This window comes from Strix uralensis, chromosome 13 (genome assembly GCF_047716275.1).
Source record: "Strix uralensis isolate ZFMK-TIS-50842 chromosome 13, bStrUra1, whole genome shotgun sequence".
Classification (NCBI taxonomy): domain Eukaryota; kingdom Metazoa; phylum Chordata; class Aves; order Strigiformes; family Strigidae; genus Strix; species Strix uralensis.
In genome coordinates this window covers 2,758,907-2,903,085 of record NC_133984.1, presented here as the reverse complement: position 1 = coordinate 2,903,085, position 144,179 = coordinate 2,758,907, and the positions used below count along the sequence as shown (strand labels likewise).

At 41.8% G+C, this 144,179-nt stretch overlaps 1 protein-coding gene and 1 long non-coding RNA gene across 5 annotated transcripts; one reads left to right on the top strand and one right to left on the bottom strand.

Annotated features, from left to right (window-relative positions):
- Nucleotides 1–34,857: 34,857 nt before the first annotated feature.
- POU3F4 (POU class 3 homeobox 4) lies at nucleotides 34,858–37,923 on the bottom strand. The gene has a single exon (XM_074882907.1). It carries the CDS (start codon nucleotides 37,809–37,811, stop codon nucleotides 36,696–36,698), a length of 1,116 nt encoding a protein of 371 aa, XP_074739008.1. The 5' UTR covers nucleotides 37,812–37,923; the 3' UTR covers nucleotides 34,858–36,695.
- Nucleotides 37,924–38,082: 159 nt separating this feature from the next.
- LOC141949399 (uncharacterized) lies at nucleotides 38,083–128,262 on the top strand. Of its 4 annotated transcripts, XR_012630749.1 has the most exons (9): nucleotides 38,083–39,133; nucleotides 44,929–45,067; nucleotides 64,649–64,786; nucleotides 90,898–90,973; nucleotides 92,675–92,760; nucleotides 119,805–119,868; nucleotides 122,342–122,435; nucleotides 125,880–126,103; nucleotides 127,168–128,262. It is a non-coding gene; the product is annotated as an uncharacterized LOC141949399 (long non-coding RNA). The 4 variants fall into 4 exon arrangements; XR_012630750.1 differs by lacking the exon at nucleotides 44,929–45,067 and having other exon boundaries at nucleotides 38,086–39,133; nucleotides 92,675–92,764; nucleotides 122,355–122,435; XR_012630748.1 differs by lacking the exon at nucleotides 44,929–45,067 and having other exon boundaries at nucleotides 38,087–39,133; nucleotides 92,675–92,764.
- Nucleotides 128,263–144,179: the final 15,917 nt, after the last annotated feature.

Sequence of the window (144,179 nt, the reverse complement as noted above, 5' to 3'; positions counted from 1 at the left end):
TCTGGACTCCTCCTTTTGCTTCCTGGTCTTCTATTTCATCACTTAGAAAGGTCTTCAAATTCGGTGAAAAAAAGATCTATTATGAGGTATAATAAGATATTGAAACTTGAGCTGTTGTGAGTTTAAAATTCAAGTGATTATTTTCCTTCTGTCATACAAAGAAAATTGCAAAGCATATCCAGAAATGAGTGCGTATTAAGGGACCACAATAGTATCCAGGAGGTGCTTAGTACACTGTTTTAATTTAAAGAGGACGGTGACTGCTGAGATATGTGCCTCAAGACAATTTAATGGGTCTCTTTTCACTGTTAGCCATCAGGTGTTTGACAGTTGCAAAATGTTTACTACAATGACAAAAGCACAGACTCGACTCTAAATATGCCTGAGATGATGATGAGCCTAATGAGACTCATGGATCAAAAACTCAGTTGCCTGTTGGCAAAGAGAGGATTTCAACAGCACCCTGAGTCTGTACATTGGATGTGGTGGGAATGACCATCCTCCTACATCTGGAGGCCAACGGGGTGGGAAATGGGTCTGCAGGCAGTCAACTGTGCCATTCCTCCTCCCCTGACTCCTTTACCACCTTTGGTGACCTTTTACAAACATTTTCAGAATTTCCAGTACAATTTTGTCTGCCCCTTTCTGTTATTTTTAAGAATAAAATAGAATTTTTGGTTGGTTGAAACGTTTCTGTTTAGGACAATGTACATGTTCAATGCCAAGTATGTTACAGAAAAAGAAAAGAGTTATTTCTATGATCTTTAAGGCCCCTTCCAAACCATTCTATGATTTACATTGAAATATGTTGTCTTGCACATAGTGTCACTTGTGTTATAGACCTGAAAATGTGTCTTTAGTGCTTCTTAGACTAAAGTGGAAGACGTGGATTTCCATTAGTGATTTTCCAGGCTAGGTTTTCAGTGGTTTTTGTGAGAATTTATGAAATGTGTTTGCAGAACGTATTCTGTCTTACATGGTCCAAACAGTTACTGATTTCACAGGGAGCTTTGCAACAAAATTGGTCTGGTCTTTAAGAAAGCTGTGATACTTTCTTTTTCTTACATATTTTGTCAAACTATCGTAAATTAGTTTTAATGTATTACATTTTTTTTTTTTTTCCCTGTCGTTCCCTGTGGTGTGGTTAGTTCTTCAGAAGAATCACTCTTGACCATGGGAGGGGAATTACTGCCTGCATCTAAGATGTCTGGTTCCTTCTTTGTGCTTTTATCTTCCATTACTTCTTCATCCAGGATTTCAGCTCCTTGGAAAGTTTCGTAAATATCTTCAACATATCTGGGGCGGGGGGGGGAGTGGACTTTAACTTAGCTCTCAGGCTCAAAAGCCTTATGGTTGGAGTTTTTTTAAATAGGTTTACGTTGAAAATTTTCCCATACATCAGTTTGTTTAATGAAATAGTAGCAAGGTCCTAAGTGATATGCACATCAGCCTCAGGTGGAAGAAAACAAATCTGATTTCTCCTGAAACTTTTTCACATGTCCTTCTATAAGTTAACAACACCTTGGATATGTTTTTTGAACCTGGCCAAACCCAATTAACATTGTCTTGGCCTTTAATAAGAAATAGGGAGGGAAGTCTCCATTCCCTTGTAATATTGCTGTATGTATTCCAGTAATATTGCTGTATGTAAAAATAAATTGTTTACTTTCTATTATAGATAATTTCCTGAAAGTATAAGCATAACATGTGAACATACCTGTTTTCTTACTTTAGCTGGTATAAAAAGCAAATTTTAGTTTTCTAAATAAAAGGTTTCACTCTAAGCACTCTTAATAGAGTAAGGAAAGCTATTTCTTGCTGCTAGTTACTGTTCTGGAATCTCCATCACATATAGATGGAGATGGCTTCTTGGCCAACAGACTTCAATCCTGTGAGCAGGCTTGAAACTGAGAGCAGTGTGATTGGTACACGCAACGTTATTGCACCATTAAATGAGAAAGTGTTGTTTTTATGACATTGTACTTCACGTTTCTGGATTTTTAGAGATCTACTCTAGCCAATTCCTGGATATTGTCTAAGTGCAAAAGGGATTTAACACCCCTACGAGCCACAGATCATGTTGGACCACGTGAGCACCAGCTGACCGGGGAGCCCTGCGCCAGCAGCTGCATTGCTCTGCAGGCAGGTACCTCATGCAGGTTTTAGTGCATCTTTGCCTTACAGGTGTAAAACTTTTAGGTTGAATGAGTTATTTGCATTAAAGGTGGTAAATTATTTTATGCTCCAGATGGGGAAAAAAAATTGGAGAAAAAGACATTTTCTATGAAATTTTCTTTAGATGAAAAAAATGTGATATTTCATTTTGAAGTGATGTTTTGAGCACAGACACATCTAGTTATGAAGACTGATCCAGGGATGGTTATGACACTGTAATAGTTCTATCACATATTTTTTGTACCCGTAGGTCATGATTCTTCAGGTCTGGTGGTTGGGTGGGTTTTTGTGTTTGGTGTTTTGCAGGAGGATGTTGTGGTTTTGTTTGTTTGTTTGTTTGGGTTTTTTTAAGTTCTTTAAAAAATTAACACTTCTCTTTGGTGGCAGTGCTGTGATGCATTGAGCTGATGAGCCTCTCAGGGAATGAACGGCCTGGCTGGGTTCCCCAAAGGGCTGGGGAGCAGCTGGATGTGACCAAAACCTCCCAGCTGCCTCCTACCATAACCCCCTTCCTCTCCTTTCCCAGCTGCACACCAAAGTGTTCACAGCATCAACTTTGGATGGGCTTGGCAGGTCAGACACACAAAAAATACACCTACATCCATACATACCAGTGGCAACCTTTCTTCTAATGTCAAAATCCCTAAATCAGGCTGTCATATGTAGCCCAGATATAGTTGCAAACAGTTGTCTTTAGATGTAATTTATTGTAAGAGGTGATTATATTCACAAAACAAAAGCTGTATTGGAAGAAATATTTAAATGATAATCCTTGAAACCTTGGACCCCATCGCTGCATCACAGAGCAGATTAGCTCATTTATTTTCATTGTACAGTGCAATGAGCAACATTCATGCTGAAAAGTAAACGAGATTTGGAAAATGACTGCATCTGAATAACTGTAAATTTTATTAACAACATAGATTTAAATAATGGCTTTTCCTGTATTTTTTTATCCTGTTTGTATCCCTGTCTGCTTGCCCAAGTCTGTAAATCACTTGCTCAAAATTTATTAAAATTGATTACCATTGTTTTCACATGCAGAATGAATTTTCCAGATCATCTTCATCACTTTAATCCTCAGACAACTCATGCCCTGCAGTGGTCAGGTGGTGGGATGCTCTGGCACGAGCGTCTCCCTCATCTACAAAGGGTTGAGCATAAGGGACCACCTTTGTGGTGCCTGGGGGTTGGAGAAGCAGCTACGGGGGCTGCTGGGGTTGGGACCCTGACCAGACATGGGGCTCCTTCTGCAGCCTCCTGCCCCCCGGGTGCGCCCACAGCCATAGCCTCGCGGCAGCCTGCCACGCTTCATTGTGCACAGAGAGCCAACAGATTACAAATGTGAAAATACTCAGTCACGGGCATTCAGGGATAATAACTATAGAATCGTTGCTTTGGGGAGGAAACAGGGTTACTCTGCTCAATAACTTGTATCTTTTTAATAAAAATAGATGGAAATTGGTTATGTTTAAAAAAAAAAAATTGGACGTAGGAAGTCTGTGCACAAATACATCTCAACCCATCAACACCTGAACCTCAATCTATAGTAATTAAGAAGTTCTTGCAGGGAAAGATCAGATTTTGAGCAGGGAAAGAGGATGAGGGGACAGAAAAGCTCTGGCAGCTCCAGTCTCCTCCTTCACGTGCAGGGATGGAGGTGGGAGCTCTTCCTCCAAGGCCTCTGCCCTATGTCAGCACCTCCTCCCCAGGAGGGAGTCAGGCTCCACTCCAGCACGAGGTGGCTCTCCCCGTTGGGAACATGGTGACTTCACAGCCCAGGCCAGCTGGGTCTTCCAGTCTTCAATGGAAGGATATGCCTCCCAGCACAGTGAGGATGGGAGCTTTTGGAGAATCAAGCCCACACAGGAGGCTTATGATGCAATCCTGAGAGCTATCAGACTGCTGCTACTGCTGGTATCAGCTTAGAGAGTCAAATGCCTGGATGTCATCTTGCTGTAACATTAAAAGGAAGCTGGAGTCAGTCATGAGAGACTCTATCGTATGCAGGAGTCCCCCAAGCTTGTCAAGAAGGTGCTGAGCAGATACCACCTAAAGGTCCCCCCAGCTTTGAATGTTCTTTATCACAGGGGAAAGCTAGCGTAACCCATGTCTTGGTTTGGGCTCCTAAAATTTTATTTCTCAAGTAATATAGAGCTGCTTTCTCCTGCCTGCAGTGCTGGTGCTCAGCATGATGCTCTGAGCAATACCTGATGGGGCTGGAGGGCAACCTCTGAGCTCCCGCACAGCAGTGCCGTGGAGGGGCAGAGCTAAGCCACAGCGAGGCATGGACTGACGTTCAGGAAGGTAAAGGGATGGACAAATAGTTGCATGTATTTAGGGGGTAAAGTTAAGGTGAACAGAGGAGGATGCGTATTACAAGGCAATGGAAAATAAGTTGACTCTAAACTTTTCCACGTTCAGCATTTTTGTATAAGAAGGCTCAGAATTTTGCAAAGAAAGCAGATGCAGGCTTGCATGGAAAGAGGCTTTTCTTGTGAATTATAAAATAATGATATTCTTTTCATTGCTAGGTATCCTTATTTAAACCACATTTAGCTACTTAAGATATTAAAATTAATCATTGCAGTTTACATTAGGAAGTTTTTTGTAATACTTCTTTTTTTTTTTTTTTTCTTTTCTCTGGAATTTGTTTTTCAAAGGCTGCACAAGGCTTTGAGGCTTCAAAGAGCTCAAGGGAGCTAAAGGGTCATCTGTCTTCAAAGCCTTGCTCCTGCTTTAGGTTCACCCTCCATAAATGCCCATACCCAATGGGAAATGTTTGGGTGTCTCCTTCTGTAGGTGGATGGCTCCCTGCAAACAGTTTTGTGTTTGACTGAGCTTCTTTCGAGCAGCTATTTACTTCATTCCTTATTTCTTGTTTATGAGGAAAACATAAAAACGCTTTCTGCACTTAAAGTCATTCTGGTAATGCTCTAAATTCTATGCTTAAGGATGCATTTAATTAAAGATTGACTATGGCATAAAGTGTAGGTTAATTAAATACCAATCAATTCCTGTATAAAATACATATAAAGGGGCTTTGACTCAGACAGTAAAATGAGTCTCCAGGAGGAGATACCCCTCCTGCACGCTGTGCAGCTGAAGAATGACTTCCCACACACTTTTCCCCACTGTATTTGCCATTCAGAATACTAAAGTACCTGTATAAAAGCTCTGTTTATGGAAACAAAGCCATGGTTTGACCTGCTCCTGCTGTTCAGAAGAGATTTCACTGAGACTGTTCCATTGATTTCAATCAGATCCTCACTTTGTAATGGTGATGTTGGTATAATTAGACAAAACTCGGTTTAAAAGTGTTTTTTTTAAAAAAATATTTTTAAATCCTTGATTTTAAAGATGTTCAGAACTTTTTTTGTTGGATGCTTATGTTTAAGTTACCAAAACTAGATTCTAAACATGACAGTTTTACTGAGGAGGAAAATGATTATTGAAATATTTTCATTTTTAAATACATGGTTCCATTAAAAATACTATTGTTTTTTATTTCCCATAAATCCCCTTGAATCAAAGCTTTTCTCAATAACAAGTCTTTTAGAGATGTCCATCCCTTTTTTAGAAAGCTACTTTACATTGCTATAGCGATGTCCTTCCAGGGAGCTCAAGACACCTAGTCAGCATGACAGGACTTCTTAGAAGTATTTTTCCAGTTTTGCAGAGGTAGAAACGTGAGCTAAATGCCTATGAAGAACTTTCGTAGGATCTAGCAGCACCTTGCCATGCTACACCCAACCACAGCCCCTGACTGTTGGCTCCTTGCTGTGCTGCCTTCTCCTTCCATTGTGGTTCCCAAAGCTCAATGACTTCTACACTTGCAGGTCAGCCTATGTTCTGCTTCCTGGCTTGGTGGGTTTTCTAACTAGCTCTGAAGGTGCTTCTCTGCTTTTCTTTGTGTTCCTTCTTTCCTTTTCCTTTTATTCTGTTTTGTCTCTTAAATTGTCATCTCAACTTTTGCATTTGCTCCCTTCTTTTTCCATTTTGTCTTTACCCCCTGACACTGAATTAGCAAATGTCCAGGGTTGAGGTGCCTCTTCCTACACCAGCTTTGAGCCAGCAAAGTTGAAGAGATCGCAAAGCAGGCAGAGATGAAGCCCTCCTGGCCTGGTGACACTGCACGGCTCCTTGGCATTGTGCCTGACGCATGCATACGAGGTACAGATTGCAAAAACGAAGTTGCAAGTTAATTGTTCTTTTTGCTGAAAGGCCTCGGTTAGTTGCTGTCATTACACTAATTTTTAGACTGTCTTAGTGACCTTCGTATCATATTAACAATATTATATTATGTTAGCAAATTGCTCAGTGAGAGCTGCTAGTCTGATTGCATTCTGAAGGTCATTAATATGATATGAAAATATTATTGTATTCTCTGCTTTCATATTTTATTAGTGATATGGAAAGCAATAAAGAGGCTGATTTTTGCTGGGAGGTTCCCCAGGGAAACATGCTCTACAGCAGTGGTGTCCCACATTGGCTCCTAATCCAATCTCAATGGGAAGTTCAATTTCCTCATCATTAATTATTTAGCTGTATTTAACTGCTGTAAATGCTCAGATTAATTTTTTTAACTGTTGAGTTTGATGACCTCTAAAGACATTGGTCTTAACCAATGCAATATGAAATGCAGTTGCTTAATGCAAATAGAAGCTAACTCTTCCACGAGGATTTGTGTGAAGGCATAATAATGGCAAATTTAATTTTTCTGCTATAAGAGTGAAGGCTTATTGTATTACTACCTTTGGTGCAATTCCGTATTGCAAAATGAAGGATGAAGGCGACTGCGGCTGGGACGTTTCGTTAAGGTAAGCCTGGCTTGGGTGGCCCCTGGTGCAGGGTGTCCGGGTGGTGGCACTGGGGCTGTCCCCAGGGCACGTTGCCAGCGGCTGGCCCATGTTCCCTTCCATGAACTTCCCGCTGTTTGACTGCTGATCGACTGCACCAGCACAGGGGAAAGCTAGCATCACCCATGTCTCGGTTTGGGCTCCTAAAATTTTATTTCTCAAGTAATGCAGGGCAGTAAAGTCCTAACACACGTGTGCGATAGGTAGAAATGTTATCAGCCACCTAACAGAACCAAATGTGAAGGCAGTTTTTCTCTAAGTACAACAAAGTTTTAATCTTGAAGAATGTTAGAAACAATAAAGACTTTAATAGAAAGAAAGGTCATCACTTGTAAAGACAAATGATTTTTCAAGTTAACAATGTATTATATTAGAATGACTTCAGTTGAAAGGATGACTTTGTTGTTAAGCAGCCACAGTCAGGTGCTTTAATGCTTTAAGAGCCTCACGGTCCCTTAACTTGCCCTTAAAATGACATATAACAGCAATTTATCAAAGGTTACCACAACAATATTGAATTATAACGCAATAGGGTCCAAATGTTGTTTTTTAACGTAATTGTGCCAACTAGTATGTTTTAATGTTTGAATTTATGCTTTTTCCGTGTCACAATATGAGGCTGCTTTGAGTTCATCGGCTTCGGCGACACGATGGCTGCAGCACAGGTGACATGTAGCACCTCAGATCCCGGGAACACGCTTCCAAAACAAATTTATAATTGGCTCGTTTGGTGGTAAGGGCTTGCAAGAAAATTAGTCTGGAGGTTCCCGCAGCCTGGAAAAAATCCCAGCAGGTTTCTGTGCCGCTCTGCTGCAGCACTACAGCAAGCAGCAAAAATGGGTTATATCATTCAACAGAAATCAGTGCTGAGGGATATGGTCTGAATTTATAACAAGTGCCACTATGCGGTGGCAACAGGCCTGCCTGAAGTGCTCAAAAACATCTGATTATTTAGTTTCAAATAAATAAAAACTAAGTCAAACTTCCACAGCTGTTGAAAGTTTTCTCTGGGCAAGGAGTGAATTATAAAGCTCAAAACCCAACCAAAACAGCGTTACGTGCGGCTGGGACCTGACTCAGAGTTTGTGCGCGCCGTCCCCATGCCTGCACCAAACAGATTTAAAACTGTTATTTTTTTGCCCGTGGCTGGGAATGGAGAAATGACATCGTGTGGAGGGAGCGGGCCCTGCCGCCGCTGTGCAGTGCTGCTCGCAGTGCTGTAGATGGCAATGCTCCACCGGCGCTGTGCAGTGCCGCCAAGCCCCGCACCAGCACCACCGGTGCGCCCCAGCACCACCAGTGCACCCCAGCACCGCTGCTGTGCCCCACCGCCCGCTCCTGCCACAGCTGTTCGCTCACAGAAGGCTCCACTCCTAATTATTTATGTAGAGAGATGAGGGTGGCCACTGCCCCCCCCCACTGCCACTGGGTGGGGAGCACTGGGGGCACGGAGGGGTTCGGGTATCCACCCTGGTCTGGGCACCAGCTCACCCGAGCTCCAGGGAGAAGGGGCATCGCTTTCACTGGTGGTACAGTGCAACAGAGGAGAAGCAGTGCTGGTGTAACTCCATGCCCATGTATTTTTACCGACAGTGTAACTGTGGTGCTTCTGCTTCAATCTGTCTCCTCTCCTGCCCAGGGCAGGACAGGACCAGAATGGTGGGAGATGCCCCAGAGCCAAGCAGGGCATCACCAGGCGTGCGGTTCATGCTCATGCAGGATACATCCACGGCACAGTCTGTGGCACTGTCTGGCCTTAAATATGGGGCTGTAAAATTCAGTGAAAACCTGGGACAAAACAACAAAGCCACACCGAGCCCCAGTAGGAATTTTATTTAAAATAATAAAGTCTTTTGGTGTCTCTTACAGGACAGAGGAACACATCAAGCATGATACTGGTTAACATTGCCTGAGACAGCAGTTTGAGAGTACTGAAGGTAAGACCCTGTGCACTGAGCTATATTTCATCTCAGATAGAGCCCTTTAACCAGCAAACTTGTTCTGGGAAAGTTTCCAATTCAGACAATCTCTTGCGTTGTGGGGTGGTGGGATCTCTCATGCTAGGAGCATCAAAGGAGTCTCCGGAGACATTTTAAAAGAGGACAGGAGCCTGGGAGGGAGACTTCAAAATCCTGGCAAGTCTACAAATAAAATACACTTCGGTCTTAAATTAATGTACAATATTATGAAACTGTCTCTCGGAGGTTATTCCCAATGTGGAGTTAAAAAACAAACAAGCAAACAAAAAAACGACCCTGGATGGTGTCCATGAAGAACAAGTGCTCTGGTTCCTAACTCTGAAGGACAATATCCTCCAAAAATTACTTCTTCGGGAAGGTTCCACATCACCAGGCTTTATCTGCATCCTCTGTTTAAAAAAAACCCAGACATCCCCGGTCTCTGAAAAAAAGAGAACTCATCCCTTGAGCTAAATCACCAATTTATGCGAAGGCTTCCTCCGGCAAAGCCTGCACGTGCTCTGCCAGGGCCGTATCTGCTCTTTGGACCAGTGCTGCTCTTTCAGACGTCACGGGGCTCCGTCAGAGCACGACTTTGCTGCTCCGGGCTCATCCTGAATAGCAAAGCCGAGCCGAGAAAGCCAGCTCTCCCCCTCCAGGGCCTCCATATGGCTGGAGAGCAAAGTTGGGCTGTGTCTGTCTCAGAAAGCAAACAAGAAAGGCAAAGCAAGAGGAGAAAAAAAAAAAAAACCCAACAAAAAAACCCAGAAAAGACCAGCCAATAGAGCCTGGGCAGGCAAAGAATTAGAAGAAAAGATAATAATAATATTATTAAAGACAAAATTTAATTAATAGGCCACTAATGAATTTTATAAGCACCATAAAATTGCCATAACAGCCTAATTGCTTTGCTTGTCTTGCCAACAGCCAGTGAGAAGATGAAGTGTTATAATCCCCTGGATTTCGATGTGGGAGGCAGCGATTAAGGGGACGTGCTGGGGTGCCGGGGTCTGTGTGGGCAGTGTCACTGCGCCAGGAACTGGCCCGTTCCCCAACAAGGTGACCTGCTGTCCTTTGAACGGCTGCCACCGTGGAGGAGCGTGGCTGGGGGCATTTGCAAGGGGAAACCAGTGGTGCGGTGGCTTTGCCCGTGGATACATGACAACAAACAGTTTGCAAATTAATTTCCACTTTGCCATAATTCTGGAAGAAGTATGGAGAAGTCATGGTTTTATTGCAGCTGCTTTCATGCTCTCTTTCAAACCTTCTCACCCTCTTACTGCCCTTTTATTTTTTGACTTAATACCATCACAGGGTTTTTTTATACTTGCTTACTCTTTGTAATAACCACATACCTATAGGAAATTACTTATAGTAACTCAGAATATAGAGACATCAGTTTCCAAAGCCACCAGAGCTCCTATTCCTCTCTACTGCTTGATGCCCAATAGAAGAGCTCCCAAACACAGACACTCAATACCTCCTGGGTTTTATTTAGCTGGGGCTGCCTGGTGTGGGTGTGCACGGCCCAGCCACCTCTCCTGTCCCAGGGCACTATTCAGGTGGCATCATGGTCACACTTCAGATAGTTATTCAGTGGGATGGGTGTTTTTCCTGTGCTATTCTTGGCAGTGTTACACACTTGCCATAGGTTCTGTGACAAGCAGGGACCCCTCTCATTTAGGGATGGGGAGAGGCTGCTGTTAGGTACTGTTTCTGTTTTCAGGAATTAGTCCTTTCTTTTCTAAAGGTAGTAATCGAGCAAGATCACATCATCATTTACCATAACTTTATTGCTAGATGAGATTTCATCTCATCCTATTATTTCTGAAGAGAAAAACAAATAGCTGTTTTGGGAGATACGGGTTCTGTATGGTACAGCAAAAATTCTTTGGCTCTTATTTCACATAATTTGTGCTGCTGACTTTTCTGACTTTACATATTTATATTCCTTCCATTTGTAACAAACATGTTTTTTCAGCACTTCTTTGTCGTAAGGATGATGAGGATTAACTAAATGCATCTAAACATAACCATAAAAAAGGGGAAAAATACATTGCATGAGCAAACCTGATACTCTTCCCAGTTCATTAGAATTTAATGAAGAAATATTCAGTGCCCAACAGGGGAATCCTAATTCATTATGTCTTTTGAATTCTCATTAAGCATATGTACAGTGACTACTAGAAAACTGCACCCTTTAAGCTCTGTTGTCAGTTACACTGACTAATAAATATCCATTATACTTAAATATTGATGATAAGAGAAACTAATGGAAATTTTATTCTTGTAATTAATTTTCACTGATTAACTCTCGATGACTTTCCAATGTTGTACTGGTGGTGGCTGGATCAAAATCATTGCACTGGAGAGGTGAGAGAGAAGCTGCTCTAAAAATTGTTTTGAAGATGGAGAAGAGGATGGACAACAGCTAAACCTCCCTGCAATTGCAGCCTTCTCCCTATCTCGAGGATATTGCTCTAGAGTCGCAGGGTTCTGCTGCTTTGTTATAAGGGGAAAAGCTTCTTATCCATTTAAATGGTGTCAACTGATTTTGGTCCAGTAACTGAATGATGATGGAAGTTGTCTACTGTTATCCAAGAGGTAATACTCTGCCAGTTTTCTACCACTCTTGGGTGAATGCTTTTAAAGGAAGCCTGTGTCAGAAAACATGATATCACTAAATGCTTCCAACTTCTTATTTAGCTTAAGGCAATGTTTAAAAGCTGCTTAATCACTCAGAGCTATATTTTAGTTGTATTATTATAAGTGGCAAAGGGGTTATTCATTCCTATATCTCTTCACAGTTATTAATACTTTCATCTTTTACCTTTATTACTAAAAATGGCTAATAGCTCTGAAATAAGGAATCTCTTGGGGTGTTTGAGTCAAGAAATGCCTGGTTCTATTACAGCTACTTTCCAGAGGACTTTTTTCTGCTGTTCCTTGAGGTTCAGCTTTGGTAGTGCATGAGGAATATATAGGAGGCTTTTGTCTGTCAGCTGCTCTCTGGGGGATGCCAACCCCAGTGAAATCCCCAGCTTGTGAAGTCTTGATGATGCAGCTACCAGAAATGGTTCACTGGTGTAGGAGAGGACCTGGGCTCAGGGACAGGGCAGAGGTTCCTCCACACAGGAATCGGGATACATGCTGATTGAGGCAAATCACTGGTGGTTCGGGGACTGAAAAGCAGCTGATAAACTCAAAATTGGAGCCGGGGTGGTAATAAACGCGCCATGCAGGAGCTACAACTTCTCTGAAATGTGGGATGAACCATCCCTTGTGATCCTGGCCCCAAAAGGAGCGAGGGGTGAGATGAGGAACACTTGTGTGTTATTTACAACCGCAGCGCGGAGCTCTGGCTGCTTGTTTGCGATGACTTGCCACTTTGGCGTTAGATCAAAGAGAGTTATTAAAGGAGCACAGCAGGAAAGATAAAAACGGCTGTTGCAAAGGAGCATTTCAAGCATGCAGGCGCTGAGCGCTGGGTTCCTGCTTCGACACTGGTGCTGGAGGTCGGGGCCCTCACAAGGTACAGGTGTCTGGCTGGGAGGGGAGAGAAGGACCCTGGCTCTCCCTGCAACCGTAAGAGCATCTTCCATGATATTCTATGGAATTATACCTTATATTAGACCATATAGTGGCCTTCCAGTACCTAAAGGAGGCCTACGAGAAAGCGGGAGAGGGACTTTTTACAAGGGTGTGTAATGATAGGACAAGGGGTAATGGCTTTAAACGGGAAGAGGGCGGATTTAGATTAGATAGAAGGAAGAAATTCTTCACTATGAGAGTGGTGAGGCCCTGGCACAGGTTGCCCAGAGAAGCTGTGGCTGACCCCTCCCTGGAAGGGTTCAAGGCCAGGTTGGACGGGGCTTTGGGCAACCTGGGCTAGTGGAAGGTGTCCCTGCCCATGGCAGGGGGATGGGAATTAGATGATCTTTAAGGTCCCTTCCAACCTAAACTATTCTATGATTCCATCCCTCATTGGCTTTGCAAATGTCATACATTGTTAGTCAAATACTGGAAAATTATAATGTGTGATTGAAATTATCTTGATTGGGGGATCACAGAAGTTTTTATAATATTCACTAAAATGAAATCCATACTCAAAGTAATTCTTCATAGCAGAAACTTTTGTATATGTTAAAAGATCTCGCAGCAGGTTCTTTACAAATGTTCTCAACAAATTTCTTCCTGATAATCTCGTGTATCCTAATTCCCTCAGGAAGATGATGTCAGCCTCCAGAAATTTTGATTATGTCCTTTGCAGGATAACTTTAAGTCATTTAATGTTTTCACAGTGGTGATAACTCTGTCAAAACAAAGTGTTCTTTGGTGCATGTAAAAATAATCTGCGTATCTGATCTGAAATAAATGGGAGTAATTAGAAAGTTGATCCGAAGCAGACTGAAGTTAATGGGTGTCTTTCGATCAACCTTGGTGGCTTTTCCAAAGCTTCCCATCACCCCTGCAGCAATCCGGGTGAGCTCTCTGGTGGTGATGGAGCTGTGTGGCCATACATTGACTCATACTGTCCATATGTTCTTCACTGAAAGGGTTGTCAAGCACTAGAACAGGCTGCCCAGGGAAGTGGTTGAGTCACTGTCCGTGGAGGTATTTAAAAGACGTGTAGATGTGGCACTTAGGGATGTGGTTTAGTGGCGGACTTGGCACTGTTATGTTTACGGTTGGACTTGATGATTCTCGGTTGGACTCGATGGTTTTTTCCAACCTACATGATTCTATGATTCTATACTGTCCTAGGCTGAATTTGCTTTACCGCTCCAAATGATATCTGCTTTCCCAAGACGTAGGGATTCTTCTCAGGTTTTTATTGCTTTATATTAGATTTTATTTTCCTTATAAAGGTGAAAGTGAAAGTAGTAAATCTGTGTATAAAAATAGACTGTATTTGTTGGTGTCTTCTAACCTACTGACTGCTCTTGACATGCCCAAACTACACACGCACACTCTCGTTCTCCCGAGCTTTAGAAATTAGTCATTACTTGTGTCATTTCAATGACAAATCTCCACTATAATGAGGTTTTATCCTTTTAAAACAAAATAACTTTTATTAATTCCTTGAATTAGTAATTGAAGTCTTGACTTTTAAGGGGGGCAGGTGTTTGTTGTGATTAATAGCACACATTCCCTGTGTATCACATAACTTTACTAAATCTCAGTAATGGTGTGGGGGTCAGTGTCACTGTTATTAATAGTAATGATAATTATATCTTCAGGAAGCTGTCAGAAAAGTATCTTTTGTATGAGTCAGAGCAGTGTAAACAGACTGTACAGGCAGGCACTACCCTTTCCATCAATAGGTAAACAATCTTTGTTAAGCTCATCTTGATAGTCTTATTTTGTTGCCACATTTTAATTACTCATCCTGTCTGTTTATATTCCATTGCGTTTTGCTGAAGATACAAGCTTTAAAAATCATTGGTATTTAGGAAAATCCAAAGCTGGGGTGATGCATGCTCAGGTGCTAATTTATTTACATCAATTAATTTCAGGCCCCTGATGTAAACCAATTAGTATTCAACACTTAATGGAGTCATTATCTGTCAGATTAGCTTTTAGAAATGCTTGTCACTGCTACAGGACCAGGCAGCAGAACTTTGCTAATAAAACTAGCAGAATTAATGGAGTGAACAGCATAGATAATGACTTAATGTGGAACATACAGTATAGAAAAGAGACTGAACAACTGTCTTCAAGAAATGAAGATATCATTGAGCTAGCTACTTTATTCCAAAAACAAGCTCAGATGGTGCTCTCCAGAAACATCAAAGGTGTCTAGCTAAGCCTTTACAAAGTTACGTTTCATAATAAATAATTCTCAACCTTTGTGCCCTCACATACACACAATCTACCTTTCTAGATTGATGTGGCACGCAAATAAATGCTTCGCGTTGTACCCTCCCTACTGTGACTTGAAGCTCTTATTTTGAAAGGGTTAAGAGTTCATGGAAGTGACAATACCCAGGTTACTGAGCTGCTTCTGTGGGTGTTGTCCGCAAACAGCACAGTGTACAACTTCTCCAGGTGAGACCTACTTTGTGAAATGCACTTACCCCCTAACTTCAGGGGACTGTGGGACACTGGAAAAAAAGTTATATTTGAGAATGTCAGGCAAGAGATCAAAATTCTCTAGGCGGGCAAGACTGGCATCACACCTACAATCATCTGGTGAGATCTGTAAACAATAAACCTCCAAAAAGCATCCCTACAGTTACGTATGTTTTCAGAAACTTTCCTCACAGGTGTAAGGTGATAGTGTTTGCCCATTGTTTTGTTCTTCTAGGTAAAGTTACCTTTTTCGTGATTCACCAAGGCAGTTTTTGCCATTTTCTATTTGTGATTTGTGGTTAGCCTGGTTATTCTAGCGCCTCAGTGAAAAATTACACCCCGCTCTGTGCTAGAGTCGTCCTTGCATGGAAGGCAATCACAAAACTTAATTCCAGTTTAAGCTTTTAAAGAAGAATACAAGTGCAGCTTAAAAAAATCATACATCATATATTTGCATAGTAATCCTGTGATTTATGCTTTACTGAGAACCGTGGCACGTACCCGCATATGAGTGCGTGATAACTCTGACCTCGCTTGCTGCAGGGACAGCCCTGCACCTTCACTCTCTCATGTGTCCTACTCTCGGGGATCACAAGTGGGTTTGGGGACCCTGGGGTCATGAATATGTTCGTAATTGCATGGAATTCCTCTATCATAAATATATATATATATGACTGTATGTGAAAAAAAGTCACTGCAACTGATTATCTAAGCCGCGGTGAAAATATCTGTATTCCCAGGTGCCCTTTGCTTTCGGATGTTTCCTTGTCACAGCACCAAAACTTGAACTCTACCATAAGATAAGACAGAATAAAGATATTACTCTGTTATTGACTATTCTTACTTAGTCTAGCTTGTACTGTCTTGCCAGATCTTTCCCTGTGTTTCTCACCTGAGCCCAAATGACCTCTTGTTCTTGCCAGGTAACCAGATTAATTTTTATAGTTTCAGCTTATGCATTGTTTAGATAACACGATGGGATAGTTGTCTTCAGCCTCAGAGATGATTCCATGTCACACACATTTTTTAAGTTTGCCTCCTTTAAGTAACTGCATTAGAACCTTATATATCTCATGTATCCTTGTATAGATGTTGTGTGCAAACACTGATGACCATTTATATGTAGTTAATGATTATAATTTTTTTGCATCAGCTCTGGTTGTTCTCAGTGATAGTTTTCCACCACCCCAGAGGTGGAACATTTACATTTGATTTTAAGCATGGCACGTGGTTAGTGAGAAATAGGTGACTGTGCACTCCCGCTCCAGAAAAATTATCTTGTTTCAGCTTGCTGCTCAAGAACCTTATTCACCTTCTTACCCCTAAGGCTTCCTTCCAGGAGTGCCCTGCAGAGAAGGGAGACCAGCTGGCTTTTTCTTTGACTTTTAGGGCATACAGAAGGTGATGTAACACTTTCCTAATTTCCAATAATTGAAGAAAGCACTTGATGGTAGATAAACATAAGCTATTCTTTCCCCATCATACATATCCTCCATGAAACTGTGACCATTTGCTATCCTAACACCTATGTGACAGAGGTTTTAGAAACATTGATGACGGAGAGTATTTGCAGATTTATTTTTTCCAGTAATTGCAACAGAAAATCCTCACGTGTATGACTTTCTCCAAATGTTTGTCTACGTGATCCCTGGAGCAGGGCAAGTGGGACCACAAGGAAGGAGACTCTTGGCCAGCCAATGCTGGGAAGGTACCGCTGGTGACAGAGGGACACGCTACATGTTTGGGTAAATGGGGCATCAGTTTTGAGGGACAGAGGGCCAACAGGCAGAGCATCTGTATCATTTTTGCGAGCAATATAAAGGCATGAGAAACAAGCTGATTTTATGAACTTCTGGCTCAGCTGAACTTCATTTTAATATCTGTAAAGAAATTTAAATCCAGATTAACCTCCATGAGACTCAGATTTCATTGTGAACATTTTTTACAGCTGTTCAGAGTTTTCTGCTGTTCCAAAGAACAATTAATTTTCATATAAATAATTTGCTGCTTCAAAGAGTATATCCATATGGCTATCAAGACAGTTTGTATTTCCATAATTGAAATCATATATGGCTGCTGCAGCATCCTCAAAGGGGTTAGGGTTTTTTGTGGTTTTTAAAATTTTTTTGTTTCCCTACTGCTTTACGTAGCCTTTCTTGTCAGTCTAAATAGTCACTGGTCTTACCTCATAACTGGTGATACGACCCCACTGCTGTGCTTTGTAAATGCACAATGCGAGGGGTCGCGATTCAGATGCTGCTTTATGGTCCTACCTACTGGAGATGCCCCCTTGAAAGGAGAGGAGATTGCTTTTGGATAACATCATTCTTCCGTCACAGCTGGTATTGGCTGGTGCAGATACGTGTTTACATTTTGCTTGGAAAATGTAAACACTAATTAAACATTAATGTTAATAGGTCCTGGGACTGGCAGGCTGGAGACATGGCTCTGCTGCTGGCTCTGCCCTGGCTGCATTTCATTTCACCCCACTCGCTATCTGTGTTTCCTGGCAGAAAATAAGAATAATTATTTTTTCCTTTCCAAAGAGGGAGGGAAAGAACACCGGGAAGGGTCACATAAGGACAAAATATTGTGTTAGTGTGTACAAAACTGAATCCTTCTATCAGCCCGATGAATAAGATGGGAGTGGTTTGTTATCCCTGGGTTCAGCTGAGAAGAGAGGGGTTGTGATGGGATCCCTAGCCCCTGGAGTGGGACAGCCTTCAGAGAAAAAAAAAAAAAATCATTATATTTCCTGCTCTTGGTTCCCGCACCCAGACTCAGGTTTCCTGGGCAGTTTGCTGGGAAAAACTCTACAACGTGCCATAACATGGTATAAGAGGTATCTAGCAGTTGGTATAGTGGATATAAAGCAGCATCTAGTCCTGCTGCAGTGTAGGCAGTCCAGATTTCAGCTTTAATTCACTATATAAAAGACTTTGTTATTCTTGTTCCTAATGTGTTCCCTTTTTATGTTCCACTGTGGGATGAAATGGTCACCGAGGTGCCTCCGCTGTTGTCTGGTCCTGGCACAGTTTTAGCTGTGGCCATTTCAGGTCTTTGATGACAGCTTTTACATTTTTCCTTTGGTCGGCTTCGGCATGCCTGCGAGAGCAAACAGCGGCTCTTCTAATTAGGCGAGTGTAATTTCTCACAAACTGGTCGTCTCCCTTTGTGAGCCTGTAGGTTTGCAAAAAGAATAAAAGCGCCCTGATTGTCCCCTCCTTTCAGCCCTTCCCCTGATGAGGAGTGTTGCTACACCTAATAAATTAAAGGACACAAAGTTAATGAATTTTTCATTTGAACTCACAGCTAGGTATGGATTAGTGAGGCTGACGTTACTGAAGAGCTCAGAATTAGGAAGGGTCCTACAGGGACATTTTCCTCTTTACTAAAATCTTTTCATTCACCTTTTCAAGCATTATCTTGCTCAGTAGAAAGAGTTCTTTTCACAACATATAGCCTGTGGGGTCTGCTTTCTGTCCGTGGCATAAATGTGATCATTCATTTTGTTTGTCTAATGGATAAAAATAAAGGGCAACGTGAGTGACATTCAGACAGCCCTTCTCCTGAAAGAGAAGAAGGGATTCATATGATCCTGAGCAGCACTCCAGAGCAGACCTTTACGAAGCATAAATGGTCCCAATTCCTTTAAATTCCAGCTCCATCAGTTTTTACAGCAGCTGAAGGTTGTCTTTCCTCCCCCCTGAGCAGTGCTCTGAGCTGCAGAAGGCTTGGGCTTATAAATAAAACTACACTCAATTTATTTAAAAAATAATTTTAAGTTAATGCCAAAGGACCTGTATTATTCAGAATTATTTTCCCTCAGTCTCCCATAAATTTCAAAGGATTGCAGCTGCTTTTAATGTGCAAACTGATTTCTGGTTCCTGAAGCTGATCCAGCGCTAACCGGCACGTACATCCATTTGGAGGGAAGTTGCATGCTGAAGAGTTTGTTATCCCTATTTTTCCAATATAAATTAAACCTTTTCCTATGAACTTCAATTTTAATATTCACTTGCCTTCTGATGCTCTGAAATAGTCTCATTGCAAGACTGAATCTGGTTTTTGCTCAAAATACAAGCTGTTTGAATGCAGAATTGGCTGGGAAGGGTGGTGGGAGCGGGGGTGGCTCCCGCGGGGTCCCCGCTCCACCTCGCCGGGCTCGGGCTGGCAGGGACTGGCCAAACCCTGTGCCCGGCGGGTTATGGCCTTTCCCACACCCACGGCCACGCGGCTGCTGCGCGTTTTGACAAACTGAACTTGGAAATCGTTTCTAATTAGAACAGACGCAAGCGGGATCTCTTGTGGTGCTGCAAGACGGAATAGGGAGGAGGGATGGAAATTACTGCGAAAATAAGAGAAAAAAAAGGGACAAAAACCTCAGGCTCTTGTAAAAGCCTTGGTGTCAGCCTGGGGAGCCCACCCATCTGTGGGGAGAGGGAGAAGTCGGAGCAGGAGAGGGCTGGTGGGCAGTGGGCTGGGGATGAGGGGGGTGGCTGCCTGCAGCAGTTTGTTAGGGGGAAGTTTTCCCCATGATCTGTTTCTGGCTCTGTGAGAGGTTCAGGGCTCTCACTGCTGTTGGTTACTGAAGGTGACAGTGGGAGTTTCCCAATTGGAAGTGCTTTTTGCCCGAGTCGTCCTGTGGAAATCCCAATGTGACATTATCACTGTCTCAGTTTCTCTTTGCCATTCAAACTGGAAACAATATTGTTATTCCATTTCTGCTGTAAACTTTTAAGTCATTTTGCTGAGTGCTTTTAAAACGATTGTATGTTGCACCTACAAAGGCATTTCAGTAACAGATTATTTTATGCAAAAAAAATTGCAAAGGCTTTTGGGAAGAATCTGGGTAAGTAATTTGCATTTATGTCTTTATGTATCATATGAGTTTGATATAATCCAGTTTGCTTCTTTCCTTAAGCAACAGCAGAGGAGGAGTTTGCAGGAACAAACACCTCATCTGAGTTCTAGTTTTTTTTCTGGTTGAGTAAGTAACACTGAATGTCTTGCTTTTGTGACAGATTGAAGGAAGGTCAGAAATGCCACAGATCAGCTCATAATAATAGCTACTTAGATTAGTATAAATCAACATTATGAAGCTAAAGAGTTGTTTTCTCTCTTTACACCATTTTCATTTCCTTGAGTTAAAAGAGGTTTTTTCCCCTTGTAAACTCCTCTGTTTGGGGTACAGGAGCTTCCTCCGGAGTGTGCCAACTATAAGGTGTAACTTCATGGCTCAACCAAGTCCATGATGTGTGCTGAGGGTGCTGAAACATTTAACCCCCACAGCTCTTACTCTTTTTGCTGCTTATTGCACATTTCAAGCAGAAATGCCCCATGCAAGGAGAGAGTGCTCCATTTCCTAAATAATTTGGGATCAAAGATCCTGGCACTGGGTTAGGTGAGGGTGAGCATAAATCTGGCTTTAACTGAGATTCATGTTTCTATTAAAAAATAATTGCAAAGAACTAACCATGATTGTCTTATTAAATTATATTTATGCCCTTCAAGCAGCATAACTGATCTACCATTTTATACATGGCTCTAAAAAAGGATTAATACTGCTTATGCTACTACAGGTTTCTGAAGTTCATCAGCTCTTCGATTAGCATGCAGATCCTTCAAGAAAGCAACCCCATGTTTGTACAGAGACTTGTATTAGCAGACTGGTGCACGTACAACTTGTTTTTTGTGATATGTGACGGCTTTTTGCCCACCTCATCCAGCTGTTCCCAAGCTCTGCACCAGCCGTGGTGACAAAACACCTCCTACAACACCGACCAGAGCTGGCCTGAGGTTGTGGCTTCCTCGGGCACACTGCACAGCCCAACCCCACGTCCACAGCAGTCCTGCGGGGAAAGCAAGCATCGATGTTTGGTAGGAAATCAGCTAAATGAATATTTGCAGCTTAATTTTTCCTCGCTCTAAGTGTAGATTCTGGAACTGGGGGCTGAGCATTAACTGTCTGATGTTTCTGATTGAACCTGGGGCTGGTTTTGGTTTGGAGTCATGAGCTGTTTTATTCCCTGGCTTCCAATGGCTGCCCACGCCTGGGGACTCGCTGTGCTGGCACAGACCGCGCTCTTACTCCAGTAGAAATTAAACCCTTCGGTTCCTCCTAGCTGGTGGCAAACACCGTGGGAGAACTGGTGCTTTCACCAATTTTCGTTGTTCTTCACTTATTGCACATAGATTTGAAAACCCAGCCAACTGGGAAGACCAACTGCTCGCATCCGTTGTTCCCTCCCTCTGTACCCTCCTACCCCTTGTACCGGAACTGGCTCTCCTAGAGCCCAGCCTTGGGAAACCCGTTCAAGTTAGCTAGAATTCCCATACCAAATACTTACCTGACCTATAAACTACTCTCGCCTTTCAAGTCAGGAAAGTAAGCGGTGGAAAATAATCCCAAATAGAGAAAGTTTAATTTCTCGTCTTATAAAGAAGTTTAAAAAAACCCCAACATGATGAAAATTATTGTGCCTTTGGACTTGACTACGTTTGCACCATATGTCCAGTGGGAGTATTTTGAAAACTTTTGGGGGTGGAAGAAGGTAGTTCTAGAGGGAAATATTTCTCTAAAGATTTATTTTGATCAAATCTCACTATGATACACTACACAATCTGATGCCCTTGTTAGTGGTGTTATAACCACGGCCTCTCCTGCATCTCTGAAAGCATAGATAGCTTTAATGGCAAAGGAGGTTGCCCCTAGCAGATGTCATGCCAAGAGGAATGAGCACACAAGAATTACACTCCTGTTTAAATAGTTGTGCTACTTTGCCATTAAAAAAACCCTATTTGACTTTGAGCACTTTCTCCCAAATGCCATCTATAAGCAGCACAATATGTTTTTCATGTATTTGAAGATTTCCATCCTTTTAAAGGTAAAGTCAGAGAGCAAACCAGTGTTAATTACTAGAATGGAAGAAAAAGCCACGCACAGGAGAGGGGAGGCAGATGAAGTCAGGGTTTGCCATCAGCTTGTCCTCCCTTGGGTTCAGGGAGCTCAGTGGCCTCTCACACCTCAGTTTGTGCCTTTCTCTTCCCAACAGACTTTTTTCCCTGCCATATCTTCCTTGCAGGTGCAGAGCAAATTGCACTTTTAATCCAGAAATTGATTAAAATTATTAGTTAAAACTAATTATAAATTATGTATTAAAGCTTAAGACTTCTTTGCTTATAGAATAGGTTTACCATTTCCTTTTGGTTTTCTCCAACATGAGAAGGAAGTTATTGCAATCTGTTGATAGGCATCAGCACATCAGCATCGGCTGGGAGTGATATTCCAGTGCGTGCTTCTCTTGTTAAAACATTTCCAAGTGCTGCCCGTTTCCTCTTTTTCAAAGATGACTGCTCTTGCTGAGCATCTCTGTGGTTTTTTTTTCTGATTTTTTTTTTTTTTAAATGAATATAACTTCTTGGATCAGAGAGAATTTCAGTGTATACATTTGCTTCGTGGCACTTTCTAATCTGTCTAGGCTGATTTGCAACTCAAATGCTAAGAAAATATATTTATGAATGTACTTCTTAATGGAACCAAAACACATTTCAGAGGAAATATTCAGAGACAGCCAACATTTTTGCATCATAAATGTGCTGTGTTTCTTCTTATTCTCTCTATTCATTATTACACTTGCAAACAATTCCTTGTTGATAATTAATATTAATTTCATACACTTAATTGACAGTATTACCAGGGGGTGACTAGATCAGCTTCCCAGTATTAAATAATTTTTACCAATTTGTACTGCTCAGCTTGCTGCTTTGCTGATTTCCCAGTTGCTTCATCTCTTCTGCATCTACAGCCAGACACAGGGGGAATCAGAGCGGTTCAAAATCAATAGATCAGCAGCCAGAGCAAGTAGAAAGATGCGCCTTCGCTGCGTGACCATGCGTCTCCGACGGAAAAGCGATGAGCCTCGCTGTATTTGATCATCCATCCACGTGATCCGTCTCACCACTGGAATACCAGATGTTTGCACAATATATTGCTTGGATACATCACATAGATGTTAAGCACCGTTAAGAAAGTACAATTTTTGTCTAATCATAAGCTTGCCTGCTCAGCTCAACAACCCTGAGTCTTCGGTACCCTGCTATATTCTCTTCAGTGCCTTGATTCATACCAGTATATTTGCTGGTTTGCCACAGGAACACATTACATTGATACTTTCACGTTCAAGCAGGATGGCAAGTATCGATGGTCAGTCTGCATTTCTCCATGCCTCTGTGGAAGAGCTCAGAGACACCCCCAAAAAATATTACAGAAAAAAATATTTGTGTTCTAGAATGGAGACCAAATATTCTGCTTTGAACATGGGAAGGAGTGATAGTTTTTTGGAAAAAACAACTCCTACTATGTGATTTTCTTTTCTTTTTTTTTAAATGAATTGAATTTGTAAAGGCTGTTGTTCTGTAATACAAGAGTAATTGCTCCTCAAAGTACATTCAACAATGATAAATTTACTACATGGGTGGTGCTGGAGCACAAAGACCTGCGTTAGCACCACAGAAGCTCAGAAACCACCTGCGTTACCTGCAGTGGCTCAGTAACAGCCCCAAAAAGTTGCTCTCTAAAACCAGCACTACCCTATGTAGCAAAGCATCCCACCGTGCTTCAGCCCACACCCCAGTTAAAGGTTTTCTCATTTTTTTCCCTCCCACAGAGCAAGCTGTGCAGAAGCACACCCAGCTGGGCGCAGGGGAGATTGAAACCCTTCCATCTCCTGGTAGACAACCTTTTTGGAGCTCTTGTTTCCATGCCTCTCGTTCCGCTCTTCCTCCTCGCTTTTGTAGAGCAGGAGGAACTTTTCCTGCCCGGGAGGGCAGTGGGAGCTTGTCATCGCGGGGCTGGGATGCCACACACGGAGCTGCCTCGCACGGGGCGGCTGCCCTGGGGAAACCTGGCCCTAATTGGGAATTTCACGATATTTCAACACGGGAGGTAAATGACAGACATGGTCCAAGAAAGAACATTGAATTCCTGTGACCGGGTTTAAATGGCTGTGAAACCTTGAGGGACTTTCTTTTTTAAAAAAAATAGTCTGGTTTTCATAAAGCGTTCAGGACGTAAGCTTTGCAATGGCTGATTTAACCATGAGCCTTTCCTCACCTAGCAGCCCAGTTCTTCCTGTCCTCTTCTCCTGTGTCGAGGCGTCTCAGTCCCTGCTGGGTACCACATATTAGTTAGCTTTAAGTCATGTATTTCTATTTAAGTGATACTAATGCCGGTTTGGTGCCTACACTATGTTTTTAATTCTTTGCAACATATAATATATTACATGTATAGTTTTTCAATACTCTATTACAAAACAAATAAAAAGCATGTTAGTGATATAGCGGAAAGTAAAATAAATACAAATGACATCATTATATTTGATGTCTTGGTTTTACTTTTCATATACTTGTAATAACTGCCATTTTAATGACCTGTTATTTTCATTACTGACTATCAGATCAGAAGTGATTTTAAAATGAAAAAATACTGTAATTTTCTCAAGTAATTTGTTTGAGGTAATAGTAGCAAAACCTACATTTACTGATTTTGCATGTTTTATTTTCCCAGCTCTTTTTAAACAGAAGTTGCTTCAAGTTCAGTCTTTGAGTAGCTCACAAGAGCACAAGGCTGCTGTTTGTTTGGCAGTTTTTGCTTCCTGAATGGGTATCTTCATCGTTTACAGCCAACAGAAAGGAGTGTTATGTTTATTCTTTTGCCAGGAGAATTTATGTGTAAATATAGCAATTTGTGGTGACAATTGGAAGTTTTACAGTGGTAGAATGAGACCTTTAAGGCTGTTTGGATCTCCAGCTCCTTAGGCAGCAAGACGCTGTTCTGCTTTAGTGAAAAGGTGATGGGATTGGTTCCTACTCAGTGTAATATTGTTTTCCAGGGTTTTTTTTCATTTCTGAATGCACTCAAAACTTGTTTTATAAGTGTATCAATGATGATCCATTCTTTATTCATGACTGTCATCACCACAAAGCTGGCCATTAGCCAGAAGTCTATTAAACATGGTACCCAGCAAGGAGAAAGTTAAATTTTAGAGGACATGATTCTTGTATTTCTATGAATTCATCTATATCTTGTTTCGGTATCAGGTATCATCTCTGATAAGAAAATACAAAGGAAACTTTCAACCAGTCCATAGTCTGGAATAGACCTTGATGGTTCATTATGAAACCACTTCTGGGTATTATTTAGGGTAGGATTTAAAAATATATTGTATAAACCCAATAATAATCAAGGGGTGAGAAAGATGCATCCTCTGAGAGATTATTCCACAATGACTTTGATTTTCTTGCATCTTTCAAAAAAGGTGACGCTGGCAACTCCTTGAAGATGAGGCTTAGTGGAGCATTGGTCTGAGCTGGTGGGATTTGGTTCATGCAGATGGTTTCCTTAAATAAAAATACTACCTGAGTTTTGCAAGACCCACGAGTTGGTGAATAAATCCTTTCCCCTTCATCCTGTATATTGATTCAGGGCACCTCTGGGGTTGTTACTGTTTGTTCTGTAACACGGTCAGTGTTTGTGATCTTATCTGAATGAGGAGTGACAGTAGGGGGGTTTAATCTTTTTCACAGTCACCAGGCATACTGTGCTGTCTCTGAAGGGATATATTAGCAGAATGCTCCTTTTTGGGGCCATTCTAAAGATGTTTTCTTGTAACTTAATGGCCAGTTGGAACACCTGCGATACATTGGTGACATCATATGGAGTAATACAGCAGAAGAAGTTCTTGAGAAAGGGGAGAAAATAATCCAAATCCTTCTGAGAGCTGGTTTCACCATAAAGAGGAGTAAGGTCCCTGCACAGGAGATTCAGTTTTTGGGAATAAAATGGCAAGATGGATGTCGGCAGATTCCGATGGATGTGATTAATAAAATAACAGTGATGTCCCCCACCAAGTAGCAAAAAGGAAATGCAAGTTTCTTAGACATTGTGGGTTTCTGGAGAATGTATGTTCCAAATTACAGTCCCATCACCAGTTCCCATCACCTTTCCAGGCCCCAGCAATCATCAGGTCTGCAGTCACCCAGTGCTCTTATTTCTTGGTGTAATTGTGCAAATATTAGGGTCTTTCAGGCAAAGCTCATGTGCATTGGCTTGTCCTCTTTGTGTTTTAACCCTGGTCTTGCATTTGTTTTAAAATGCAAGTTGGCAGTATCAGGGTCCCTCAGTGACCCTGAGTCATCAAAATGGATTCATTTTGTAGACAGCTTTGTATGAAAATGGGGATAGTTTCCCAAATGAGTGGTGGTGGTTTAAGGCATTTTGATACATGTAGATAAATTACAAGGGTATTGGAGCAGTTGGTCTTTGTGTTGATAGCTGGTCATACCACAATACAGACTTTTCGGGGGAGGAAGAACGGGCTGTCCACAGCAGCCCCAGGAGCCACAAAGTTTGTGATTTTCACTGATTTGGGGGACTTTGCAATAATACCTAGTGGTATTTCTCAGTAGCCCTTATCACCTTTCTTCTGCTGAGAGAAATGTTGAAATGTAGACCCTGATAACAGAGAAAAAAGATTTATTTTTTTTTTCTTCTCTCCATTAACGTTTCTGACTACTCCCTGGCCATCAAAACCTGGTAATTTGTGGGGTGCACTGAACTGAAGCCTGCTGGTATCCCACTTTTAGGGAGACCTTTCGAACCACCGTGAGAGCTGGCTGGATGGCCTCCAAGCCCTTCCCAGCTGTGAGCTCACTGCCTGCACTTAGGCTGGCTCCTTTGATCCTCCGTGTGTTTACGTGTGCCTGTCTGCCTAGTTATGATTTGATATCACTATCCATCGTAGTTCAAAGAAACTTTGTTCTTCATTATTTTCTCCTGCATTGCCCCTCATGCTGGGGAGAAATTCCCCATCGCTAACAGCAGTGTTTGTCTTCAAATTTCTCTTTAAATTTCTCCCTTGTGTCTGAGGAACATTGCTGGGGACTGACCTGCTGGGACGGTACGGCTGGTGCCTATTGCATCACCCTGGCTAAGACTTGAGGATGTGGGACTGGAGAACTAATAAATAAGTCATGCTTCATCACTTCTCATGTAAAATTGCTCAGAAATATTGAAGACCATGGTCCACCTGCTCCTTTTTGGGTTACCAAAACTCTGCTCATGGGTAGGGTCTTCCCATGTATTCGTAGGATTGGATCTACCTAGGGGACTAAAAGTGCAGCCGGAGCTGGGGGATGGTGGGGTGAGTTTGGAGCCTGGCTGAGGGAGGTGTAAACTGCCCGTGTTCATGGGCACTCGTTAACCATCTCATGATGCTATCTTATGACACACAGTGAAATTATGATGCGATATATTTAGAACAGATAAAAAGAAAAAAAATATGCACAGCGTTTAATTGGCCTATAAAAGCCACTGTTATGTGTAAAAGCAAAGCAAATAGCTTATGGTGATCTGAGCAGGCTTCGAGGAGCTGGTGGGAACAGGAGTGGGGTCCCCAGCAGCACGACTCTGTGCCAGTAGTCTCCAAAAAAGTTATATTTTTTACATTTTTAGCTAAAAAACTCTGAGGACTGTTGGAAATGTCTACTCTCTCTTTAGGTTTCCTAATTTCCACTAGAGCATCTGCTGCTGGTCAGCACTGGAATTGGGAATCTGGCTGGGACAGGTGGCTGGTAACTTCTGGTTGGGCGATCTGTCGCTATGTCATCCTATGCGTGGTTTAGGTTCATGGTGTCATCTTTTCCTTTTTGACTATTTCAAAGGAGCAAATTAATATTGTGCTGGTTTTGTGCTCTCATTACAAATGTTGCCTTCAGAACGGATTCATGCTTTACCATTTTCTGTTCTCGTTACAGTGTTTGTTATGAGAATGAGATATCATAATTTTAATGTCCGGTCTAGCCTGTGAAAGACTATAAACGTTTAATAGACTCATAAACATAGACTTTAACCTTTTCAATATTCTGTAGCTGGATTGGCCCCCGCTGCACTGCATCCCCACAGGTTACCGCTGCAAACACGAGGGATGGCTGTGGCAAGGGAACCAAACAGCAGAAACCCTGAAAAGGTCAGAGCGGCGCAGTTTACTATTATCTTCCTTAGAATATATGAGGCGTTACAATTGCGATACCGCATTTTTGTGGCTTAGGTTGGGGCAAGAGGAAGAAATGGCATGACATAAATCTCTTCTGAAGACAGTCGTTGTAATGGGGATGGAAACGAGCACCCACTGAACTCATCCCTTTTAACTCTCCTACAGCCATGCTGAGTGTCTGCCCTCCTCTTGCCACATCTCCTGGCTTGTCCTACCTTCAAGATACACAAGAGGTAGCAGCAACTCAAAACGAATTGTGCATGTGTTTTCTTTAGGAGATTAGGAACCCCACGCTCAAGACTTTTCTCTTAAAATAATTATTTAGTTTTCTTTCAATTGATGTGCTTTATTTTGTATAAACCAGGAAAAAGTATTTTATAGTCAAGGATGAAAAATGTTATAGAGCAGGAAACGTTCACAGTGAGTTTGACGCTTCAGATGTGGGATAGTTGGAGGTCATCTGAAACTGGTGAGCAGCTTAGTAAATGGACATAATGCAGACTTTAGTTTTTAATCTGGATTTAGGGTGAAGGTCCTGTAACAGGTGGTCTCTTCTACTAAATTGCATTTGACTTGCTCCACGTACTATTTTTGTCCAAGGGCTGGTGTTTGGAGAGATACAATAGCGCTTGTTCCTAGGAAAGAAAAATTCACTGCGCGGAGGGTTGAGAGCCAACACGGAATATTAGATGTGCAGATTCTGGAGTGAAGTGCTGTGACCCGAACGACCGGCTCCATGGAGTCAGATCGCAGGGAGGAGAACCCAGGACCTTACCCCACTGCATGCTGTACTCATCTGAATCCCACCTTGGGATGGCTGCAGACGGACAGGGGCCACCATTTTCCCAGGTTCAGCTGAGACAGGCCCGAGTGATGCTTAGTCACAAAGGTTCTGTGCCATGGGGAACTGAAAGCCCAAAAATCACCGTTTGTAATTTTCTCGTATACCATCCTGAAAAATCTTTGAACTTCAGCTTCATACTTGAAACCTAATCCTGTTATAACTATCTTACTATGCAACTGCATATTTTTCTGAGAAAACCATTGCCAGTCACATTACCATGTATTCATTTCTGTATAGATCTTGTTACAAAGGCAGATTTTCTTAGGCTGTACTACGGCTTTACTATACTATGAAGAATATACGACAGTAAAACCTATACCATGACTTTTTCCATTAAAAAGCTCTCATGGCTGTATAATTTTGGGTGGGTTACATTCTCTCTCTGCTGCGGTATATAGGAGAAGTTTTGGCTGAGCGGGGCAGGATTTTGTGTTTATAAGGTGTCGCATCATTCCTCCGTTCGTATTGGGTTTGTGTAGCATCACCTACAGAGAAATTTGTCTACTCTATTGAAAAGCAGGATTGTACAGAAGGATTCAACCCTGCAATATCTCTACTTGGCCAGAATTCCCACTGCTGAATTGTTTCCATCGTGAAGAATCTATATCAAAGGTAATAAAGTTTTAAATCAATAGTGTAAACCTATGCAGAGCTATAATCTTCCTGTAGATTTAGTAATCCCCTGTGACATTTACAGGACAGTTTCTGCAAACTTAAAATTCCAGGACTGAATTAGCATTTCTTAGGTCTAAGAGATCCACTATATCCATATGATGTGTATGAAGCAAGGAACAGCAAAGGATCACAAACTCATGTTTGACAGTGCCTGTGTTTATGTGTTAGAAACATCATTTTCAGGATCTAGGGTGGAAAAAAAAAAGTAAAAAAAAAAGAAAAAACAGGGTTGTGGCTAATTTTCCCTGTCTGCTGTCAGGATTTTGATTTTTCCTTTTTCCCCCTCCAGCATGGAGCCTTGGAAAGCCCTGTGCAAGGCCAGCCCCTGCTTTTCCCCAGGAACTGCACAGAATTTGTGCTGCGGAGTCAGACCCCCAGCACCTGCTGGGCACCTTTCAAGTTGCTTTAACTGGATCACAAGTTCCTAGCTGTAGATAGATGTAACAGAGATTAATCCCATAATCTAGACAGAAGTACAAGCCCTGAACGGGGAGCAGCTCGTGTTACCTCCATTTGCACTCCAGCCGACATGGCAGGAGGAGTTCAGATGTTCTCATTCCCCCAGCAAGACTCTATCTGGTGAGTAAGATCTGTGGGCTGATTTTATTTTATTGTATTTTATTTTACTTTATTTTTTCCTTCCCAAAGTCTGAAGATAAATATATAAAACAAAACTTCATGCTTTGACCAAAAAGAAAAACAACTTCAGTTCAGAAATGGCGTTTCTACTTTGGGTAAATATTATTTGTACTTGAGGCGCAGAAGTCAAGGACTGGCATAATTTAAAAAAATAAAATAAAATCCATCAGCAGAATAATGGAGCAGGAGTTTTGGTTCCTTAATAGTGCCAGGGTTGAGAAGGTCTGCTGCCCAGCTTCTCAGAGTCACTGCTTGAAATACCCACATTTTAAAAAATACTTTTGCAGCAGCGGCAGCCTCCCTGGTGTTGTTTCAGGGCTGCTCTGTGCCGGCAGAACATTGATCAGGAGCCACACGGAGCTGCAGAGCCAGGACCCAGCGATCGATAGCACCGCAAAACCAGAGCCGCAAGAAATTATATTTACCATTAGCTTTTTAACTTCTTTTTGACAGGCTCTTACCAATAACAGCTCTTCCTCACTCTCCTCTTGCTATCCTCTTCCAGGATTTAATACTGTTTTACCATTTTAATTAAGGACGTGATTCTACAAATATTTACAAGCCAGCGCAGCGCTCACTGTGAATCAGCAAGCCACGGATCTAGAGACAAATCCCTTCACAAGCGTGTGTAAACCATGGCACCGTTCACATCACCGCCATGTAAAATGGTAATTTTTAATCATCTTTCTTACCCTGCTTTCCCGAATCTTAAACATTCAACCAAAAATCCATTTGGGGTGAGATTTCATCTACTGGTCCTGAGCATAGAAGTCTGGCTTGCTTTTCACTACATTAAAACAAAAGTTATTTAGTTTGGCCCTTTCCATATCTTACAGCATTAACAAAAATAGATTCTTGTTGCTTTAATAAAGGTTTTGGTTTGGAGATTATTTACCATTTAGACTTTGTACGCTCTAATTGCTTTTGATTCTTCAGAATATATATAATGGAAAGCAGCTGAAAAACTGGAGTTTAAAAACGGGCTCTTGCACATTTGAAGTAAATTTTATCCTGCAATCAGTCGTAAAGATCTTAACTGCAGCTATCACATATCCTAATATGTAATTGCTGCGGAGCCTTTCCAGTCTATTGGTTACAGGATGCTAGAAAAAGGGGAAAGCGAGTACAAACGTAGGCCCTGATCCCTGTGAGCGTTTTTGGGGATACTCAGTGGGACTGGTCACCTGCCTAAATTCTTGTGTATACATTTCTTCTAGGATGGAGCCTTGAATGAGATTGCGCAGGGACACAAATTAATAATTTCATTCGCATGGAGTAGCTCATGGAATTACATAGAAACTGCTCTGGTGAGTAAAATGATGAATTGTGTCTGGGCTTTGAGATCGGACCCTTGGCTGAAGGGCACCCCGCTCTCCCAGCCCCACATGCTCCCCAGCTCCTGGGGGAAGGATTCACCTTTTAAATGTTCCTCCATCTACATGTGGATCTGCCCTAAAAATCAGTGGCGATTTTGGCACGTCGATGCAGGCCCAATAGGACCAGGTGCTCTGCCTTGAACCTATGGAATTGCTACTTAAAACCAAAGAAAGAACAACTCAAAACACTTAATTTTGAGGGATTTTAAAAGCATCTTGGTCAAATGTAGTCTAGGTACAGGTTGACTGGTCCATATTCTGAATGATCTGTAAAGACCACTATGAAGGGAGACAGCACCTCTGCCTACTTGTAGTAATTTTTGCTTTCAAGTGAATCCCCTCCTATGGTCCTGGCCCTCTCCAGAGGGGAGGAGGGCACATCTTGAGAATATTTGAAATTTAAATCTGAAGGAAGCCTCAGGTTTCATATAACATAAAAAGCGAAGGAGATTCAGCCTTAAAAATTGTTAAAGGTGTTTAACGCTCTCCATTAAAATCACAAAAATGGATGTAATTCATTGCTATCAGAGAAACACTTCTTTTCAACCCTTTCTTCTTTAAAGGACTGCGTGTGATATTTCAGTACTAAATTAGTATCTTCCATTAGTGGGAATGGCTGCTAAGTACACACCATAAATTCTTCGTACTGGGAGACATGTGTGTGCAAAGCCTGCGAAGGCAAGGCCACTTCAGCCCTCTGAGGAGAGCTGAGGGAGAAGCTCTCCAGAGGTTTGCAGAGCCTGCTGATATGGATGCTTGATGGTGGGCAGCTTATATAAAGCCTGGATACGCTCGTTCTGGATTTATTTTATTATAACGAAGACCAAATTTGGAGTCTCTCGTTCTTATGATTACACCCCGTGCTTCTTTCCACCCCCTCTTGAGTTCTTTTTTTAATAATTTCCTAAATTCAGAAGATAACCTGAGCCATGGCTGTGAAGCTGAAGTTCCTTTTCCTGCCCTTGGTTTGGTGGGACTTTTGGATGCTGAGCATCCCTGGCCACCCCGCTCCGCCCGGCCACGCTCAGCACCCCAAGGCCTCCCCACGCAGGGGATGTGTGATGGGCAGCAAAGACAACAACAGTGATCCGTGCTTAACATTAGGTGGCACAAAAGAGTTTTCTTTTGCTCACAGGAATACTGAAATATACAGGCAACAACAAGCAGAGATTTTCTTTTCTTTAAATGAAATTCTCCTTCCCTATTTTTTCCAGCTTTCAAGTAGCCTTTGAAGTACTTCTGTTTATCAACTTACTTGATTTTGTCTTTCATTGCATCTCTTTTGTCTCAGAACGTAATTTGTTTTAAAATAACACATAACCCAGCCCTGGCTGTAGTTGTATTTACAGAACAGCCAAAGGGCTCTAAAACAGGCTCATTTCAGTGAAACGCCTTCTGTCCTTCCTCCAAACCAACGCTGCTTTTAAGAGCTTTACCTCTCCGGACCCTGAACGTTCCAAGCCAGCGTGACCACGCAGGGTATGTTTTAATGCGAAGCTTTTCCTCCATGTCCTTAGTTGGGGCTGTTTACAAACCGCGGCCCTTTACTCCTGGTTTGGTACCCAGGCTACTCGGTGCACATTTATTTTGTTTCTGGAGTAGACGGAGAAATGTGATTTTGGGGGGTGTATTTCTTTCTCCTGCTGTTGTAGTCCTTTCCGAAACAGCTGCAGGTTGTCGTTCTGCGCAGGCCTGTTGCCCCCCAGCACCGTGGTCTCTGTGCTGTGCCGCGACGTGCAAAGATGTAAAAAAAAATAAATCAGATTTATGGTTAAGAAACAAAGCATCGCCTGCTGTTTCCATCCCCAATTCCTCTCGCTAACAGGTACAGGACTGTTTCTTGTAACCAGCCTGGGACGGTGCCTGTCCACTCGTGCTCCTGCTGCTGCCGGGTTATTAAGAGCTCGTTCCTCGCTCGGGTGGCTTCTCAGGACTCCTAAAGGTAATTTTCCCCTCCCCTAAACTATTTGCAGAAGGGTCGGTTATTGTTTTCTCCAAGGTTCAGCTTCAGAAAGGGGGAAAGACAAAAATAAAAGGCCATTTCGCCGGTGATGCCGTGAAGTTTGCTGCTTTCTGCCCCCCCTCCTCCAGCACCCCCCCTCCTCCGGCAGCCGGGGCTGGAGCTTCTTCCCCCGTTTCACCCCATTAGATGTGATTAACTGGTATTGTTCCTCCCCAACACGCCACTTCCCTCCCAGGGGGAGAGGGAAGGCGAGGGGGGGGGGGGAAGGGATCGGGGGGCAGAAGCCGCGGCCCCTCCGCTCCCGTTGGCGGCGGCCCCGCGGAGTGGGGCGCGGAGGGATGGACGGAACAAAAGAAACTTCCTTCGTGCCCCGAGTCCAGCTGCTCGGGGATGTGGGGGGGAACCCTCAGCCGGGTTCTCGGCGGCTGCGGGGAAGCCGGTAGGCACCAGCCGGGAGGGAGGGGGGCGGCTGCAGCGCGGGTGCGCAGAGCCGCGGGGCGCTGGAGGCAGCGCTGCTGCTGCCCGCACCGCCCGCTCTATATCCTATAGATGCACATATATATATACACACATACACACCCCCCGATATTTATATATCCTATAGATAGACGCAGCGGCGCGTCCTGCCCAGCGCGGCCCGGTCCACGGCCCCGCCACCCCCCAAAAAAGCCGCCGAACCCCCTTTTCCACCCCCCCCAAAAAAAAGTGCATTTTCCGCGGCCCCGCGGCAGGTGTAACCCGGCCAGGGCTCGGCCACCCCCCACCCCCCCCTCCCACCCCCCCCGACGGTACCGGCCTTTCCCGGGGAGGGGGAGCCCAGGGCAGCGGGGAGGGGGCCAGGCCAGGCCGGTCCCAGCCGCCCCCCCGCCGCCTGCCCCCCCCGGCTCGGCCAGCGCACAAACAACGCAACGTAATTTTTAACCTTTTTTTTTTTTTTTTTTTTTTGTAAAAATGTTTATTTAAACCTTTTTTTTTTAAATTTTTTTTCCTTTTACAACAATAAAATATTGCGTCAATATAAACCCCTTGACTAAAACTGGTCGACAACCAAACGTTACAGCGACTCGTGTGTTTCGTTATTATTATTTTTTTTCCGACACCCATTTAGGCTTCTTTTTTTTTTTCTTTCTGAAACGTGTTTTTTTCTTTTTTTTTAAACATAATGCGGAATTTATTGAAAATAAATAATTGTTGGCAACTGCAATAGGCAATTTTGGATAAAATAGTTGAAAAAAGCAACCTTTAATGAAAATAGCGTTTATTATACATCAGTTACTAAATGAATAAACTAAATGATCTTTCTTTAAATTAATAACTTCCAAAAAACGTTTAATATACAAAACTGTACAGTTATAAAGTTGGCAGAAATAGGCAGGTCCTCAGTGTCGAGTTCTGTTTTTTTTATTATTATTATTTTTTATTTTTTATTTTTTTTTTTTAGCGCTTACTGAAAAATACTTGAAAAATATAAATGTCGAAAGGAAAAAATCTGAACGGCGGGGAGGGAGAGGGGCTGTGCGGGGAGCCGCGGAGCGGGGTGCAGCCGCGGAGCGGGGCCGCACCGGGCCCGGCCCGACCCTGGGGGGGGGTCTCGGGGTGCGGGGTGGGGGGAAGAGCCCCGGGGTGCGATGGGGTGGGGGGAGCCCGGCCCGGTCCTGCCCGGCGGCCCCGAGCCCGCCCGGCCGCAGGGAGGGTGCGGGTGAACTTGGCCGTGCACACGCACAGACACAGACACGCAGCGATGCCCCTGCGGGAGCGGGTGCGTGGGTGCTGCGCACCCCGTCCTTGTGTACAACACATCCACGGACGGGCGGAGGAGAGGGGGCGGTTACAGCTCAGCACTTCCCTGTGCCCAAAAAATGCTTATGGTTTGAGCATTTTAGTGACTTTTTCTTTGTTCGTTTTGTTTTTTTCTCCCTGTTCGTTTTGGTTTTTCTTTTTTTTTTTTTTTTTTTTTTTTTTTTTTGTATAAAAGCTTTTCAACAAATCCAGCATCTCCCTGTGACGCGGAAATAAGCTCAGCGTGAACCAAATGCGGGTGTTTTCTGTCCCCTTCCCTCCCGCCCCCTCCCCCCGAAATTCATGAGACCCCTCATTCCTTTTCACTATCGAAATAAAATACAGAGAAACTGATTTCCGAAGCCAAAGCGCAGAAGTATAAAGGTGTTTTACTACAGACCTCTCAGTCTGGCGCTGATCAAAAAGCCCAACTCATCTTCGGAAAGGAAAAGACTGGCAAATGCCACCGTTTTGTTTATGATGCTTAATTTCGGATAAATCTCTTGGAAATAATTTTTTTTTTTTTCTTCCTTGACAGAAGAGGGGGGAGGTCAGGATTGTAACCCGACCGTTTTACGGTGTTGGGAAGTTCTTGAAAAGGAAGAGAAAAGCTGCAACAAATAAGCCTGTTGTTCACAACCGTGCGTGCGGCAGCCGGGTGCGCGGGGCTCCGCGGGCGCGGAGGGGAACCCCGTCTCCTCGGGGGGGGGGGGGGGGGCGGAAGGGCCGCGGCCGCCCTGCCCCGTCCCCGCTGGGTGACATTGCCGGTGCGTGGGGAAGGGAGAACCGTTTTGACTGATCAATTCGATACAAATTAGGTCACAAATATTGTGTACAGTTTGTAGTAAAACACCTCAGACATTTAAAAACGCTATATAAGTCTTTAAAAATGCAAAACTAGTCTATTGTAAAACAGATTCACCTGAAATACAGCTGATATAACCAAGGCGCTGGAAGGTTATTCATAGGCACACATCTGTCTTTCCTTTTCTGTCGGTTTTTTCTTTTTTTTTTTTTTCCCGTGGGTTTTTTTTTTTTTTCCTTTTTGCGCTTTTTTTTTTTTTTCCCCTTCGTCCTAGCGGAGACCGAAAACAAACCTTGTCTGCGAGTAAACACCGCGTTACTGATCAGCGGAAAGGTCGGAGAGAGAAAAAAAAAAAAAAAAAATATTGCCCAGGCGGCGGCGGCGAGCGGGGAGCCCCGGCTCCACGTCTCCCGCCTCTCGGAAACCATAAGTTAAAGCCCCGGCGGAAAAAAACTCCGCGCTGCCCGCAGTCCTGCCTGCCCGCCCCAGCCCCGGTCAGAGGTCGTGGCAGGCCGTGTCCGTTTTCACGCCGTGGGAGTAGACGTCGTGCTGCGGCTGCTCGCCCGGCGGGGTCATGCGCTTCTCCTTCTGCCGCCGGTTGCAGAACCAGACCCGCACCACCTCCTTCTCCAGCTGCAGGCTGTCTGCCAGCGAGGAGATCTCCTGGGCGGCCGGCTTGGGACACTTGAGAAAGTGCGTTTCCAGCACGCCCTTGACACTCACCTCGATGGAGGTGCGCTTCTTCCTCTTCCTCCCCTGCGCCGCGATCTTGTCGATGCTGGTGGGGCTGCCGGTGGAGGAGTCGGCCTCCTCCAGCCACTTGTTCAGCAGCGGCTTCAGCTTGCACATGTTCTTGAAGCTGAGCTGCAGGGCCTCGAAGCGGCAGATGGTGGTCTGCGAGAAGACGTTGCCGTAGAGGGTCCCCAGGGCCAAGCCCACGTCGGCCTGGGTAAAGCCCAGCTTAATGCGCCGCTGCTTGAACTGCTTGGCGAACTGCTCCAGCTCGTCCGAAGTCGGCGTCTCCTCATCCGAGTGGTCCTGGCAGTGGTGCCCGCCCAGCTCGCCGTGCTCCCCGCCGCCCTCGCCGCGCAGCCCCGGGTGCAAGCCCTGCGCGGCGGCGGCGGCGGCGGGCGGCGGGGTCAGCCCGCCGTGCTCCAACATGCCGCCCACCGCGAAGCCGGCTTGCGAGTAGACGTTGAGGGGCTGCCCGGCGGCGGCGGCGGCGGCAGCGGGGGGGGCCAGCGAGGCGCTGTGGGCCGGGCTCGCCCCCCAAGCGCTGGGGTGGTTGGCGTGGGGCGAGTGGTGGGAGACGTGGGGCGAGCGGTGGTGGATGATGGCGCCCAGCTGCAGGTCCTCGCGGCCCGGCTTGACGTCGGGCTGCTCCAGCGGGCCACCGGCCAGCGCCGAGGGCCAGGGCCCGCCGTCGCTCAGGCTGGTGACCCAGTGGTGCCCCAGCGGGTGCCCATTGCCGGGGACGCCCTGCAGGTACTCGCTCTGCAGCAGCTTCTGCGGGTTGCGGAAGGGGCTCCCCTGCTGCATGCCCGCGCCGTCCGCATGGGCGAGCGAGCCGGAGCCGAGCAGGCTGTAGGGGTTGGAGGCGGCTGTGGCCATGGCCGCCGCGCAGCCCCCACGAGTTATACTGTGGCGGCGCCGCCGCTTCAGCCTTTGACATCCACCGGCACGGCGGCCCGGGGCAGCGGCCGACCGCCGACTGGCAGCCGCGCCGCCCAATAGGGGTGCGCCGCCGGCGGGGCCGCGCCGCGCGGGCCAATGGCAGGGACGGGGAGGCCGGCCGGCGGTGGGGGGCGGGGCGGGGCCAGGGCGCCGGGCGCCGCGCGGGCCCGAGGCAGGAAGTGAATCACTCCGCCGGCAACCGGGGGCCGGGCGCGAGGCGGCCCCCCACCGCTTAACTCCTTCCGCGCCGTGCTCCGCGCCGGGCGGGGAGGGAGGGGAGGACGCGGGGCACGGCTTAAATGGGGAGCGATTAGCGCCGGGGGAGCGCGCGGCAGAGGTTAAACGGCGGCGGCCCGGCGGGACCACCCCGGCGCGGCCCCGGCCTCCGGGGCGGGCGGGCTCCGCCGCTCGGTGCGCAGCGTCCGCTCCGCTGCTCCGAGCCGCGCGGCTCCTCCTGCCCGCCCCGGGCCGTGCGCTCCCGCGGGGTTCGCTAGGGAGCAAAAACTGAAAAGAAAAAAAAAAAAAAAAAAGAAAACCCCCCCAAAATACAAAATAATTTATAAAAGACCCCAAAAGGCGATTTCCGGCCTCGCCGTCAGTCAGTCCCGGTGGTGACTTCTCAAAGTTTGCAAGACGAAATGCACGGGCGCGGTGCGGGGCCGGTGCGCGCCAGGCGTGCGGTCTGCGGGGGGAAAGGGGAAGAAAAAAAAACAAAAGGGGAGAAAAAGGGAAATAAAGGGGGAAAAAGCGCGCGCGGTCCCCAGGCCCCACCGGGGGGGTCGTGGGGTCGGGGGGGGGAGCTCTGTGCCCCCCGGCTGGCTCGGGCCCGGCGGGCAGAACCCCGCTGCCCCGCACCCGCGGAGCCGCCCCGCACCCGCGGAGCCCCGCCGGGGCGGCAGCGGGGTCCCTCGGCGGGGGTCGGGGCGCTCGGGCGGGGAGAGCCAAACCCCTGGTACCTCCGAACCGCTCCCGAGTTAAAAAATGACCTTTCCCTGCATAATTTTGGAGGTAACCTAGCTGCGTAATTATATTTGCACTTACAGAAGACTGCATCAGAGTTCCCTTATTGGTTTGAAATTCCATTAAATATATTGCAAGAGCTCCTAGGTTAAGCTTGATTTAAATTTGCATACATTTTCATATATTTAGCAGAAATAAAAGAAGGCTTGCAGCTACCAGAAAGTCATTAAGGCATTAGTTTCTCTGAGAAGACAGATCTGAAGAAAATTCAAGAAAATGAGAAAATAGATATAAATAAGGTGAGCGCTCCTCTCATTCCTTTATAGCCGGGTAGCATCGCTTTCCTCATTATAATAATAATAATCACAATAATTTCTCGCCGGGGCTCGGGCAGGGCGCAGCGTGCGAGAGGGGGCAAAGGCAGGGCTGGCCGTTAAAATGCAGAGCGGGCTGCGGGGCTGGAGGCAAATCGCGATATATCGCCGAGGCTGCGGGTCCCCGGGCGCGTCCCCGGCGGGCGGCCGCTGCTCTGCGCACCCGCGCCGGCTCCGCGCTTGCAGCAACCCGGGGAGGAGGGGGGGGGGGGGGGGGAGGGGGAAAGAGGCAACTTGGAAAATAAATAAAAACTAAAGTTTTCAGGGAGCGGGGGGGGGGGTGGGGTGGGGGGGGTGTGCGAGCGGCGGTGGGAGCGGGGGGGTCAGCGGGGCGGTCAGGGGGTGACAAATGTCTCGGTGGGAGCCCCGTTTCTGCGGGCGGAGCAGCGGCACCGGGCACCGCGGCCGAACCCGCCGGAGGCGCGGGGGAAGGCGGGGAGGGCCGAGAAAGAGTTATATTAGCAGTATTAGCAGCCCGCTTGCTTTTTTTTTTTTTTTTTCTTTTCCCCTTTCTTTCCTTTTTTTTTTTTTTTTTTTCCTCCCCACTCTCCGCCTTCACAAGCTTCCCGAAATAAATATCACCGGAGCCGGCGGAAGGTAAAAAAAATTAAAAAAATAAAAAAGCCCCACTGTATAAAAACGTAACTAAATTATTTAAAATTAATTTGCACTTTAACTTCCGAAACAATTTTTCAAATCCCATTGCCCGTGAAAATAGATGTTCAGATCCGCCGTTTAATTAAGGCAGAGTCTCTAGCAGGGAAATAAAACCCCGAACGTCCCATTTTAATATTTGTTGCAAATGTATCTAAGGCAGAGCCCGGCGCCGCGGCACTCCGCTGCTGACGGAGGAGCCTCTCATCTCGCCTGTAGGAGAGTATGGTGTATTTTAAAGTGTTTTTATCTGCATATAGTTAAATCTTCTTGCTGTTCTAACTAATCTGCTGGAGAGGGTTTCTTTAGCTCTTTCCTGTCAGTCTAACTTCCCAAGTGTAACAGATGCCGCTCTCAAGCGGTCCTTTCTGCTGCTTTTCTTTATTCAGCCTCGCATATTTCTCCCCATGATCTGGGTTTCCATAGAGAGAGGAATAAAAGGGGGACCATGGCCACAAATCCCCTGCCCCATGCAGAATAAAAGAGCCTTATTCAATAGACGACCCCGTCTGGACATGGGAGAAAAATAAGTACATGCAAAGCTACTGTTGCAAGAATTTGTAACTTATTTTTCATAGACTGAAACCCATTAAAGTTTTTTTTAAAAAAAAAAAAAAAAGTTTCTGGGTTTGGACTGGGCGCTCCAGCCCTCTGGCTCTGGGTGCCTCCGCGCTGGGTGGACCCGCGTTTCCTCAACAAGTAACTCGCTTTAATATCTTTTTTTTTTTTTTTTTTTTGTGGTCCCCCTGCTAAATCTTTGGCATGAAAAAGATCGCACAATAGCTGAAGGCAGCCTACCGTCTTGGGGCAGCTAGAAGTCGCTATAGAGAAAAACCCCCGCTTTGAAGTGGAGGAGCTGTAATTGTGTCGAGTCCCCCCTCGCCCGGCGGAGGCACAGGCGGGACCGAGAGTTTCTGGGGGTCCCCCGGGTGCGGGGCTCACCCGGCCCTTCCCCTCCGTGGGCAGCGGGCAGGCGGCAGGAGCGGCGGCGGGACCCACGCGTGGAGCCCGCGGGGCGGCGGGCGCAGCTCCGCCGGGGCAGGGAGGGCACCGAACCCCCAGACCGCCCCCGACGAGCTCGAACTGAACCGCATGTGTTTGTGTTTCTAACCGGCTCTATAGGCGCCTCTCTATAGGGAGAGCGAGCCCAGAAGCGGGAGGAACGGGTTTGTTATCGTGGCGGAGCTGATTTTATTATATTTTAGAGAATTTTTTTTTTCTCATTGTTCGTCTGCGGGAGGGAAAAAAAGAAAAAAGAAAAAAAAAGGTCTAAAAGGGGTTCGTTTTGATTGTGTTTAATACAGCATGAAGCTCGGAGCGGTAAGCTGTGGCTCGGTGTCATGACCTCTATATTGAAAACTTCACCTTCAACACAAGTTCACTTTAGCGACAGGACGAGTTAGATTGCGCTTGGTGGGAACAAGTGCAAATTTAAAAACAGAGTCAATCATAACGGGGGGTGGGGGTTGGGAAAGGGCAATTTAACCGTTTCTGAAGCCAGGAGTTAAGGTTTTCATTGTGTACATCGAGGCGCTGGTACGAACACTGAAGCCCAACCACCCATCAGCTCAGCAGCAGGGCTGAGAAACTGGCTCCTGGATCTCCGGAGATGCTTTGTGAAAACCTAACCTGCATGGGGGAAGGTTAGGAGGAAAAGAGGAATTTACAGAGTATTAGCAGAAATTAGCCAATACCGACACAAGCTCAATTAGTTCTTTTTTTTTTTTTTTTTTTTTTTTTTTTTTTTTTTTTTGGTCTCTGTTGGCTGCTCTTGAACGTGAGTAAATGCTGTGCAGGGAGAGAGAGGAGGGAGAGCCACAGCCACACTACTGCCATCTCAGAGCCACAGCCAGGAGATGGACTGACAGATTGCAAATTAAAATAGTCCTAATGTAAGAATGAATGCAGCCCCCCCAAATCTCTCCGAGCACCAGCCCGTTAGTGTTAAGCCCGGCACGGAGAGAGCGTTGCTGCGGCTGGGCTGGTCCTGCGCCCGGAGCAAGGCTAGGGAGGGACAATAAAGCCAGTCCCGGGCAGAGAAAATCACAAGGTAAATAGCATTTGTATTCTAACTGCTGCGGTTTCCAAAGCGTTTTGGGCGACTCTTCGCTCCTCTGCTCGAATAGCCTATTTATTATTATTATTAATAATAATTTTTTTTCCACGTTGTTAATGTTTGAAAAATGTACTTGCTGGGGGAAAAAAAATGTCGTTCTTATGTGCGCTACCACGTCCTGTTCAGGTCACTGTTATTTTTTAGCTGGGTTGGTTTGTAGCAGGTATTGTCTCGAACATTTGGTTGATTTGCAGTCGAGAGCAAAAAAATAAATATTCCGGGAAGTCTCTCCAAAGTGTACATTTTTGCCGTGGGACCGGTTTTGCCGTTTATTAAATCCACGTATTGAAACGTCGGGGTTTTGTTGTGTTTAATCGAGGAATAGGGATGGCGAGAGGCAGCCGGGGAGAGGGGGGCTCCGGCGCAGGGTCCTTTCCCGGCGGCTGCTGAAGTGCATCCCGGCTTCTGAGGTCACATTAGGAGTTAATAGATCTGCACAACAATGCGGATCACTTCCCTTTTACGTAGGCACTTTCCTCACCGTGCCATTCAAACAGGCGTGATGACAAGAATGAGCTTGTTTCATCCTGGATAGAAATCCCGGGTTTGGTTGTTTTGTTTTTCTTTTTGTTTTTCTTTTTTTTTTTTTTTTTTTTTTTTTGCGAAACGTGGTCCCCACCAGCGCAGCCTCTCCCAGCAAAGAGGGGCGATGGGGTTAGCGATGTGCCCTCCTGTGCGCGGGGGAACGGGACGCAGCTCCCTACCGGAATCAGAGGCCATCCCGCCTGTATTTTAGAAATAATTCTAATATCATTCCTGAACGGACAGATTTCTGCTCAGACACATTTAAAGGAAAGCGGGTTGGATTTGAGAACGCACTAAATGGCATGTTATTTAACCTCTGTTGACTAATGAGACATTGAAGACAAATAGCTCTATTCCTTGGATGACAAATACCTGCATTGTTTGTTAGCTTACTGAACAATTTCAATGTGTTTTTGTTTGTTTGTTTCTGTGGTTTCTTTTTTTTTTTTTTTAAAAAAAAACCCAACCTATACGTTTTTCCAGCTTTAGCACTCAGCGTGCAAAGCAGGCAGTGATGCTCCTGATCCTGCGAAGGGATCTAAACGTCTCCTGCATTTTGAAGCGCCTCGTCATTCCCAGATTTACATTTATAAATACGTAGATGGTACCGCTAACTCCTGGTTTTCTCACAGACGAAAGGTTTACAGCTTGGTGGAAAGTTTACTCCCCGTTTCATTCAGGTCGCGCCAATCAAAGCTGTTATAAAAATCCGAACTTTCAGGCCAGGCTGTGTTGCTAAAAGATATTTCCCTTCGTGAATCGCGCTTGGGCGACGCGTGGAAGCGTGCAGGGCCGTGGGGCGGTGTGGGTTTGGCCGTGCCACGCGGGACCGTGCCGGTGCAGGTGGATGCTTTGCAACAGCCCCCCACACCCCCCCAGCTCGCCACTGGGCTCACGCGTGGGGCCGCGGGGCGCGGAACTTGAGCCTGACTGCGCGCAGGGCGTCTCGGCGGGGCCCACGCCGCAGACAAAGGCTTTGCCGCCGCCACAGCTGGGAAGCCCGACCCCCCCACACCACCCCGTAAACTGAGGGTGCCTCCCGCCGCACCCCCCCTCCACCTCCACCCAGCCGGGACGAGCCTCCGGGGGCCCCCCAGGTGATGCCGGAGCGGGGGGGTGTGTGTGTGTGTCCGCTACTCCCCTCTCTGCACTGCGATCTGCCTCCCCTTCGCTGCAGCCGCCCCGCAGTGACCCCCAACCCCCCCGAAAGGGCTGAGGCTGAGCCCTCTCCACCCGCTTCTCCCCCAGCCTGCGAGGTCCCCTGGCAGCCCCCAGCCCCTTTTCTCGCCGCCCCCCCCCCCCCGGTTAAAGCCTCTGGAGGCTGCAGCACCCCTTCCTCGGCCCTTCACACCCCCCACACCCCCCCCGGCGGAGTCCCGGGCACCGCGGGGAGCGGAGGAGAAGCCCCTCGGAAGGCGGGTGGGCGATAAATCAGCGCACACGGGAGAGTGGCCATCCGAGGGGGAGAGGCAGCCCCTCGGCTGCGCCGCCTGCAAGAAAGAAATAGGAATAAATCAAAGTCGGGGGCGGGGGGGGCTTGGGGGCTGCGGCCGGGCCTTGCCGGGGCATCGGGGCGGGGGGTGCCCGGTGCCGGCCCCCCTCCGCCCGGGAGCGCCGGAGCAGATGGGGGAAAGGCGCTCTGCAAACTTTTAATGAAATCACCGGAGTATCGATTTGATTTTCTTTTTTTTCCTCTTTTTTTTTTTTTTTTTTTTTTTTTAAAATCGTGCATTGGAAATTGTCCCTCCTGCGGATGGGGGAGGAAGGCAGAAGGGAGCGGTGCAACGCGAGCTCCATTGGGCATGGAGTTATTTCATATTTTAGAAAATAAACGGTGTGCTTGCGGATCCTCCGCAGAGCAAGGGAACTCCGGGAGGCTTGAGCCAGCCCAGTGAAGTTGGGGGTTTAGCGAGGCAGGAGTTGCAGGTACCATTTTTTAGGCCTTTCGCGGACCCCTGGGCAGGCGGCGGAGGGGGGGGAACCGTGCCCGGGCTCGCTAACGGAGATCCCCCGGGGAGCCGGCTCTCCCCTCGGACAACACATTTTTGAAGTGCCACATTCAAGTCTTTCCTATTTGCTTCTTCTCCAAACTGTTCAGAAATTACTAGTAGCAGATAAGTAAATTGCAAGTAAACCTAGTGAATTAGGATGATTCTCTATCGGTTTAATTTATGTTTTATAGTTAGTTTAGCCTTCTGATTTGATTGCCTTAGTAATGTGAATTGCCTACAGCTGCTGATGATACAGCTTTAATTCTGTTTTAAAGGTCATGTAAACATGTGCCTGTAGCATAAGGAATGCAAATTCAATTCCCTTTTAATGCTTCCTCACATTCACTTCACAGCCTTCACCTAGAAAATTAGCAGGATTTAATAGAAAACTCTTTGAATGTTATGATTTCATTAAAAGCCCCTCTCCCTCCCAGGCGTGGCTCTCCCTGGGCCACCCCACGCCCGTGACGCGAACACCGATGCTCTTCCCACGCCCGTTTTGGCGGAGATCGAGGCGGTCTCCGCCCCGGGACGGAGTCATCATCTTCCACACGAAGCTTTGTTTAGCTGCAGGTAAATAACACGCGTGGATAACCCGGCGACATCGGGAATTACCCCCCCAAAGGAGGGAGAGCATCACGCAGGTGTGTACCTAGGTTGTCATGCAGCTGCGTGTTTCCCTGACGTCACGGTGAAAGATGGTGCTTGGGAAGAGAAATTGGGTAGAAATAGTTGTGTTTCGGATGAGGTGGGATGCAGAGGTTCTCCGCATCAGCAGGGAAGAGAAGCTGCGCTGAGATGCCAGGGTGATAGGCATAAATGCGAGACGCCTGCGCCTTGAAGACAGATATTTTCAAATTAATTTTTAAACACAGGCAGCCCTGAGTTTGTGAGAGATTGCTTCATCTACTGTACTCCAGGAAAAAAAAAAAAAAAAAAAAAGGAAGAGGTAAAAAAAAAAAAACCCAAAATCCCCCCTTTTCCCCATGTTTCAAAGGGTTTTAGTGAAGTTGCTGGAAGTTTAGCCGGGGAAGCCTTTGAACGGACAGGCTCTAACGAGTGGGGAAGAGCGTCAAAAAAAGAGGCTGGAGACGCTTTGAAAAGGGAGCGATCTGTCACTGCAAAGCGAAAAAAGGGGGAGGCGATTTCGGCGGCCCCCTCCTGCCGCAGGGACCCGGCCGGATCCGGGCGAACGGGGCTGGCTGCCGCCCGCCACCCTCGGGGGACCCCGAACCGTCCCGGGGGGACCCCAAACTGTCCCCGGGGGGCCCGTCCCCGCCTTTCGCTGTGACGGCGGTGTGGCAAGAGGTAACACCTCACCCCCCCACCCCCCCTCAGCTTTTGGTAATGGGTGTTTCCCTGCTCTGGGAGGGTGTTTGTGCGGTCCCCAAACGCCTCCCGGCGGGGTGCGGGAAACATCCCCCCCCTCCAGCCTTCATCCCTATCAACTCTGTTCCCCCCCCGCCCTGCCTGCGGCGGGGCCCGACGTGGCACCCCGCTCCCCACTTGCTGTGAGAAAGCGGCGTTTGCCCTCGGGTCCCCCGTCGCCCCACCCCGAGGCGAAAGGAGCTGAGATGCTGGAAGGCACCTGCCCCCCTTTCCTTTCAGCGGCAGTGAGGAACCCAGGCTTGTGCCCGTCTCTCTCCTTCGCGAAAATGAGCCGGTTTTTGCAAAATCTTAATACTTGTAGTAACAGCTCATTGGTGATTCTGTTAATGTTGCACACCTCATTAAATAGCCCCAAACATAAGGAGGTTTAAATGACTTTATTGAATTAAAAATAGCATAGGAAATCACCTATGGTACTTTCATCAAATAATTAATGTAAACTATATACATACAGAGAGAGATTCCTTTTAACAAATCTATTCATAAAACGCGCGGGGGTTTACTTAATGGCTGAAATAACTTAGAGCAGCACAACTTGCTTGAAACATCGAGCCACACTCGTGCACTTCCTAATATGTTCCTGTATGTTTCCCTGAGTGTTTTTCTTCCTTATCTTTTTTTATATCTGAAGTTCTATTCCCCTCCTCTACTCCATGTATTTGATCATTTTTTCAAGTCCCTTGGCTGAACCAATCTCTTTTCATGCAGAGGATAAAAAGAGAAAAACTTCAAAGTAGGTTCAGGTAATTAACAGCTGAGGGGAATATAATCTAAACCATAGGCCCTGCTTTGCACCCAGGTCTGCTTTCAGAGCCAGCCGGCAAGGGAGTGCCTATTCCCTATAGCATCCAAATCTGCTTCCTCTGAACAGCTTTGCCAGGCCTCCAGTTATCACATCTGCATTTCAAACACCATGTCTCTGGCATTAATTATTAATTAGCCTACAGTCACCCCAGAGGATTTAAGTTCCAGCCTGCACATACTTATTCATTGACCTCTATCTTAGTTTTTGTTGGAAAAAACCCACTAGAATGCTTAATAATTTCCTTTCTCTCAGACCCTCTGTTCTAGTTTCATGGAGGGGAAACAGTATATTTTCAGAGATGGAAAATCACAGGGTTGTCTAGAAATTTGTTTAGAGCAAAACGCTATGTCAAGAGTTTGAACAAACCATTTCAAAAGGTTTAGCAGGAATTTTGCGTAAGTATTTTTACCTTTGACAAATGAATTTATGGATTTCCCAGAACTGAGAGATGGTGGATACAAATACAATGCGGTTTGGCTCTGTGCGGAATATTGCTCAGTGTGCACTTTAAAAATACAAACCGGATTTAATTACCGGGTAGCACATTTATATGATCAAACTAACGCAAACGTTTATTTGAAAGCTCTGGGGTTACACTGTTATTGACACTAGTAAGAACGAAGAAAATGCTGTTGCAAGGCACATTAGTACTTGGGCATTAAATATGCCCTCCGTCCTCAGGAACATGGAACTGAAGGAGTATATTTTGTAACTGTTTTGCGTCCTTCCCAAGGTAGTTTGGAAGATGCTCTTTAGTCCTTAGAATAAGTACTACTGCTTTCTTGGCCGCCATGTATCTTGATATTAAGGTTCCAGAGGTAAAAATATCGGAGTAATCAGGTAGGAACTAGGTTATATGATTCTCTTTTTCGCAATGCTACGCGAAATTCAAAGTGATTGTTACAGTCTGGATGGGTTGTATACTGGATACTGCCTTTTGTTAATGTATTTTAACACTACAATGTCCCAACCCCCCGAATGAGTCCTATTTTAATGCCTCATGCAATTATCCATAGATAAACTTCCTTAAGTATTGCCACGGTTTCTCATTTTTATATGTGGTGGTACTCTCTCAAACAATCATTGAAACATAAAATATTCCTCCACTTTGTTTCCTAAGGAAGTGTTTAGTCTGTAATCACGAGGTCAGACTGGTTAACTTCTATGCCAGCCTAGAATTGATTTTTGAAAGCATTTAATCTATGCCTAAGACTCTTTTGAATTTCTATTTAGTAGAGAATATGGAAAAGAGGTCTGATGCACAAACATACATAGTTAAACTGCCAGGCTATCTCAGTAAACAAAAATGCATTTTTCCAAAATTGCAGATAAAACAGCCCTTTCTGTAAAATCACAAGCCTTGTGTGCCTGCGCTTCAGCAAATGATCACCTGAAAATAGATGTAGGGACTAATGCTGTTGGCTTCCATGAGGGATCTCCCTCCTTGACTTCCCTGGGAATTTTGAAGATTTGTCTTGTTACTGCTCTTTTATTATTTTCACGTTTTATGAGCAGATCTGTGGAGCGTTCAGCATTGAATAGTAAATATTTTTGCCTCTGCTTCAAATATTCAGAATAATTCTTACATACAATTTTAACATCACAAGTACTTCTATTTCAGAAGAAAGAGAAGAATAGGCAATCCTTCAAATTCCATTTCCAGAAAGATTATTCCTGTTTATAAAATAACAGAAGGTACCTTGATGCTGAAGAGGGGAGTAGATCTAGACTATTTTAATAAGGTGTCCAGGACCTTTTAATCACTTCTACAGTGATACTAATACCAGCAATAACAGTGATAATGGGAAGAAAAACCTAGTGTGAAACCAGGGCTGGAATCTATTCTTTGTAAATGTCAGAATGTTTCTGGAATTAAAACTTAGCTGTTAATGTAGCTCCGTACCTTATGAATATTAAAGAGGAATAAGGACTAAATTTCTTCCACAGCAGAGTAGCGTGAGATGTTGTTTTAGAAAACAAATCACATGGCAGTGTGATTTGCAGGGATGTATCTGGTGTGTTTTTAAAGGATGGCTCAGACTAAGCGCTGCTGGGTTGGCGTCTGGCTGGTTTGAGCCCTCTGATGCGGTCTTCTCATTTTTCCTGTTGTTTTCATTTATTAACTGGGATTGCAGGTTTGACCAGGTTCTTGAGATAGAGGTTCTGTACCCCAAGACTGGAAAACTTCTGTTATCAGTACCATTAAGTTACCTTTTTTTTTTTTTTTTTTTTTTTTTGTGGTTATAGTGCCAGGAGTGAGAAAAGCATGAATGTACATATAGAGTGGGTTTGACATGTTATGAAATATTTGTACCGTTCCTGTTATGAGACGTGAATTTCCATAAGAAGCCTCTTTTATGGTTCATTTTATATATATTTGCATTTATAGTTTTCCGTTAAAGCTTAAATGTTTTACTCTGTTGCTAAGACCTAACCCTTGGCAAGTCTGGAAATGCTTTGACCCCTGTTCTTTTTATACCCTTCACTTTTTTCTTTTCAAATAACGCATGCAGTAGTTTTAGAGTAGTGACTGGCATCCACCAAGAACTGAGCTGAAACTGCATTTAGTATTTTGAGTGTTTCACGTGAACATGTTTTGAATTCCGATTTGTGGGTTGCAGACCACTTTTTATTTAGAGAAGCCACATGGGTAATTCTGATTTTCAATTACTTGAAGAGTGATTATAGTAAGAGACTGTTGATCACTTGTGCGTCTAAAGTCCACGGACATCCCTTGATAAAGCCCTGGTTGTTGTGTTGAAGGAGTTGTGCCCACCTGTGCCCTTACTTGTGGGTGGAAAAAACCTCTTATACAAAGAAGAGTAGGTGAAGGTGGAGGTCGCTGTAGATATTACTGTGTCAGCAGAAATGGGCTTTTATTAGATTTAGAAGAGTCTGTGGGGCCAGACCTTCAGCTGACACAAATGGGCACAGTGGTGTTGACATTCAGGGAGCGAGGCTGAGTTACATGAGCTGGACATTTGTGTAGTCTAACCAAAAGATTGTATGAGCGATATCAGAATTATTTTGCATAGTGTCTGAAATAATCTAAGCCCATAGAAGATAGTTTGCCTTCTTTAGAGTGGAGTGTGGTGACGATGCAACCTGACCTCCGATGTGCAGGGAGTGTAGTGTACCTAATGCGATGAGGGCATGGACAGAGATTATCAGTGAGGAGTCGACAGATGCCCGTGACATAGGAGATGTCACAGATATTCAGACTGTGTGACAACAGCTATTGAATGGTGACTTTTGCATGGTGACCATTACCTGAGGTATTTCTGCAAGTGCTGTAGAAAGGCGTATGTGTACTGAGAGCGCTGAATTCCACCTTGAACTCTGTAAGACCGTATTGTGACTGTACTCCTAAACTTTGCTTTTAGCCATCTCAGTCCTAAAAACCCCAAATGCAAGGTCCTTAGGCCCCTTGCTGACCCCAGCCCGGCATGGCATAACAACCGGCGCGCTTTAATGATTTCTAAAGAAGCTCTCGGGCTCAGGCTGGCAGCAGTCCAGCCCGCAGCCCCCCTGCTCGCTACGAGAGCAACCTGCAGCCGGGTTTGTGTGACGGTTCCTGCCAGGCAGCGCCTTGGCCCAGACCTCCAGACCTGCCTCTTGACCCGCCGGCTTCACCCCAAAACACCCGCTCATCCCGCTGGGTGCGGAGGGCTTTCAGGGCAGTGTCGTGGCAATCCTCTGCAGCCTTCCCCTGCCTAGAGGCTCTTTTCTTGGCAGTGCCTGAATGTAAAGTTTTAAAAGACTTTATAGAGTTTCCCTTCCTCCACTATATGTTTTCCTTTTCTTCTTCTTCTAGTTTATTTTCCCTGCTCCATGCATAAATCACAGGGGCTCCATTTACTGCCTTTGCTGTGGGTTTGAGTTTGGCGTGGAATGAGTTAATGGGGCCAGGCTGACACTTAAGGTAAATTGTCACAGTTTGGGTGACTTTCTATCAGCTGGGAATCCAGCCCACTGGTTGCAAATAACATGCTTACTGCAATTAAACACTTGATTGCCAAAATGTGAACAGCATATTTAAAAATTGTTTGTATACATAAAACAGCGCGTGCAACCCAAAGAATAAGAATGATCTTCAGGAATTTTTGCCTGTTATTATTACTATAAGTTTTTAATCGTAAAACGGAGTGTATGTCTGTGCCATGTAGCTGCTACCACCAAATCACATGTAACATTCAGTGGTAATTGTGTTCATAATTATGGAGTTAATTGGATTTCTGTAATAGTAAAAGCTGGCATATAAAAAGTCTCTCAAGATTAAATGTTTTAGTTAGGGAAGAATACACTCGTTTGGAATATTTAATAAAAAGAAAGTAATTCTCATATGCAGGTGAGTTTAAGACTAATAAAATAATCTCCCAACATGAATTTTCTCCATAAATGCTGTTCCAAACAAAATGTGATATCACATGAAAAATGTGAATTCTTGCAATGCTCCTGTTTTTGCCCTCTGAGGGAAAAGCAGCACGCACAGAGGTATTTGCAAACTGAAGAGGTATGTTAAAGGAGCTTTCTGCTGCAGCTTCAGCATCTGCATCTGCCAAGCTTATAAGGTATTAGAAGTGCACTAGAAATGCACTGTGGCAAAATTAGCACTGCTATTATCAGTTTAATATCGTAGCAACACCATGTTAGAAAGTCAAATCTTGCTTATAGCTTTTGACCTTAAAGGAGTTGTATCTTTTTTTTTTTTTGTGATCCATTAGGTGTTTTAGTGCCACTTTAGGCTAACTTCAGGGCTGATTTATAACTCGCCGATTCCACAGGGGAGTCACAAGATATAATACAATACAGAATGTGGACCTGTGTGTCTACTACCTTTGTCCTGTATATTATCAACTGATTTATCTTTGGAGAGAAAAGAATAAGGGTAAGAATTCCCAATTTGTAAGATATTAAACCTGTATATCTAACCATGGGCAAAGTCATCCTCCTGAAAATGAGAAAGGATCGATAAAAACGTATTGGAGTTCTCTCTCTCTTCTCTCTTCTCTCTTCTCTCTTCTCTCTTCTCTCTTCTCTCTTCTCTCTTCTCTCTTCTCTCTTCTCTCTTCTCTCTTCTCTCTTCTCTCTTCTCTCTTCTCTCTTCTCTCTTCTCTCTTCTCTCTTCTCTCTTCTCTCTTCTCTCTTCTCTCTTCTCTCTTCTCTCTTCTCTCTTCTCTCTTCTCTCTTCTCTCTTCTCTCTTCTCTCTTCTGCTATACTATGGACAAAGGAAAAACGAAAGGGTAAAACATTGCTTTACCTGTTACAGCTCTAAATTCAGCTCTAATTTAGCATCATGAAGAATAATAATTACTTCTTTTTTTCTAGTCAGGAAAGTATTTTTTCCATTATACTTATGGCAAGAACAGTGGCAGCTGAACATTTTTAAGAGTGAAATAATATGCATTTTGAAAAAAGAGCCTCAAATGTCAGCTAACATAGTAATGATCTGGCCCTGTAGGAAATCCAGCTTTAATACCCCTTTTCCAAAAGATCATGTATTGAGTTTCATTATTTTCTACTAAGATTCATGGGAGACTGTTTCTTTTAATATCCTGTTTTTACCTACTGACAAGATAGGTTTGAGCGTATAAAATATAAAACATTGATAATTAGACCTCAGGTCCCTCATCTTTGGTAATATAGTTTCCATTCACTGGTTTTTTTTAAAAAAGTTGCCTGTTTGTATTCAGTTACTACACTATATTTTAAATATTATTGATGTGAGTTGACATAATAAAAAAAAACAGTAAAGTCCCCCCCAAGTAACCCAAAGTGTAGGGGCTTTATTTTTGTTATTTCTCCCTTCCAAGAGTCACTCCCCTCCCCCAGCAGCCGCACTACAAAGCTTGTTGTACAGGGACTCCATTAATCCTACATTTCCTAGATGGTATCTGAGGCACAGTGGGTTTCCACAGAAATTAATTTGTCCTGACAACAGGCCTAAAGATTGGAGTCCAGGGATCACTTGGCAAATTCCCTTTAAACTGAGCACAATAATAAACAGAAAGCTGATAACGACAGTTCTGAAAGACCACACAGAGGAAGGACCCCGAGTCGAGTCACTCGGTGCGGATCTGCAAATACCTCCGATAACCGGCAGCCAGGAGCTTTGTGTTTGATAGGAAAATGAGCGCGCTGATTTATGCACGTTTTAATATCGCAGCACCGGGCAGAACTAACCTGGTCTAGTAACGTACATTTTTAACTCTTTGCTGGAATAATAATAAAAGTTCAAACCCGATCTGTTTTAGACCACTCTTATTTAATATTTGTATTAATAGCTCTGTGGCCATTTTTTGTGTCTTTCATATTTTAATGTCGCTCTAATTTTCTCAATACATCTTCCATGTGTAAACATTAACAAAAATTGAACAGTGGGTAACATAATAGTCCAAGGGATGAATCCAGAAAGTTTGCCATCTTTTCTAAATATATGTTATTTGAGGTTGTCTCAGTTTTTGGGTTCAGTTGTCTTCTACATAGTAATTCCTTATTAAGAATAGTAAAAAGCATTTTAGACAGCATTATTGCCTGATTGCTTGTTTTGATTTATCTTTGCCTTTGGTGCATATTTAAATGCTGTTGTTTACCCAAAGTTAAGGTACAGCAAATGGCCATGTTGGAAATACATAGTAATATAGAAGCGAATAAACAAACATTCATTGGATATTTTAGAGCTTGTCAAGATAAGAGCATTTCAACCTCTGATTTTTGTCAATATAGAATTTAGAGTTTTAATGATAATTAGGATTTGTGGTGTGTCAGTAAACCTCTGCCAGTTATATTTCTGAAAAAAGCCATCATAATATTAAGAGTTAGGACTGATAGAGTGATGTTAAGTAAGATATATGCCGGATAACTTTTCACTACTTAAGTATAGGGCATGTAACAATTTAAGCAACAAATTAAAAAAGGAGGACAATATACAAAGATGTACAGAAAATGGATTTTGGTTATTGAAAGATACCTTGGAAGTAAAGTCTAATTTTGTTCTCACTGTCCAAAATGCATTATGAAATAACAGCCTCTTGATGCAGGGAGGGCTGCGTAACTATGTTAAAAGAAGGCAACTAGTGTGCTTGACAGGTATGGTTGTACACCTAAACAGCATGAGTCACGTTTGATCACTTTTAATAGCTCAGATGTGTCTCTGAAGATGCAAAGTTGGCAGCGGAGCGCTCCATGATATATCCAAACTCCACAACAATCCTTAAACGCGGTGCCTCCTCTGCAAACTTCCGCGTACAGAAACATGCAGAGGCTGGGGATGAGCAGCGATGCTGAAGCTGCAAACGGGCCATGCCCGGGGAAGGCAGGAGCAGTGGGTGACCCAGCTCCCATCCCCTCCATCTCCGCTCTGTGGTGGGGTGGCAGGATGCCAGCGGCTGGGTAGTTACGGGCTTGGAATGCCGCTGCCCTCGGCGTTTGTGATACAGAGAGTTTATGTAAAAAAAAAAGTTCTGTCTTACATGCTTTCCGGCCCAGCTAATGACAAAACTACCATTGACTTTGGTAAGGGCAGCATCAGACTCGCTGTTTAAGAGCTTAACGAGCTGAGAGGTGGGGCTCTATTATAGTGCTGGAGTGGGGTGTATGTACCACACCTCCTTGCTGAAAAATAAAATCTTTTCCTCTCATTATTGGCTTTAAATTAGTTTGTACACTACAAATTTATCAATTACAGCCAACGTACTTTGGAGATGAAATTCAGGATGAGTAGTGCAATTTGTATTTGTCACACTTAAAGAACTCCATTGTACTGAAACACAGAGGATTTGAAAACAACTAGTTTTAATGCTCTCTAGCTCCTCTTTCTAGAGTCTGATGCAAGAGCAAATTGACTTGCTGTGCCTTTTAGTTCTGTAAAGGAACAAACTGAAATACTTCCCTCCACTTTTTATATCAGAATCACTCTATGCATTTCAGTGTACAAGCTATTAGTTTTCTTTTGAATTTGGATCAAATCAGGCATTTTTCCCCCAGCAAATAGTTCTCTAGCGTGCTTTATACATTTGATTCGAAGGACTGTGTATTATTTGATGTTCTTAGGAGATAAACAATAAACTTTTGAATATGTTTTTTCCATTTGAATACAAGCCTAGGGATGCTTCACCCTGCATCCTAAAGCCTGATTTCCCCTGGGACTCATTATCATGCAGCTCACATGTTCAGTCACCTACACTGTTGAACTTACTATCAAATAACCTTCGAAACGTTACTAGTTATTACGTGTCAGAGGGCAGATTTATGATAAACTAACTTTGAAACAAAATAATGAATTCTCAGCATTCTGTTTCCAGCAGCATTTCTGGTAATTTTGTTGGATTCAAATTTTAAAACAGTAAGTTGCCTTTTTCTCTTACTCTATCATATAAACCAGCTCCCTCCCCTCATGAAATTTCTCCCTCCTTAAATGTGGTTTATGATGATTTGAGCACTGCCTATAAAGAATAAAAATGAGAACATTTGTCTGTGAGCTACCAAACTGCCCACTGGAGTTCATTTGTGATTAAACTTTCATAGCTTTCTAACTTGGTGAAAGTTAAATTAACTTAACCCTTAGCGTAGTCCACTAGAGTCCAAAATACAGCTGTGCAATAGGTGTTTGCAAACAGAAATCTCTTCTCCTTGCACTTTTTACTGCTGGTATTTTGAGGTTTCAAGCGAGGTTCTTGCATTAGAGTGACAAAAATCAATAGTGTCATCTTCTCAGAAACAAGGAACGTGGCTTATGGCAGACCAGAAAGGCTGCCCCAAAAGGTTTTGCAAAAGGGTACCCTGAATTTCAGCCCCCAAAGTCCGCATTTAGGGATCTGAATAATTGGCCAATTTTCAAGAAGGCTGAGCATGACTTCAGGGGATCTGTAGGCACTTGGCCTCTTTCAAACTGTAGCCGGAGCGATCCTGACTTTTAATGAGATTGTATCAGAGGGGTGAAATTCAGGTAGATAAATGCTATATATTCATTTTGGAGGTGATTAGAGTAGCAAACATCTGCAGTTGAAATTTAAAAGTAGGCTATGTCAAAAATTAAGTCTGGCTAATTTGGGGAAAAATCGGTGTAGCTCTTCTTGGTACCAATGGAAATTTTTTTGTTGTATTTCAGATGAGTATCAGGCAGATTAATGTCTGTAGGATTTTCATCTCCTACTAGGCAAAGTCTAGGCTTTGAGATATTGCTCATCTGTGATAGTGCATGGAAAGTGCCTGACCTAGGGTAGCTCTGTGAAGCTGGGGGATAGAGCCACCATCTTCAGTGCACTCTCTCATCTCTTTTGCTCCACTCGCCGTGATTATGGTTTTCCAAGGGCATTACGGGCAAAAGTTCCATATCAGGCTGTCTATTAATATTTATGCAGCAATTCAGGAGGTAATGCATTGTTAAAATACAAGTTGGAAATGCACTAAATTTAATCACTTTTAGTACTAGAAATTATCTATTTCTACATCAGATAGAAGGGGAGGGGGGGCTATCATTACAACATTTTTTTTTTTAACCTAGTTATTTGCCAGTTCTAACATGGCTTGAATTAAAAGGGCAAGAGATGCTATTGTGTAGGTAAAGTTTTTAAAAGGAATGCAAGCTAATATGTGAAATTTAATAGGAAGCATTAAAAAATATTTAAAGTAATTACATACTACGTCAGGATGTCCACTGAGTAGTAGTGCCAGTCAGTCAGTCAGTCCCAGTCTTCATGTGTAAGGACTACTTGCTCGCATGGAGGCCAGTGGGATTTGCCCTTTGCTACTACGCAATTCCTCCTGCTTAAACGTAGAAAGAATATTTTTATCACTGATATCACTTCATTTTTGCAGCTGTCTGCTCGCATCAGGTTAGTAATATAAACTCTGTCAAAGACCAATCTCTCCCTTCCACAGGCTACAAAATCCACAATTATTATTTAGAGTAAACCTCCTAAGAAAGTGTCCGTTATTTAAACTGTTCAACCCTAAAAAGAATTGTTAGCTATTGTTATCTGAGGACCTCCTACAGTCTTCCCTTGGTCAAATAAGTCTCCTTTTGTTTTCAATGGGAGTTTTTTCTAAGAACAAGCTCCAAGATTTCATGCAAGCAAAATAAATCCAGTGAAAGTAAAACATTAATTAAAATGTATAAAAAAAAAAAATAAAAAGAAAAATCTTCAAGAAGAGCGTGGTGCTCAAATAGAGCACTTTTTTTTTTCAGGTCACTTGGCTTTCTGATGTAATTTCTGGCAGATTCGTTAGCCTGGCTCCATCATGTTCTGTTCTGAACCATAACGTGATGGGAGATGATCAAAGTGAGAATGCTAAAGGCTCAGGACATTTTAAAATGTTCTATTCTGGAAATTGTTCTAAAACTATAAACAGATTAAAAATCTGTGTTACTGAACATGGTTGCTCATCATCCTTTTTTAGAAGGAGCTATTGAGAAGTTTGGGTAAACAGCCTTGAAGTCTTTATGATGGCAAGCTGGAAATTTCTCCAGAATTTTAGGCAACCCAAGCCTCTCTGAAATGTAATATAACCCATTTCTGCTGTTAGGCGTGTTGTTTTAATCTTTATACTTGAAAGTGGTAAGCATATGGGTCAGATCACCCACTCCTGCTAATGGACACAATTCCGGGGACTTCGGTGTCCAATTATGCCAGCTAAAGATCTGACTGTTGCTGGGTTTTATTTCCTTATTTTTTTTGTCTTCCTGATCTTTGACCCTTTATCAAAGGAATGCCGCCTATAATATGATAATAATATGAAATTCTGAGCTCACTTTCTAACAATATATATCCCGAAGAATCGTAAAGATGTGCGCCTATGAAAAGCAGGTGATGAGTGGTTTCAGCCTTGTGATTGTCTTTGCTTGACACAGGGGTGAGACTCAGGTACCTCTGCCTGGCGTCGCAGTGGAATATTAAATGTTTTTGCATTTCCATGAAACAGTTGCTCTGCGGGATGAGTGAGTAAATAAACTCATTGCCAAGTCAACAAAATGACAGGAGGCCATTTTTCCTAATTTTAAATGCATTTTAGTGCTCAGGAAAGTGAGAAATCTTTGAGTTTTTAAGGGCTAGGCACTCTGGTGCTCTCAATCAGTGCTATGATGTGGCTGAAGCTGGAGGCAGAAATATATAGGCAGTGTGACACCTTAGGTACATAATGGAGCTACGCAAGAGTATAAGAAGGATTTAGATCTATAAGCAGGATTTGACTATCTATTTTGATTTATGGGCTGAATATAAGTGTGTATTTTAAGGAGCCATTAGAGTTTGTGATCTGAAATATGCAGAGAGCAGGCTTCCCCTCAGCCTTGTGTAGGAAAGGGCAACACAGGCTCCTTGCACAGACACACATACTTCTTTATAGTAGAGAAAATGGCAGAGAATAGTCTGTAGCAAGAAAACCCTCTGCTTCAGACTATCTACACCAAATACGTGATGGAGGGGTCAGGAATGGCATGATCCATCCCTTACCGCCGTGCTGGCTGAGGAAATAGGAAAGGAAAAAGAGATAGGGAATACCTATGTTGTGCTTCACTGTAAAGCATGTACTCCAGGTGCATGTAAATGAGTAAATTAGTGTTGTTGCTGTTGATAGGGCCACACGAATGCTTGAGAAGGACTGAGATTTGTAGGTGCAAGTAAAGGAAGGCATAGCAAGAATGAGTAGCTGCTGGGATACTCGGCCAGAGCGTGGCTAGAAACTTGGATGTAGTAAATGTGAGAGGCATACTGGGGCAATCACTTGAAAATTGTAGTGAGAGATTTTGGCACCTCCCAACCTGCTGCAGCCATGTAGCTCCTCTTCTTGGGTGGCAACAGCAGTTGCAGCTGGTGACCCTCATTCGGTGCCCTCTGGCTCTGCCTTTGCTACAGCTCTTATCGTTTGGACAAATGCTGCTCTTGTTTACAATAATGTAAATTTGGAGCAACCCCTCTGCCATTTTTCCAGCGAAAATATTGCACTCTGTGTAATTCCCATCTCCTGCTTCACAGAGATGGAGCCTGGGAGGTGAGGGAGGAAGGCTGCTCTTCCCAAATATCCCTGCATCGATCTTTTTGGCTGCAAGCCCCAGGTGACTGTGCTGACCATAGATATGGGAGCTCTGTTGGTCTTTTTTTTCCCCTCTCATCTAACGGCGCTTCCCTTCCCAGCTCTAAACCCAGCTGTAAAGCAGGAACCATGGATGCAGCCCACCGTTTCTTTACTACACCTCATTACTGCAGCTCTAGCCCTGAGAAAAGGCTGCGTGGCCATGACAAACTGTGCGCTGGCTCTGTGATTTGTGTAAGCTCAAATTTTCCACTAATTCACTTATATATACTAGATGGAAAACACAGCCTCAGGGCTGCTATAAACCATGCTGCTGTAGCCACAAAGGGCCGTCCTGCCAGCTGGGGAATCGCTGGAGCATGCCGAGTGCCGGGGCTGGAGGAAGGAGTGAAATCGAGTTTCTGCACTTGTCAGAGGAGCTGCGGCGTGGGAGCGGATCCAGCCCCTTCTTGCAGCAGTTACAGCCATGACGGCACAGCCCTGCCAGCTCGGGTCCTTGTGCCTGAGCTGCCGTGGGGACGTGCTGGTTGGATCAAGGGCAGGAGTGAATGTCCCGTCCTGGCCACCATGCTGGCTCTGGATGAACGTTGACTGCCTAAAACCAGCCACTGTTTTGGGCTGTTCGTTGGAAAACACCAAGGCTTACCGTCCTTTGCTCTCCTGCAGCCTCAATCCACCCTGGTGCTCTGTTTTGTGCCACGGTGCAATTCTGCAGCTTTAAGTTTCTGTATAACCCACTGGTAGATAATTTAAGAGCGTTTTCTTTTAAGAACAGCAAGAGTGCCACATGGCTGACTCCCCAAACGATTGCTTGTCTTGTTACAGATAGCTGTTGACCTGTTCCTTTAATGTTACAAGTCTGCATCTAACCGCTCTCTTAAGCCAACCTACTTCCTTCTTTTTAATGAAATTGTCCCTTTAGCCTTTCCTGGGCTGGCTTTTCAACAAGAACATTAGAAACAGTCTGCTCAGTTCTTTCCTCTGCTAACATCTTGCCCAGAGCTAACTTGAAGCTTCACTCTGTCAGCTGTAAGATATAGATATACTGTTGTCTTAATTACTCATATTTCTCCTGCTGCTCATAATTCTGCTTGTTCCACCAAAGAGCTCTTCAGAGAGCTTTACTGCTTCCCTTTCCCTTTCTTTGGGGGTTTAAAGGTTGTCAGATATATAAACGATCCTTGTTGCAGAGCTTTGGTAGTGACAGTGTCCTTTGTGGAGAAGATTTAGGGGGATGGGAGAACTAAATACAAATGCTTTTAGACTGCATCTCTGTGGAAGGAGAGAATACATGTAGTGCTACCTTGCGTAACAGCATCAGGGAACGTGTTTGGCAAATCCCTTCTCTAACGAATAGCTAAGCAGCTGTTTCTTCTGCAGCTTAGAGTGTAGATGCTGATTGTCAGGAGTAGGGTTCTTTACTCTCTCTCTCTCCACCACTGACTATCCGTGGCTATATCTGACTGTCTGTTATTCCTCTAAAAATACTGTTGAAAAGGCACTGGACACTTAAAAAAACCCCCGCTGTGCCATAGGGAAACTGTAGTCCTTTGCGGTTTCACCTCTCTCTTTTATGATTATATGCCACTGTCTCTGTTATCTATATTAATTAATCTATCTGCTACTGCTAGTATTTCATGTTGAGCAACCTAGAGCAGACCGACAACATGACGTCCATTTTTTCTGACAAAGATTTGAACAAGTTTTATCATGGAAGTGAGCTCTCTAGTGAGTTACACCTTTGGCCAAAGCCCTTCCCTCCTGGCTATTTGAAGTCCACTCTCAATTTTAACAGACCTCAGATTTATACAGTAAGATAGTTCAGAGGCAGAATATATCTTAGTATTCAGCTGGTTGTCTTCGTTCAGCTGGCTGACAGGTTCAGGAAGTAGTACCATAAGTTTATGTTAATTGCATAAATTACGAGCCTGTCAACCTGCTATGGTTGAGCCTGTTTCCATCATCAAGCTTGTTGAGCTGGTAGTGTGGTTGGAGGTGGGACTGGGCAGGGTGCATTTTCCGCAAGGGGGGCTTAAGTCCTCCACTCCAAGTTTTGTTGTTACTTTTTAATAAAAGTCTGGTGAAAATGCTGTGCAAGTATATAGCAAGAAATGTTTTAGCATCAGAGCAGTGAGAGATGTCAACACAAAAGATAACACACAGTTCTCCACAGTTAAAACTGACCTAATAGCAGTAATAGGCAAATAAACAACAGGCTGCAATAAGTCATGACCAAACTCTTCCAGTAACACAGATGAGACTAAAGAGTCTGTTAGGGGAAGCAAATGGAAATAGATGAGAGAACTCGGTGAGAGGAATCAGAAATAAAGAGTAATTCTGTTCTGTGTGGAGGAATAGCATGGAGAAAATAGCTCTTCATGTTAGTGTTCTGCTCCTGAAGAGCTGAAAGCGATCAGAGTAGCTGCCTTGGAGAAGTCAAGTTTCAGGCAAGGTCACACGAGTTAGCACACAAGGGAAATCCACGCAAGTGATAGCTCATTTCAGACCATTGTCTATAGTAAGCTCATAGTCAGGGGATACCACCTGAATAACATGCCGTGCAACTCCAGCCCCAAGACTGGACAAGAGGACTGGTGAAGCTGGTCCTGTTACAAACTCAGTTCACTGGCGTTTGCCATGGAAATTTGTTTGCTACAGAGCATACCGACACACAGTCTGTGACTCTGGGCATGGGCATCTGCACCTCTCCCATCTGCAGGGTGAGCTCTGCCTGGGTGCAGGCTGCCCAAAGATCTCATTTGCCTTTGCAGAAGAAGGACTCTGGGAAGCTGGCAAGGCCCTGGGGCCATCCGTTCAGCCTGATGCTATTGTGAGGGCTGCTGGCATAGCTGGAGGCTGCAGCGTGCAGGTGGCAAGCAGGTATTTCCCTCTATTTGCTCAAGGATTTCTCTTGGAGTCTCAGCACTGTCTCCTGAGAGCAGCTCTGAGGGCATGGTGGTTGGTTAAGTAGGTGGTCATGCAGCTGCTTTGGCACCTAGTCCATTCTGGCAGCTACTCCACACCGAGCAATTTCCTGCCCAGTGCATCTTCTGCAGTAACGTTGGACAAACAACTTGACCTTGTGCCTCAGCTCTCCAAACGTAAAGATGTTTCCTGTTAACTCCTCTCCACAAACCCAAGGGGTGTTAAAAGAAGTAGGTCTCATGACTGTGTGGTACTTGGATGCCATGGTAATGTAATTAGCTGCACAGCAATCTTACTAAAAATGTCCTTGGTGGAGGAGAGGATGGGGTGGGGGACTCATTTAGAGGATGGATGTTAAAGGGGAGGAAGTTTCCAGACCTGTGGCTTCACCACAACTTGACTGCACAACACAGGTCCTTCAGTGCAGATGTGAATCCAGAGCTTCAGAGCGTGATGTTTACTACACGTGTCCGTACAAAATATAATGCAGCACAAACTATTTGAAGTGTTAATAGATTATGTAACAGCTTTCCACCCCCAGCAAGCCTTTTGAAATTTTTATATGGTATCTTGGGCTAAAAATCTTTTTGAGCTGATGTACAACTTGCAGTAAACTTCAGGAAAGTATTCCTGTTACCGTTGTTTCCCCTTTTTCTCCCTCTTTCTCTTCAACATTATACATAGATCCAGGAACTTTGGGGCTGCCTAATCCAAAGGAGAGAGGCACAGGGTTCTGTGTGGAAATCTGAAAGCCTTGGTGCAGGAAAGCTGTGCTGCTGATTAGTTTATCTCTGTTACTCTGCCAAACCCCCAGACTTTGGCAGCCTGGGTCTTTTTTTGCCTTTTTATATCCGTTAGGTCCTTTTCCTCCTTACCCTCAGAATGACCTCCTTAGCGATGGTTGCCAAATGTTACCCATATTAAATATGAGGATGTGTATCAGCATCCACAAGGCACACGCTCCCGAGATGTTAAAGCCCTTCAGCTGGAGCAGCAGCCTGTGAATTGTCTGAAGCTTTTGGAGTTAACACTTTAGCTCTGGTTAGTTGGGAGTTATAGTAGCATCGTGCCACCAGATTCTTTTCTCAGCTGTTTCCTCGCTACTTCAGCAAGGAAGACATTTGTTTCTGTCGTTTATGGTTAACCCTACTGTACATTTATAAAAGACATGATAGGCTATGTTTGTGGGTTAAATGAAGACTAATCGTAGTAATAAAAAGTAAGGTTTCATAACAATATTCAGACCATTTTTCAAAAATTAGATGAGATAATTACATGATGTAATGAAGGGCAAACTTGTATTGGGTGGGATTTCAGTGATTTCTTTATTCAGATGTTGTTCTCCTTTATTCAGATTTTCTTGTATGCTAGGACAAGGCACAGCCAGCCATGTTTTCCATCCTGATGAATGAAACCGAGCTCAAGGAGTTTAGCTGCGATTGGCTTCCCCTGCAAGAAAGATTGCTCTTTGTTGCCTGAATCATAATTTTAAGGCATGAAAACTATTTGTCAGGAAAGCAGCATTTTAACTCCTTACATCTTGCAGCCTGATCTTTGCAGAGTAAAAAAAAAAATTCCTCATCCACTGAAGTTGATCAGAGTTTGCTCTGGGTTGTAATAAGTCTATAAGGTCACCTTGATTACTGTACATCAGTGTGGCCCTGACGGTATGTTCTTGATAAGAAAGCCCATTGCTGTGATTTAATCCAAATCTGTTTAATCATATATAATCCACATCATTCAAATATACTCACCAAGGATCCAGTTTTATAGCTGTACTGAGGGGAGGGAAATCTTGTGTTGTCACAAGTCATGCTGACATCAGTGGGGTTTCTTATTGATGTAGGACTTAGTGCTGGCACATGCAATTACAGCAAAATTTGGGGTTTAGCATATTTACAATGTGATGTATTTTTAGGAGGTAGTTGTTTTGAGGTAAATGAGTAAATGAACTCTGGGCCACATCCAACAAAATCTTTGACTGAGAGTTGTGCCCAGTGGTCATTCCAAGGAAAATATATACAATAATCTGAAATTACTTGTTGTGCCATTAACAAATCATAAATGTTTTGTTTATATTTTTTGACTTAGAAATTTCACTTTACACAAACTATAAAAAGAGCCTATGCTCCTCCCAAGGCATTCTGCATTGTTTCAGAAATGTTTCAAGAAAAACAGAAGATATTTGTCAGCATAAGTAATCCACAGACATTATTGCAGTGTTCATGATACCAGTATCAGATCACATGCCATTTGCGTCGCCATTTGTTAATGTGATGCACATGTAGCTCTGCGGCCTAATGCCTTATAGCCCTGAATCTAAAAAACCTGCTCAAACCCACGGGTAACTGTAAACATCTGAGTAATCCTGTGGAAGTTAGTCCATGCATCCGTTAACTGTGCAAACTAATCCTGAAAAAAATTATGAAAAGGGCAAAAAGAAAACACCATGCTTTCCAAGCCGATGAAACTCCATACATGCTTAAAGTTAAATACTGGAATAAATAAATAGTGCATGATCTGAAAGACTGAATCCATACTTGTAACCACGGTTTATTGGTTATCCAGTGAAATCATAATACAAGGTGGACTTTTTTCAGTTTGCATACTGTATCACTTCCAATGCATTTCTGACTTGACTTTTTTTTTTTTTTTTTCTTTGTGGCCATTTTGCAATTTTCTATGGATTTGTTTAGATTGTAAATAGGCATACACACTAGCTGAAGCCAGATAATTTCTTCTGGCCAGCTTTGCCAGTAAATCACTGAGGTATGTAATTGGGTTTCTATAAAATTATGCATTGTGAACTTGGGAATAAGTAAAACAGAAACAAAAAGTTGATTTTTGTAAATAGTATCATTCTTGTGCAAAACTTCTGGTTTGACTCTGCTCTTCTACTCCTTAATATGATCATTTTGATTGTTCTTTCAAAGTTGAATGAAAAGCAAACTACAGAATAGATCCAAGCAAAACTGGTAATAATATCTGGTTTGGCTTGTAGGTGGAGCTGAATACAATGCCTGCATTTGTGGATAACTACAAGCAATATGTTATGAAGACGATGGTATTCAGACACATACCCAAACAATTTGATTCAGATAAAGTGAATACAAGACTTTGACCAGCATGAGAAGAACAGGTGAGAACCCTTGAGAGTGGAACTGAAATAATAAGTATTTTGATGGTCAGGAAAAATATTTCTCCAGTAACACAATAGATCTTCTATCAGAAACTCAAAATACTAATTACAATCTGCCTAAAGACTTATTATAAGTGAAGTGGAGACAGAAACATGTTTATACTATGGGGAGGCTTATTTGCAGATAAGCAGGAAACCAGTCACACATCTTCACAAACATAATTTTAGCTGTTTTAATTAGCAGGTTTGCTTTGATTTAATTTAATTCAGTGATTCCTTCTATCTTTACTGACACATGTGCAAATAAAATGTGCTGACCTGACTTCTGACATCCAGTTTCCTTTTTCATTTCTGTTTTTGTTGTTGTTGATTTCGGCAGTGTTTACGGTGAAATGATGGGGTCAACACTTCCTAACAGCATGGCCAACAGATGTAGCGTGGGGATGACAACTGTACATTTGAGTGGTCTTTTGTTACCCCAGCACTGACTGATTGCTGAGGTGCTGGAAGCCAGGGTGTCAAAGGCCATCAGAAGTCCTAATAGCCTCTAGATCCCAATTCTATTAAGGGTCAGAATGACAAAAATCATGCCTTTTTGTGTAGTTGCGGTAAAAGTGCAGTGAGCTTTTTTGCTAAGGAATGAGACCCTAGAAATAAGCCCCATGTGTGCCTTTAGAAACTTATTGTAGCGTGTTCATCAACTTTGGGTTGAAAAGCAAGGTTTTAAAGCTGTCAGAATTCATATATTTAATGTTTGGAGATTTGGTGGTTTTATTTAACAGTGAAAGTACTTATTGACAGAATAAAAACTCGTAGTTCAGAGTAAAAATACCACATTAATGTACTGACAAAAAAAATCTGTGTTGACTTTGCTGAGCTTTTTGTTGGTCTGAGTGCTTGGAAACTTTTTTTTCTTTTTTATGTCAGAAAAACAACTGCTAATACACCAGGTGTTGTTTTCCCTTCTCTCTCCACCCCTCCCTTTTGCAGTGTCTCACAGCTGTATGATAGGTAATTAAAACAATCACTGAAATGTTTTAAAGCTGTTGTAGCCTTTAGTTGACTTTTAAAATTCATATTTGAAGAATAATGGTAAAATTAATTTGTATCTGGCTCAGAAGAGTGCTCTTTACTTGAGCAATGGACTTTACAACATTGCCAACAAAAAGAACGAAATTAATATTATGCTTGCCTTTATCTAGGGTTATTCTGTTAACTGTTTTATACTGGAAATTAATTTCAATATCATACAGATGTCTACAAGTCATGAATGCAGCAGTCCTAGCATGCAGTCAGATAGCTCTCCTACTTCACAGTCGTGGTAAAAATAATAATTCAAAAGGGGTAAACTTGCCAGGACAATTAAATGATTCTGCCCCGAGATAATGGAAAGATGAAGTTTATATTCTTGGACTGTAAAATATGTAAGACTGAAAAGTGTTATTAAAGGAGTATTATGTGGTTATTTTGAAAAGAATTGTAATTTTACAGGTTCATCCTTCTACTGAGAAAAAATACTTTAGAGACTATGAGAAATGGAGACTTCTGGATAGGCAATTTTTGATGTTGAAACACTCTTCTGTTTTCCTTCCTTGTCTCTATTTTTGTGTTTCAGTTCCCTGCTTCAGTAGTAGGCTTTAGGAAACTTGTAATTCATTCATTATGGAAGGCTTGGTCTATGGGACAGGATTTTATTCTTAAAATAAACTTGCTTGTAATATATTCTTTTTAATCCTTTAAAACAACCCTTCATCTTTACAAATAGATGTGTTAACGTCAGTGTAAAGTGGATCCTTTTCTCCCTTTTTGCCCTCCTTTTCTGGTTTGTCCCTCTTTGGAGGTTTGTACTCTCTGGCATGGGCAGGAGCAGTGGCAACTGCCGCATACAGAAGAGACAAGGTCAGGAATTTTCAGAATGAATGGAATTGGTTCAGGCTTCAAAATTACTAATTAAAAAAAACCCATGTAGGATGAAAGTTTTTGCATATCCCTCATCGGTTTGTGGGGAATCCCTGCCTGGTATGTATGCCAATATGCATACAGAGCAAGTGTTTTTACACGTGTACTTTTGAAAATCTGACAGATACCAGGGAAAAGAGCACAAACTGAAAATATCAGTACTGACAAATTTAAATAATGACTCTTCCCCATTGATTTAAAATAAATAGTTATTGCTTTTTGTGCAAATATTTCCTGTTGATTAAAGACAGCATAATCTCTTCCTCTTTCTTTAATGCTTTGTGAATGTTTCTAACCACACACAGGTATTGCAAAAAAATTTACAAATGTGGATAAGAATAAGACTTAAATACTCATCTGCATCTTTGCGTCAGCACAACTCAATTTGACAGTATATTTTTGCCAGGTGGAACAAAGAGCAATAAATTAGTTTTGAACATTTATGATCTTGCATTATAAAGACTGCAACAGACTGTGTTCAAAATCAATTGTCAGAGTGATGGGGGATTAATAACTCTGGTACTGTAACCTTTTATGTATTTGCAGACTGGGTAAGGGCACATTTCAAGATCTGCTGCCATATTTCATTATTGCAACTTATATTTGAAAGACCTTTTTGATGCCTAAAAAAAGAAACAGATTAGTTTTTAGTAGAGCTGGATGAATAACTCATAATTAATAATTCATTCAGTGAATTTTGCCTTTTATTCTGTGGGAAGAATAAAAAAAATAGTTGTCAAAATTTTTCATGAGTTCTATTGACTAGTTGGTTTTTTTCATAAAAACTAGAAATCAGAATTCAGGGTGTGTTACTTATTTGTGATTGATAAGTCATATGGCATTGCTTTAATTCCCCAATTAATTGACAAATACTAGAATAAATTTCATGATTAAATGTTTGATGAGAGTGTATTTAAAAATCCCTTTCTACAGACATGCAAAATCTGTTTTTGAAAGTACTACTGAAAGTAAAAAACCAAGTGCATGAAAATTGTTGGAAAGCAAATGCAAATGAGGCAGGAATATGGCCAAACCAAGTTCATTACAAGACACAAGTGAGTTTCTGTAGGCTTCCAGAGTATTTTCGAGCTGTAGTTTCCCTCTTTAGCTCCAGCACCCGTTTCAGCAGAAGTCTGCTAAATATTGGGGATAAATATGGGAGCAAGGTAAACGAGAGCTTTATTGAATTTCCCTAGCTCCCCAGCTACTGTGTTGTGTTTTATGATAGTGAAACATTTTATAATAGTGAAACCACATGAGGAGTTGTCATCATTTGGCTTTCTTTGCCTCTCAGCTGGCAAGTTCGCATCCCACCAATGCGAGCTCTGCTGGGCTCAGAGGCATCTATGGATTCTTCTGTGGTTTTTTCATATATGCACTTTATTTTGGTTTCTTCCTAAATAGAGGTAAAACAGTTAAATATTTCCCAACAAAATACACATATGTAATCTCAAGGGCCGTGCATACCATCGAACTGTCATTTCCTTTGATTAACCTTCACCTAACCTCTCTCCCTAAGGCAGTTTCAGATCCTTTTGTTCCTCCATTTAAGTATTGCACTCTATCAGGTGAGTACATCTGTCATTCAGGAGCTGGCCATTTTACTAGAGAACTCGGTGGAAATGTTGTAATGGAAAACTGTGCAGGATCTGTCACAGACTAGACATCCCAGTCTAATACGCAGAGCTGGTGTCACTCGCTGGATGTATCTAGAAACGTAAAGGAAGCAGAGCTTGCATAAATGCAGTTGAAGACAGCTGAATTTTAAGAGTGTCTATTAATTGTTTTATGAATATAATTAAATATTTAAGATCAGAAAAGGATTGTGGCTGAGATCAACAGAACTTTTCTGTTCTGCGACTCCTTCATGTTGTCAGGAAGTGCCAGTTTGTGGAGAATAAAATTACTAACAGGAGAGGAACAGAGTTAATGAATCACCACCTTTACAACAGCAGAGTTTGGAAATTGGCACGGTGGTCGATTTTAGCATTTTGAAACCCAACAGGTTTGTGTTTCATGTCACTTTTTTTTTTTTTTATCTACAGATAGCAAGAAAATGAAAATTAAAAAGGCCAGAAGCAATAAAATATTTTAAAATGATTCACGCCTATAAATTTCACTTGATCTAAACTGAACTTTTCTGGATGGCAAGAAATGTTAATGCTTTGTGTCACAGCTTGGGACAATTTTATTTATTTTTTTTAAACCTGAAAATTCATCTAGGGGAATAATATGGAACTGAGATATAATGAATCCAGTTAGATCACACATCTAGCTGACAGCAATGAAGAGCAAAGCCTGCATTGAATCCATAGCTTCTGCTTATGTAATAGAATATTTTTTGAATGATAATAAAGGTCATGTCTGATGAAGTACCTCTTCATCCCAAAGTAAGCTAGTACAGTGGCTCATGGTGGTTCTGAAGAGCTAAAACTGCACATCTTGATTCTAGGCTTAATTCGACTGTTGAATCTCATATCTTTTCCTAATAGATTAAAAACGTGTTATCAGAAGCCTCAGCATCATATCAATTCTGAAGGATGAGGATTGACTTATTCCTTAAGTCAGTCTCTGATGAACTAAATAGGTCAGACTTCCTTAACATTTCATCATCAGGCATACTATACAGATCTTACATGATTTTTTTGGTAGATATTCTTTTCCCCTCTCCCAGTTTGTCCCTTTTTTATTATACAGTTTAAAGTTTGAAGAACAGAGCCAAAGTATGCAACATTTCATGATTTCTATACAGCCTTCAAGATTGTGAGACTCGTTGAAAAATAGTGAGTTTTAAAATAAGAGAACTGTACTATAAGATTTCTGTGCAAACGTTGAACGCTGGATTCATTCCTTCTGCAGAGAGTTTATAATCTATATTTTAAGCTTTTATTCATGCTGGCTTTTTTCCCATTCTAGTGGGAAAGTTACATTTTATAACTCACGTGGAAGCAGACATCGTTACAGATGCAGAGCAGAGATGTTGGTGAGAACTGCCAACATGACGGGGTTGGTAAGTCTGTACAGCCAGCAGCACCGAGGCCCTGCTTTGGTGTAAACTGGTGCGGTTTGCTCAGCTATGTTCTAACTAATACCTAGAAAAAGTCATTATATAATTCCACAGGGATTGTAAAAATCTCAGTTTTGGAGTAAATGCGACCTGTTAGTGCCCTGTTAAGGTTTTTGCAAATGATTCTCCAGAGCAAACTTTTTCTGTGAAATCCTCTCCAAAACCAGTCTGCTCTCCATGAATGTTCTGTAGTGACGGAGATGTACTCACCTGGTGCACTGAAGAATTTAAATGGAAGAACAAAAAGAAACTGAAATTGCCTTAGGGATTGAGGTCAGGTGAAGGTTAATCAAAGGAAATGACAGTAAAATGGCATTCATGGCTCTTGGTACATTTTTAATCATTACTCTCTCTCTCTCTCATAAAAGACACAAAAGATGTACAACTTTTCACCATTTTATTTAGTTAGGGATGATTTTTATTTTTGTCTTGATTATTTTAAAATATCCTTTCTTTTAGATTTCTCTCATAGATTTAGCTCCTGAAAACTTGCATTGCAGTGCCTTAAAAATATGTGTGGGAAATCAAGAATGTGTGTGTGGGGGGGAGAAGAATGTTATGAAAAGGGAGTAATTTTCCCCAGAATATCTCTCATTTTATCTTCTCTTTCTAATGTGATAGATTTTGAAGGATTTCTAGAAGTCATAAGTGTAGGGAATAAATACTCAGAAAAGCTAAATATTCACGTTATTACACAAGTGTCAGACTAAATGAAGTCCATGAATGCAACTACTGGAAACAAGAATAGTTTCTTTCAGACTCTGCTAATCTACAAGTAATTACTCTGGTTTTAAGTATAGATGTTTTGTATATTTTTTAAAAAATCTTAGAATAACTTTCATGATTACAATGAAATTTTGAAGTCATGTCTTAGTTTGTGGGCTGCTGGTTACATTCTGATTTTGTGTATGTGAAAAGGCCCCATTTAGAACCTTTATTTTCCAAGTTTGGAGTTGTCACTTTATGCTAGTCACCTTAGATAACTTTGGCATAACTACAACAGGAACGGGAGCAACTTTATGTAACTTATAACTGCCTGAGGCAACTTTTAAAAAATGTGAGCAATGCATTTTTTTTTTTTTCCAAGTCTGTTTATATAGCTCCCTTCCCCCCATAATGCAGAGAATCCTAAAGGATATATATTAAACCCAAACAGCTCTCAGCTGGGGTAACTTTGCTATAGCAAATGTATACTCCCCGCTCTTTAGATCATATGCTATGAAGCATTATGCATTGAGTACCTTCAGCGATGCAGCTGGGAGTCGAGCTTAGGTGGGACCTTGCGGTGTTAAGCCTTCGGAGAGGAATGGGTGGCTTAAAGAAAACATATTACTGCAGACACATGTTATATTATTACCACTGCAAGTTGCAGTAAAAAAAAAGTGATGTTTTATACATAAGTTTTCTCCACATCTCGAGGGGAAAAAAAAATAATCTGGAAGTCATTTCTTTGTGTGTCGTTGTGCTGTTTATGGCTGTGATTGCTACTGGTAGTGTGGCATTTTTCTGCCAGATCCCACATAGCAAACGCTGCCACATGGGTGCCAGATGGGCTATTTGCCAGGGAGCTGGAGGAGGAGGGAAAGCCCTGTTCCACCCTGCAAACGCCGCTGGGAAAGAGATTGCCAGGCAGTTATTGGAAAACTAGAAAATTGGTCAAAAATGGGAAAAATGTATCTAAAGTCATTGGGTGGAAGTTGAGTTGAGTTTACCTCTCAAAACCCAAGGTTGCTGAGCCATGCAGGGAAGTGAAGAGAAACACGGCTGGGAGGGCTGAGCTCTGGTAATTGGAGCGAAGAACCGCACAGCAACAAGTGACTGACTTTGCAGACACAGATAGATGAGTAACTTGAGTATTTTCACATTTACAGGATTTGGCTCTGTGATTTTATGATGCTGTAATAATGTCAATGTTGTGTTTATGAAGGACATTTTTCAAAGGTACTCCGCATCAGCCCAAGCAGCTGACTATCTCACCCAGAACTTCCCTGTCTTGTAAAACTTCTGTACTAGTAATAGAAATACAAATATTTTTTAGTGTGTCTTTCACAAAAGAGGAATATCTGTTTAAGGAAAAGAAGAGTAAAATGTGAGAGAGATAATTTTAAATGCAAACTGAATACCCGAGTTCAAGATAGCATTAACTGCTGGCAACTGGAAAACTGTTGGACTGAGAGAATATAATTTTTTTTCATAAACAACAATATGACCTCAGAATTTTTCTGAAGTAAATACTAAAGAATCATAGCCAAATCATATACCTACTTTTAAAGCATCCAATAAAAATAGTCAGACTATTATATACCTACATACACAAATTATTCAAATGCAGGAAGTATTAAGTTGGTTTGAGCATTTTTATTCCAACCATTCAGACCTGCTTCCAAAACATAATTAGTAAATTTCTTTAAAGGTTTCTTTTTAAAAGTGGCTGAATTTCTTTAGTCTTTCATTGTTTCCAAAAAAGTGGATTTGACTGGAAAAAGTACCAAGTCTACTGTTCAGTGGAAGAAACTGAGGCTGAAATGAAATCTCCCAAATGTGGTGTCCGAACACAGTTCACTGCTGTGCGTTTTTCCTGCCTGGGCTGGCAGTCAAAATAATGGGGGTTGGGAATGGATTCAGCCCTGTACCTCTGTCTGAGCATCCCAGGGAGCATCCTGTGCCTGTGGGATGGGAGGACCACCGGGATCATCGCTCCCTCTCCTGCCCCTGGATCCCATCCCAGATCAGGGCTGCTTGTGAGGACAAGAGCTTTCCATGTGAATGAAGCTGGATTAGTGTTTTTGGGTGTTGTCCATGTTGCAAAATGACTGTGGGATAAAATATGAGTGTTTACAGTTTTCCCTGTGGGCAGAAAGCAGGGTTTTGTGTTCAGTGTTGGCTGAAGCTGCGGTGAAGGCAATGAGGTAGCTGAAGATCAGAGGGGAAGCTCTGCTCGGTGTCTCGCAGTTTTGCAGCTGGTTTTCACATCTTGTACCGGATTAACAGCGCCCCTGCCCTGAGAGGGGGGTTCAGAGTGAGCAAGCTCATTTGAGCATCAAAGTAATATGATAAAAAATGATGAAGGAACAGCAATAACTGATGCTTTTGCGTTTCCTTTCACTCTCTGTTTGTGGAGAGAAACCTTCTATGAAAGTATTCTCAGGTGATGTGTTTCTGTTGGAATAAATTGGTTGTCTCAGTTTGATCCCCAAGTCTGATAAAAATAACATTTTTTTGTACCTTATTAGAAGTCTCCTCGAGTCCAAAGCCTGACAGATCTTTGCTGTGTGTGAGGATCATTGTAGGTCAGTGATGTACTGAGTACAGAGGCTCCTGTGCCCATGGTGTAGGTGTCCTGCTGATAAACACAGTTTCTGGTGCTCACAGATTTCCACCTTCATTTTTCACTCTTCCACCAAGACGCAGTGATGCTTAGGAGAAAATTCATGCTGTTTAATTTTAGATATCCAATTTAGGTGGCTTCTGGCTTAGCAAAGCACAAGCTCCGCTTGCTGCAAGTCCGGAAGTGTTTCTTGAATTGCAGAGTCAGCTTCTTGCTTAAGCCTAACTCTGGGTGTGCAGAAAACGCAGTGAGGACTGCAGCTCTGCTATGGCTCAGTCAAGGCTGTTCCCCTGCCAAGGCTTCTACCGGGCGACCGGGCTCTAACCTGAGCACCTAAATCAGATCCCTTGTGGGTGTAGAACCAGTCATTTCAGGGCTGTTCAATTTTTTGTAAGGGTTTCTGCATTTAATCATCAATATAGTCAAGGTTTGAAAAAGAAATGAGCCAAAGTCCATGAAAACATTTCTAAGTGGGCAAAGTTTCACACTGTCTTTGGGGTGAACCACAGGTTTCACCAGATGCCAAGTCAGTGGGGAATAAGCTGTGTGATAACCTTCTGCCAACTGGGTCATTGCTTCTCCAGGCGTTTTGCACCATTGGTTCTTGCAACACTAGGAACACTCAGAAGCAGAAGGTAGCCATCTCTTTTGTCAAATTAGGTGAGGTAGACACCCTTCCTGAGGTTATTTGTTGTATCATGTGAAGTTAATTTAATGTTTAATACATGCCAAAATGGAGTCTAACCTTTTTTGAGAGATTTTAATCTGAAAATACACTTAGAGCAGTTACTCCCTTGCATTCTCTCCTGCAGAAGGACAGACGTTATCTGTAAGAGGGCATTAAAAATGGTGACATTTCTTTATGGGGTTAGTTTAGAAACATGAAGCACAGCAAGACCTGGTTGGAAGGAGATACCTATGCAATCAGGGATCTTGTCTGTATGAGAATCATCAGAAATTCAGGAGAGTAGTGGCTGCCTGGGCAGCCCTGAAAGGCTTTGGACAATTTACTGGGGCCACCTGTGGTTATTAGTTTAGAAAATGTGTCACTATTTTACTCTGGCATCTGTTCAAAGTACTAATTCTGTGGATCAGTGTCTTTCAGATGAAGAAAGTGAAATCCTTTTTTGCCCCTGGTGTCTGAGTAAATTGATATCAAATACTCTAATGAAAAGACAACTGTTGTCAGCAGAGGCAAGCCACAAGAAAATCTGGGACAGGAGGTAACTTCATGATGGATTCTACATCCTCAGGGACTTTCTGGGCTCTGAGGATTAATTTTCTATTACATCCACATGTGGGGCTTTTCTTAAATACACTTTCACTAACAACTTAATACTTTTTTTCAATTACAATATCATAAAACGCTACAATATTTTTGTCATTCTGCCACTTAGCGGCCAACACTTTCATCGTTGTGACCATTGTTGCCACCTTTTCCTTAAATGAAGCATCTTTTTGCTACCCCACTGAAGCCAGGCTTTTGAAGGGAAAAGGTACTCTGCACAGGGGAAAAAACCCCTTGGGAACTGCACTTCTGCAGTGGTTTGTTAGTGAACCCTCATTTCCATGATAGCTGGCTTGGTCTCCTGCAAATATGCCTTATGGACTTGAGACCCTTCACCAGAAGTGCCTCTTCTCATTATTTTAGTTCAGTTTCTTCATATATTTTTTTAATATTTATTTTATTTTATTTATTTATATATTATTTATTACATTTATTCATATATAGTAACTCTAAGAATGCATTCACCAAAAAATGGGGCATTTTTACCTGCCACAATGTCCACACACTTGACTACAACAGGAGGTAGATCCGGAGCACAACAGAGCAAGAGTTTCCAGAAGCAACCTTATACTGCACATAAAAATGAATTGTTCAGGGTATGAGAACATATGAGCTGATGTTTTATAAATAGGTTGGATTTGGGTAACAACGGGTTACAGTCTATTGTAGGAAAGTGGTCAGTAACTCAAATAGTTTTTAGTTCTCCACCTAGAAGTGCAATGAGTTGAGAAGAAAAAATGGATAGCATAAGATGTCTGAAAATTACCTGTGCACTAAAGAGAGTCTGAAGTGTTTGTAAGTCTGTCTTCACCTTCTGGAAGATGGCTCAGTGTTGCCAGTCACACGATATCACTTCTGGGAGAACAAGGTTTTAGAGGGCTTCTTCACCTGGGGACTTACTGTTTTGATTTTGTTGACACCAACGAGGAAGAGATGCGTTGATTTTGCAAGACAGCTCAGAATTCTTTTATTTGGGAAATACTAAGCTAGTTACTGACAAAAATAGTAACTTTTTTTTTTAATTTATTTTTATTTTATGATTTTATAGCAAATTGTATTTTTAAATCCAGAACAAGTTGAATCGAAACGTTGGAGACAATGTCTCTAGAAGGAGCTTGGGCAGATACGGAGGTGCCTGTGTGAGAGCTTGCTCTTCCTCTGCATAGAGCAGAGGTTCCTTGGCAGGCACAGGGCAGGCTGGGATTGGGAACTAAGTGCCCCAGCCAGGGTAAGGATGGGTCTACTGAACTGTTGGTATCCACTGGAAAATAAGGCTGCCCAGCTGCTTTCCCACACATTTTCTGCCTATCTTCTTCATTGTGGAAAACAGGTAAAATCCCTTCTGAGGCAACATTCATAAGAAACAGCATCATCATGTGTCAGTGTACAGAACATAAATTGGTCCAAGTTAATCTCTGTTTTCTTCTGCACCTCCATTTTATAAAATAAAATTGGAAGAAAATTATGGTCACAAAACCTGATTTTTGCCTCAGTTCTCGTCTTCAGTACAGAACTACCTGACAATTAATATTTGTGTATACCTTTTGAAATATCTGACCTTTGGGGAGTTGACAGAGCTATAATATTAGTCTTTGTATGCTAGCCTGGCTTTTAAACTCCCTGCCTAGTGGATGTAAGTTCAGTGGATACAGATCTGAAACTTGATTTCCTCAGTATAGCTGCATTAGCATTCAGCTGTGGGTATGTAAGATAATAGTATTAAAAGCAACCTTCCATCCTGTTGTCATGGATGCAGCACAGCCCAATCCTGGTAGCAGTATACCACCAGTCTTTGTACAATCTCATTTTTATCTACAAATTTTAATTTAATTATACCAGAAATTCTGTAGGGGTATATAATATATGATTTTATTTTCTGTTTTAAACATTAAAATGTAAGAATTGAGCAGCTCCGTGTTCTTTGTCCGGTGCTCATTTTTTTTTTGCATTCCAAGTATCTGTCAGTATTAGTTATGAGACTGTGTGAAATAAGTAGCCATGAAAGATGCCTGCTTTTATGACAGAATGAGTGGTTTCATGAATTTTAAAGGAGCACATTTGTATTTTCTGTTCTTGAACTACATGGGCTACTCACAAATATGACAGAAGATAATTGTTTGAGGAATTATGATGCCTTTCAAGATTTTGCAGGATATTACTATTTTCATAATCTTTCATTTATCAGGTTATATGGCTTGATTTATTTATGTATGTAATTTGGAAATTAAAGTACTCCCATTCTGTCAGCATAGGTACATGTTTTCTTCGTAGCTCATACTCCTGTTAGCAAAAATAATGAATGTGCTAATTTTTTTGTCAGTTACTAAAGAAACGTGTCAGAATCGGAGGGTAGTCAGGTATTATTCTGGGCCACGTGAGACGGTATGGAATGGTACGTATTGCTCCGCCAGTGCCTTAGGATGGCGGGAGCGCGTATTTCAATATATAACCCTAACTGCCACCAGGCAGTGCGTGTACTGCAGTTTGTTAAGATTTAAATGAATGCATTGTTAGCACCGACTTCAACAGGGATTTTGTGTGAGTGAGTAAAGGCTTCAAGCCTTTAATTGACTAAGAAAATCTTTTTAGTTGTGATTAGAGGGACAGATACTCAGCTGGTGAGAACTGATGGTGCTCCATTGAATCAATTTTCATACCCTGTCTGAAGTCAATGGAGCAGTGCTCATTTATAACCTGGTACCTGGCCCGTTATGATAAAAAAAACGTTTCAAGTCTGATATTTGAGTGGTACAGTAACCTTTTATCGGGGAGCTGCTTGACTTGATTTAAAAAATTTCATCAAAATCAGTGGTACAATCCCTGGACTAATAAATTCACTGTCATGAGCTATTTTCATTCAGTTGGGAGTTTGAGCGTAGAAACCTATGACTCTGTCTTGTTTGCTTGAAAGCGTGGTGGTCTATCTGCCATACTTTCATATTTAGCATTCGGTTGTCTTTTTAAAGACTAAACCGAAGCATCTCTATATCTGTATGAAGCATCTCTATACAAAGAATCTCTATATCTATATGAAGCATCTTTTAAAGACTAAATGAAGCATATCTATACATTTTCTGTTTTAGTCATGAAGTATTTGTATTTTTTTTCTCTTGGTAATTTTATCACACTTTTCATCCTGTGATAACTGCATAGCAGGATTTTATTTTATGGTAAAAAATTCTGAATATCTTGATGTATTAAACTTGTTCATAACATCTGAATTTTGCTGCTGAAAATCCCCTCTCAAAATTCTCTGCACGCCCATAATTAAACCACTCTGAAGGTGCAGTCAGGAAAACCAGGCACCAACATTATGGAGTGAAAATTAAAGAGGCAAAACATCAGAGTGTCTACTGTATGTGCCTGCTGTTAGACACTCAAGCATGGAGAACAGGATACACCTCTATGGATGGATAGCTTTCCTTATTAAAAAAACACAGTAGGATGCACAGTAGGGGAACACACTAAAACAAGGCTTTGTAGTAATTTCCTTGAAAGAAATTTCCCAAGATAGCAACTTGAAAAGCTTTTAATCTTATGACTAGCTATATAGTGAGTTTTACTGTAGGTGGTATAAAAAAGACCATTAGATTACAGCTGATCTGGTAGAGTTGGTCTAAAGCCTCTTCCCTTCCAGCCGCCTTTCTCAAGAAAAGGATTAGACTTTCCTTGTACCAAAATGAAGGTTGAATAGATCGATGTGACTTGTGGCATATTTAAGAGCTTTAAATACATGTCTCTCAATTTTGAAATTATGCTAGAAAATAGAAAACCCACCTTCACCATCTGAAATACTTGATCAAACATGGTGCTTTGCAACACTGAACCGGTTCATTAGATCAAGGTTTCTTCTACAGACCTAAATTCGAAACCACTGTCACTCATATTTTTGAGCTCATATTTTGTGTTGGGTCTCTGAGCAGTGTCCCTTACTACTTGTGAGGAACACAAAATGTTTCTCAAACTCCTGAAGAAGTCTCCTATGTGACCGTATCCTGCAGCAGCTCCGTGTGCTGCAGTGTACCAGTGGCCTTCTTGCTGGACTTTGCCCGATTTGTGCTGTCTATTCCACACAACTATTAAACCTCAAAGTGAAAAAAAAAAAAAAAAAAAAGATATCTGGAGAAATTCCTGTGCAAATATTCTGGAAGGCTGTCACAAATGTTATGGTTACCTGATAAACTGTAGACCAGTGTGACAGCGGGCTCTGTGCTGCACTCGGTGCCTGTTTACATGTCAAGGTCCATACTCTGAGATCCTGCAGCCTTTTCTCAACCATTTCCTCCCATGTTTTGGTGACGTGACAAAGAGATGGTGGCCCCAGAAGTTTGGTACAAGGAGCTGGAGGTTGTGGGTGTAGCAGGTGCTGCCCACCCTCTCCTCCCACTGGAGCCAGCCAGAACCAGGGTACTCAGCACCTACGTGTGTGAGCATTTGTGGAGAAGATTTAACATCTTGTACCTATCTTGTGTCAGCCACTGTGAGCTAAGATCAGGGAATGAACATGTCTGATAATGTGTTTCACATTGAAATAATTAAAGAGAATTGTTGCTGGAGGGAAATGTGCCTTTAAAAATTAACCCTGACATCTCTCTGACAATTTGGCTTATTACAAGAGATTCCTTTTTTTTTTTTTCCCTCTTTTTTTTTTTAGTTTTACTAAACTTGATATAAATTTTTCAGCACCTTAGAAAACGTAGAGCCTTTGAAAAGTTCCTTGTATGATTAGTCTATACTTACATGAACAGTCCCATCTATTTTCCACTGAACTACTCGTAGGACTGATGTTTAAAGAGTTGGGTCTGAAGTAAATGACACATTCTGCTATGCCCTGGAGACTGTGCTAGTTGTTATTGTTTGAATCTATCTCTTGTTTGCATATATTGCAGTCTTCTATCACATGGGGTGCCAGTTTTGAGATCAGAATGTTGTTCCTCAACTAGCCATCGAGCAGCTTACTTTTTTATTTCTTCTTAGGATGAAACAAGTCCTTGGAAAATGAAAGCAGTACTTTCCATAAAGCACTAAAAGCTTTAAAATGTTCTTTTTGACAGAGCTAGAGTATGTGTAAACAAATGTAAATGCCCATAAAAGTTGTATTATTTATTTTTAAAATTCTAGATATGGCAACAATTATATTCACATTTTTGTGATTGGTAGAAAGTTAAATATACAACCAGGTGTTGTTCAGAAAGTTTACTTTCACTGTATCGTGGCTATAACAAGTTATTTACCAGTTCAAGAACTGTGTAACTTTTATTGGGGAGAATTCCTGTATTTTCGGTTCTCCATTTGATCAAAATTTGTTGATCCAGGGATAGAAGATTTTGGGTTCTCTCAGTTTGATTATTTACTAACTAATTTGAGGCTGCATTTAAAGAGTCTAAAAGGGCGTACGAGGTGGCAGGACTGGCTGCCTGATGCTCAGGCTGCTTTTCATCTGTTTGGTGTCGCTTGAACTGCCTCGGACTGTGTGTGTTTAAAAGGCTGTCTCCCTCCTGTGCGCCTGCCAGTCACCGGCAGGAATTCGAGTGCATTATTCCAGCCGCGATGGCTTGGAACTGTGCAATTCTCTGGCCTGGGGAATGGCTGAGGTGCTGCTAAGGCATTTTGCACTTTCAATTCTGCAACTAAGAAAACAGACATGCAAATTTTCCTTCAGATGCTGAAAAGTTGTTGGGTTGGTTTTTTTGTTTTGGTTTGTTTTTTTTTTTTTTTTTTTCCTTTTTTCTTTTGAATAATGTCTGACCTCACAGGAAAATACAGTAAAATACACAGGAGCAAGCACATACTTTTAATTTGTATTCTGCACTTCTCAGTTTGCAGGCTGGATTCCTGGTTGACATGATCTGCATCCACTGGCACACACCCCTTTGGTGTAATGCTGATATACACCGGCAGAGAATTTGATTGCAGGAGCCAAACCCTCCTTCCTTCTTTAGTCAAAGGGAAGAGATTCAGCCCCGTATTTCCTCTTCCACTGAACTTTTAACAATTTGGTGATCTTGGGCACAATCCGTCAAGATGCTGCGTACCCCCATGGGTGCTTAAATCAGGATAGCAGATGGCTTGTGATACTTCTTAGGACTGAGTGCTTTATTAGCTAAAATTTAAAACATAAAATACTTCAAAAACACTGCTCAAAAACATTTTTCTTGGCTTGGGAATGATTTTTACCCTGTTTATAAAAACAGCTACTAAAGAAGGATCTGTTAGTTGCTGTGACATTTGCTGTAAACCTAGCTGTACACAACATTGTTGGTGCGTTCTTTCTGGCTATTAAAGGCTCATTAAAAAAATTAAAGTCTCACAATTTACAATATTTTCCATTGAAATAGCATGTTAACACATTTCTTTAATCAGTGTGTAACTGTCAAGGGAAAGAACAATTCATCTAGTATATGCATACATTAAAAAAATTATCAGATTTAATTTTATTTGTTTTATATTCAGGGCTTTTTTGAAGGAATTCCTGCAGGGAAATGGTTAATCTATTTTTAACTAAAGCTTACTTTTGTAATCTATCCAGTGCTTAGAGTTCTGTCATTGATCTATGATTTATGTGATTTAAACCACCTCTTGGCTGTAACATTGGTTTCTATCCAAGATGCTGAGCTGAATACTAATTACGAGATCAAATTTATGCTGTTGGGCTAAGCAGCTGAAGGAGCTTTCCATGCAGGACTCCCTTAAACCATGCCACCGTTGAGCGTTAGTGAAATATTTGACGGGGAAGGGGGAGGGGGAAAAATGCTGGAAAAGGGAAAAAATATTGCAGGAAAGCTGAAGTGTCCTTTGAAAGCTTTATTTTTAGTTCTCTTGAATGACTGTACAGTGCTATATGCAGATATTCAGTGTGTATAAGCCTGTGAATATGCACATGGTTATGTTTTTACAGCAGAATCTCACTAATTCACCCTAACGATTGGGAAACCCACTGAGAAAAGCCAAATGGCATGAGTGAGCAAACAAATAAATAAGATTGAGGATATTTTATTCCAAGACGTATTTTATGCCTTTATTTTGACAAGTATCATGTTGTCAGAATGATTTATGGTATTTCATAGCATACCAGTAAATGCACTGTAGTGTGGTTTCTTACAGTAAGAAAGTCTTAGTAACAATAGCTTTGCTTTACCTCTCCTTAAAGCATTTTTGCTGAGAAATGAGCTGAGGCCACCAATTTTATAGAAAACATAGGTCTTTGGCTTTCCATCGGTAAGAATGAATAACACTCTTCCATTCGCCTGTATCACCTTTGCAGAGGAGGTTGGGATGGCAGCAATTTTCTTGGGTATAGGTAGTCATAACCTGTCCAAACAGCTCTGAATCCAAAATCCAGTTTGAATAAAATGAATTTTTCTATAGGAGTTTTGTTGATTATAAACAGTTTTGAGAGAAAACATGTTCCAATGCATCATTTGACTTTCATTTCTATTAGTATAATGTTGAAGTGTTTCATTTTGATGATGCTGAAATGTTTTAATTTGTTCTGTTTTATGGTTTTTGTATTTTAATTTACTTATAGTGAAGTTCTCATGTTTACTGTGTTGTCTTATATTTTGTTACATTTGGGTAGTTTTAACATTTTAAGGCTACCACTGCATATTAATAAAATGTAACATTTCCATAAAATATTTTCATAACTTCAATTTTGCAGGAATCTTTTAAGATTTCATTTCCCCTCCGTACTCATGAAAATACTGGAATTTCTCACAGAACAGAAATTCCAGGTTGCAACTGTTTCTCCTGTCTTAATTTTTACTTTGGAGTGGTGTGTTGTTCTGCCCTCAGGGGTCTGGAGATGCAGTCTTGGCCAACAGATTAATATATAGGATGCAGGTAGCGTCATCAAACGTACACAAGGAGAAGGATTCGGATCATCTTTTGTTTTCCCTGTGACATCTGTATTGTCATCAGTGAGAACCGTTGACTTGAACCTCGTGCAATGGGATGTGTGCGCTTACACGCCTTCGCCCTTGCAAAGGTTACAGCGTTGTGGCTGGAGTCAGCAGATCACCCTGCTTGGTCTGTAGGAGGCTCTTTAGTGGGGAATTAGTTTCCTTTTATCCTTATTCTTGCTCACTTTAAAAACAAAATCCAAAACAAATAAAAAAACAGAAGCAGAAATAAACCAAACAGAAAACCTTGAAAAAGTTTCTTCCAAGGGCATTTTTAGACTAATGATCTCTGGTTGTGTATCTACTGCTTGTTGTCTTCCTTGTTTCTCATTTCTCTCATTTTCTAATGGGGAGAAACTCATATTTTAGTTAGATTTTTTAGCTTTTTAAGAATTATATTTATTTATACTTTGCTTGATGTCATATTTGCTTTTTAATGTAGATTGTTATAAACAATTCGCAATGCAAATAATATACATTGCGTACATTTGGGTACAAGTTTTTGAATATGTGCATATGTATGTACAACTGAAGTAGGATGTGCTTGGGAACAGTTTTATTAAGAGGAGCCACAGTTCATGACCCCATTTGTGTATATCATTCTCCTGTGATGCTATCCTTACCCACCTCATCTATACGTACAGTAGGTTACATATCTAAATGTTGCCAGCAATAAACACAATGAATTGCCTTACAGCCTTATGTCTGCAAAATGGAGGTTATTTAAAAAATCCAGAGGAGCCCAGGAACATTGAAGAAACCACACATTGTGGCTGTAATTGCAGTCAGGTCACTTTGCCAGCTGACTGTAACTGCTGGATGTGAGACACATTCCCTTACTGCTTATGCAGGGAAATAATTTGCACCATCAGTGATGTTGTTGATCTTGAATAAGAGCAGGTAAAACAACAAAAGTGAAGATGGGTCTTGAGTTAATTGCTGTCATGGTCTGAGGGACTTCAAAGGAATTATTTTACCAAAAGCCTCATTAAATGGATTAGATATTTTACTGTGCTGAACAGGTGGCTGAAGTGCTCCAAAGGGAAGTGTTTGAAGATGGGAACTACCTCCGGGATTCTCCGTACCCACAAAGCTGCCAGGGTGGAGGGGAGCTCCAGCTCCAGGGACACCCAAGGTGGGCCAAGGGGTGGCCATGTGGCAGGGAGGCTTGCAGGAGCTGCAGACCCTAAGCCACCCCAGGGGGTCCACATCCTGAGTAGGTGCTTCCCCATCCTGCTGTTTCTTTGAAGTGCAGGCTCATGGGACTGATGTTGTGGATGCCACACAAGGCTTGCGTGGCTTCATCATGGCTGTGCTGCATGGCCAGGGCTCTGGAGGCGATGGGAGCCTTTCTTCCCTGCACCATGGTTTGCTCTGATTTACACTGTGCCTCTTACACAGCTTTCACAGAGCAAAAAGTCATTGAGGAGGATAGAGATGCTGTATAAAATCTAATAAAGTAACATTCTAGAGGAAACATATACAATATTTTGAATATATATATGCTAAATATTTGTTCTGCTTTTCCTTTTCTTTATTTGCAGTAGAACTGTTAAATTAGCAGTTGTGGCTTTGACAATAACGTGGGGTGATTTCCACTGAAAATACAAAACCAAAAATCATGTTGATTTAACATGTACGTGTGCTTACACATGTATATTTAAAATGCGATTTATGCATGCTAGATAAGTGGTTATTTTGCACACCTTCATATATTTAAGTATATAAATAGTACACAACATAATTTATGGGAGGGGAGAGCATTTTTGAAAACTGTTGTGGATTGTGGTTAATTTGTGCTGCCTATTGTCTTGATGGTGTTAGGAGGTTGTTATGTACCCTCAGGAGAGCCCCATTATATCCCTGATAAAGGCACTTCTCCCTGGTTGAGGAGATGAATATAGCTGCAGCCATTTTGGGGATTTTTGCTCAGTTTTGTAGCTACACCGCATGCATGCACGCACGCTGGGACGTGCTTGCTGGCTGCTGTCAGGAAGTCTTTTGCTGTCAAATGTCCCATGGATTTATCCTCTATTTAAAATTTTAGCCTGTTCCTCTCAGAAGCCTCCTGTACATGAGCTGTAACGTGTCTGCTGGGACCTTTGCTGCTCTTCCCACCAAATACCAGTTTGTCTGCACAAAACTATCCAGTCTGTGGTGACAGTTACAGCTTTGTTGAGCTGCCACATTACCCTATTAAGATACTGTAATTTTCTCTACCTCACTTCAGGAAAAGTTTTGGAATGAAACTCCTGTGAATATTGTATTTTCTGTTCACCAACAACCCTAGAGCTCGGGTTTGGATAGTTTGCTACTTAGTAGATTTGCTGGAGTGTGCTGCTTTCTGTAATGGCCAATTCTGTCGGCTCTTCCAAAAATTTTGTGGTTTATGGAAAAGGGAGCAAACCCCCACACTGGATGGTGACAGCGATATGCTGGCCACCGATTTTCTCTCCTTCTCTATGATGACAAGGGAAGTTCAGATTTTCTCTATCTTTGACCTCATAGGGATGGTTACTAATCCTGCAGATGTAAAATTGTTTGAAGAATAAAAGGTTTGAAGTCAGCTCGGGCTGCTGAACATTCAAAAAGCGAAAGACCCACCATACAAATCAACTGTTTTCCCTTGGGAATGCAGTTATCAGCAACAACAAAAAAATGCTTCGCCTTAAGTTTAAATCCCAGCAAATAGACACAACAGAGAAATCTAAGCTACAAGCCACAAGAACAAGGCAAGACTTGGGATGCCCTTCTTATGGAAGCACCAGCACCAGAAGACCTAATGTATCTCTAAAGCACTGCTGGGTTTTCACAGAAAATGGGTAGAAATTAGGATATAATTTATAAACAAGTGTAAGAGCTCTGTAATTTCTTCATACCAGTGAAAATTAATAAAACCTAGGGCTAGCTATTTGATAAAACTGAGCAGACAAAGTGTGTGTAACTATCCGTAGAGTGGCTGACATGATGAATGATGATGGATCAAAACTCATCTGAAGTTCTGTGGGAATAATAGCAGCATAAAGTAATTTCTATAGGGTACTTAAATGCCTGAAACAGAACAGTATATCGAGGGTTGCATATTATCCTAAGACTGACAAGTATTTATGATTGGAAAGTGTCTGTGTTGTGATTATCAGGTTTTGTATACCTTTTCTCGGTTCTTTAATTTTTTGATTTAAGGACTCATCCAGAGATTAAAAAAAAAAAAAAAAAAGGCTGATTGCTATAATTGTACTACAGCAATAGTAAATACCCTCTCACTGCAAGAAAACCAGCAGTGCCTGATACTACGCAGGTATTTTTCTTCTGAAGTAATGAATGTCCTCCTTGAGGAACACCTGGTGAGAGAGTTGCAGGCAGGAGAATGGACTACAGCTCAGCTCAGCTCAGCTCAACTCCTTCCTCTGAATGGGAAAGAAAACCCCTACCATGTAGTGGCTGTTGCATCTAGTGAGTTTTATGCTAATGCAATCGCAGATGTAGTTGAGAAATTTTTTTAAAAGTTTTTTTTTTAATTTACGGTCACAGCACTTGTGGCTAAATGTGGCAGCTGAAGAAAAATATGGGTGTAATTATACTGAGTTGACAGGATACTAGAAATCTGTGTAATCACAAGGGGGATGAAGTAGAGTTTTAGAAGTAAAATGCCCCTTCTGCAGAACTTCTGCCTTCCAGTTGTCTTTGTATCTCTGGAGTGTTGTAATCTTGTTCAAAACAGAGAGAGATTTTGATTAAAGGTTTTTCTAAAAGTATGATAAATACAATCTGCATTTGTCTCAGGTTTGGAAGAGGAGAAACTTTTGTGCAATACACAGATTGATTTGCAAGACTTTAAGGTTTTCAGTTTTCCCTAACCTTTCCTAGCATACTGCAGCAATCTGTTCTTTGAACGTGTTGATCCTCCTAGGTCTATAAGAGCCTTTGAGACAGAGCTAATTTTTTCAGCATTGACTATAGAGGCTTGTGATTTTAGATCTGAATGTCCCTTTTTCAACCCTGCTACCAGTGACCCACTGCATAGTAAGTGTCTCACATTATAAAGTGGTTATTCACAGAGAGCTTTGACCAGTGCTATCTGGAGGGTGGGAGATGCTTTCCTGGCAATGGGATGCGAACATCGTGGGGCAGATCTTCAGCCAGGATAAAAATCCTGCTCAGTTGCTGTAGCTCAATGGATGACTGTTAATTCATGTGGAAAATTCGCGACCCCAGCAAGATCACAAAGTTCAGTGTCCTTGACTGAGCGCAATGCTTTGCAGTCAGGATTGAAATGTCTTCCTATAATTCCCTTGAATTTGATTTTTCTGTAAGTCCTTTAAGTTGTTTTATACCAAAAACTACAGTATTCCCCAAGAAAACTTTGAGGAATGTTTTGTGTGTTCTTCCTTTCTCTTTTATTAGATTATTGCATTTCCATATGAGTAAGAATACTAAGTCCTGAAAGCTCACCTGGATCCTCTGCTTGTGGGCTGTATTCATCGTGCACGGTGGTTAAACTCTGCTGATTCTGGTATGGCCATTATTACTGCAGCAACCATTCAGGACTTTATTTCCTTATTCTTGAAGATCCTCAATCTTTTATTTTTAATTTAGTTACATCAAGATTTTGAGGAAACTCTCTCAGCTGAAGGAGTGCCCTCTAACAGCTGTGTCTGGAGGACAGACTGGGGGGCTGCTTTGCCTGCCAAGGATGTGCTCTGGGCACTTTCCTCTTGTGTTTTGGTGGTGAATTGATAGGCGGAATTGCCTTGTGCTGGAATGAATCTCCTGAGCAGACGATTTGCAGAGCTCCTGTGCATTGGGGCAGTGCAGCCAAGCGTTCTTCAGGTGGTGCAGCTTTCCTCCGCTCCTTTTGAGAGCAAGCAAGGTATTTGGAAAGATGAATCGCTTTGCGTTCAGCCTGGCACACAATCTTTTGTCCCTTTCTACAGTAATTTTCTCATCTTTGGGGCTTCAGACTGCAATTAATACTGTATTTTTTGTACAGCTCTCGAGGAAAAGGTAATTTGACTTGCATTAAAAAAACAAGAGGGTAACATGCTGTTAAGAAGAGCATTAAACTGGTGACAGTAGTGACCTTCAGTATCACTTTGCACTTGGTTACATAAGAATTGGGTAGATGTGTATGAAGCTTTGCTGTTGCACCAAAATTCCTGTTTTCAGCCAGCAAAAAAGCCCTTTGTCCATCCATCAAACATGTCAGCTGTGGATCTCCCTCTTCCTTTATAATCCTCAGTCCCGATCCCATCAGTGCTAGAGGCAAAACTGCCGATGGCATTGGTGATGGCAGGCATGGAGACAAGTCCCATGAGGCTCTCTGACTCCTGTCTCATTAACACCTGGATTACTTCAGCCTTTAATCCAGTCATCGGTACCCAAGCACAGACATGTTTCACAGCTTTGCCATGTTTGATTGATTCTGTTATTTGTATATGCAGATGTACCACTGTCTTTTATTTAGTTTAGTGGATTTTTTTTTTTTTTTAAATATATTGCATAGATGCATACAAAAGTATCTTGCCCCCTTTCCAGACAAGTTCTCATCATGCCTTCTACTGGGCAGTCAGGCATTATCCCTACTACTGTGGATTTTATCAACTTGAAATCTAAACAATTAAAAAAGAAAAGAAGCAGTTTCAGGCAGCAAGGTGGCCCTTGAATGACTCAGTCAAGTTTTGCATTTATGCACTGAATTTTTCATCTCTTTTTTAATATTTCTTCCCCTCGTTACTTTATGTGAGTACATATAAAAGATGAAATGGACTGTTGAGAAGGAAATGTGGAAACTGTTGACACACAAAATGCTATCAAATGCAGAAAGCAAGCAAATGGACAGAGTTTTAGTATTTCCCTGCCCATCCCTTCCAATCCCTTTTCTTAATAATGACTTTCCTTATTACTTAAAGCAATTGCAGATCTAGAAAACAACAGAAAAGCTTAACTTCAGAAATTTGAAAATTTGACTATTCAGTGTGTGAGTAAACTTCACCCTTGCAAAGGTCTATCACATTTCATTTGTCAAGATTTGACCTACAAATGATATCTATATGGAGTTCAATGTTGAAAAGGTGTTGGGAGTATATCACAGTCACGAGCAGCATGCATTATAAATAGTTATAAATTTATTGATAAGATTTGTGGGTGGTTGTTCATAAACAACCAATTGCTCTCTTGGACGTCAGAAAAGGCAATTTTAAAAAAGGCATCTGTTTTTCCAGCATTCAACACTATCTTTCATCTGTGGTGGCAGGAGATTGCTCAGCCATGACCAGGGGTTCCCTGCTCAGCTGTGGGTTGTGTTCTGTGGGGAAAATCACTCCTAGCAGACAGCGAGCACCCGTCATCAGGAGGGGAACCTGCTCTCTGCTATTCACAGGTGAAAGCTTCTGGCTGAGGTGAGACCAATCCCTCACCTGCTGCTGTCTCGTCATGGCAGTGTTTCCCACCGTCATCTTGGTGAGTGACACGGGATGTCTGGTGAGGCCACCTCCTCTGCCTGCACTGCCCCTCTCTCACTGTCACGTCCTCTGGGTCAATCAAGAACCTGAAAACCAAGATCTGTTCCTAGCAGTAAGCCCATCAAATATAAACCCCTGTACTTATTTGAGAGCCATTTGTGTCATTAGCAGCATTCTTAGAGCCAACAATTTTAGCAGTAGGCACATAATTACCCTTTCCCCAAACATGACCCCAGAGTATGTCTTCTGCATGGCAATGCTTTCTAGATCTCCCTCCTTTTCACAAGCAAGATGTCTGAGCTTCAAGCCAATGTCAACCCTGCTGTCTCTCCTAGTTTACCTTGTATAATGTATTTTCTTGTCTGTGCTATTTTGACCTTCTCCAGCAGAAGGTGTGGTAGCCCTTTAGTGGCGCGCCGTGGAAGTAGCCTTGGGTCCTCCTTTCTCAACAGATGAGTGCTCTGCTTGAGATGCTCCTTTTTCTCTTGGCCTAAAACGAAGAATTACATCGTTCTCTTGCAGTCACATCTCTCAGTCAGTGAACAGAGCTTCTTGAAACCAGCAGGCTATACTGTATATTCAAGCTTCCTAGATTCCATTAACATTTTGTTAATGAAATAGTGCTTTGTCAAAGAGTCTTGAAAACTTAAAAGGGTATTTAAGCTTCTTCCATGAGTCAATACCATGTAATGTCAACATTACCACGAAGGGATAATTCAGAGATGTCACACAAAGCATGTGTTATGCCATTTGCAGTCTAGGAAAACAGCTCAGCATTTATGTTGTTTAATCCATCTTCAAAAATCTTTTGTTCTGAAAAAGTTTGAGATCAATCTTGTCAGTATTTACTGACACAAAGCTGATGTAAGTCTCTGTGCTCCTATTGACTTCATCTGAGTTGTAATGATTTACCCAGCCTCAAATTAAGCCCAAATTAGGCATATGAAGAACTTGATATCAAACTTTTAAGGAATATAGAGCTGAATGGTACACATCCTGCAAATGAAAATGTGGATAGAAGTAGTGAAAGAAATAGTTTGCAATGATTTGGGACAGTACAGACACAATTTGAAGAGACTTAAAGAAACACAACATTTTCATTTATGAAATAATGTACTCCTCTTGCTAGAAGTAAATAGGAAATACAGAAATAGAGAGTTCAGGTCTGAGCTCTGGCAATGAGTTTGGGGACATGGGGGCTTATTTCCAAAACGTATGTGCTGAAGTGTCCTGGGTTTATGTCACTGTTGCAGTGAGTCTGGTCAAGGTACATGAAATCCCTCCTTCCATTCCTCCTTCCTTTTTTTTAGCAATTCTGTAATTGTACCTACCACGTAAGGAAGTTGTTTCATCCTACTGGACATTGCAGTAATGCTGTTTGTTTTACCTTTGTACTTTTTAATCCTTTTTCATTAAAGCTCTATATAATTGATGTAGTTGAATGTAATGAAAGGTAGTCTCAGCTTGCTTTGAAGAAAATAGGCTGCCTTACTTCATATTTGGCTGGATCTGAGATGCTTTCCCATGATTGTTTCTTAGCTGTGTTAATCATAGAATCACGGAATGGTTTGGGTTGGAAGGGACCTTAAAGACCATCTGGTTCCAACCCCCCTGCCCTGGGCAGGGACACCTTCCACTAGCCCAGGTTGCCCAAAGCCCCGTCCAACCTGGCCTTGAACCCTTCCAGGGAGGGGGCAGCCACAGCTTCTCTGGGCAACCTGTGCCAGGGCCTCACCCCCCTCACAGGGAAGAATTTCTTCCTTAGATCTCATCTAAGTCTCCCCTCTGTCAGTTTAAAACCGTTACCCCTTGTCCTATCCCTACCCCCCTGATCAAGAGTCCCTCCCCCCTTTCCTGTAGCCCCTTTAGGTCCTGGGAGGCCACTCTAAGGTCTCCCTGGAGCCTTCTCTTCTCCAGCTGAACCCCCCAACTCTCTTAGCTTGTCTTCATAGGAGAGGTTTAATCGATTTCAGTTTCAGACTTCCTAGATAGATGGGGTCAATTCTGCAATATGTAGAGTGATGTAAAGTTCTTTAAAAATAATTAATATATTTTGGTGGCAAAGATTTGTATTTCATTCACATTCAGGATTTTTCCTTCAAACCAGGCATTGTGGAGACAGGCAGGATCACAGATCTGCTGGAGCAGCTCAGCAGGAGAAGAGCCAGCACTGCACCGACAGTGTGAGTGAGTGGGGGAAAACAGTCCTAATGTTGCATTACTGCTGGTGGGTCAGGTATGCTGAGGTAATTTGCAGGTTCTTTCTGAGTAAGGGATACTTTCTGGCTTGATTGCACACAGCAGGAAGAAAAATAGTATGAGGCTCTTCATTTGCACTTTTATGCTGTTTTACAACCTAGGAAACATACAGGACATAAACCAATTGCTCTTTCTGTGAAGACCTATGGAGGGTTTGCAGCCTCATTGCTCCAGGTGAGGTCACTGCAAGAGCAACAAAAGTGAGAATAAAATATGGAAAAAAAGGAAGCGCATTGCAAATGCAGGCTTCGAAATCATCTGAAAGCAGGTTGTACAGCATAGTGTCTGTTCTAGCTGCCTTACGGTATGAAAGAGTCTCAGAATGGTTAGCTCTTCTTGAGAGATGCCTTGTAACAAATTATGCTATACATGAGTATATGTAGTAAATGCATAATTTTACAATTAAATTTTGGAATTACGTCCCAGATCCCAGTATACTTGATTAGGTGCTTTAAAGGAATAATACATTTGCTAAGTAGGAAAATCTGAAAAAACACAAATGTTACATAAGAAGCAGAATCACCCATAAAGTTTATGATCCATATTGGCCTGCTGTTATAAACCGAACTTAGAGTAAGCATGCTGAATCTAAAATACCGCAGTCAGCACTGCAGCAAAATGAAGCATGTGGCAATGGAGGCAATGTTTAAATTGAGTTTAAAAGAAAAACAAAATAAGGTACTTCTAATAAAAAAAAAATTGATACAGGGAGTAATGTAACTGTATTGTGAAGTGCCATTCAGACAAAGGCTGTCCCAAAGGCTTTATAGCTTTTAATAAGACAACTACAATATAAATAAGAAGAGTCTGAGAAAGCAGTGTAAAATGCTGTGAATTTTAATCTACTATTGAAAAAAAGAAACAAACCCTTGAAGACAGTAGATACTGAAGAGCTATTACAGGTGGTAGAAACTGTATACAGAGATGGGGTTAGTATCTTCAGCAGTGAATGACGGAAGGAAAAGGGAGGTGACTAGCATCAGATGTGGGATGGCAGTGGGAGCAGGGATAGACCCTGCTAGCTCAGGGCAGTGGGATTAAATCCCATAGATGCAACTGCCCTCTCTCAATAGCAAATCTGAGACTTCCTTGCAGATGTAGAGCTACTTACATCTTATCAAAAAGCAGACATTACAAAGATTTAATCTAAATTGTTTTAAAAAAAATAGTCAAGTGTCTGATACAAAGCCTCCACAGATAATCTGAAAGACTATTATACTTCTGCTTCACTTAAAGATCCACTTCTGATTTCCTTAATATCATCAGTGACATTAAACTTCTGTTGATCTACTTGTACGTGAACCTGCATCTTTCCTTAACTCAGTTCTCCATGTTTAAAATGAGAATCGTACTTTCTTCCATATTTTTCTATATTTCCTGTGTAAATTATAAATTCTGGGGAAAGCAGCTCTGTATTTCTCTGTATTTGGACAGTGCCCATGCTAGCAGAGCCCTTATGTTATTCAGGGCCTTCCAGGTCTGACCACAGAACAGGTAATGGTAATTTCTGGACCAAGCAGAATATTTCCTCTATATGGCATTAAATTGGCCAATTGAAAGAAATCAGTATTTTTACCACTCTAGCATATATGAAACAACTGCTTATTCTGGTTTCCTTGTTTCAGGTGGTTTGAACAGAGGTCTGTGGTGGTCCAACTCTTTAGAAACTTTTGTGCTCAAACCAGGAGGATGCTATAGATGGAGCTAATCTGTGAGTAAGTTTTCTGGAGGCCATTATGTCTCCTACAGTTTTGGGTTTTTTTCTAAAGGAGACATTGCTCTGTATGTGTCTGTGTGAGGGAGAGAGAGAAAGAGCATTGCCTAGAGGGTTTCAGTTATCACACTGTCTAAATATCCCTTATTTTTAGTTGGAGTCTTCTGAATATGAGATCCCACTACAGGTAGGTGAAGTGACCTCTTCGGTTTTGAATCTGCTCTTCTCTGGCAGATGCAAGGCTGCAGCTTTGAACAGGAACCCCCTCCTGCTCCATGCAAAGCTCTTTGAATTGCCCCTGATATGCTTCTAAGGCTCCCCGGTTGCGTGCAAGGCACTTTGAAGATGAATGCCCCAGAATAAGGAAAACATGAAACAAAACTTACTCCCTTATGTCAGAGTGTGCAGCAGATTTCTCAAAGATCTTCAGTACAATGGTTGCTCTTTGGTGGGTGAGAGGAAATAGGCTGGTTCACCAGCTTGTAAAAGCAGAACAAAATTGCACAGGGCTATCCATTGGGTGGTAGATCAGGCAAAAGGAAGGTATTTGGGGGGTCTCCACTATATTCAAGTCTGGCAAAACTTATTTCAAGTTGACTTCACTGGATCTTACTTGATGAAGACAAATTTATTATTATTAGTTTTTCTTCCCCCTGAAGTTTGTTATATTTTCAAGTCAACAGATTTGCCATGTCCTCTTGAGGGGGAATATTTTTCTCTGTCTCCATGAAAATCATCACAGCCCAGCTCCTTAGGCTATATGTAATCAGTATAATTTTCTGGTACATTTTGAATGTGACCTGGAGTCCTGGGAGCTGAAGGGCTCGTAGATGCTTGGGAGAGTGGTAAAACAGTAGGAAGTTTCCTCTTATCTGTCTTATTCTGAATATTTCTGTGACAATTGGCATGAAAACTATCTGTTAATGTGTTTTTTAAACCTGGTGGATCAGTTCTTCTGGCTCAGATGAATGGTCATGTATGACCCAAAAGTTTTTATTACCATCAGATGAATGAACCCATTTTCTTGCACGGTTAATGGGCTTATAATGTAAAAAATTGAACTGGTGTCCCAGGAGAGACTAGGTGTAGAAACAGAAGGAAAGAGGAACAGTAAAAGAGATTAAAAAAATAAAGTTAGATTGGTTAACAGTGATTGGTGATACTCGTCTCACCTCTTTTGTATGACTACTACAATGCAGATATGTGAACTCCTTGTAAAGTAAATGAGGAAAAGCAGAACCCTCTGGGCCACAATTCTTTTCCATATATGATAGATCCCTCTTCCTTCCAATCAATTAATTGCATCCTAAAAACATCTATTTCTCACCATTGACTTTAAAGGGAATTTAGATGACTAGCTCAGCTATAGCTGTCTACACAGTAAGTGATTAAAGTTGGGTTAGATGAGCTGGCAGACTACATGGATTTTTTTTTTTCTTCCTTCATGCAAACCCTAAATCAAAAGACATCTCATCAGAGTATTATAAAATACAGCCTTCAGAGGGATAGTCTTCTACTTCCATATTCTGGCATCAGAAGGGAGGAGGGAGACTCCCATCAATTTAGAGAGAGGTAAAGATTTCATCTCCCTCTAGAAATCATGGCCATAATGGGAAATTCAGACATTTATGAGATTTGCTTAGCCAAGGCATAGCTGAGCATGTGGATGTTCCTGTTTATCTTTATAGCGTTATAGCAAAAGCAGAATAAAAGACTATTTTTAGGGTTTTTTTTGTTCTTTTTCCCCCCTCTTTTTATTATGCTAATGGACCAACATATACCTAGGGGGCAGATACAGTCTCTGTGACCTCATAAACTGAAACCCTTACAAGCCCTCATCCCTGGGATGCAAACTAGGGATAAACTCCAGGTGTTTATTAATGGGGAACCTCCCCAATTACCAATTCACTGGAGAGGAATTCTCACAAAAAACCCATGCAAGTTGTGCCTGGTTTATGTTTGAATTTTAAAAACAGGTAAGGTTGTAAGTGATTTAAGCAAGCTGCTGGCAACTGGTGAATATTTCCCTTGGGTTTCAAAAGTTGGCAAACCTGATACCTACTCTAGATATATATATATATTTTAAGTCAATGTGAATTTCAAGGACAAGAGAAAGCAAAGCAAGGGATGACTGACTTTTCTTTTAAATCAGAAAGCGACTCGCTGTGACACTGTGCATGTATTTGTTTCCTCTAAATGTTAATTTTTTGACATAATGGGTAAAGTATCAAATGATTATTTAAACATATAAATAAAGTGAGTTTCCCTTTTCCTACCCGTAAATAATGTTCTTCTGCCAAATGATTGACATGACTGTATTTTTTCCTAATTGAATCTGCATATCCTTCCCTCTGATAGTCCACTGCCGCATATTGATGGTTGTAATAATTGGCTCTTTATTGTATATTGTGTTTTCTCTAGGATGTTTCAACTTTCTGCATTAAATCCTTTTCAAGTTTCACTACTTCTATGATCTGGTTCTTACAAAAATTGGTAATTCTGGTGGAACTGTAGGACTATGAATAAGACTCAGTATTTTGATTTGTTGTGCAGGTCATGTTTTGGTAGCTGGTATCTCTCCTTTTATCTTTTCTAGTAGGAATATCTCAGTTGTTACTGACTGTATTTAGCAAGCAAACTCAATCTTTCTCCTCTATCTATTTTCTTCTATTTGTCCCTAGCTTGAAGGGTTGGTGGCACTTGGTGGTGGATAAATGCAAGAAAATCTAATAATGCCTTTCTAATATACCCATTTATCTGGTATCATATTTTATTTTAACTCTTAAGGCAACTGTATAATCATTGCTCCATTGCTGTAATTGGATTTCAAAGTATATTTGTGCCATTTAATTACATCTATAGCATTTCTATAAGCCTATTCAGAGTAATTAGTAATCTTATAATTTTTAGTGGAATCATATTTTATATCCTCTGTGCTCATTTTACTCTTCAAATTCTTCAACACATTTGCACCAATTTTGCTTTTTACACTGGAATTTCTGGCATAAATAATCATTAATTATTTTTTTTCCCACTGTGAATGTGAACAGAGTCTAATCCAGCTTTCATTGAAGTCAGTGGTAATCTTTTAATTTACTTCAGTGGAAACTGGATCAAGCTAATAGGTTGCAAATTGCATTCAAGGCAAAGTCACATGTTATCATGGAAATCATTGTGTGGCAAAGTATGGTGTATTGATGGAAGATACAAAATAGCTGATTGTTTCCAGATTTTCTTGCCAGATAATTTATAGATTCTCTTATCCAACTTTATTAAGTTTTAGCTTATAAGTTATGGCATTGCAAAAATTTTTAAAATCTAATTTTAACCTGATCTTTCTGAAAAATTAAAAAACTCTCCCAGTTAAAGATTTTTATAAAAGGTTCAGAACTTCGCTTTCCAGACACCAAGTTAGCTATGTATTCATCTCAATTAGGATGGCTTGAAATTGGGCATTTTTTCAGTTTGAAAAAATTTTTTTTCTTCATTTTTAATTGAAAAACAAACATTTGATTTCTCTGTTGTGTCACTTTAGAGCTGTGTCAGTTTGTTCATATAATTGGTCCTCTTGCTGCTGAATCTGAAAACCTGTAAGCACTTTCATCTACAAGTGTAATTCTAGCAAATTACATTCCTAAATAGGCACAAATTTATGATGTTCACTTTTTCCAGCATTTGAATTTTGTAACTGTGGGGTGCTAACTATATGTACCAAATCAGACCTTTTTTTTTAAAAAAAAACCCTACTGCATCTTGCTTGTTAAGGAGTTATATTTCTCTTCTGCACTGCTCCCACTCTGTTGATTAGAGGTTTGTTGCTTTGGTAATGTGTCTCTCTCCTTCAGGCAGTTAATGATTACAGACAACTCTCTAACCTATAATTTTCGGGGAAGGTTATTGAGAAGGTGATATGGCAACAATTGTAATTGTTTCTGTAGCTTAGAAATGTCCTTAGTCTTTGCTGGCCAGGTAGCAGGTCCTGGGGTTTAGAGTGGAAGTGGTGCTGGTGTCCAGGATTTAAGACACTTTCCAGTGTTATTTATTCCCAAATCATGCCAGTTCATAAATTTAGAAAGAACATTCTGAGAGATGGTAAACTGTGATTTAATTCTTAATAAAATGTCAATGCAAATGGTGCCTATTCCATCCCAGGCAGAAGGTGACCTTCAAAGGCTTGAGGATGGAGCTCCTTGGACCTCCAAAGAGCAATGCTCAGCTGGTGGAGGGGTGACCCATAACTCCTGGCATGATTTTAGAGCCTCAGGACCCTTTGTGAGCTGGACCATCTTCAGTTTCAGGTGGCAGGATAACAATCATTTGTTTGTCCAGCCTTTTGATTGAAAATAGAACAACTGAACAATTTGTATTGGAGATTTTGTTATTCTTCCACCATGGTGAAGAGTTGTTTATAAGCCTTAAATGGAAAAAACCCTTAACTTTAGTAATATCATTACTAATCATTTGAATGGAGCAGCGTGAGCACCCATGAACCTGAAATTCAAATCCTAAATACTGCAGCTATTGGCATATTGTATGTAGGTGCCTTGCCACTAACACTAATGGGAGACAAGTTCCCATGTCACAGGGACACTCCTCGTCAGAGGTTGGATTATTCCAGTGGATGCATATGAGCAATTTGTACTGAAATTTTGTCAAAAAATGACTAGTGTTTTGCCACTTCAAAACCATGGAAACATCACAATGTTCCTTTAGAAATGACTCCATGAATTAATTACAAATTACTTATTAATGAAACAAATATTCAGCTGTCACTTGAACTAAACTACATGATATGCTTAATGATTATTTTTTGAGAAAACACTTTTGTGTTTGTTTGATCTGCCTAGTGTTAACAGCGGTAGAAAAAGAGGAAAGCATTTGGTGTCGGAGCAGAAACTTGAAACTGGCAAAAAGAAGGAGAGGAAAAACATCAGCCAATAACTGCAAAATAGGTGAAAAGCCCAAAGAAATAGCAGTTCCCTAAAAATTATGTTGGAAAGCTGCTCCCCCAGGCAGCCCTAGTTAGGTAATGAGGGTAAAATATGGTGACACAGGCGGGGAAATCTGGCAGCGAAGGTTTTCACAGTAATACTAATTCAGCCTCATTCCACGTCCGTAAAATGAGCATGAAAGAATTCGCCTCATATGGGGCGGTTAAATGTTTGCAAACTGCAGAGAGACTCTCGAATGTGAAATATCATCTGTAGTTCTGCAAATTATAATAAAAATAAAGGCTGCCAATTAGGGACTGTGGATTCCTCACGGCTCTGGCGTCAGTCTGGGACAACACCATGGAGCTTCCCTGCCCAGACCTTTGGTGTCCCATCAGAACCAGCCAAGCAATGGTGAGCCCAGTGGGACCTTCAGGGGTGACCGTGTGCACCCGGTGGGGATTTTGCCCCAGGCAGCTTGCTGAAGCTGTGCATTTTTCCTGTGTGCTCTCCATGGTAAGGGGCAGATATAAATAGGTAATAAAGCCTTTACACTCTTTGCTGCGCTGCTGCTGCTGTTTACAAGAGCAGGAACACGGGGCAGTACATGAGCGAGGCAGGTTCGCCTGCATTTTGAACACATCTCAGGTGTCCTTCTGCTGGTGCTGCTAAATTATTTACCACTCAGCAAGTGTATGCCTGCGTGAGAAAGGAGGGAATCTGAGGTGAAACCCCTCAGTTTACCTGGAGCTGACACTGGAATATTCATTATCACATTAAATCTAACCGCAGAGAAAATGAAGACTTCCGTCGCATTAAAGACTTCTTTGGTGGCAAGCCTGTGTGCCAGAGATCTGAATATAAAATCTAGTAAGTGGAAACCATTCTCTTTATGGTAAATTTGCCTTCTTGGATGTTATGAGACTTGGCAGGTTTAAATTATGTTTTAAACCTGTGGTGGATTTTATGATTTTTCTAACTGGCCAAAAGCAATACTAGATGAGCACACATCACACGTGCCCAATCCCAGCCACAGGCATGAGTAAGGATTTCCCATGCAAAGGAATACTAAATGCAGATTTGATATCCAGAGAATGGTACATATTTATCTGAGCATAATGTCAGTTTTGCAGGGTTGGAATGGAGGTCTCTTTTTCTGGAGTGCTGGGGCAAACAGTCCTGTCTGCACACACCTGCCCTTCCTTCTCCCCCTCTACCCCAAGTTCGTGCTGGAGCAGAGTGAGCAGCACAGCTTGGAGAGGTGTTTGAGGAACGCTTCATATTTATGATTGTGGAAAAGTTCAGTAAAATGTGTGGGATTGGCCCAAAAAGAGACATGAAGTATTTCCTCCCTCTCTTCATCCATCCCTCACTCCCTCCCTGTCTTCCGCCTCCACCAGGGATCCTGTTGAATTTAAAGACTGAATTAAATCTTCTTCTCTGGGAGGCAGAGCAAAGAATAGAAATGATGAGATGTAACACTTCGAAAGGCCACCTCTTGTGCAGGTTGTCCCACTGGGAAACAGGAGGGCTGGTTGTTCTAGTCTGCTTGGGTCTGTAAATGAGCTTCAAAGAAAAATGGCATAGCGAGGGCTGGGTTTGGTGGAGGTGGGCATGTATAGAAATGTGAGAAAAAACCTATTTCTGTTAATGCTAAGAATGGTGATTCACTCACAATTAGTAATTTATTGAAATACGCAACTGATTACATCAGCACAAATAATTAAAAAAAAATAATCAAGGTCCTCCATCCCATAATACTTACAGCAGGCTTTCTACTTTGGCAAATGACATGTAAGAGAGAACATGATCAGAAGCCAGGCTTGCATAGTCATAAATGGCGATTGATAAAGCTTGATTTGGAGGCATGGTTGCAATGAAACCATCACCTTCCAGAAAATCATGAGCTTTTTTCCTCAGAATGCTGGAGATATTTTATGGCATATTCTCCTCTTTATGCCTCCTTTTTCATCTTTAGTTGTAAATGTACTTAGTGAGCGAGAATAAAACGTAAACATACAGTAGATACAAAAGTGCCAAGTACCTTCAACTTTCACTGATGCTTGCAGAGAGTGTAGACAGAACCAAAATGATCTGTAACTGTAATTGAGAGGCAAAAAAACAATTTATGTTTAATCAACATTTAGAGGAAGAATTACATGTGCCACAAATCCCCTTTTATATTGCACTTAAAATCCCCTTACCTGCCCTTTAGTTTTCATGGTTTTCCTTATCTTCAGTGTCACTTAATCATATTTCAACAGGATTTGCTTCTTCATTGCCCATCTGCTCTTCCTTTCTAGTGCCGTGTTAATGTCAGAACACCATCCCAATAGTTTCCTTCTACCACACTTTGATGTCAGACACCTGGGGATTTGGAGCTTTTTCATTCAGGTTCAAACAGAAAAGAAAAATACCTGGTTTGTGGGAGTGACAGATACTATTTTCAAATGTAAACGTCTAGAGCTAGACCAGGGGAATAATGGGAGGCAAATGCAACTCTTGTTTGACTCCTGTTGACGTTGAGTGTTGGTCCTGGGAGAGCAGCATCGCTGGGACCCGATGGCCATGATCTGCCCTGCTGCTGGCCATGGCAATGCTTCTCCCAGCCCCAGGGAGAGGATGCAGGTGGTGTGCTCTGCTTCAAGTCTGTGTTAGCAGGAGGGTCATCCTCTGAGGATATTAAAAATATTAATCAATGAGTGAGTGGGGAGGGCGAGGCTATGTTCTCCCCTGGACAGCCACTTCACTTGTGTGGGTTGTCCAGTTAGATCTGTGTTTACTGAATCAGAGGCATCATTTTGAGAGTCTTCATGTGTTTTATTAATCTTAAAAATATTGAGTTAGTAATCTTTGTATATATATCTGTCTTAGATTCAGAGGTAAGGAAGTCTTTGTAATATTGTGACTTACTAGTTTAGGAGCTTAAGGGTATGGATAGGTCTCCTTGAAAAGGGAGAATTTTAGACTTTTTTCTTTCAGTGTTGACAGGAACTCTCCCAAAACAGTTATGTGCTGCCTTCTGCAATTACAAAGCTAAATAAAAAAATTATATTAATCCAATTTAAGTCATCATGTAACTATGAGTTAGTCCTTGGATCACTAATCGGAAGAGGTGAGTATATTTGGGGATATTATCATCTCTCTCACATCATTATCTTTGCTGGGCATTAAATTCTCATGATAATTCATAAGAAAATTTATTTTTTAAAGTTATTGAATGTCTTGCAGTGGCTGATATTTGAACCTCTGTTCTTGAATTATTTTGTAATTAAACTTAAACTTGGAGTTTTTTTAACCAAAAAGTGCCCCAAAGTGTAATTAATTCAAATTCTGAGGAGTCTGTGCCAGCAGAAGTCAGTCTTGCTATTTCCAAATAATATTTGCATCAGATCTCATGAAGCAGAGTGCAGAGTTGCCTTGTAACAGGAATCCACAAGGTCCTCTGCATTACAGTGGTGAGGGTCACAAGCTCAGAAGATGCTCATTCATGCTCAGTGCTGTAATGGCAAAAATACCTCAGAAACTGGATCTGCTAAAGCAGCGCTGGAGACTCACGCTCCCAGCAGGGCTCTGCCCTTCCCCTCCCAGAGGGTGACTCTTGGCTTTCCTTAGTCTGGTGTTGCATGAGCTGGTTTTGGTGGGAGAGAACCAAAAGGAGACAGGTACCACCAGAGCTCAGGCAAGGGAGGGTGCACAGGGGGCAAGCAGGGGACATGACAGAGGAATGCCTGGGCCAGACTCTTAAAGGACAAGTTTAGAAAGAAATGGTTGCTTGGAGGAAGATTAAAGAAGTCTTCTTCAAGACACAGATGTGACACCAAGAGAGAAGACATGAGGCTGGGAAGAAGGCAGAAGTGGATAGAGAAAGCCAAAGCAGAGACTGTTGCTGAGCCTGACAGCTTGAACAATGAGAGGAAAGGGTTTGTTCGACTTTGATTTGGTTAATTAATATGTGATGAAGACAGAAACGCGTGGGCTGATTGCAGGGGAAGAGGCTTTAAGAGGGAGCGTCGGGCAGATGTCTGAAGCAGATGAGAAGCCACCGCAAGGTTGGTCATGGGACCAACAGAGGTGAAGGAGTTAGAAAAGGAGGGATGGCTTTAGCAGTGGAAACAGGATTTAGCAAGAAAATAGAAAATGAAGAATAGTATGAGCCGTATGGAAAGCATTGTTGTTGCTATTATTATTATTAATGGTGTTATCATTATTATTATTTACTAAAGGGTGGCTTGTTTTGAATATTATAAATAGCTTCTGTCAGAAAAGTAGAAAACAATTTTTAAATGTTGACTTTTAATTCTACTTTGTTTACTAGAGCAAAGACTGTTAGTTCTGTTTTACTAACATCTTGTAAGTAAACAGTGAGAACATTCAGTGTGATAGAGATGATTAAGATGATTAACCATTGAAATTTGGTTCCACACTGAGCACATAAGATGGAAGAAAAGGATGCCAATTAATACATTACTATAGTAGAAACACTACTAATAGGTAGTAATAATGGCTTTCTATTATTTATGGTTAATTTAGAAGAAAGGGAGTTCATTTTTGGCCCAAAGCAGTAGACAGAAGCATTGAAAGAGAGGGAAAACATTTTAACCAAGTAGAAATTTCAGTCTGTAAAAGGAAGTTGGACTGAACATTGAGAAAAATTCAAAAAGATAAAAACGATTTCAGTTTGGTAGTTCTTCACTGGTTCTGCAGTTTGGCAGCTGTCAACATCTCAAAATATCATCTCACCCAAACTGTTGAAAGAAAGAAACCCTTTGATTTTTCCCTTGAGACTCCCAAGCTGAAAATGGACTCTTTGTAGTCTCAGCCTCATTTCAGACAGTTTTTTTTTTTTTTTTTTTAAAACATTCTTGCTGGCAGAAACAACTAATTCATAAATAGAGTCTCTGTTAATTAAATAAGTTTTATCGTTTTAACTTGCCTTTTAAAATGAAAAAGAAAGTAAATCTCTAACATTTTCTTCTTTATTATGAATCTTAAGGGACTGAGCATCACATTTCTTGCATCATTAATAATGCAAATTAGTTTTTGTTTGGGTCTCATAAGTTTATAGTTAGAAGTAAATATTTAATGCACAGATCTGGGAAATCAACTCATATATAGCAGAAATTTTACTTTATAGTTATTGAAAGTTAATGTAAGAAAGATGGGAAACACTGTGGTTTCTGTTTATTTAACCTTTCTTGCTCTTGCTTTTCTTTCAGTAGAACTCTTTGTAACTTGTCATTAAACACTGTTATATTCCTACAGTATCTGTTTTTACTATCTTTACAGTAGCCACAGCGTTCAGCATTTAATACCATTTTAAAGTAAAGGTTAAACATATATAGCGTACTTAGGGCTATAAGGATTATATTTTTGGTCCTGATTATTGGCAGGAAAACCAGGTGATTATTTACAATAAGATCTAAAAATTTGTTGACTTTGCAGCAGTTTTTCTTAGTTTGCTTAATGAAGCAATAGTCAGATAGCCAAATAAGATTAAACTTCACTTGGGGCCTCTATATCGTGCATAGTAATGCCTCGTGAGGGTGAGTGTGAAATACTTTGACTTGTTTACTTGTTAACACAGGGGTAGACTGCAGTTAGTGTATATATCCTATAGTAGGTTTTTCTGTCTTGTGTTTTCACACGTTATTCCTGGATATATTGTACCTCTCTCTGTATGAAATGTCTGTAGGAATGATACTACTGCAGACAAATTACAGATGTTTCACCACAACATCTGTGCTTTCTGTAGTGACTCTTTTTTTTTTGTGTGCAGTGGATAACAGAAAATAATAAGTATCCTGTTATTTTGTGCATGAAATCTGATAGTGAAAAAGACACCAGGGAGAATTCTTCAGTGATAAAAATTTAAATAGACCCATTTATCAATATGACAGAGATTTGACCTGAAAGTTAAAGTGTTTGAAAGTTAAGTGGGGTTGTGTAAAGAAAGTTGAGGCTGCACTACAGATAGACCATAGGTTTTGTAAGTTATTAAATCAAAATAAAAGGTATTGACAAAACAATAAATTGCCTGTATCACCTCATCTAATAGCTTCTGAGAGTATGAAATACATTCTGCACACTGAAGATGTGTGAAACTTTTCCCTCTCTCGTACTTTTGTTCTTTTACTCGAAAACATTTGCACCGTGGTTGGTTTTATAACAGACTTGGCACCAAATTGTGCCTGTGAATGCTTTGCCAGAGAACTTGCTCGGAGCAGCGTTGTGAGGAGCAGGAGTGGTGGCATTGCTCTGCTATCTACAGGACTATTGAACTTTGCAGGTGGGGTCTGAATCACTCTTGTGGGGATTAAAAAATAGAATAAAATAATGGCACTAATGTCTTTACTGGGAGAAGGGAGAGCACAGTGTGGTGCTCTTTGCTCTCCTCGGGAGTCCTCAGCACCATTTCTGTGCTGTAAATCCACGGGATTCAGAGGGGGAGCAGTGTCTGGCAGCAGCTGCTCTTTGGGGTGCGCTCCCCTCCAGCAGGGATGCCTTGGGGGGGGCGAGGAGCTGGGTGGCAGTCAATGCCACCTGCATAACGATGCACCTTCCTCGGAGAGGGGCTGGGTTTGCTCATGGCAGGGAAGGCAAACGGCTGCGGGACCTGCTGGGGCACAGGGCGGTTGGGAAGGGGATGGGGGGGCAACTCTTCACCCCCAGATTCATTAGCTGGAACCGGTTTTTTCCTCTGGCTCCTCTGACTCCGTGGGGTTGAAGGGGCATACCCCCCACCTACAGCCTCCCCACCGAGGAGAGAATGAGGCTGGCTCTCTTTGGCTTGAAAACTACACAGATTTGAGACTATTTCCCCTCCTGCAGATTTTTCCATGGAGAGCAGCATAGAAGACATTACTATTTATAGTGCACAGTACGTGTACACAGCGTGACATCCACCGGCTTTTCGAGCAAACATCCTACCAGTTTGGAGGGGGGAGGCTTTCCATCTTGGTGTCCCCCAGATGCCCTGTCCCCTCTACCGGGGAGGTGGGAAATCACGCAGGGGTAGCACCCATCTCCCCTTGTCTCTAGGTTTCTTTCACTTACTTTTAGATGAAGATACTTGCCCCCCTGCCGTGGAGCTGATCATGAGGTTCGAAGTCAAAGCAAGTCTTCAGCACAAATAACATGAGTTTAGGGGAGGGAGAGGGACCCAAAGCAATGAAGGTACAAGGGGGTTGCAGAGCATCTGCAGAGGCTGGTTTGGGGATGGACTGCTTGTGTGTGTGTGTGGAAATGAAAATGGAAAAGTACATTGGTTTAACTAAAGGTTTTGGGGAGTTTTCAAGGGAATGAGGGCCAGAAGTGGGATTTGGGTTTCCTCTCTGCCCATACCCTGCCCAACTGCTGAGTCACACAGTGTCTCTTTGTGTTCATGTACGGGTTCGGGAAATCAGAACATCTTCATCTAAGCTCAATTCTTGATATGAAAAAGATAGCTGAACATGGTAATAAAAATAACAGTAAGCAGTTGGAAAGGCCCAGCTCAAATCGTGCTCTGTCAACAGCTTTGCAATCTGTATAAATACGAGCGGAAAGACAAACAACTCTGATTTCTCTTTAAGAATGTGACTATCCATTGTCGTAGATTTAAATTAGGATGTTTTACTTGTACTGTATGTAAATTCCTTCTTGGCAAATAACCCATGTCCACTAATGTATGTGTGTTTTGGGTCTGTATAGTTTTGGTCTCTGCAAAATACAATGAAATTTGATAGCACACAGAAATACTTGCATGGAATGTCAAATTTTTTGTGTGTGCTTCTCACATATCCATAAAAGAGTTTACACATTTCTAATTACTCATTCAAAAAGAGACTTTACAGCACTTTTAAAAGAGAGCCAATTTTTTCCCTACTGTGTTCTGTTTTTACAGCTTGTGGAAAGCTTATTTAACGAAAGTTTAAGTAATCAGCGAAAGTCATTTCTGAGAAAAGACTGACAGATATGAAGCCTCTTTTCACACTTCATAAGAGGTGGAGAGAGTAGCCATAAAATTTACAGCTGAATAGTACTCTGTTTAGCTTAAGTTATAGAATTATTAGTGTTTCAGGCATGTGATAGATTTTAGGGAGGTTAAGTATTTTAAATGGTTATATATGCTTTGTGTAGTTGAGCTATAAATGTGCAATACTAGTAACAGCTTACCCCTCCAAAGCCAGCAACCTGCACACTCCCATGGGGCTGATGTTGTGCTAAAAATATGTGTTTGCAGCTGACTTAGCTTCATGATATATTAATAAAATACTAGCAATATGTTCCCTTTACAGAGGCTCACCTCTGGCTATGAAAGTATGAATTCCTGGGCTGTGGAAACAAACAGACAGGGTATGTCAGTAAGAAAGGAGTCACTGGGGAGGTCAACACCATCAGCAGAGCAGGGACATGCAGGTTTTACTGTATGAGAGACCTGGCTATAGAGTGGCTGAGAATAAGTGACTTCTTCTGCAGGTCATGACCAATTATGTGTTAAAAAGAGCTGAATAAAAGAGAAAGAACTTGGCTGTATCATGAGACTGAGAAATGAGAAATGTCCATTTCAGCTCATATAAATGGGCATGGCTTTTAGAGATGGTAACAGGCATTTGAATGTGAATCTTTCTAAATATTATGGGATGCCCAGATGTTGTGCCAAAAGATAGCACATACAAATACTTATGGCAACATATAAATAAGCAAACAAAAGCATTTACTAAAGGCATTTAAATGTTACGCTCTCAGTACCATCTTTTCAACCCAGTGTTTTTTGTAGTGCTTTAGGTGTAACTGCTTACCCAGGAACAAATAGCAGAGAGGTTTTCACAGTTCTTTAAAATAACATAAATTGTGTGACCTGGAGTCTAGTCCCACTGCAGTTACTTTGAGGTTTGTCGTTGGTTTCAATAGAACAAGAACCAAATCAGGGAGTCATCCTTCCTCCTCATTGTGGAAGCCATGGCATAATATTAATGCAATGCAGTGGCTCACTGTACAACTTACAACAGTATACGGTTTAAATATGTGTAGTGTAATGTTTATATTTTTTTTAATTCACTTTTATGTGAGCCTAATACAGCCAGCCTCATAAAGCTCACTCTTGCACCAGATTATAGCGGTGTCTTTGTAGCATTTACTGGTTGTTCATAAATCACGGTGGCACTTTGTTACTGTCCACAGGCTGGTTTCCATGCTAAGGGTTTCAATCATTAAGATGTACAGTATTATCTCAGGCATAGTTTTAGTCCTAGAGAAATTATGCTGAGGTGCTTTTGTATGTCTGGCATTTGTGGAAAATGTGTGTGTACAGCGTGCCATTTGAAAGCTGATACACACAGTACCATTAGCTGCTGTATTAACAAGCACTTTAACTAAATATACAGAAAATTCTCCTGTGTATTTATGCAATGCGGGAAAAGTACTTATCATACCAGTTTGCAAATTCCCAGTGTTTACCTCTGACATCTATTTCAACTCAATTTAAGGTTTTCTGGGTGTCGAACACTTAGATTTCAGGTAAGAATCTCAATTACAGGAGAAGTGCCTTGATTTGTCAGACCCTACAGGTTTTCAGCTTTGGTTGTTAATACCAACAATTCCCAAATCCTATTCAGTTGACTCTGAAAACTGTATTCGGGAGGCGTTCAGTGATCCTGCATTCAAATGGTTAATTTGCACTATGTTCTGTTAAAGAAAAGGAAAACTGTCACCCTGTCATTTTAGAGTCTGACACTAAGCTTGTCAAAAGAGACAGCTGTTAAACTGAATTACTGTTGACATGCAGAGAAACGGCCCTTGCCAGATGTAAAGGACATCTGCGGCAATGAAGTGGTACAGGGTGGCTTTTAAAATGTGGTCATACTGGTATTTGAATAGAGCGTCTATGGCATTAAAACGTGGCCTTGACTCAGACAGTTTAAGGCAGCGAACCAGAGCCAATGAGAAGCACAAAGAAGTGCTGATCTGTTGCTGTATCCATAACTTATGCATGAATATGAAAACAGTGCAGTGTCAAAGCTATTAAGCTCTTATCTTGTATCCAGGAGGATGTGGGTTTAAAACACAGTAGGAAATATTTTGTATTTCTGGGTCCTTGAATGTGCGGGTAGGTGAGGTGTAAATTCATAAGGTGGATTATGCAGGGAATGAATAGAAATAAGTCTTCTTGTCTTCAACGAACAACTGCTCAGACAAGAATTGCAAAGGGCATTAAGCTTAGGAAATGAGGGCTGGATGTGCCTCGCCGGTGTTTCCGATAAGGCTGCCGGTGTGCGGAGCACGTGGGTGAGCGCTGGGGAGGCTGTCCTTCAGAGAGGGGAGCACATAAAGATGGAAATAGCTGCACGGAGAGGCCTGTAAAATTTTGTCTGGGTATCTTAACATGATTTTCATAGAAAAAGTCGGGATACCAAATTCATTTTGTAAAAAAATGTAGATATTATGAATATTTTATAATTTAGCGATAAGACCAACAGTAGGGATTTCTGCACATTATATAAGTGTTCTAGTCTTTAATTTGCATGTTTTTAGGGTAGAAATAAAGCTGGTTTGGAAAAAAAATGTATCAGTTAAGCAATTTCGCTAAATGTATGAAAAATGAAATGTTATGAGATGAAGCATGTATTCATTACAAAATGAAATTGATGTTTGAAGCTAAAAAAAAAAAAATTCAGGCCAAACATCATTTTGAATATGTTAGCAGATCATATCTTGATGATTTATTTGTATGTTTAGTGGTGGCAGAAACCGAAGAGTTTGCCATCTGTGGGGAAGAAGGCAAATGATATTTCTAAATCATATAGACTAAGCTGCTCCTTTCGGCAGGAAAGCAGCAATGATTTGCTCTAGGCATCAAAAATGCTGGAAGGGGCTGGTGTGAGAGGTGTTTTCTTCTTTGTAAGAAGAAAGTTTGCTTTCCAAGCACCTGGGTCTCTCTATGTAGAAAGACTGATGTCAGACGAGGTGAATTCGTTCCCCTACGCTTCCTCTAAGGGTGGTGGAAAGACCAGGGCTCATTTAGGGCTTGAGATGATTTGAGCTGGTGTCTTGCATTGCCCCGAGAGCATCCCTTTACCACGGAGAACTTTTAGCATCCTGCGCTGCCTGAACTGTGCTGTTGTCATTGCCCACCACCGCAATGCCAAGAGGTGGATGGTCTGTGCCCCTGGTCCAGCTGGACGGCCTTCAGGTCACTGAGGAGATGCGTGGTAGTGCATGATTTATGGAGGGGAATCTACACAGAGTGGAGGGCAGTGCTGTTGCCGAATCCGACCGCAGGGCCACCTGCACGTGTAACCAGCGGTGCTCCCCGCCGGTCCATATGGCTGTGGTGAGACAGGTCACAGCAGGAGGCGGTTTTACAAGCACAAATATCTGTGATCTAACACAGCCCATCCTGGAACCACATTTATCAACAAGCTGCCAGAGGTCTGCCACGTGCGAGGGAGCAGTGAGTAGTGTCAGCGTTTAACCACCGTGGCATGGGCAGCAAGCGGAGAGTAGCTGTTGCATGTGTGCAACATTTCTCCAGGAACCAAGGATATGAGCTTTGTCCCAGTCTCTGGTGGGGGGCTTTCAAGAGGAGCAGGCAGGACAACCGTGCTCCCCTGGGGTCGGAGCACATGGGTACGTTTTGGGGTTCATGATGTTGGGAGAGTTAGTTCCTCAAGAATAACTTTTTTATGGGGACAACATAGCAGCTTGACAGCAGCTCATTTCTCACCCTATGGGGTTTGGTAAGATCTCAGTGACAAATACAGGAAAGGAAATGTAAATAAAAATGTTTAACTAAAAAAAGTTTTGAATGTATTTTAGCTTGTGGATGACAATAGAGCAGGTGGCTGCCTAGCAGGACCACCACCATCTCATGTGTGTGCTCTGGGGACCACTGTAAACCACTGGAGCTTCCAGCCTGGTGGGGTTAAGGGCAAGACAGACCTGGGAGGAAATTACAGTGATTTTCTGCCTTTCCATTCTTCTGCCGTGTGTGCCATTGTCTGTGCTGACCCAGCAACATCAGTACTGAAGTGTCTGCAAAGGCAGCGCCGTTTCAAAACCATCCCTGTGGCTGTGCTGGGAATGGGGTTTGGGTGCTTGTCTTCACCCTGCCAGTCCTACAGGAGTTATCTGGGCAAAACATCAAATACCTCTTCAGAAGGATGTTGTATGCTGCAATAAAAAGGCTGAAATCTCAATATCCACTCTTCACTGTTTAGGTAGAGCTGCCGCTCAGTGTCAGAGTTTTTATCCAGTGCAGACTCACCTATATACATGTTTAACTATGCTGTAATTATTAACTTTTTACAAACAAGCTTAAGGCGGAACATTTGAATAAACAGGAACAAGCTTATTATTAGATGGCAGGTTTTTCTGTGATAGCTCTTATAATATCATCATTAGTTTATTAAAGCTTACCTTGAAAAATCTTTCTCTTAATCTAAGCTCTTTCATACAGCTTCCGTTTTTGATTGACACCAAAATAAAATAACTAACCTATAAATTATAATGTATGATTTAAATGATGTATAAATGCATTATTTGTAAGGCATTGCAAGGATCATCAGTGTGCAACATATGCAATTTTAAGAAAATAAAAAATATTTTACCAAGATAATAATAAGGCAGAATGCAGCTCTTTTTGTGAATATTCTCACTGCATGCTTATATTAACTATAATAATCCAAGAAACCTGGAAAAAGCCCTACGTCAACAGCCGTTTGAACTTCATCATGCAATCAGTCCCAGGTCAAAAATTAAAATCTATGCATTTGTCTCAGAAATGCACCCCAGCTTTGTGAGTTGTCAAACAAACACATTTCTCTCATTGAAGTCACCCCAAAATTCAGGCTTGTAAATATGTTCTTACTCACCTGTTTGTTAATGTTGGGAAGGCATCTTTCTTCTCATTTTATTCAAGCCAAGAAATGAAACTTTCTTAGTTTTATGCAGACTGGGAGATGCTCTCCTCCTGCTGTGTATTGACACAGCGAGCAGGGCTGAATAACTCCAGCTGAAGATCTACCCCTCAAGCTTTAGTTTCCCATTTCAGTATCACAGACAGCATGGGAACTAGGTCATTGACAAACAGAAAATAATGCACAATGGCTTGTTATAATCCATCCGTTTGTTTGGGAAAACAGTGATCTCCAGGGAGGGAAAGGACTCTTTGCTACTTTTTAAACACCCTATTTCAAATTGGGGTTTCTAATTCAGCTTTAGCCTGATAACTGTTCATTACTGTGAGAAGGATCTCGCACAAAAAGAAGTGATTCTATGCAAGACCATCAGTGCCACGGGCTCAGAGTTTGCTCGGTAAGGCCACCTCATAGTGCTAGTGCTTGGTGGGTACCATTAGTGTGCTTTAATTTGACGGTACAAGTTCTGTAGTGAAAGATGTGGCTCTTGCCCCTAGAGGTTTGCAGTGTAAAATGAGTTAATAGCACATTTCAGGCTAGATCTGAGTGCATATTATAAATGACTAATTTATTTCTTGAATTTAGCGTTTCTCCCTGCTTCGATTGTGATTTATATGAATAATTTCCTGCATAAAAGTATTCTTTTTTTTCTCTTTCTCTGTGGTATGAATGGAAGAAATATACATTTGCAAACTGAGGTGGTTGTTACCTTTCCTTGCTTGGAAGTTCATGGCATGTTTCTGGCAAACATCTAAAATTCAGTTTCCAAGGCTGTGGACAGTAAAGGGCATGTCTCGCAGAGATAAAATGAGACCAATGCAAATAAATATCCTCACAGCATGATGGGAACCCTTCCCAATGTTGAAAACCATCAAAGGAGCTAAGATATGCATGTATGCTGTAGCTCCATGTACAGTCAGAATACAAGGCAACATTTACTCTGGATTTATACAGTTTAACACTGCAGGCAGTTTGGGATCTTGGTAAACTATAACCTTGCCATCTCCTAAATATTTTTGGTGGTGTAAAATCTTTTGCAATCCAAGCTAGTTTGCACTGTGACTAGTCTCAGGGTAAGGTTATGAGGAATTATATTGTTTCTTTAGTGTAGTTTTCCCCTGCATGTACTTCTTGAAGGCCAGCTGTCAACTTACTCTTTGCTGACTGACTTGGTAAACCATGTTCTGTATAAATATATATACCTGATATGACTTAAGCTAAAGAAGAACCAGAGATGTGCCAAGGAGGAAGGTGGCTCCTTTTTCATCTTTGCATTGAGCATATTTCTTGTTTCAATGTCTTTTTCATTAGCATTTAATCTTACTGGAAGTGCTGTGAAAAGCCAGGTAATATCTTTAGACCTGGCCCATGCCCATAAAAATATTTTAAGATTAATTTCACGGATACAACCAGCTTCTCCAAAATTCAGCCTTTTCTCTTTTTAACCATAAACATAGGCGTTCTACTCTTTCTGCTTTGTTTTCTTTTTAGAAATGCTGTTTATTACACTGAACTGAATGACCATGCACTGAATAGGCTTTTTTTCTAAATTAAATGGAAAAGCCATTTTTTGCATATATTTTCTCATGTAATTAGCTAGCATCTTGTTATAGGTTATCTAATTTCTGACAGGAGAGCAGAGTTTGGTTATTTTTGCTTTTTTCTATGGGAGTTTTTCATATTTTATAAAAGCTGCCGTTATAGGTAAAGCTGAGGAAAGAGGAGCGTGGGTATTGGAGGTGTTCACCAAGTAGCTGATTTAGAGATATGGGAGTCCCCTGGGGCTGACATGCAACCAGATGACCAACACACTTTGTATTTTATTTATTTATCTGGCTACTTAGCACTTCTTCCTGTTTCTCTTATATGAATTAATTTACCCTATAAAGCACTCCTTGCAATAATCAATGACTCACTACACAGAAAACCCGCAGGAAAGATTAATTAAATGAAAAACGTTCAAGAGGAATGTTCAACTTTTGTATTTCTAATGACCCAGCTATTTAGTGCTTGCTTTATGCCGAGTTCTCAGAAGTTACAGGAGAGGTTTTTACCTTGAGCCATGGGGAGTTCAGATGGCTTAGAGTGTGGTGATATTTCCCAGACACACCAAACCCAGTTCATTTATCATCAATATCCACAGGAAATAATAATCTGTTTATACATCACATTTCTCTGAGCGCTGTGAGCTTCTTGTTATGAATTCCTTCCAGCTGCTTTTCTCATTCCCACAGAAGAATTGCATGTGAAGGGTTACCGCTTACCCATCAGTTACTCTAACAATTAGTGACTGATAACCACTGGTAATTCCAACTCTCTGACAATCTTTGATAAGGATTTTGTGTAGTTATTATGTTCTAAAATGTCGCCTTACCCATAAAGGTCTTGAACTTCAGGTTGGGTAGCTGACACAGCCACCTTTTCTGGATCCTTGAATAGAAAGAGGTTAATAATATGGAACATGGAGCTTTTACAGCTATAGAAATGCCGTGTAAAACTGAGAGTCAGTTTGAAACTCCGGCTTTCTGCCCCATGGGAGTGATTGCATCCCATTACCTTTGGAGAAGTGATGCCTGCCATTCAGCTGCAGCTCGGCAGACAGCAATCGAGGTTTCTTTTATTCTGGCCAATGATTTTTGGAGAAAATAAGTTAAGTAAAGCCGTAAATTAAAGCAATTAGAACAAGGTAAAAAAAAAAACCAACACCACTATGGCTAAGCTCATTTCCTTGGCATTCTTCACACTGCTGGTTTTGCAGTGCACCAGCTTTCAGTTCTGGTTTGTTCCCTGCCAAATTACTGTTCACCTCTATTAATTTCCTCATATCTATTGTAGATTTACGTTTTCTTTAAGATCAGTATGTACCTGCATTCAGGCAGACTTGCACCACAGCAGAGCAGATGAGTTGCTCCCATCCTAGTTTAGCAAGTGCTCAGATGGGAGATTTCCCATCCTGGGATGGGTCAAGCCACACACACCAGCAATAATTACTTGATTTTTAAAGTAATCTAGGAAAAGAGGGAGAATAAGAAAGAGAGGAATGAATTCTCTACCCAGTTTTAAGGCAGCAAGAATTTAAGTGCATTTAGCTCAACATGATAATTAATAATTCCAAAGACCTGTAAAGTGTATATATATAGAGGATGAATTCTTTAAAGTGTAGGTGACCAACAGAAATCTGGATGAACACATGACACTGCCTCTATTTTTGTTTGTCGGCTAATAAATTGCATTAAAGATGGTGGCAATGCATTAAAGATTTTTGTAATACTTTGTTCCCAACTGCAAACGGTTGTAATTGCTGTAGGGATGTTATACTGTCCTGTAGAACAGGGAAGGCAATACTGTAAAGGTAAGTTAGGAAAAAAATATTTCAGTACCAAATGGATGAAACCTGAGATATAAATGCATGTCTTAATCCCTAACTATGGGTTTTTAGGGAGAAAACAAACTAAATAGTATTAGTACCATAACAAATCTGTTTGTTCTGTGAATCAAAATCTGTTTATTTTCCTTGTTCCTTTGTAATTTTATGGAAGTAAAATTATAGAAAGCTTTTACCTTAATGTTTTGGCCCAATCTTTTCAGTGCTTTAGGGGATTGATACAGGTTACATAGTTGGCTTTCAGTCTAGTTTCTCCCTCACCAGCCTTTGTAATTCTGTGGGACTGATGGATTATAGCACTTTGGAAATCAGGCCCTAAATTCTGATGTCTACAAAACATAAAAGAATTTGAATTGTGTATATTTTGCCCTCAACCTACACTATATTCCTTGAAGACAATAGCAAAAAAATCGTATAAAATTGTCTCTTTATTTGGAGGTACTTTAATATCAGAGGAGGCTTGCTTCCAGCTAAGAAAACATTTGTTACAGAACTAAAAATGTTTGATATGCTGTTGTATCAGATAAACTTTGTTAGTGAACAGTAGCACCGTGCTGATAATTTAAGAACTCACAGGATTTTTAGCAGTAAAAGATCCCCAATGAGTGCTAAGCTCAGTGGGAAAATACAGTATATAAATCTGCAGTCAGAGGAGTAGAACAGGAGGGGAGCAGTTCTTCACTCAATTTTGGGAACCCCAAACCACTGTTGAAGGACCTTAGAGAGAAACAGGAGTGAAGAGATGATATTTCGGGGCATAAATGTTAATTTCAAAGAATTTTCATGTTAGATATAATGTTGAGCAAGACCCCATCTGGAAATCCTCAGCTCACTGGAGACTCCTGCTGTCATTTGGCATAGGGGGAGATAATCTCTTCTAGTAGAGGAATCAGCCTCTAAATGGTTCACAGTCCCAAAGTATATTCTGCAACAAAATGTTGTGTATTTCAGTTAGGAGAAGTGGTCACTGGAGGTAGCAAGAAAGATGGAGAAAGGTCCAGGCAGGAAAAACATGGCCAAAGATGATGGATAAACTGGTTTCCTGTGATGGGACGGAGAACATCAACTGTAAAGAAGAACTGATGCTTGAGATAAAGGGTTGCCACATGCAGAGTCAGCCAGCCCTGGATGATTTCAGAAGTAATTATGAAGTTGAATCTGGGAAGAGCCAGAGATGGAACAGCAAAGCCACCAGAGAAAGGCAGCAGAGGAATTTGACAACAAACTAGAGAGAAAACACAGCACCATGGAGGGGGACGATGCTCGAGCACCTGTTGTGACAGCTGTGACTAAGCATACAATGACCAGATCAGGGTGAATAATGAGAGAATCTGCTCATTTAAGAGTGTATATACAAACCCAGCAGGGACATGAAACTGTTTTGCTTTGTTTTACTGATAATGTGTTATTGGAGTCATGTCTCTGACTGTGTCCTAGAGTGGGTTCAAAACAATTACTTATATAACACAGGATATATTTAAGTCAGGGAGGACTGGGAAGGGAGAAATGTGTGTATCTCAATTTCTGGTTAAGAAGGAAAATGAAATTATGTTTTTCTGAATAGATTTATTGATTTCCATTTTTCTGACACAGGGATATCTGTCTCAAGGGCTGGATGCCCCTTGCAAAATTTGAACTGCAAAATAATTGGTGAATCAGATTAAACCCTGTATATATCTCGTGCTGACTGCTGGTTCATACCCTAACCTGAACTGCATTATTCTAAAAAGCAAACTCCTTAAAAATAAGCTCAGTCAGTGCCATCTCCAAAAGTTGGAGCCCACCTCTGGATGGCTCCAGCCTAGTCCATGGTGGCCAGGGCTCGCTGTTGGCCGGGGCAGACAGGCAGTCCCTGGCACAGTCGTGGCATGCCACCTTCTTGCAATGCTCTGCTTTAGAGGCAGGCAGGCATCTTCTGGACCAGCTTTGGGGTTAAAGAGCCTGATTTTGAAGTGGCAAATACATGTCTCTAGCAAAATTCCATCCATATGTGGAAGAAAATTGCATTTGCTGCTCACTTACAGAGCAGAGTAATATGCAGGACAACATCAGGGAAAACAAAAGGAAAAATAAAATTCAACAGAGCAGTGCTCTGGGCACCAAGAAATAGCATGGTCCAATGCAACTGCCCACATTGCAAACCTGATTCACAAATAATGGCATTCTATGCAAGAATAACCACTGCTACTTTAATTTAAAATGAAAACCGTATTGAGAAACTTTGAATACGAAGACAAGATTTGTGGAATGTAAATACCTGGTGGGTGCAGCCAACCAGCACAAAATATATTTAGAAGGAGCTGGAGCTCAGTCCCGACTACAGTGCACTGTGGTTACAGATCATCATGTACAAGGAATAAATTACAGCAGGGTTTGTCAACTAATTTGGTGGAGGTATGAATTCTTTATCTATTAATCAATTTAGGGAAACATGAAACACCTATAAACCATTCATCTTACTTTAGCTTCTTGTTTAAATTTAATTAGAGTTGTTCTGAATTGATTGGAAAAAATGGAGGTACCTTTGAATATAGAGGTGTCAAATGGAGTATCTCGGATAGCACTTACTGCTGTGAGATCCTCTGGGCAATGGGTCAAGTAGTCTGGAATTTTTTCCAAAATGAACAGTCGTAAAAATTGCTTATAGGGTAAGACCCCTCACTCACAGGTAAATAAAAAAGATGCTCATGGTGCCAACACCTCACCAATGTGAATGTTTGTAACAGTGTCAATTAGTTCATTGCTCTCTCGTGCCTGTAGCAGTTTCCCCCTCTTGCATCAGTTTCTCCATTCCTTTATTGTTATATATATGTACAAGGAGGATATTTAACAGGGGAACTTCATTTCTTCACCCTTTATCCTTATCCTAACCTTTTCTACTGCAGTCAGTGTTAAAAATGTTGCTAACTGCAGTAGGAACAGAGTCAGATCAATGGTTTGGTTTTTTTTTTTTAATCCATCACAAAATTGTTTACCTTTTTTCCCCATAATTTCCACTGGGATTATAGATAAGGCTGTAACACCTATACATAGTTATGGTATGTTTTATAATGCACATGTAGTATGTGGTACAGATAGTTGCAACTGCAAGCTTAGAAAGCCCCAGTGGGTCACTTGCATTTAATTTCATTTTAGTTTGACTTTAAATCAGTGACATTTTGCTTCTTTTTTTTAGAAAAGAATTCTTTAAAATGCTTTTATAGAATGAAAAGTCATTGCTAAGCCTTGAAGTCCTACATACAGATTTGAAAACTGCAGCTTCATTAAAAACCATGCACTAAATGTGATATACATTGATGCATGCTTATTATGGATAAATATTGTTCTCTAGGTAGTGCCTAGAAATTTTAATTAATTTCAGATATGCCCTATTTTAGTCCACGTATGCAGATTTCAAATCTGTGCCTTTGCCGATTTTGACACTGTGCAATGATGTATCCGAGCTTTCAGATGTCTGGCTCTTAGAGTTGTGAAATGATAAAACAAACAAACCCAACCGTTTCAGCCTTGTCAATCTAGTTCTCAGTGGACAGATGCCCTGGTGCTAGAAAAGCATCATCCCATGCAATACCTCTTGGCAGTGTCTAAAAAAAGCCAGAGATCTTCTAGACATAAAAGTAAGACTGGCTTCTTATCTCAAAAGAAATTGTGTTTATGGCCACGCTGAAGCTCCTGGGTAAGGCTGCGTGGGGAAACGTGCATAACCTCAGCGTGTGCTGGGCCTCCTTTGTGCACAAGTAGGTGATATCTGGTCTCTCAGACAATCAAACTGATTTGCTTCTGGAGCAAGTTGCCTCTAGACAGTGATGGATTAATGGGTGAAGGTCCAGGTTTCTGCACTGAGGTTTCTGGAAGGAGCTGTGTTCATTGTTTGAGTTTGTGGATTGCATCATTAATTAATTAAATGGTATAGTTAATTATGGATTTAAATAATTTATTGGATGCTTATCCAGTGGGAATTGACTAAACCTTCTATGAAAATGGGAGGTTTTGGGTTTGTGTTGCACACCAGCAGGGACAGAACTGTCCCGCTGGTATATGGCCATGGCTCTGTTCCTTGAAGGCCACTGCTGGAGGCCCAGCTCCAGCACAACTCTCCTCTTGGGCAAAGCAGGGGAGGGGGAGGAGGCTTCAGGGTGTTGCCCTGCCCACGTAGTCAGTCAGGTTCAGCTGAGTACCTGGGCATGCACAGTCTTGGTGGGGCACAGGTCCAACACAGGACAGTCTGGTGAGGCAGAACCCGCCATGGTGCACAAAACCATCCTGAAAGTCTTGCAAGATGGGTTTAAAAACCTGCAGAACCCACTGATTTTATTGTACAGAAAACTGTCTACAACTGAGAAAGGTGGTGAATTGGTTTGGTACAGATGAGGTTTTCTTTTTGGCAAATGATTTGTTTTTAATGTCACACATGGTATCATGAGAAGTTGCAGCATTCGGGCATTTTTAATGAATTCATATTGCTTGCATATTAGTAGGAATATTTCCACTGCAGCAAACACCATAAACAGTTTCCACACTGGGGTATGTTATACTGCCACCAGAATTGGTTCTTCTGATGGTTCATTTCTTTTATGCTGAGAATTCAGGACCAATTCAGCTTGGTTTTATGCATCATTAGAGATTTACAATTACTTTGCTATAGTTTCTTTCTGGAAGCCTATCTCTCATGGTTAATGCTATGGGAGCCCTGTTGTGTAGAGGCTGGTATTAGCCACCTTATAGCAATAAAGCGTTTGAGAAGGATTTAGAATTATGAGTGGCTAAATTCTCCGTGCAGCAACTATCATACTGTTATCCCTTGCTGAGCTTGGGTTGAAACATTTTTTTTTTCCTTCTCCTCAAATTAGAAAAAAATGCTGTTTCTTCAAGAGGTTTTGAATCATTTACATGTCATTTTTTGTTGAACTGCTGCAGTCAGAAATGAGGAATTGTGAGAAATTCCATTTGGATTTCATGATGCTTAAAATACATTTAGATTGTATTAGTATATAATGAAAAGAAGGCCTCGTCATTTTTTATCTCACTTTTTAAAAAGTGTAATCATTATTTGGGATTTTCTTTTGATTTTCAGATTTTATGTGTATTGCTAAAGTCAATAAATTTCACAAGCTTTGCCTTTGGACAATAAGCAGTGGATCTCTATGTGTTATAATCCACATAATTCACATCTCACATAAATACACTACTGCACTGAAACAAACTTGATATGCAGTGAATAATATGGGCCCGATCTAAAGGCCATTAAAATCAATGAAAAGATTTCAAATTAACTTTTATAGCCTTTAGATCAGGCTCTAAATGGGCAAATTACAGTTATGGAGTTTCCCATTTACATACCTGTGTGCTGCATTTAATATATTTTATGCAATTGAAATTACTTGGTACTCTTTTTCATGCTTTTTTAGGATAAGAATTTGCCAAGGGCATCAACAGCAGTTTTCCCAGGCTTCAGCACAAGGATTATATAGTCAATCCACAAATGACTCAAATCTTTGAAAAAATGGACATGGTTATCAGAGAGCCTTTGACGACAGCAAGGACTGGAGCGCTATCTGGCTTATTCCATCAGAGATTCTCATTCCCTCTCATTAACATACTCAGGACATCAGCACCAGCCACCAGTCCCAGGGGAATCGCATAAAACTTTTAAGGGAATATGCACAAAACCTCACGCCTGCATTATTTTAAATAGATCAAACCAGATTTGTCTTGTGTGAGGTTAGAAGAAAGGCTAGGGCACGGTAGCATGAGGGGAGAGATTCAAAGGTTGCAGGGAATTTTCAAATCCATTGTTATAACTTGGTAATCTTTCTTCTTTTACAGGGTTCTTCAATCCCTCCGAGGATGCACAGAGCTGATCTCTAAGTCTGTGATATCTGCTGCCGCTGTAAGTGTGAAAAAGAGATGCCTCTACCTGCTCTTTCTCCCTGCCCTGTAATGAAAAACGCTTTTGGAGCAACACTGGAAATAAGCCATCAAAATATCTGATTAAACCTCTTAGGAAACTGTCACTAATCACCTTCTCTGCTCTTGATGGAATATATTTATGCATTATAAATACACTTACTATGTGTGTGTGCTCCATAAATCACATTCAGCACTTGTATATGATGTATAAGCATATTCTATAGAATACACACAAATACAGATGCCAAACTCCCACAGAGTTCATCACTGGGAAATGTTTGAAGGATCTGATCCTTAATATTTAATGAGCAAGATGCTATTTCCTTCCTCAGCTTTTATCTCTGGTTTGGCATAGTCATTAAATTTGTTGTTTCCTTGCAAGATTATATAATTTATGACCTAATTTTAGACTTTTGTGTAACCGCACTAAAATATTCGTGGCGTATCTGGATTTCTTTGTACGGAGTGTTTCAGTATTAGACACCAGCTAGAACATGACTGCTCAGCTATGAGCTTCCCATCAGTAAGGAGTTACAAGCATTAAAGGAAAACAGCCCAACAATATTCAGATAGCATTACAGGATTAGATTGTGGAGTTGGTTTTTTTTCCCCTGTAAAAATATGATTTAGCAGCATTTCCAAAGCCTGCCGTATGCAGCGGTTGGCAGGAATCCCCAAGTAATACAGTAATCACCCAGCAACTCCTATTACATAAAATATTTTCATGTAGCAGCTTCTGACTTTCAGACGGCTCTGGGACAAAGTCACGCAGCCTACATCTCAGGGAGGGATGTACAGAGCTGGGGAAAGCAGGTGAAGAATGACACTTAGTGCTTTAAAGTGACTATCAGTCCCCTCGCCCTCTGGAAGAAAGCATTTGCTCTGCAGCACCAGCCTGGCTGGGGTGATTTTTCGCTGCACAAGGTGTTGCCAGATAACTCCTAAATGAATTACGCTAAAGCTGCAGCCACATTTTTTTGTGCCTTCTGTATGTCCAGGGTAATTCAGTGGTGTCATAAATAGTGCCTTGAGTTTCAGGTGTTTTGTCAATTTAAGCCATATTGTTTGGACCAGTCTTTCATCAAATGTAATATATCGGTTATTGAATTAATGTGTTTTGAGAGCACTTTATTCTGGTGTTTAAGAGGGAAGTGGCTCGCGGTTGAGGACAAGGTTAGATGCTTGCTTTGTGGCCGCAGCACAGTTATGAGGCTTTTTTCCTCTTTTTCTACCTTACCGTGAGGTATCTATCATGGATTCCAGAGGTGGGGTGCTGTGTCCTCAGACCAGCACCCAGAGCGATAGGGACCACGCACCTGCAGCTCAATGTACCCCTCCTAACATGGCAACTTAATGCAGCGTACGGCCTGAGGTGGGTGCCTACGTGAAAGAAAAATAATCCTCATGAAAAGGTGACATTATTTCTTGGAATAAGAAAGATTGGCGAGTGTATCTTCTTGGCTTTAATGGAGCAGTTCCAGGAAAGCAACAGCGACCAAAGTGGTTTCAGTATCACATAATTCAAGGGTAAAATCATAATTCCAATTACCATTTCAGCCATTTCTGGCCTTGGGAAACCTATGTTAATATTTATTATTGTATGATTGACCTATGATTTCTTCATCATTTACATTAGCAACTATGATATTCATAGTAACATCCTTTAAATCATATAAGCAGATGTCAACAGTGCATGATGAAGTCACATCCTGCAGATTTTTTATTTACTTAGTCCATTTTTTTCCTGGTAAAATAACATTGTGAGATGCATAATCTCACCTCCACAAGGCCTCTAGGGGCATATATAATCACAGAATGCATTTTCTATAATCTCACTAAATGAGTCAATTCTATCCGAGGTACAAACAGTTGTACAAAGTCAGTATTTCACTTCCAACACTGCCTGACATCATCCTCCACATAGTGCAAGAAAATATTTACTTGGCTCTTTGACATGAATTGCCACAAAGCCTTTGGAACAAAACATTGAGGAAAGCAAGGAATTAAAATGGAATAACTTGTTTTAAAGAATTTAGTCCCTTTTCTGGGTGCAGGATTTAGATTTGTAACTTTGTCAGATGCTTTCTTATAATGTCTGGACTGGCCATAGACACCTTTAATCTCTCTTCTTCAGCGAAATGCCTAGGCACAAATCAGAGAGTTACCCAGAATATCCAAACCTGGACACTGATCCTCTTTTTTCATCATCTAAATATTTTCTTTGCCCAAGTGAGCGTTTGCCTGTGTGATTTAAGCTACTGCATTTATTTTCCAGGCAGCTTCCCGAGGCGTGTTGTTTCTGATGCTTTTCTGTGCAAAGCGCTGCAGAGAAAGCAATACTTGACAATAATCTCCTAGAAAACAGCTTATTGTTCCATACAGGTATTACCAGTTGTAATTCTTATTAGCTCTAAAACCACTTTTTACCCTTTCTGCCTGTCCTGGCACGGGAGAGGGCACCAACAGGCCTCTTGGTGTTGGAGTGATGAATTCCCAGTCCAGCCCCGATACGTGTCCAGGGAGGACGACTGCTTCTGCACTGTGCAGGTGAGGTGCCAAGGGCAGCCTGGGGCTTCTCACCACCTTCAAGTAGAGTTGATATAACTGTATTTATCCACAAAAAGACAGTAAAATTTTTTTCAGATTGTTCTGGTGATGTGTCAGGAAGTTTTAGTTCTCCGTTTGTCTCCCATACCCACTACTCATCTTCCTGCCTTAATCCAGCTCCGACTTTTGTTCACCTCCAGAAAGAACAGCCAGGTGCTTTTCAGCATCTCCTTGGGAAATGGGCCGCATCTGCGGTGCTCAGGAAAGTGGGACCCATCAGTGCTGGCCGGAGAGGGCTGTCTTTCATCGTCTTTGTCTCTCATCCATCGCTTTTTTACTGAAGTTAAATTCTTCTGAACTGACATTGCCTTAAAGGGTTTACCTGGCTCAGCAGCTGCCAGGTTTAGGCTGTTTCAGATAGTTTTTGGATCATTTTGGAAAAATCTTTAAGGCTTCTGGGCCTTACGCAGGCTGTTAGGCAGGTGGACTCTTTTCTACTCTCTGGTCATGTAGCCCTGAAAACGCCCCCTCATTTCTTAGATGTAAGGCAAGGTAAAAAGGTCAGAATAGTCCTAGATCATATTTCTGAAGATTGGCTGTGTATAATAATTATTAACAGTTTCTGTAACGGTGCAGGTTACAGACACGGGACCAAACACCTGCAGTGAACCTCCTCAGGCGAAATTCTCCTTGGCTTCAATCACGTTTTTTCCAGAGAAGAGACCGCTGGCTGCGCTCAGGGCGATCTGCCTGTTCCTGGCTTAAGAGGCACTTATAATCTACTGCTAAGAGACTTATTAGCAATGTAAAAATGAATTTGAAGCAAGAAAAGTATTCTTCCTAGAAGAAATACATATTTTGTAAAATTAGTTTTGCTGACAGAAGTAATTGGGCTAACTCCTTGTGACTATGGATGTTATTTGTTGCCCCTTATCTTACCAAAGCAAAGGGTGCCAAATACTTTGAACTTTGTAAATAATTGTTTCCAAAGTGGTGGTTTGTTTTTTTTTTTTTTTTTTTTTTCTCTATATAAATTCTTTAGAGAAAAGCTGGCTTCTAATCCTTTCTTTTCCAAAGCTTTTACAGCTCAGCTTCTTCCCACTCTAGATATCTTTCCTTTTCCCTTTTTGGGTTTTAATATTTCTTAGATATTATAAAAATCTCTTTTAAGAGTAAATCTAGAGCTTTTGCTCAGATAGGAAAAGTCATTCTTAAAGCTTTAATAAACTGGAGAGAGAGAGAGAAAAACCAAATAAAATAATTTTATTTCAAATCACTGCAGATGGTGGGGCTGTGGCTTGGAGACACATACCGAGAGCCTGACCAGTGCCCAGAGCACAGGTCCTGGCCATCGCTCTGGCTGTTTTTTCTCACTCCAGTTACCCAACTGGTGCAAATGGCCGGCAGAGGGGTTGGCCCTTCACTGGTTGTTCATTCCTTCTGGGCTGAACAGGAGCTGGGAGCTGCTCTTCCCCCTCCACCCCACCCCACTGGTGTTCTCTATCCCCTCCTGTGCCGAGGAGAGGGGCATGGTTTTCTTGCAAACACATTTTTTTCTCAGTTTTATTTCACTTTTGCAACCACAGCAACAAATATTAACCCAGAAACAAGACAGAATGCTCTCCCAGAGTGTGCGTTATTAAAGCAGTGTCACAGGCCTGCAGGAAATCCATGCTTATTATTTGCATAAAAACAAGCAAACTCACGGATGTTGGAAAACTGAAATGTTGGAAAAGCAAGACAGGACTTACTCCATCATCTTGGAAAGTTGAATGCGAATATTTTTACTTAGCTGTCTATCTGCTATCCATCTATTCATTTACTTATTTTAGCAAAAGACACAAATAATGAGAAATGTATGTCTCTAGCCAGAGCAGCTACCTTGCCTTGAGTTCTCAGAGGCAATGAGGATGAAAACATTTGGGCAGACCTGCATAGCCCAGAACAATAAATGACAGCTCCCTGTGCTCATGTTGCCACTGGAGCAGGGGTAGGTGTTAAATCCTGGTCTTCAGCTTAAGGCAGCAACTTAAACCAGGGAGCAGCAAAGCCCAGGCATCCGTGGGCAACTTACGGAGCCACAGGAGCTTCATAGCTGATCCCAAAGGAAAGATCCTTGTTGAGACGCCTTGTTGTGTCAGTCCCAAAGCAAGCACAGAAAAACCCCATGGCCAGTGTAGGGCCAGTCCTTCATCTAGTCAAGATCCGGCTGCTGTTGAGGGATGCTGTGTTTATGCTGTGGCGCTGTTCCCCAGCTCTCCTCCAACGCCAAGGTGGGGGAAAGTAATTCCTGGTAAGCCCAGCTGTGAGACTTCTTGAGTCTTCAAGTAAGAACTTGATGGTAGGAGGCTCCCTCCAAGACTGATCTCCCTTCCTTCCTCTCCTCCAAACCAGTGGTTCCAGGTCTTAGATGCCACAAGCAGCTCCCTGGACGCTTGGTTGATGGTTTGCTCCCTGACCCAGCTGAAGCGGGAAGGAATTTAAAATTTCCAATATTTTTTTTGCTTAAAAAAAAAAAACCCTTATGATTTTTAAGAAAGCACCTTACAGCAGAGCCCAAATGGAAATGTTTGCGTTTGATACCATCCATCAACACCGCGACACTGAGGGAGTGGCTCCTCCAGCTCCTCTCGTCGCGGTGGACAGAAGGAGCTGTCAGGAGCCGCGTGCGGCCGCCGCACCGAGCAGGGCAGGAGCCATGCTGGCAGAGATCCCTTCCGCAGAGGGGATTTCTGCACTGACAATTTTTGGCTCCTTTAGGTTACTTTGGAGCTGCACAGAATATGTAATGTTCTGCACTCACGGAGGGGCTGACAGGGAACTTAAATACAGATTGCAAAGATAGATCATCTCCCAGCATCACTTTGTTTTCTGCTGCTCTAAAATCATTTTACTTGTTCCTGCAGCTACTATAAAGCCAGAAGAGCTCTCTATATTTGCTTCCCGGATGCCTTTTTCTCCTCTGCTTACAACTATAAAAGCAGCTTTTCATGCTCCAAATCAGAGATAAATTGAAATCGCTGCTGAAGAAATAAAACACAAGGCTAATCAAATTGTAGCACAGGAAGCAGCCTTCAGCCAGTGCATTTTTTGAGAGCTATTTTTAGAATATATTTTTATTTTGTCACTCCATATGGGAAGTCAAACCCATATGGTTTGGGAGAATGGAAGGTTGTGCTTTTATAGAGATCTCACAAACCATCCCTGCTCAGCCACGTACTTAAACATGTGCTTAAATCCAATTGTCTGTGATGGGACTGAAGCACATAAACTCCTCATGACTGGGGCCTCAGGCCCTGTCTGAGGTTGTAACAGTATTATTCCCTCCTGAGATGTAAAACTATTCTATATTCGTTAAACCAGTCTCCAGTTAACTTGGCTCTTCTTAATTACGATATTTCTCATTCACACACTTTTTTTTTTTTTCCTTTTTCTTTTCTTCAGTTCTTCTCCATCATTTGGATGCCCTGATTGAATGCATTCGGTCCAGTACTAGCCAGGGTGCAAAGCTGAACATCCATAGCCACTGCTCACCTGTTCCTCACAGTAGATGTTTCTACCCTGCAAATATCAAGATTAATGTGGTGTTGGGGCATACGATTGCATTCTGTCCACAACCCTGCAGCACCTTCTGAGTATGCTGATGAAGCAATAACTGGCTAGCAAAGGTATCGTACTTCTGATAAACCAAGTGTATAAAATTAGAAGTGTGTCCTCAGTGTTAATCCACCAGAATATTCATTTTGCTTGTGTTTTAGGTGGTTCTGTGAGATTTAACCAAAAAATATGTTTCTTTTAAGGAATTTTGTGGGATGGTTAAAAACATTGACAGAAAGTTTCTAACCTGGTAAATTCCAGAGGATCATTTTATGAATATATTCTATTGTAATCCTGTTTCTTCCCTGTGCAGTTTCTCAGAAGGTGAAATTCCAAAAAAAAAAAAAAAAATTAAAACATGTTATTTATTACAATTTGAAAAGCAAAATTTACCTGAGCCTGTGTTCCTTGTGCTCCCAACTCTATCACTGACTGTGGTATTGAGGTACCACTTTTACAAGCAAATAGAGATGCCCCTAAAACAGTAGCACATGTGATAATGGTCATGGGGGTCTTGGGTTTTTCAGTCTCACCTACTCCTCAGAGGTGTGGGTGGCCAGATCAGCCTGTCATCTGCTGAATGCCCAAATCTATAATTAAAAATAATCTTTGAAGCTCAAAGGACTCCTGAGGTGCTCCATAGGCAGACTTTCTCTGCCTGGGCTCTCCCCAAGCTGGCAGGAAAGCTGCAGGCAGGAGAAATGCAAATTGGGAAGGGTTTTGTCCTGCAGTTCACCCCAGCTGTATGCACAGAAAAACAAGCAGCACTGTGTGGCAGGCAAGAGGCAAAGTTAAATTGCATGTCAGTTAACACAAAATGCTTAAATAACTATTTAATATGTGAGAGATGATAGCTGACTTTGTCTACAAGTGATCTGCAGGACATATCAAAATGCAGCTGGATGCTTTTATATGTAGTATAATGAACAGAGGCTCAGAAATTTGGGTGGTAAACCTGTGGGTTACACAGGTCCAGCGTGGCAAACACCCCACAGAGCTGCTTTCTGACTAAAGGAGAAGTCATTTATTGTGTTACTTTTGATTCAAGAGTTGTATTTGGCCTCAATGTGGAAGCAGAGCTAAAGAAAGAGCAGGGCAGTTAATATTTTTATACTTTTTTTTTTTTTCCCTTTAGGAAACAATTCTCCATCTTTTTTTTTGGATAAAGTACAATGGGAATAGGACTGCGCAGCAGAGAATTCAGTGTGGCAGAAGGATGGGAAGCATGGAGGTTTCTGAGATGGTTTGGATGCTGCTTCCACGAAGTAGAAGGGATGTTATACTAAATTATTCATCAAAACTGAGACTTTATACGGATTATTTTATTGGAAAGTCAAGAAAACAACCACTAATTTTTCCCCATAAATATAAAGCAGAGATCTTGTGTAAGAAGAGACAATGTTAAAATAATGAGCACCAGAAGGGGCTAAATGGAAAAGCCTGAGGTTAGAGCAGAGAGAAACTGTCAAAAATTTTAAAAGAAATTCTATGAAATCATATTTGTATTCAATATCTATCATAATTTTGAAATCAAAATAATTGCTGTTAGATTATTTGTTGAAAGGAGCTTTATAGTGAAAAAAACCCCCATTGCCTGTATCCCACTTTATTTTATACCATTCTGAAATCCCAAAAGACAATCTAAATCACCTGGATTCATGATGCTTGGGATCTAATTGGAATTAGATGCAAGTAGCTGGGTTTTTCCAGAAATGTTATTGTGGAATACTCGAATAACACAACTGTTGGACTAGGTGCTTGGGTTGTGTGTGTGACAGGGGTACAGGAGCACTATGAGGTGGACGCGTGATGTTGCTGCATTTCCTGTACATCATTTATCACAGCTGAACATCGTAGCCATGGTACTGCCAACCAAGAGTTTGCTGGTGACTTCAGTGGAGCCAGAGTTTCACCCCAGACTGGGAGCAGCTGATGGAGAGTGCCACAGGCTGGTGACCTTCAGCAATTTCAAGTCAGTGACGTAGAAGTGAAAAAATTCCTTGTCACACAACTGATCTCATTGGCAACCCAGGGTACCCAAATTTGACTTTGGATATTCGATCAAGTTCCCATTCACGTGGCACCTATGTAGATAATATGTTAAGGCATTATTCTTAAAAAAGTAAAGAATTAATTTCTTTAAGAGATGGGCGATTTGTAGAAGACATTTGTATAATTTTGCATTCTAAATGTGATTTATATTTATAAATAAATTTGCATAAAATCTCCAGCTCTCGATGTCATAGTTCTATTTTATCTTTAATTCAGATGCTCAAGAAATGTAAATTATTTTTACAGCTAAATAAAAGCTATACAAAGCTGCCAGGGAAGAATAATGAGATACACATTGTGCTATCCAGCCATGATAAATCCAGCAGCACCATGGTTACAGTCAAAATGCGAGGCCATCAGCAACTAGGAAATATCAGCACATATAGATTCCTCTGACTAGATTTAGCAAACTAATCTTAACTGGGAAAGCTCATGACACTAGGTCAGCAAGAGGAAATATTTACCTGAAAGATAGACAGGCACCTAAAATGAGGAGGAAGAGTTGGTTTGTATGGCAAGGGTTTATTATACATTAGAAATATCAGCCATATTGGGCCAGGCTCTGCATATGTGCTTTACAGAAATAAAGATATCAATGTTCCTGTAACACAGCAAAGTTTGCAAATTATTGGTGCATTTGCTAATGATAGCATAAGCTTATAAAATACAGCTTAGTTATGAGGATAGCACCAACAAGAAGATATATTTGCCCCCCCTTTAATCATTGTGGTAAAGGGCTCCAGTACCATGGCTCTGGATTGACTAATCAGTTAAGAAATTGATTCCCCAATTAACTCAAACATGAGGAAATTATACCAAACGAGGTGTGAAGAGCCTCAGCTGAAGGTAGTAAAAGGAAAGTAAATAAAAGGTGCACCTAGTCCCCCTACTTCTGTCCTAGTGAGGAGGCTTGAGGGATAAGTTACCTAGATTTTCAAGAGGCCAAACCTTGTTTTCCATAGTTTGTTGTGACTGATACAGGTAGGTCTCATTTTTCTTTGTTTTTCCCTTGTCTCTGACTATGTTTCCCATTGATACTTGGGGGTTTTTGTGTTCATTTTTGTTGTTTATTTGCTGCTGGAAGTGTCTTACCCCACCCTGCTCTTTAAAGTTTACATAAAATGAACTAAAGCTGATGTGCTCAGCACTGCTGACTTGTTTCCTTGTTTGTTGAATTACAGTGGTCTTGCTTTAATTCAACTCAGTATTGAGGTTGAACAGCTCCAGAGTGGCTTCCCAGGATCTAGGGGACTGCTCCAAGGCTCTTTGCAGGAGGAGTTGTACAGAATACCAAGCAGTGATGAGGGAGACCAGTTAGTCAGTCTTTTGGGGATGACTAACCATGTAGGATGTTTAGAGGAAGCAGCTGTGATGAGTTTTCCCATAGTGCCTAAATTTTGCAGAATCTGTTTGCTCTAGAGCTGTCACTATCAGATTTTATTTTGTGGTAAAGTGTATGGGGTGTAGCAAACCTTGTGTTTTGGAATCTGCTGCTTTTGTCCTTTGGGTTTCCTCTTCCAGACAAAAGAGAAGTAACAGTTTTGTGGTAAGTCTTATACTGGCACCAGTCAGGACACTGAATGATGCTGAGCACCTCGTCAAGAAGGTGCTGAGTCTTTTAAGTTCTGTGGGTTTAGGGGCCACTGGGTCCTCAGCATCCTGAAGAACTGAGCCCTGTGATGCTCAGTTTTCCCAAGCGTGTGGACAACAGTTTGCAGTGAATAGGGACAGCCTAAAAGTTGTGTCAAAAGAAACGCTTTGTTTTGCTGAATCAGGGCAGTGAATGCGTGTGCATCTCGGAGAGCGTGGACAGGCCTGTTGACTCCTAAGGACCACTCATGTGCCTTAATTGAGTATGTGCATGAATGCTTAACTGGTTGGGATCAGCATAAACATCCCTGAATGTCAAGCTCTCTTCTGTGTCTATTTTGTAAAGCTAATGACCACCAGGCATTAAAAACCCGGTTCTGGTCTTTGGAGATGCTGAGGCATCTTATTTCATACTTTTAAAGGTGAATGCATTCACCTTTAAATAAAATGTCTTTATTTCGGAGACATTGGAGCATAGAAAAATGGAGAGCTGTAAACTTAATGTCCTTGGAAGTTTAAGACTTTTTTTTTAAATGTCCATAACTTTTAAAAGGAACCAAATAATGCTGCTTAGAAACATTTAAAAACAAAAAAATCATGCTCAGCAGACAGCTCTTATGACAAGGCTCTGCCCAGAGTGAATTTTTATGCTTGAGTTATAAACCCTTGAAAAATGGGGATCCTAATGCAAAAGCTGACACAGCTTTAACTAAAGCAGCTCTAGTAAGTGCTGCTATAATTATTTGCTCATTAATTACAAATTTTGCAAGACAGAGAGTAACACAAATTGGAAAATAGGAATAATTATCAGTAATAATGCCACAGAAGCTGGACACATTGAAAGTATCTTCCTCTTTAAATTTAATAATAGCAAGACAGCTAGGAAACTAATAAGAAATACATAATTGAAAATTAACCTTGCAAATCTGCTGTTAATAAACCACGGTACTCTTGCATTACAATAATTTTACAGAGCCCTTAATTTGCATTTGAAGTGTTATTCCAGGTAATACTTTGTGAGTTCACAACAATTAGTATGTCTTTGAATTAAAACAAAAATGCGAAGGTAGGATTTAGTATAGCTGAACAGTACAGAATAGTATATGCTGTAGTTTTCAGTGGCTCAGAGCTCAAATGATTGGAAATCAAATGTACAATGGTGATTTTTGTGCTGGCTGTTATGCCTGAATGCTGTTTTGTTATTGTTGAATTCGAGTATTGTAGTGTTTTGTGCTTTCATCCTTAGCTTGTGTAAATATACCAGCTGGCTGTTGGATCGCTTGTACTTTCTCATCCTCTGAGGTGCGAGGCTTGATTACTTGGGGATGCTTGAAAACATCTAGTACGTTGGTGATAGGAAGTGTGTGTGGTCCCTGAAATACTCTGCAGCACTGCATGCTTTTACCAGTGTGTTTGAGGAGTTTTAACGGATCTAATGGGGGCAGGCTGCTGGAGGCACTGGGGTTTGAGCAGGGTGAGTCAGGGTAGCCTGGGGTTTAATGGAAAGCTGCTGCTTTACTGCAGGTTGGCACTGTGTGCCTGAGGTCTGCCCATGGTTCTCCGCTCAGAGGGAAATGCCACTTCCTTACGGGTGTTTTGTATCTGTTGCCAGTAGACAGAAGTCTATAAAAATCTGTTAAATCAATCAATTTGCAAGTAAGGATGAAGAGAATTGTTTATTCAGAACTCAGACTGAGTCAACTGCTCTTGCTAAATATCTCCCACTCATAACATAAACCTGATGCATATTGCTGCCTGCTCCTTGCGTTCAGTCACAGAAGACTTGCACGTTTGTAGCCAAGAAGTGTTTAATCATTTTTGGAGCCTGTATCTACTGAGCTCTGAGTGTTCATCTGAGAAAAGAGGATGGACTGTAACAAAGAGGAACATCCCTGACTGCAGGCTTGTACTTATATCACAATGTTAAGTGGAGGTATAGACAGGGTTTCAAAGTTGTGTATGGCCAAGGAGCTTAATAAATAAATAAAAAAAAATAACCCAGAGACCTACAGTGTTTGGCATCAGAAAGGAGAAACATTGTACACAAACAATTGAGTTAAGAGTGTGCACTCCAAACAGTGTTTCTGCACAATTCCAAACTCCATCGAGGGCTGCATGTAAAATGTTGGCTTCTTTGTGCAAACCCACAAATCCTAGGGAAAAGGCCATTAGGGGTCAGCAATTCAGCTGTTTGTCTGCTCACTTTATGTAAGAGGTTAGCAGCAGTATGCTTTTTGTCCAAAGCCAGCAATAGCAGGAACAGCTTGTTTCTGAAAGGGCTGTGGTTCCCCTAGTAGTGATAGAAGGGGTCCTGAAATAAACCTCGAATGTGGATAGTCTTTGATTTGACCTTTTGTCCATTTATTTGGCTATAAGCGTATGCTTAGCACAGCATTTGACTTTTGTCACTCCCTTCCCTAACAGCCTATATAGCTCAAGCACCACCAGTGCAGACACTTTTCCTCCATTTCACTATGTTTCAGGGAATTTGTAAAACATTGATGTGGGACAATAAGGTGTTTTGCTTGCCCAAGCTCTTCCTCCAGAGGAGCTCAGGATGTTGTATTGAAAAGCAAACCTTCCATTTCCTCACAGCCTCTGAGTGAAGTCCCAAGATCTCGGTGGCTTCGGCCCACGGGAGGAGAGGATGGTGATGTCCCCCTCCAAAGGCTTTTGAAATCAGTTTGCATATTAAAAAATACAGAAATGAAAAGTGACTTTAAAGTCTGTTCTGCTTTGGGGTCAAGCCATGGAAAGATCTCAAAGCAGTGGAGTAGTGCTTATTTGTGTGAACTCTGTGTGGCCATGCCTGACTCTAAACTTGATGATGTGAGGACAGCTTCACTTGGTCCATGAAGCTTTGTTTTGGAAATAGAACAGACTGAGGATGGGTGTTCCCCATCTTAACCCTGGTCAGGATGTAACTGTTGGATTTGTGAATGTAAGAATTAATGACACGGGGTTAAGAGATGAGCCAGTGAAGGACTGTTGAAGACTGGTTAGATGCATCTTCCCTTCCTTGTGTGTCTGTAGGTCCTGTTGGCAGTTCCCTGCAAAACTAGAGCAAGTGCTGGGACCACACTGGATTTCCCATGGGGCTCAGAAGCTTGGCCAGTCTCCCAGACAGAGAGGCACTGAGCAGAAGCATGTCTTGGGTAGGGAAAGTCTTGAGAGCTGAATGGATGAAGAGGAGCGGGGCGCAGGCAGTCACTGCTCCAACCTTGAGAGAAAGGAGATGGAAAATACCCCTTCCTCTGTCTGAAAAACAGGAGGCTGTGGGAGAAATATGCCTCTTAATGATGGTCCTGAGGCAGCCTCTGCTAGTGATTCCCAATCAATATTCTGTTCATCACCTCTTTCTCAAGGAAAGACATAAGGGAACAACTAGCCAAAAGGAAGCTATTTTTAGAAGATGGAGAGATGATTTTTTCCCTAACCATTCTGCTGTTATTTATGTTGCATAGTTCTTGAGTTATTTATTTCGGTGGGAGTTGATGCAAAGTGGGACGGTGTTTAATGTGTGGAAGGATGGTGAAATCCATCCTACAGCTGTCCTTGCTATTTCAGGGCTGGGCTTTGATAGTCTTTCCAACCTGCAAATTGGATGGTGCTTTTTGGACACTATCAAAGTGTTGCTGATTGTGAGGGTGTTTGTCATCTCCAGTCCCTTTGGCTTCCAGCGCAATGACCGTGTTTCTGCAGTTTGTCACTGCAGTATATTTTAACCTGCCACTTAACTCAGCCATATGCATTTTTAAAACACTAAAAAGCAACTGATAATTCAAAGTGCGCTCCAAGGTAAAAATAAAAAATGTTATACTTTTCATCGATTGAAGCTAATTTATGCGAACTGGGCTCTGCTCGCAACTGCAGCAAGGTATAAATGATGACATCATTGAGCATGAGCTCTGCCAACCTGAGTTAGTGTTGGAATGACAATAGAGTGATTTAACTATTATGATCTCACTTAATATTTCATACTTAAAATGTAGCCTAACCTGTAATTCAGGGTTATATGAAGTACATGTTGTAGAGTTGTTTGAGAACAGATTTTCTGACACAAACTTTGCAGTTAAAGGAAATGTTTGAGTGACATACATACTGCATATGCTGTTACTCTATAAGGCTGGTGGAAATCCTTTCAGAAGGGAAAATTTACTGTGGAATCTCTTCTATTTTATATAAATGTGTGCATGTATATAAACACATGCACACAAAAGGGGAAAAAATCTGGAATGTTGTGTTAAGCTTTCTGATATGAAATCATCACAGGAGAAGAAAATCACTTGGATCAAACAAATATAGCTGCAGTTTTTAAATCCCAGACCCTGTCATCCTCACAACAATAACAAAATACTGTAGACGTGATGGGTCATGAGTTAGAACTTTTAACAACAATTCTAGTTTCCAGATTCTTTTACAGAAACAGTGCTAAAGTGACCCCACATTCAGTGAGGCAGGTACTGCAGCTGGTCTGAAAAAATATCAAATAAAGCAGCAGGAAAAGAAATGCTTGTTTTACCTGATGCTTTGGATTCCCAGGTGTGTGACCGATGGGAAAGGATGTGCTTCTCCTCTCCATGTCTCAGTGCCAGCCTCTGCAGGTGGAAGCCTTCAGTTGGTTTGCTCATCTCGCACCCTTTAATTATTTGTATGAGAATTAGAATAATAAGGTTTTCCTAGTTTAGTGCATGGTGAGGTGAGGCAGAGCTTAGACTGTGTTGGAGAGCAATATCTAAGCTAATAATGTCTGAGCTATAGGGCAGTCTGACAAAAGAGCAAATGATGACTGGCAGTCTTCCAGTCAAAACTGTAGGCAAGATACTTAATCTTTTTTAGGATGAAACATAGTGGACATAGGAGGGATTAGCTGCTATCCTTGGCCACTCTAGTAGGAGGTTGGGACAGATGAACTAGGAAAAGGTTTTCCTATTTGTGCGGGTTTAGCCAGTCTTCTGGCCCTGGCAATGTACCTAAAGGATCTATGGCTCTGTAGACATGAGATGGCTGTGGGGACAACACCAAACTGGGGTAAGTAGTCTACATGTCAAAGGACAGGAGTGCCTTCCAATATGCTCTTGGCAGGCTGGAGAAATGTCTGTGGAGGCCAACATAGACAGTGCAAAGTCTGCACCTGGTTTGGAGTAACTCCATGCAACTGTACAGGCTGGAGATTGGGTGAGAAGTGGCTTTACAGGCCAAGACCTGGGGGCCCTGGTGGAAAAGCTGAATGGGAGTCATCCATGTGTCCTTGAGGTGAAGAAGTCAATACTCAGAGCTTGAATGGAAGAGGCTCTGCCTTTGAATTTGGCCCTGTTTACGACAAGGGATTCAACCAGAGAGCCTTCAGAAACCCCTTCCAAATGAAATCATTCTGTGATTAGTTGAGAGCCTGTTTCAAAGTGCCTTTAAAGGATAGGAAGGAATGATTTGGGAGTAAGTTTTTCCTCTAGGAATGTGGAATTGTTTGCACCTGCACCTTTAAGTCTAAAATTTGCAAAGATTCATTCTTCATGACCTTAATGGTCAGTGTTGCTGCTCCTTTTTGAGAGAAAAAGGACAATGAGTTCTTTAAGAAGAATGTGGTCAAGCCTTGAGTCTGCAAACTGCCTCGTTGTCTGAGAAAATGGCCCTTTTTTCCCCTCTAAGACTGTCATGTTCTGTGTCATGAAGCCAGGTTTGGTTGCACATTGGTGGCCATCAGCAGCCCATATTTGAAATCATGTTTTAGTGGTTACTCAGCATGTCTGAGGCTGAGACATTTCATACTTAGACAGGGAGGGTGGATTTCATCGGTAAAGTTTTTTACACCCATGTTTGAAAATGTTTTGCAAAGACATTTTCCACACCAGTGGAATGCCTTTGTAATGACTATAAATACTTATCAAAAGCAAGCTTTATTAGTTTGCATTTAAAATATAGTGATATAAGTATTATTCATCAATAGGAGTCTTTCAGTTGAATTAGGATAAGAGAAAGAGGGGGTTGCAAAGCCATAATTCTAGAATTTTTTAGTTTGTTTAAATGCTACTTTAGGATTTTTGTCAGTCCAGAATGAAATTCCAGTGTTCCTTACAGCTAATACAAAATTTTATGGTTTTTCAATCAGAATTAGTTTAAGCCACTAGAAAACATCCTTTGTTCCTATATTGATAGAAACCCAGTATTATCCTTTCTTCCTGTTTGGCCTCCCCTGCCCTGGATGCAATGGGAGTAAACACAGTAGAAGGATTTGTATTACCAGGAAAGAACAATTGCAGCAGTGTTTAAATTCACAAGGTTTGAGGATTGCAATTGGAATTTATTTGAGGGGGGGGGGAAATGTTTATCTAACTACATTTTTTAGAGGCTCTCCATTTGTGTTATCTGTGCTTATCGCACAGGGACAAACGTTTTCCCATGTAACAGAAATAATTCTGATTCTATTCCAAAAATAGTTTAGAAGCCATGAGATCCCAGGAATAGGTTTCTCCCTCTAGTGGCAGCAGAAAGGAAGATACAGAGCTCTCAGACCAGGTAGCTTCACTTTTTCTAGAAAAACATATTGAGGTAAAAGACCTGCTGTTTTTTTACAACTTCAAAAAAACATTCATATGGCACAAAATATCTACAGCTTCTTTATGGTTCTCCCTAGTCATTGAAATACTTGTAAAACCAAGATACCAAAAAGAGGGTGTTTCTGTAATTTTTAAAATGACCTTGAGGTTTAAGAACAACTGAGGCAACTTGATAAATACAAATGCTGATGAGTTTGGTGTCCTACGCTCTCCTGTTGGGAGAATCATGGAGCAGACACTGTATTTGGGTGTAACTGCTGGAACTAGCTCAATATCTGTCCCTGCGAATAATGCCTAGCACTGGGTGTCCTGCAGAGAGGGATGGATGGGGGATCTTCAGAGAATTGCCTTGGTGAGTGTTTGAATCATATTTGAGGCTGTCATGCTAGTTCAACATGTTAAATGTAAATCCATGTGTTCTCAATGACTAAATTGCCCCTTGTGCATTTACAGGAAAGGGAAAAATGTTGTATCTACAGGCAGAAGGGCCTGGTTGCCACCTGTAAATCCAATAATCAGCACAGTGAACCAACTCTGCCACTTCTGTCCTATTTCTGCTTTTCATTTCCTATTGATGCCTTTACTACCTGAGAAGAACATAAAACCACTAATACTTGTTTTAGATTTGGGCAGAAAGGTTGATCTGCAGAGAGAGGCTGGCTGAAACACTTGATCCCTGGTTGACTTCTGAGTATCTGTCAGTGTTTTAGTCCCCATGACTCAGTCACTGCTTCTTGTGAATCTATTTCAGTAAAGCGTTACTGTAATAGAAGAGATTAGGTGAATGAAAGGAAAGGTTGAAACAGCATCTTAAATTCAGGGAGAATGTGTCCTTCAAGCTCTCTAGTGCTGAAAATACTGCTCAGCTAAAGGATGTGAGCTGTTATCAAAAGAAAACATAATAAAACACCACCCAACCTTGGTGTGGCTGGGGTGCAGCTGGTGGTGGACACCAGGTGGTGGAGGTTACCTTTGTGGGCAGTAGCAGAGGTGCCCCTTGCTGGGTTCGGGTAGCATGTGTGCAAGCTTGCCTGTGTTCTTGGTAAGCTCCACCTGGGCTCTGGGAATAAAGAGCTCTGCCTTGAGAAGGCCCAAGGAGGAAAATATGGCCAACATCTGCAGTGCACCTTATTACATGCATGGTGTCCCCTGGGACACAGAAAATGTCTAACTGACCCATAAGGTCATGTGCATTAGTCCATGAATTTGGAAGTCTTCCATCAGGTAGGAACTTAGTGACTTCATAGCAAAATACAAACTCTGTTCCTTTCAGTTGGGTTGTGAATTGGCAAGGCAGTCTAATTGCAGCTTCTTTCTGTCAAAGGTATCAATATTTCTTTTGCTCTTTCTGAAGGATGTTGCTTTGGAACCTGTTTTGTGTTAGGACTTTGAGGAAAGAATTTACCATAAGAAGTCTTGATTCTGGCAGGCCTGTGTGTGTCTGCTAGGTGGCTGTGGCTGCCTGAGCTCACTGAGGTTAGGAGACCCCTTGGCAAAGGGTCATGTTTGCCTGTCACCTTGTCCACAGGACCAGCACAGCTTGTTGCAGATGTTTGCCCAGCAGCCATCATCGTGCTGCCTGCAGGGTACCTTAAGACATTAATTAACAGCAGTACAGAAAACACATTGGGACTTATTTCTTCCATGCTGTCTTCTGTGAGAAGGTTTAAATCTTAGTTACTTTCCAAATCATAAAGAAGTACTTCAGTCTTTTAACGTGGTCACTTCTTTGGATAATGTTGTGCCCTAGCTCTGGCAGATACCTGGACTGCTTTTCCAGGCTCTTGTTTCTGCACTCTACCTGAGAACTGTTCTAATTTTTTTTTGCCTCCCTGTAAAGTTTCCTTTCATTAGCTGCCTTTGCTTTTCTTATCGCTTTTTATGCTCTCAACTTCATTATGCAATTGTTCCAATTGTGCTCTGTATTTGATGTTTTATAACTCGTGTCTGCCTCTTTTTCCACTGTTGATTACTTTTACATTTCTATGTTCCTTCATACTGGCTTTAAAAATAAAATAGAAAAAACAACTTGAACGTTCCCTGTGCAATTACTGTGAGGTGGTACGCATAACCCTTGGGCATACATTAATTCATCTTTGAACACTTTCTATTTCCACCATGTCCTTTCTCTTCCCAGCTTTATCATGTTGAATTTCACCCTACACTTAGTCTCCCAACTTTGCTTTGCTAAAATCTAATCCACTTGTTTTCTAACTTTTAGTTGAACATTAATCCTAGTGAAATCCTTAAAGACTGCAGCCCTGATTCTCCCCCACACTTGCATCACTAATCATAATTGTTGTTACAGAAGCTTTGCTCAAGAATTGCTCCTTACAAAAAACCATCCTCTTTCCATACATATTTCGGATGATGATCATACTTGCAGCCAGGACTCACTGTAGGACTGTGCACAGTAAAGAAGTCATTTTTTCACAACATCCAAAATTGTTGCTTGCATCTTCTTGCCTTGTCCAAATTTTAGCCTTTCACTTTGACGTGATCTCAGCTGAACGCTTAAACATCTGCTTAATTTTGAGTGACTAAGCGATTGGTTGCAACTATAACTGTTTTCCTTCAATTGGGAGTGTTGCTCTTGCCCTTTGGGCTACAACTGTACCCTTTCTCTGAGCTGGTGTCCAGACCTAAGTGGATGAATTCAATGGAAAAATGATGGGGGTGAGAGCAGGGCAGGGCAGCACCGGTGGTCCCTTGCCAGGCATGGAGGAGCTGTGCAGCAGGAACACTGGGGAGATTCCCACCACTGACCCTGGGGCACGGTGCTTCTTGGGAGACGTTTCTGAACAGGTGTCATCATGGGCCATGCTCCTGGGAAAGGAGTGAGTGGAGCATTTAGTTCTAACATGCTAGAGTAGAATTAAAAAAATAAAATTGCATCAGCCCATCTAACTCATGGCTTTGGGAGCCAGCTGGACTGGGGTTTGACTTTGCAGCAGTATGTGAGTTGCACAGGAAGCACTTCAACAGATAAATTAGTAATAAAGAGTCACTTCCATCCTCATCTGTCTGGCAATGTGTGGCTCAGCAAACGCAGTGACAATCTGATGGGTCCAGTGAGACTTGTGCTGAATAGAAGGGACACAGTTATTGGTGAGGGATTCAGTGGGTGATGCTCTCCAGAATGAGTGTAGTGTCCAGCTTTTTTGAAATGCAGAGAAGGGAATAGATACATATACTACAGACCTCATAAAACAGCCTTTTGCATATGACTTCAGATCTACTGGTAAGACAGTCTTCTGCAGTGATTTCAGTAGACAGTTGTAGTCGAAGAAATACATTTGAGCAGTGAGGAGAGCCAGCCTAGCCATGGCAATGTCTGTAACAAGTCTCTGGTGAAATGTGCTTACACTGGATTGTGCTGAGGTTACTCAGAGCTGCAGTAGGCACAGAATGATGGAAAACATGTCATCAGGATCCTTGAGAGGGGCCACGCAGAGAAGGTCACACCAGCAGTAAAACCAAACTGCCTAGAGATGGGTGGTAATGCAAGAATGAAGAGGACTTTAAGTCCATAAGCTGTAGCTGTACCTGGAAGAAAGAAAGCAGCAGTATGTGCTGTGAGCAGGAACAGCAGCTGGTGAAGGAAGGGTGACTAGTTGCTGCATGACTTCCTTGGACCCAAAGTCTTTCAGTGGGTGGCCAAGTGTTCCACTTCTGGGACTTCAATAAAGCCATGGATGAGGTGCCTCCAGGTGGATTGTGAAGACAGCTCTGGCCCAGCAGCAGTAACCTCCAGAAACATCACACTTCTGAGGACCAGCTTTCCTACCAGACATCTGTGGGCTGGCAGGAGAAGACAGTGGTTTGTGGCAGGTTAGTCCCTGCTGGTCAGCCACATCTGCAGTGCTGGCCCTGGAGCAGGCGAGCAGCAACACAGCAAGCACCCATGGTGGGGGAAGGTAACGCCTGCCAAAGGCACCAGGACATGGGCCTTGACACAAATAGTGGAGTTCTGACACTTCCGTAAATCTCTTTAAAGAACCAGCTTGGATTGATAAGCATAAAGTCTACATGTTAATCAACACAAAGGTCTTGAAACAGACTCCAGATGAGTCCTGGACTTTTCTAGACCTGTAAAACTATTTCCTAAAAACTCTCCATGGCTACTTCCATTAAATGTACTTTTTTGCCACCACATAAAATCAATTTCCAATGCATATAAAATAATATCAGTGTTGAAACTTTCTGAGTATATTTGTCTTCTATATCTTTATCTAGTCTTTGTGTTATCATATGTAATTAACACATCTAATAAAATATTGATTTTCACCTCATCAATGTCATGGCTTATTAAGTTTTGGTTTTTTCATGTAATGTTCCTTTTATTCCTTACTGAATGGTTACATTCATTTGCTTATCATAATTTCTGAGTACATATATTTTGGAAAATAAAACTGAAATGCCAACAGCTTTCAAGAAACATTCAAGCACAGTAAATGATGTATCTGAGTGTATTTAATTTTTTTATAAAGTGCAACATGAAAACATGTCTTTACCTTCATTGCTTTATCTTTTCTATCTTCCACCTACTGCATTTTTCCCCAGAAAGGCAGCAGACAAAAAGAAGAATGAAGATTTCTTGTGTTAAATGAAAACAACTTAAACATGGGGTTTTTTGGCATCTAATCTCAAGTGAAAATTTGTAATCAGAATGCCTGCTTTCAGTTCAAATTGAAAAAGTATTCTTCACAAACAAGTATTTGTTTGGAGGGTGAGAAAGCTCTAATTGTAAATGTTGGTTCTCACAATAAATATTTCTGTAGAGTATTTGAATTGATTAATCTGTCACTTTTTTCAGTAAAGTGCAAAATCGGATCAACCCACATCTTATTTACATTGCCAGCTTTAATTTATCATTAGTTATATTGAATACTAAAGCTTTTAGTGCAAAAGATACCTCTTTCACTTAATGGATAATCATTTAGTGGAAAATAATTAAAAAAAATTTATATGGTAACTCTGCCATGGCTGTAACCTAACCTCAACATGATAAACTTTCTCCAGTGAAAGGATTAGCACTTTCTGGTGCCTTTTGCCTGAGTATTTGTTTGGTCATTAGTTCAGTATCCAACTTATCCAAAGTATGCTGTGATCTGAAATTGGGTACCTGACACAGTAAAAAATATTTGGGTTTGGCTGTACTTTTCATTAGACCACTTTGTGTCAGGTGGATTTCAAATCCAGATAACTGCATCTTTTTAATTAGAAGATAAGAACAAGCAATTCAAGACAGTCAGAGACTGCATGCAGGACAAGGGGACAGAAGCTGTACCTGGAGAAAAGATGAAATAGTAAAGAAAAACAAGTTCTTGAGCCAATTATGGGAAGAGACTGGACAGATCATGACAAGAAATTTTTTTTTTTCTGAATTATAGTGAAGGGTCAAGGGGGAAAGAGCCGTTTTTTCTCAGCAGTTGCTTTTCTGGGGATTAGAGGGATATCTCCCCAACCTCTGAAGCACAGAGGGGTGGGAATGTCAGCCTTTTTCACGAAGAAGGACTCTTAATCCAGGATGTGAGTTTGCTATAACTTCTCTTTACATTCAGATAATCTCAAATGATGAAGAAATCTGACTTCAAGCTCTTTTCCCCCTTTCCAATGTCCTTACATTGCTGAGCTGCAGCAGTCCTGCGAGGTGGCACCAGTGGCTCCGCAATGTGACACATGCTGAAATCAGGGCAATCGATCTTCATGCCATGCCAGCACAGGGAACTGTAGGTGGTGTGACAGGTTGTGTTTGCATTAAGGGATGAGAGTTTCCTCCAGGAAAAACTGTGGGAAGGAGTGCTGTGTCCATTCATATCTGTATCGAAGCCTTTTCTGTTGGGGGGGGGTGTGAGGATATTTTCAATGGTGTTTAGACTGAGATGCTGGGACAGTGACTGACAGCTGTTTAGGGAGGAAGAGTATGCTGAAAGCTGCACCTGAACTCACCAAACTAAATTCTAAGGGCAAAAACTTTGAAGTAATGCATTGTTCAAAACTGAACAAGTGCAACTCTCAGCTGCAGCATGGGTTGACTCTGCTTTTTGTGCCAAATGTGGAAAAAGTAGTCTTCCCCTGGCTTTAGTTGGGTTTTGCCTCAGTTAGCCTCTGTCCACCTGGCTTTCGGAGCTGTCATCACAGTGGAGTAGAACCTGCTCTCCAGCTCCTGCTGAAGCTCAGTGTTGCTTACTAGGGCATGGCCAAGGTTGATCATAGAGGTAACAGGAGGGTTTTGAATTTTTTAACCTGCTGGTTTCCTCTAGCTCTTCTTTCCAAAGCCCACAGAGGATTTCCTACCTGCACTCTTGAGCTCTGATGCTGTTCCAGATTTGTTTCTCAGCATGGAGAGGCACACTGTGTGTTGTGCGTGTCTTCCTCTTCCTGCTAAAACAGAACACTTAAAAAAAAACCCCAAAACCCCCTCCAAAACTACAGGTTGCATTTTTTAATGATCTCTTATGCATGTGAAAGAATGCAAGGCGATATCTAGAAGCTTCATTTTTAGAAGGGATTAACAAAGACTGTTTTAAAATCTTTCATGTAGCACAGAGTGCTGGAAAGAAAAACAGCAATCCAGAGGCAGTTATGTTTTCACTGATGCCTGGAATTGAAAGACTGGTTGATTATTTTTTTTCTGGCAACTTTTCTTCTTGGGCAAAGAACTTCTGAGTGCAATCAATTAAAGAAAGGATCTGATTTGCTTTGTAATTGTTTTTCTGTCTGTATGAATGATGTAAGGGCATATTGGAAGAATTTACTTCACTACTCTGTCTCTTCTAAAATAGCAGGTTTACTGGTTGATTTATGGGTTGTTTGTTTTGTTTTTGTTGTTCTGTCTGTAGGTGAGAAAAAGGTTAATTTGCTTGAGAAATCATGTCTATGCCAGAGAAGGTTAACTTGTTCCATCATCGTGTACTGCCATTGGAGGCTGACCTGAACCTAAACTCGGTGGTTTAAGCAAAGAATTAGGCATCTTGTTTTTCTGTATGATTTCCCCAGCATTTTTCCCCTCTTTTTTTTTTTTTTGTAGCTTCTCAGAAAAGACAGGAGGGTGTGACTCAGTGGTTAGTTGCTTATATCCTCCCCAGAACTCATTCTGTTCCCTGTAAAGTCATATTTTTTTACATTCTGCTTCAAAAACATCAAACTTTGTGGTGTCTGTGCCAAGCTCATGGCATCTATCATCCTCTGACCAAAAGCCAAAATACCAAGAAGTCCATCTGTGAACTGTGTTAAAATCAGTGATGAAATGTGCAAGTATAACAATTGGGAAAGACAGGGAATATTAAATTTGTCAAAGAGCTGTCCATAAACTTAAGAATGTAGCGGCCAGTATGGTTCCTGGGGATGTCCCCAGATCCTCTTTCTTGGCTGCTTTGCTGAACTATTTCTGACTTGTAGGATGTGGACCACAAATGATGGACCAAGGTGTTGTTGGAGTTTAAACCTTTTCAATGCCATAAACTCGAATTAAAATGAAGGCTTTTCACGTTGTATGCTTTTTCTAGTAGAACTAATTTAATATTAATGTAACAGAACTGGGTGTCTGGTTCCCTGCTCTATCACCCATCGCTCACTGCAGCTGAATGTGAAACATCAAAGTGTTTGAGTCTCTTCTGTTTAATTTGGGTTTATTCTGCTCTTTTTTGTTTCTCTTCATACGTCTAAGTTCATGTACGTAATACATATTTTCAATATGTCTGTTCATTGTGTGTCGGAGAGCAGAGTGGTGGTGATGGAATATTTTAGGGTGATAATTGCAGAGAAATGTTAAGTCTTACAGAAACAATTTTGTTTCTATTTTCCAGATATGTGGTGAGATTAAAATCTGGTTATTAGTCTTGTTCTGCATATTTTGCCCATGTGCATTTTAGAAGGTTATTTAAGTATTATCATTATGTTTTGATTTCAGCTTGCTTCCCCCCCCTCATTTTATATAGATAAT

Coding starts and splice junctions, on each gene's coding strand:
- POU3F4 (XM_074882907.1), bottom strand. CDS start 37,811: ATGGCCACAGCCGCCTCCAACCCCTACAGCCTGCTCGGCTCCGGCTCG.